The 122086-nt window shown below is 47.1% G+C and overlaps 2 protein-coding genes across 3 annotated transcripts; both read left to right on the top strand.

Annotated features, from left to right (window-relative positions):
- The first annotated feature begins 10935 nt into the window (after nucleotides 1–10935).
- Nucleotides 10936–42004, top strand: trpa1b (transient receptor potential cation channel, subfamily A, member 1b). 2 transcript variants are annotated; one of them, XM_023794420.1, is made up of 28 exons: nucleotides 10936–11385; nucleotides 18492–18598; nucleotides 18861–19023; nucleotides 22741–22916; nucleotides 23025–23132; nucleotides 23220–23328; nucleotides 23586–23731; nucleotides 24454–24590; nucleotides 27073–27121; nucleotides 27905–28004; nucleotides 28102–28202; nucleotides 28542–28711; nucleotides 29003–29167; nucleotides 29525–29639; nucleotides 30216–30382; nucleotides 30870–30960; nucleotides 31050–31109; nucleotides 31656–31754; nucleotides 31962–32032; nucleotides 33547–33700; nucleotides 33988–34074; nucleotides 34449–34618; nucleotides 35433–35562; nucleotides 35812–35994; nucleotides 36076–36144; nucleotides 38894–38998; nucleotides 39812–39927; nucleotides 40989–42004. In XM_023794420.1, exons 2-28 carry the CDS (start codon nucleotides 18503–18505, stop codon nucleotides 41182–41184), a joined length of 3333 nt encoding a protein of 1110 aa, XP_023650188.1. In that variant the 5' UTR covers nucleotides 10936–11385; nucleotides 18492–18502; the 3' UTR covers nucleotides 41185–42004. The 2 variants fall into 2 exon arrangements, with proteins under 2 accessions (XP_023650188.1, XP_023650187.1); XM_023794419.1 differs by having other exon boundaries at nucleotides 33985–34074.
- A 10946-nt stretch (nucleotides 42005–52950) lies between these two features.
- On the top strand, nucleotides 52951–54689 carry msc (musculin (activated B-cell factor-1)). Its single transcript, XM_023794744.2, has 2 exons — nucleotides 52951–53674; nucleotides 54020–54689. Exons 1-2 carry the CDS (start codon nucleotides 53240–53242, stop codon nucleotides 54101–54103), a joined length of 519 nt encoding a protein of 172 aa, XP_023650512.1. The 5' UTR covers nucleotides 52951–53239; the 3' UTR covers nucleotides 54104–54689.
- Nucleotides 54690–122086: the final 67397 nt, after the last annotated feature.

The following is a 122086-nucleotide window of genomic DNA, read 5'->3' as shown; positions in this document are numbered from 1 at the left end:
TGAAAGTGATCAGGTCACTGAAGAGACATTACTCACCGCGATGAGGCTGAGAGATGATGAGGCATTAGGTTGCAAATGTAGCTACCAATCAGCAAAAAACTTTATCTGGGACTTTAGTTCATAGATCAGCAATGAATTTGTCACTAACTTTCTGCATATTATGGGGAAACCCAGTAAATCACAAAAGAACAGAATGCTTAGAAAAGCTGAAGTTAAAAAATGAAGAGGATGAACAGCACAAGGATGGACTCAATAATACAACAATGAACATGCTACTGGAGAGGCTGACGATCTGGATAGGAGACAGAACATTCTGGATGAAGGCCATCCATGCAGACACCAGGAGCACCTAATGACAATAATTAGCTGATGCTTTAGCAGCGATGTCATGTGTAGCGTTTGACAGCAGCTCTGCATGCGCCCCAGAGCCAGGGAACCGTCGGCACTGAGCCAGAATGAGCCTTCAGGATCAGCCAAATCTGATTTAACAAAGTAGATTTCTGTCTGCCTGAAGAAAAGTAGCTAATGTACAATTAGAATTGAAGAACACTTATTCATTCTCCTATTATGCCCATATAGGAAAGAGTGGTTACAGTTGCAGGTCCAGCAGGGATCGACATGTGGGCCCATTTGCAAGTGCAACGCTCAGCCGGTCAGGGAGAGGGAGGCAGAGAAGGAGCGCACTGAGGGCAAACAGGAAGCCCATTGATCTGTGTGACCGACCGCGGACAAAAAAACAGCAGTTTCAAAGCAAGACCACTGGCATGTCATCCCTGAGCAATCTCCGTTTAATTGGAAGACGGGACTACAGGCTCCCAGGAGGCGTAAACAGAACAAGAATGAGGGGAGAAGTTTACACATAGCTGCTGATCTGGGAAAAAGCCTGATTCCAAGGATCGGTAATGAGCAGACTGTGCTGTTACCTTTCACATCCTCTGAATGTTACACGCACAGTGGAGAGTCACTGACCTGTAGACGTCGGCGTAGGAGCATTACAGGCAGCCCCGGGCCACACCTGCTGTGTGTTTTGCGTCCTCAGCCCCCCCTGTCTCTTCCTCCGTTTTCTCTGGTGTCACTGTGTCCAGTGTGATGGAGTTGATGCTCGGTGGGTTGGAGAGGAGAACCTCTGAAGTGTGGAGGGAGCACGGGGGTGGGGGGGGATCTGTGTGTCAGAAACAGAGTGGACCCAATACCCAGACCTCCACAGGCAAGTTCAGGACGTATCACCTGACCGCTACTCCTTCCTGTCCTCTTAGAGGCATGACGCTGTGCACTCTTAGGCCATTAATAACATGAATAGTTGCTTTATTGAGTTGGGGGAGGTGTATCCACATATCTATCACTTTTCATTATTAAACACTGGCCGGTGTGGACAGGATGGACGGAACGATCCCTCCGGGCTGGTCTGGTTTGTCGAGCACACTGCCTAACTGAGCACTTACTGATCCCCATCAAACCGACAGATTAAAAACACCAAGGGCAGCACTGAGCCCCAGGCAGGAATAATGCATCAGCCCCCCAACCCTCCCAGGGATGCCAGGCTTATGTTATGTCTGTGTCGTTTAAAATTAAATACCTATAATCTATTCTGCAATTAGTCCTGGGGTGCCAGTGCAGGATAACATCGTAGATGTGAACAAATTATAATAATGACACTCAGTCAGTCATTTTACAGACAGACCTTTGCTGATGTTAGTGTCCATCCATCGCAAAACCTTGACTAACTGATTGATTTACTGATAATAATTTATTGATCCGTCATGGGGAAAACTTCTGCAGGAGTCCAGAAGGAAGGTTATGCAGGAAGGAACAACAAACATAAAAAAGATAAAATTGAATCAGTAAGATCCAGATACAACAGAATTGATACAAATAAGAGCTGAAAAGACTGAAGGACTTAGTGGAACTACAGCCAGTAAGATAAATACCATAGATAAAAGATGGGTAAATGTGTGTCGCTGTGCAATGCACGCTGGGAAGGTGGTGCCAGGAGCCAGTACTGATGGCAGCAGGAGGCTCTGCTACATCTCCCGTTACGTTACAGATGGCGGATTCCTGACACTCCTCCCAGCTAGCTGCCTTTGGGGATGTCGAAGGCTGATCAAACCGCCGCGAGGCTCTTGGTTTTGAACAATGAGGACATGATCCTTTGGCTGATTGTGCTTCTCATCTGAGGTTCAAGTGTTCATTGTTCTACACATTGCCGCCTCCAGTGTGTTCAGCTTTAGTTCTACGACGGAGCTGGACTTCTTCATCATCTCCTACAGCTTGGAAGACCCCTTCCTCTCAGCATTACTCCATCAGCAAACAGCAATGAAGATCAAGGTCCTGGTAGACTGGCAGTTTGCTGCACGCACCCATGGACCTGAGTCTCCTCAAGATGACCTATCAACTCCACGCTTTCCTCATAGACTCTATCGATGTCGGCTTTCCAGTCTGCCCTTGAGACTCCAAGGTACTTGTGGCCTCAAACCATCTCTTTAATCTCCACCTGGAAGGTAGCAGCTGTCCGTGGTTCCCTGGTTAGTCTGAAGTCCCTCCTTGATCTTATTGACATCAGGTGGTTCTTCTCTTTGCACCATCCTATGAAGCTCTCCACCATACTCTTGTTCTTCTCTCCCCTCCCCTCACTGATGGAGACCACATTCAGTGGTGGCATAAACCAGAGAGTCTCTGGTGTAGAGAGTGACCAGGAAGGGTGCTGGAACTGCTCCTTGGGCTGCTCCTTTGTTCCTCAGATCACAGCAGGTATGCAGATACTGGTGAGCTGCCCGCTGTAGCCTGTGAGGTTTTCTCATCCCCTTTCACATCTCTGTCATTTGATATTCCTCTAGCTTTGGTTCCATTCTTCGTTTGTATTCTTGTGATCTTTCACTTCAGCTCCAGCTGTTCACCAACTCTCCAACCCCTGACAGGCCTCTTCTCTCCTATCACAGCATTTTTATGTCCTTTATGATCCATGTCTTCTTGTTTCAGAAACAGCAAACTGCTGTTCTGGGGATGGTGAGAATCCAAACGCACTGAGTGAGTCTGTCACAGTCCTCTCCACACGGCTCTCAGAAGAGACCCCACTCTGTCACTACCTGCCTCCGTGTGTTCCGTGTGTTCCGTGTGTTCCATGTGTTCCGGGAGTGTGGCCTCAGTGGGAGCTGGTGGTGGTGGGCTAGTCTTTGATGATGTTGAGCAGAGTGGAATCCAGCTGCATGGAAACGTATGTGCATGTATGTGTCGGACAGCAAGCCTGCAAGCCCCCACACTTCAGCAGTAAACCGGCTGCAGCGCAGTGCGGTAAATCTCTCCACCTATGCAGATGACGAGCCTGCCTGCTGATGCACTTGAGCGTCTAATGATGTGAAGTAAATCCTTGCCGCAATCAGATGATCACGTCTTCCTCACCATCCCTGCCTGCTTTTGTCTTATGACCCTGAACTGCTTCCTAAGATTACAGGTTCATCTGCCATCAGTGACACATGAAGTGTGGTGGCATCAGTGCGCCTCCTCGGACGATGTGTCTGACCTGCAGAGGACCCTGTTTCGCTGGGGGCTGCAGCAGCAACCAGAGGGATGATCAGCACCTCAGACAGCTCCAGCCCCATCCCCCTGGGCTAGAGGTGCAGCCCACTCACTGTCAAATCCTTCAGCTGGATGTCTTGTTGAAGTTTAAACTGGAGATTCAGCCGTTTGCTGTCACGGTGATGGTCAGATGGTGTTCATCTCCTCCTTGAAATGCTCATCCAGATCCTGGGCAAGATAGAATGGAAAAGTGTAGAAGAGCGATACTAGTGGGGGGGGGGGGGGGGGGGATTTGGGTTGTTTTTGCCTGCGCCATCATGCTCTTATTTATTTATTATATTTTTTTGTAAAAGAGGAATTACTTTATGTTCTGCCTTCACCTTCATATACATTAAATATTAAAATTTATCCCTCTGCGAGAATCCGAGTTTCCGACAAACAGGATGTGTCTCTCTGGCGGTCGTTCCAGGTCACGAGGCTGAATGTGAGGTTAGCACACTTCATTTGCTCTGGGCGTCCTGGCCTCTTTGAAGCTGGCAAATGTGCAGCCTGGAGCCAGCATCACTGTCTACTCATTAAATATCGTTCAAAGATCAGTAATATCATTCCAAAGCCATTAATCTCACACAATTCAGACCCCTACAGGTCTAACATTGCATTATATAACTCTATCCAGACTCTGAGACAGCACCGTGCCTAATTTCCTGTAGACAGGCTCCAGGAAACAGCTGCATACAAATTTTGTGAAAATATGGAGACCGGAATGACCCTGCCAGAACCCTGCTGGGGTCTGAGGAGGAGAGAACAAGCATGTCAGATGTTCTCCATCAGAGGTGTCAGGTGCTCTGGTGTCTCGAGTCGGGTTTTCCTGCTGAAACACGTCGCTCAGCATGTCGGCTAGGAGCAGCAGCAAATACCTTCAAGGGGTTTATTTTGGTTCATTTTCTTCCTCTTTCTTCGGTGAGAAAAATAACACAAAAAGCACCACAAGCTGACAATCATTCTTTCGCCGTTCTCCTGTCTAACTAATTCATATGTATCGACATTGTCAATAAGATGTACAATAAAGTCAACTCGAAGGCACAGCAAATTCAATATCATCTTACGCACAGAACCAAAAACCAGAAAATGACTCAAGATGTTGTGATGATTTAGCGGTAATATGGTTACCCGAAGGGAAACAATCAATCCTGAAGACACCAATTTTAGGCAACATAGGACACAAGGATGAGGGACACCCTGGACGCGATGCCAGAACCTTTGCTTATTGATTTCGTGCCATTTGTTGTTTCTTTAATATAAAATAACACATTCACACCTGTGCTCACTTTGAGCATCAATAGCTTGCGCTGTAAACTCAGCATTTATCATGGAGTTTTAACTAGGCCTCAAACAAAGAGGGATGACTATTCACTAAAATTCACACAGGCTGTTGTTGCTTCTCTGCCCCTATCGAGTGTCTGTAATATCGCCCCCACAAACCGGGATGCCCCCCAAGCTGGAGGAGCTGGTGTGTCACCTGGCTTCCTGCAGGCCCCGGGACGAAGAGCCTGCTGAATTTATTCCATTATATTGCTAATAATAAGCAGGGCTGGACTGGGATGAAAAGTGGGCCCTGGACCTTGGGGCTCCCCCCAGTACATTTTGCAGCCCACTCATCCATCGGCCCACCCGGAAAATGCCCGGAACACCAGATGGCCAGTGCAGCCCTGCTAATCAGTGCTGCAGTCCTGTGCAGGAACTGCAGCATTGGCAGGCCTGTGAGAAGAAGATGGGCAGCCCATCACAGTTCCTCTTCTGTCATCTCATACTTTACCTTCTGCTTTAGACTTTCATACTATTTGTTTATTTCAAACTATTTATGTAATATGTTGAATATGCAAATCCTACTGACAGTACTAATATTGCAGCAGTGGTTTGAAGCTGCTGTAAGCTACACAAGAGATGTTGCCTCATTGAAGCTTTTAAAGGTTCCTCAGAATCAGGAACGTTTCCCATGTGGTGATGCATGGAGCTCCTGATGCGAACCTCAGATGACCTGTAACACCGAGACTCAGAATGAATCTCGAGATCAGTTTCGACGCCCATACAGAATGATCTTTGCCCCCATTAGAAGCTCTATTACACACTCTGTGGTCAATTTGTACTTATGCTTATTGGCTAATATTGTTTCTCTCCATTTAGGCTTGACCTTGGCTGCCATGTAAGCCAGAATGTAAGAGCAGCATCAGTAGATCTGAATCCTCTTGGGGATGAACACTGGATTTATGTCATCAGCTACACTGCACACTCCTCACACCCGCTGCCATCAGAGCCGGATGGCTCGTTAGTGATTAGAATCACTCGTCCTGCTGTCACGGATGCATGACTGACGGTTCAGTTAATTAAGCGGTTTAATTAAACCTTCACATTCACCATTTACTTCAGCTCGTAAAACGCCATGCTTGAGCATCCATGAGTGTTTAACTGTGATTATAAAAGCAATTTTAATGATATTTCATTTAATAAAAAATATTACGATTAAATATAATAACAAATAAGCCATACTGAACTGACTTTACGTGAATAACGTGGCATAATATCTTATTAAACTGAATTTCAAGTTTTTATAATGAATATCAATATAAAATTTAAAGCCTTCAAAATAAATAATTATATTTCCACAGGGAATTCTTTTAAGTGCAAATAAATATATAAATATTGTACATATTATAGTATTCATTGTTTAATATTACTCACAATGAGTTTAACCCGTCTTAAATTAGATATCTGGACTTTAATATTACCGTGCAATCTGCTAAATGAACACACAGCTAATGCATGTGACAGATGCTGGTTCCCTATTATTCACACCCAAGGCTTAACATGCAATAACATTCATTTTGTTAATACTGTGATCGAGGGCATATCGCTGAACGAAAGAGTAACGTACAGTGACAATCTATACAGTTACAACATGACAGAAACAGCGAGGGTGCCGTGTGCTATTCTGGGTCCAAGTTAAGGGCATTAGTGCATTATCTCACTGGTTAAGAAGAGGACAACGGCAACCAGGGTTAGCGTTAAATTCAGAAAAGGCAGAGAGGGCCGCTTCTTATTGTTACCGACTGCACATTGCATAAGTGTTTACGAGCCGGAGACAAGAGGTGGGGTGTAAAACGGAGAGGAATCTGTCTGCAGCTAACAGAGTGGAGTGACGCGACCTAACGAGTTTCAGATTATCTCGAGATTATCCACAGCGGAGTAGCCGGCTTGACATTTTCTTATCCCACACATTTGCAGGTCATGTCCCTTTCCCTCACTCGCCACCGTGTCCACCGGTCGTGCAGATTTGTCTTAAAACTTTTGAGCAGATGGCAGCTGGCGCCCCCCGCAGTACGGGCAGTGAGTCTGATTCACAGCTCCCCGTTTTTCATGTCCTGTCCAGCCCTGGGCCCGCTTTCCCGATAACAGTCACTCTTAACATCTTACAAAGACGAAGATTATATATCTTCCGAAAGGTATTTGTTTTCCTACGTATGTTTCCCGAACAGTCTCTTAAGAGGTTGCTTAAGGGAGAGCTTCTTAAGTGCGACCTTAACTGGCTCTAGAACACCTGATTGGCTGACATCGATGACTCGAGAATTGATTATTCCCTCCATGCAGCAATTGAATAATTGACTGCCGCATGAGAGAAAGTGGTGTTCTTTATAAATATAATATTGCAGGAATGCTTCAAAATATTGCAGTAATCAGAACTGGGGAGAACCTAAAAATTAAATACAAAATTAACAACTTGAATCATCTAATTCAGGGCTATTCAATTCAGGCCCTCGATTCCAAATCCAGTTCTCCCAGGCAGTTAGTTTAATAATTACTGATTCTGATTGGTCAGAGGCTTCACACCTAGCTCACAGGTGAAGGAAGGCTGGAAAATCAGCAGGGCTCGGACCTTGAGGACCGTGAGTTGAATAGCCCTGATAAATTGTAAATATGATTTTCACCGACTGACTGCACGAAGCAGCCTCCCAACCATTTTATTTTTATTTTTTCTATAAAACACCTGCTTGCACCAATATGTGTGCATGTCATTGATATCGAGACGAACAATGGCACAACAGCTGAAAGAAAAGTTGTGTTACTGTATAAACATAAGAGAATGTCTGATGTGCTCAGGTATTGACAACTAAGGACTATTCCAGGGTGATTTTTGGGGAAAATATATTAGACTAACATGTAAATGAACCTGCAGTGTCAACTCTTATCAACCTCATGAACCAAAGTGTTGATATACTGTAACATTAACAGAGGTGTGGACATTCCAGGGAAGTCGGGAATTGGGGGAATGTGTCCACCCCAACATCGACAGAACCCCCCCTTCCTTCCCAATTAATAAGTAAATACATAATCAACAGCACGTTCCTTATGTTTCATTATAAATTACTGAGGCCAGTTCACTGCACATTCAGAGCACAAGGACGAACACTAACAAAGACTGCAGTCATGTATCAGACAAGACGATTTTATCATATGTAACAGGCATTTTTTAGTTAAGTGATGTTTGGTTATGAAACTGTACCCTTAATGATGTTAGTCTTATTATAAAAGAGGAACAGTGATAAGAGACAGCTAAGAGAGGCCCAGACCAACCGTTTGAAAGAATATCTTGAGGAAAAATATACTTAACTAAGAATGTTTGTGGAAACACATTGGAGCGTTATGAGACAACTTAAGGTAGAACTTAGGAACGACGTATCGTTAAGCAGGTTTCGGGAAACCGGGCCCTGTCCACTTTGCCTGTCAGGACTGCTGACTCTCCCTGACTCCCATCTGCACCCATCTTGTCAAATGGAAATAAGTACAGTTACATCGCAGTCTGTATGTATTTGGACAATGGCATATTTTTTTTTATTATTTTGTATACCATTACAATAATTTTGAAATGAAACACTCAAAATATGCTTACAGTGCAGACCACCAGTTACAATTTAAGGGTATAAACAACTATACTGCGTGAACTATGCAGGAATTACAGAATAAGCATTTTATGCATACCCCTCCCCATCGTGTTAAGGGACAAAAAAACATTTGGACAGATTAATATTATCTAAATGAAAAGTGTCATTTCATTCTTGGCTGCAAATAAATGACAATGAAAGACTACATCACAAATTCACATGAATGACATACAGAACCATAATAATAATAATAATTTGGTTTCCCTCATTTCAGTTTGCATAGGGTCCTTTGGAGTCAGCACCATCCTTGCAGGTACGACAGCAGAAGTACCAGAAAACACGTAATGATTTGCCTGACCAGCAGTGATATGCACTGATTCCCACCTGACGTTCAGTTTGCATACATTTTGCATTGTTACATTTTGCATCAACAAAAACCATGTAATCCCTGGATATCCCTTTGCCTTTGCACTTCGTGCAACCTTTACGAACCTTTTTGTCTTCCTACTACTACATTTAATTACTATTATTACATTACATTCATGGACAGATATTCCTGGACAGTCCAGGTACAATACTTAATACAAGTCGTATTATCGCATAGTGAAAGATGACAGCCTGTTATGGGATGCCACAGCTGCAACTGGCGGGAGTGGGCTGGCCGCTAGTCATTTCATTGATCAATGTAAGTCTTAAAAACAATTAAAAACTGTGGTGCCCGGTCACGACAGAGGAGACAGACCCTGTAGTGCAGTGTCCAACTGATTTAATGATCGAACCAGAAACCAGCAGGGTCAAAAGGAGAATCCAAAGTCGTGGTCGTGGGGCAGGCAAGAGGTCGCTGTCCAGGAAGATCAGTCCTACGTGGAGTGATGGGATGAGATGACGACGGGAAGGGGGACACGAAGCAGATGGAGGAGCAGGGCAGGACGGAGCAGGCAGGTAGGGCAGGCAGGGGAAAGCGGCTGGATGGAACAGGCGAGACAGGCAGGGCAGGCAGAACAGCAGGGCAGGACACAGCAGGCAGGGCGATCAGGGAAGACAATAGACAGAGAATTGCTTGGTATGGCACATTAGAACAATAGCAACAATACTTCGCAATGAGCCTAGGTCTTTGACAGCTTTATGAAACAGAGCGATTAACTGACGATTGCCTGCTGGTGCTCGGTCCCGGCCTCGTGGGCGTGACAAAAACAATGACAAAAATAAACTACACGGCATGTACATACAGGGATGTAGGAACGGAGGGAGACATTTTGGATTCATTCGTCTCCAAAATAAATAAACCTTCTTATTTAAATTAAGTTGTTCGTCAAACTCTCTCCTACGCTGTTGCGTACATAAGACAAAATGCATGTTTTATTTTATGTAATGAACCTGCTGTATATTTTGAAAATTATCCAATACTAATGTGACATCATCCATGCTAAGATGTTAATGAACAGTATAGAACTCACCACAATATCCATCCATCCATCCATCCATTTTCTGTAACAGCTTAACCTATTCAGGGTCATGTGGGGTCCAGAGGCAGGGAACAACCAGGCCAGGTTGAGCCCCCAACATTCATCTATTTGAATTTACACAAAACTAACACGCAACTTAAATTAATGGACAAATCCATCCATGCTTCTATCCATCCATCTTCTATCCACTTATCGTGGTCAGGGTCAGAGTGACTGAAAAGCCGAGGCACTAAAATTCATGGCGCCGATTATATAATGAGCTCGTACTTTGGAGAATTTGAAGCATGTAGCAATATAGTAATACATCAAAATGTCAGTCCGCCTGATACTCATACATCAATACATAACATTGCCTGCAGCATGTGCGAGCTGTTAAACTTTGTTTTTATTACATAGAACTACAATTTCTGATCAAAAAAAAAATTGAAACAATATTAGGGTACACTTACATAGCCTGCCTTGTCCAGGAGAGCAAACACAGCTGTCACATGTGTTATGATTAACTATGACATAATGAGGTTGGGTTTATTAAAAGCTCTACTGATATGTACTGATATGCTCCCAAGGGCCAAAGTTCAGGAAAAACTGCAGTTCGTATGTTTAATATTAGCAGTGAATTTGTTAATGCAGAGATTAAAACTAGAGATACCTGCACAGAGGAACTAATCATTGATTGGCTTTTTAATTACTCATATAGGCCTCCGTATATTTTAATCCAGTAAAACAGCCAGGCATAGCTATGTTGATGACTGCTAGGTTTTTAGGAAGATGTATATAGGCCTATCAGGGGTGTAGGTTTAGGTTCAACATTAGACAATCTACGTCGTCATAGGATTACCATTTAGTCCTTTCCAAGAGAAGCCCTCATAAATTTCAACAAACGTATTTTCTTCCTTTAAGGGATGGGCGTCACCATATTTGCAGTTAATTGTCTGTCGGGCAATCCCGTATGATAAACAGCAGGCGTAGTTTTCATTCTCATTACCATCCACCTCCCTGCGAGCTTCCATTACCGACACTATATGGGGGCAATTCTTTATGTTATCTAACAGCAGTAATTTAGTAACGCAATAAAAACTTTGCGGAGTGCCTGGACGTGGCAGAGCCCCTCCGTCTTAATGATTTAATTTGAGCGCATCCCCGCACCGGCAAGGGGGGCGGCGGCCGGGCGCTTGACACTGAACTGGGGATCCCAGAGCAAAGAGGCGCAAAGTGATAGATTTAAAGGCACCGCAACACTTAGCCGCTGCAGCACTGAAATCACTGAAATCATCTAAGTAGATTATTGCATTGCTGTATTAGTCACAAAAGCCGTTGTTTTGAAGGCGGGTCTGCGCGGGTTTTTGCTCATAGTCATAGTGGCGCAGCCTCCTCCCAAGTCGGCGTAAACGGACACCCGAGGTCGGTGTCGCTATATAAACCCCCGTTTCTGTTCTCACACGGGATCCCAGCGTCCTGCCGTCCCACAGGTAGGGAACACTTCTGCTTCTTCTGCACCTTTCTGTTTGTATTTCTATTTCTTATTTAACTTAAACTGAGTTACATTTTGAAGTTCTACCGGATGTCGCTAGTCTCTAGATGTCGCTAGATGCTGTGCCGCACACTGGGGCTGTTCCTGACTAAGGGGACCGCAGTGTCTGACAGTTTAGTGTGATAGAGCCTGATCGAGGTATCGTCGCACTCACTGAGTTGTCACACCAATGTCTTGGTGAATACGTAACAGTGAAATTTAACCCTTCAAAGAGGCACCAGTTATACTTCTTTTGGTAATGTGGCGAGAGGAAAAAGGCAGGAGGCAGATGTTTAGTCCGTGAAAGGGACGATGCACTTTTTATTAACCGCCAAACAAACCACTAGAGAGCAAGATCCGGTTGCCGCCAAGATAACCAAAAACAGCAACCGGAAGTTGAACAAGCCTTCAGAATAAGAGCACATCTGCCCTGAGAATTCTGATTGCTTATGAACCCGCTACACAGGCCCCCCCAGAATTCACAGAGGCAGAGGATCCCACTTCTTAGGGGGTCTGATCACCCGCCCTGACCTGCTCACAGTACCACCCACAGGAGCAGGAACAACCTGGGCTGGGGCCAGGGCCGGTGACGGGACTGAACCGCGCGGACGACCCCTACGAGGAAGCTGGCCGAGTGGCACTGGGGCATCTAAATCCAAATGGGCCGGCTTCAAACGGTCCACAGAAACACGGTCGGCCTTACCACCCATTTCCAAAACAAAAAACTTGTCCCCAGGCTGCAGCACACGAAAAGGCCCATCGTAGGGGGGGCGCAAAGGATCGCGGTGAGCATCATGTCGAACAAACACAAATTGAGCATCCACCAGATTCGGGAGAATATGAGAACGTGGAAAACCATGATGTGACGTGGGTGTTGGACCAAAAGTAGCCGCAGTGTCCCGAAAAGCGGAGCGCTGCTGTGAGGCCGACCAAGGAACTGACGCATCTGGCAGAAAGTCACCAGGTACCCGCAAGGGCTGTCCGTAGACTAACTCAGCAGAGGAAGCCTGCAGGTCGGCCTTCGGAGCGGTCCGCAAACCCAGCAAAACCCATGGCAACCTGTCAGACCAAGAAGCACCCTGAAGAGATGCACGAAGGGCAGCCTTCAGAGAGCGGTGAAAGCGCTCACACAACCCGTTAGCTTGCGGGTGATAAGCGGTGGTGTGGTGTAGAGTGATCCCTAGCTCACGGGCAAGTGCACCCCATAGCTCGGATGTGAACTGTGGTCCGCGGTCAGATGACAGGTCAGCAGGCACCCCAAAACGAGAGACCCAGGAGCTGATGAAAGCCCGAGCCACATCTGCCGTTGCCGTGGAGGCTAATGGCACTACCTCCGGCCAGCGGGTTGTCCGATCAATGATCGTTAAAAGGTGCGTGTAACCACGGGATGGTGGCAACGGACCAACCAAATCCACGTGGACATGATCAAATCGACGCACCGGGACAACAAAATGTGCCAGGGGAGCTTTGGTGTGCAGCTGGATCTTAGAGCGCTGACAAGCAAGGCATGAAGCGGCCCAGTCACGTATGTCCTTTTTCAGCCCACGCCAAACAAACTTAGCTGAAAGCAGCTTCTGTGATGCCTTGCGGCCAGGATGGGAAAGGCTATGGACAGCATCGAACACCCGGCGCCGCCAGCCATGCGGCACAACGGGCCGCGCAGTTCCTGTTGAGACATCACAAAGTAGTGATGCATCACCGAAGGGCACATCCTGGAGCTGCAGACCAGTGTCAGCAGACCGCAACCCCTGAATCTCACTGTCAGCTGCCTGGTCCGCTGCCATTAGTGCATAATCCACACCGAGGTGGACAGAACCAACCACTGAACGTGAAAGGCAGTCAGCCACCACATTGTGTTTGCCAGCAACATGCTGGATGTCAGTGGTGAATTCAGAAATGAATGCGAGCTGACGCTGCTGACGTGCAGACCAAGGGTCCGAAATTTTACTCATGGCAGCCACCAATGGCTTGTGATCCACAAAAGCAGTGAATGGGCGCCCTTCTAACAGAAAGCGGAAATGGCGCACAGCTAAATACAGGCCTAGGAGCTCACGGTCAAAAGCGCTGTATTTGCGCTCACTAGGGCGCAACTGGCGACTGAAAAAGGCCAGCGGCTGCCATTCCCCCTTAACCAGTTGTTCATGTACTGCGCCCACAGCAACATCGGAAGCATCCGTGGTGATGGCGATGGGAGCATCTGGCAAGGGGTGAGCTAGCAACGTAGCATCTACCAAGGCCTGTTTAGCATTACGGAATGCTTGACACCGCTCCGGAGTCCACTCAACCACTGCCTTAGAAGAAACACCCTTCAGTGCAGAGTATAGGGGGCACATAATGTGGGCAGCCCCAGGGATGAAACGATGGTAAAAGTTAACCATTCCCAGAAACTCTTGCAAGGCTTTGACCGTGACTGGCCGTGGGAAATCCCGAACAGCAGCAATTTTCTCTGGGAGAGGCACCGCCCCCTCTGAGGTAATGCGGTGGCCAAGAAAGTCAACAGAATGGACACCAAACTGACACTTGGTAACATTTACAATTAACCCGTGAGCACTAAGACGTGCAAACAATGCCCGAAGATGAATGAAATGCTCATCCAAACTGGTGCTGGCAACTAAAATGTCATCTAAATAAACAAACAGAAAAGGCATGTCCCGCACAACACTGTCCATCAAACGCTGGAAAGTTTGGGCTGCATTTTTGAGCCCAAAAGGCATCCGAAGAAATTCGAACAGACCAAAAGGTGTAACAACAGCAGTCTTAGGGATGTCCTGGGGGTGCACTGGAACCTGATGATATCCCCTAACCAGGTCCACCTTAGAGAAAATGAGAGTGCCTGCCAAACGGGCAGAGAAATCTTGGATGTGAGGAACAGGGTATCGGTCAGGGGTAGTTGCATCATTAAGGCGTCTATAGTCCCCACAGGGGCGCCAGCCACCCCCAGGCTTGGGCACCATATGGAGAGGAGAAGACCAGGGGCTGTCAGAACGCCGAACAATCCCCAAACGTTCCAATGTGGCAAACTCCTCCCTGGCGATAGCCAGTTTCTCAGGGTCGAGGCGCCTTGCTTTGGCATGCACTGGAGGGCCTGCTGTGGTTATGTGGTGCTCTACACCGTGTTTCGCCGAGGATGCAGAAAAGGTGGGTGTGGTGAGGGTGGGAAACTCTGTCAGGAGACGCTGGAAAACATCAGCCGAAGCAGAAACACCAGACAGGTTGAAAGGGCCAGCCCCGCTGAGTGTGCAAGGGAAAGAGCAAAAAGTCTCTGCATTTATCAGGCGCTTATTTTTAACATCCACTAGCAAATTGTTGGCACACAAAAAGTCAGCCCCTAACAATGGAGTGGAAACAGAGGCCAAAACAAAAACCCATCGGAAACGCTGCCCGTGAAAACAGAGTTCTACTGGCCGATCCCCAAAAGTTTCAATCGAAGTGCCGTTAGCAGCCTCTAGGGGAAAACCACGCACTCCTGACTGCATGTCTAGCTGTGAGGCGGGGAGGACGCTCACTAAAGCGCCCGTGTCGCACAGAAAACGCCGGCCAGAAACGGAGTCCTCAACGAATAGCAGGCTGCTTTGCCGTCCGGCGCCCAGCGCAGCTACAGGGCGCCGGTCCTGACGTTTCCCGGCGGCTTAAAGGAGCAGGGCGGAATGCATCTCTTAGCGCGCATACCAAAACGGGCATGATAAAAACAATGACCGGACTTAGAGTCACGCTGAGCCGCAGCAACGACACCAGGGGCAGAAAAAGTGAAATCAGCCGGTCTTCCGCTGTCCAGCACGGCGCAGGACTGCCGACTGGCAATGTAAACTCTGTCCGCTTCTCTCGCCAACTCGCGGAAATCTGTAATTGGGGAGCTTGCTAGGGCTGAGCGAACTGGAGCCGGCATCCGCTGCATAAATAGCTCGCGAAAAATAAAACAGGGCTGATGTCTGCCCAGCAAAGACAGCATGTGATCCATAAGTTCGGATGGCTTCTGATCTCCCAAGGAGGGCAAGGCGAGAAGCCGACGTGCCCGCTCCGGCTCTGACAACTCGAAAGTTGCTAGCAGCAGCGATTTAAAAGCCCCATACTTGCCGTCCGCTGGGGGATCCTGCAGAAAGCTCACCACCCGGGATGCCGTGGCGTTGTCCAGTGCAGCAACAACATAATAATATTTCGTGTCGTCCTGTGTGATGCCCCGGACGGCGAACTGGGCTTCAGCCTGTGCGAACCACACAGCGGCATTGTCACGCCAGAAGTCTGGCAGCTTTAAAGCCACAGCATTAGCTGTCATGCTGAGGGAAATCTCGAAACACGTACGAGGATATGTCGGGGTCACCAATGTGGCGAGAGGAAAAAGGCAGGAGGCAGATGTTTAGTCCGTGAAAGGGACGATGCACTTTTTATTAACCGCCAAACAAACCACTAGAGAGCAAGATCCGGTTGCCGCCAAGATAACCAAAAACAGCAACCGGAAGTTGAACAAGCCTTCAGAATAAGAGCACATCTGCCCTGAGAATTCTGATTGCTTATGAACCCGCTACAGTAATGTATTAAAGTAACTGGATATTCAAAAAGTCAGTATCAGCACTTAAAAACTGAATAGGGGAGGAGATTTTCTTTTTTTTCCTCCCATATATATATGTGTGTGTGTGTGTGTGTGTATGTGTGTGTATATATATATATATATATATATATATATATATATATATATATATATATACACACACACACACATGTATATATATATATATATATATATGAATCATATACATAGGTAATAATGTATATGAGTACTACTTGACCTGTTGCAGTTTCAACAAAAGAAATTTGTACTATGATACAGGTGTTATTTATGCTGGAGTTTAAGTCACATGTAAACAAACTATGTCCATTGAAACTTCCCCTGCTACACAACTGATGAGTTGTGAATGTAAAACAAAGAGTAAAAGTAACTGTTTTATATCCATCCATCCATCCACCCATCCATCCATCCATCCACCAGCTACCTCCTACTTTTTATGCAGTATGGGAGTGCAGGTCTTTTGATATTATCTTCCAACCTGACTGTGTAACTGACTGCGGACAGCAAGTCCAGCATCTCATGCTCCGTAAGCACCACACAAGACCCCCAGTACCATCCCCGGTATAATCGGACACTTTTATGGGGTGGGGGGGGATAAATAACCAGCATGAACTGTTACAGCCAAGTGGAGATTCTCCCAGTTCCAAGTGTAAGAGAATGCACCCTCATGCAAGGGCTTGGATAACATATATGGAAGCATGATTCATGTCTCTGGCGTGTTTTACACATCTCACATGGATAACTGATAACTATTTACATCACCTGCAGAATTTAAGCTGTATTCTCAACACTTTCATCCAACCATGAATTGAGGCAAATACTATTAAAGAACCAAAAAAATAAAATTCCCCTTAATTATTTTTTTACATCATACTGAAAGTATAGCATGAAACCTGATTACCAATCCTTGCTGTTTGCACTGCAATTGCTAGGCAACTGTGTTGACTTTTTATCTGCTGATATGAAAAGACTTCCTGTGGGCTTAGGAAATGTCAAGCATGAATGCTGTCCTTGCAGTGAGACTGCAGTTTCAGACACATTGTGCACTGAGCGAATTAGCAACTTAAATGTATAAACAGATATCAGAGCCATAAGCTTGCAAAATATGGGAGGAACAATTGTTTGAATGCTGCATGATGTTAACCAGAACTCATGCCCTTCAGTAGGAGAAAGTCCATTGAATGATGACAAATGCATAGACTGATGGCAGACACATTGAATGATGACTGTCACTTGAGTGATGACTGTCACATTGAGTGATGACTGTCACATTGAGTGATGACTGTCACATTGAGTGATGACTGACACATTGAGTGATGACTGACACGTCTTCAATCTATTCTCTGTCAAAAATGTTAGCTGGTGTATAAAATATAAACATGAAAACTTTGAAGAGCATGAAAATCAGGCTTGTCTTCCTCTAAATAGGATTATTTGATAATGGAGATGACCATCACTCAGTTAGATCATCTCCAGACCTAAAATCCCTTAAAAGGAATCTTCCAGAAGCCATTATCCCAAGCACCAATTTAGAGCAGGGACCTGTGAACTCGAAAATCTGTCTGAAACTGTTAATTGTCCCTGAGCCATGCAGGTTCCATCTATCAGAATTTCAAACGTCATACTGTATTTCCGGATGATTCCCTAATGTCAGTCTACAAACATATCCATATTTTAGGCTATCACAACAGAGAAAAACATGGCAAGCGTTATAATGAACAAACCCAGGCCATGTTGGATCACACTATACCCTCCAGAGCTTCTTGGCACTTTAGATATTTTAGCGGTCATCGTAATGCGTAATGTACTCTCTCTGTGCTTGGTTTTAGAGTCCTTCTAGCTGAGATATTATAGCGGTCACTGGATTGTGACGTATCCATGCTCTCTCTCTGTGCTTGCTTGATTGGTCCGTCTAACTGAGATATTTTAGCGGTTACCGTAATGCGATGTAGCCACGATCTCTCTCTTGCTCTCTGTACTTGGTCTTTGGGTTCATCTAGATGAGATATTTTAGCGGTCACCGTAATGCGATGTAGTTACACTCTCTCTCTGTGCTTGGTTTTTTGGTTCATCCAACAGATATTTTAGCGGTCACCGTAATGCGACATAGCCACACTCTCTCTCTGTACTTGGTCTTTGGTTCCTCAGTGGCCAAGGCCCATCAAACCGTCCCGAAGGGGGCCATCCCAGCGGAGTGAGACACAAGAAAATCCAGCTGCTGCCGAGTAATTGCTTTTCCTTAACAGGGAAGCCTCAACATTAAAAGCCTCATTACACTTAAATGTGTGCTTATTCTCAGTAATGACATCCGGTGTCCGTTCCGTATTGTTCTCAGACAAACTCAAACTTAAAGTACTTAGCTTATTCTAATTGGGATTTTAACTGAAAGAGATATTCAGAATTTAAAATGTAATATATTAATGCATCCTGTATCAAATAGGAGGTGTGCGTGATCTGAAGCTCTGTACAAGCTTTCCGTTTGTGACGCTTTTTGTCCACAGCGAGAGAGGGGATGCTTCTGACGGAGCAGCAGTCAAAGCACAGCGGCTCCTACAAGTGCGTGATGGACGAGGAGAATGCCACGCTGGATTTCACAGCTGTGTTTGAAGTGAGACCTGCTGCCCCCTTAGCATCTGTTATCTTCATTGGGGGGGGGGGGGAGGCATGTTCTTCTCAGACATTTACAAAATCCAGCAAAGCAAAAGCAATCTCTGAAAGGGATGAAATCAGCATGCAGCACAAGTTCGTGCCAGCTTGTAGCTCTGTGACTCCAGAGCTTGTATGTGATTTAATTTGATGTTTAATATACTTTAACGGACCCTGCTCCCCCACCACTCTCCCACCCCTCTGTCAATTGCTCATCATTCCAGGCAGCTCTCCAAGGCAACACGGAGCTTCTGGAGACATTCTGGAGAAGCCGGCCAGGGTCCCTGTGTGCCCGAGATGAGTCTGGTGCTACCCCCCTGCACTATGCCACCTCCGCGGGAATTCCTCCTGTCATCCAGTTCCTTGCACACGCAACCGGCCCCGAGGGTGAGACCCTGCATAAAAGTCACTGTGACAATGCCACCGCTGGCTCAGCTTGGTGATCTCGAGTCTGTTTTGTGACTTTTTCAGGAGACCTAAACCTAAAGTTAGTTTTACCCCCTCTTCAACTGACCCTGAGGATGTACCCTGTCCTGAGAAACACCTCAAAGGGCATAGCCTGTCCTGAGAACGACCCTATAATGTTTACCTTGTCCCGAGAAACACCCCATAGGGTGTATCCTGTGCTGAGAAACACCCAATAAGGTGTACCCTGTCCTAAGAACTACCCCAGAAGGGCATACCCTATCCTGACAGGTCAGGTCAGGCTGGGGAGCATGCGCTGATGCAGCTCGAAGCCGGTTCACCACACGGTAAAACTCCTTGGGATCTCGACTGGCGAACTTCCAGGCAGACACATGGTCTAGTCCCACACTGCAGAAATGGCCATCCATTTGCCGCAACCAGGTGTTACCTGGCATTCTCTCAGCCTGGTCCAGCCACTTGGGTCCTCAGCAATGAGGATCCTGCAAGCCGAATCACCCTCAGGGAAATGCACCACATGGCCGTAGTGCTGTAACTGATGCTTCCTCAAAATGCAGGTAATGTGCCTCATTTGGGTCTCCTCTAGCAACACAAAGTCAAACCAGCGATACCCATGGATTCCCCGAAGAGATACAGTACCAAAGGAGTCCAGTCTTCATCCCAGCTCACTGGGTAGTGTTCATATCTCACAGCCATACAGCAAGACAGGGAACACCACGACTCTAAAGACTTGGACCTTCATCCTCGGGAGCGCCACACACTCCTTTTCAGCGACCTCATGACCCCCTCAAGCTTTCCCAATTCATCTGCTGAATTCATAGGTAGAGTCACCAAAGACATGAATGTCGCTGCTGAGGTAAGTAAATCTCTGGACGAGGTCGACATTCTCCCCGCAGATAGACATTACTGATAGTTGTGTCTAAGAACTCAATAAAGGCCTAGATCTTAGTCTTTATTCAGGATACCTGCAATCCCATACACTCAGAGTCCTCTCTCAGTCTCTTGAGAGCCCCGATCAGAGCCTGCATTGGCTCTGCTAAGATCACAGCATGGTCGGAAAAGTCAAGGTTAGTAAATCTCACCAACAGAAGCCTCACAACTGCTGGACGCCACGCCACTGCCCAACACCCACTCCATACAAGCACTGAGTTGGAGAAAGAGCACACCCCCGGTGAACCCCAGAATCAACTGGGAAGAACGTGGAGTTTCTCCCTCCACTCTGCACAGCACTCAGTACCAGTGTACAGGCCGGCCATGACATCCATCAACTTCGGGGGGGTCCTGCAAGGTCTCAGGATGTCTCACAGGGCAGCTCAATCAATTGAGTCAAACGCTTTACACAAATCAAAAAAGGCTTCAAAAAACCACTGCCAATATTTGCACTTGTGCTTCATTAGAACCCTCAGTGTCAGGATGCGTTTGATGGTAGACATCTTAGGCATAAAACCAGACCGCTGCGGTTGCTGATAGGCGAGCAAGTGATCATGGATCCTGATAAGGATTACCCTAGCAAGGACTTTACCCAGCATTGAGAGCAGTGTTATCCCCCAGTAATTGCCGCAAACCAGGCGATCACCGTTCCATTTCCAAATAGGGACCACAAGTCAGTCGGTTTGGAAGACGCCTGACTCCTAAATGGAAGCAAAGATAGCCTGCAATGCCAGGAGGACAGCCTTACCACCATCCTGGGGACGTCCACCCCAGATACCACAGATGCTTGTGGCCTTTCCTACCCCCAGCTGATTCACCACCCGTGCAATCTCAGTGAGAAGTGCAAGTTCCTCACACAATCTCATTAGAAACAGTTTGATCTTGGAGTCCAGCCTCATTCTTCTAGTAGGTAGTAGCCTACTGGATCTAAGCTGAATCTTTAGAGTAACAAAAACATGTCTGTGGTCAGAATTCATAAACTGGGCACTTCTGTAGATCCTGCAATTCTGCAGGAGCCTTCAGCGTCTGACCACAAGGATGTGATCAATCTCCTTTGTCGAACCACCAGTATTGGAGTACCAAGTCCAACAATGCAGCTCAGCTCCTGACTTTTCACAAAGTCAAGGAACATGGAGGCACTCTCACCTGGTCTCCAGACCCATAGGGACCGATACAATCCCCATAGCCAACCCTGTCAGTGTCAGTGGTCACATTGAAGTCATCCATGACCAGAGGGGTGTCACCTCATGGGCAACCATTATCCACTGAGCAGTGTTGCGAGTAAAATGTCTCCCTCAACGAGACATCACTCATTGCAGTTGGAGCATACACTGAGACAACAGTCAAGACACTCAAGGAATGCCTTAGCCTGAGTGTCATAATACGCTTGTTGAAAGGAGTGACATCAGTTACCATCGGGAGAAGCCGATCCGCTGCAACAGCAGCTACTCCCTGAGTGTGGTAGCCATCAGACCAACCAGACCAAAAGTAAGTATACCCACCTACAGAGATCTGGCCACCCCCTGGTCTGTGTACCTCAGAGAGTGCCACCACCGAAATGTGGAATTTACGAAGCTCCCCTGACAGCAGAGGAAGATGACCATATTGCTGGAGAGACAAGACGTTCCATGCGCCTACCCGGATGGGCCACCTCAAACTGGGACCCAAGTGTCACCATGCAGCAGGCGAAGCCTCAGCATCATACTAGCCGCAATCACCAACAGGCCTGACCTTACTAGATCTCCGACAGTTTCGACTCTTGCGAGGATGAGGCTCCTGAAGGCTTTCCCCCATTCCCTTCATGATGCGTGCAGCCTTCCTGGTAGCTTCAGCAGAGCTTCTCCCGTGGAGAGTGGAAGAGTATTGTGTCTGATTAGACCGAGCTGTTGTGAGTTGTTTTATGGTGCCAGTCTCTCCACCAACCCTTAAAAAACTGCCGACTGCAGCTTAACGTCATACCTGTCCTGATAGCCACCCCAAAAGGGCGTACCCTGTCCTGACAGCTACCCCAAAGGGTGTACCCTGTCCTGACAGTGACCCCAAAGGGTGTACCCTGTCCTGAGAACCATCGTGAAGTGGCTGAAGTGCCAATCCCTCACCAACCCCTAAAATTTTTCCCTGCAAGTTGGAGGACCGCTTGCAGGGCTGGCTGCAGTTTGTCATACCCAGGACCCTGTCCTGATAGCCACCCCAAAAGGACGTACCCTGTCCTGATAGCCACCCCAAAAGGGCGTACCCTGTCCTGATAGCCACCCCAAAAGGGCGTACCCTATCCTGATAGCCACCCCAAAAGGGCGTACCCTGTCCTGATAGCCACCCCAAAGGGGCGTACCCTGTCCTGATAGCCACCCCAAAAGGGCGTACCCTGTCCTGATAGCCACCCCAAAAGGGCGTACCCTGTCCTAATAGCCACCCCAAAAGGGCGTACCCTGTCCTGATAGCCACCCCAAAGGGGCGTACCCTGTCTTGAGAATCACCCCAAAGGCTGTACCCTGTCCTGACAGTGACCCCAAAGGATGTACCCTGTCTTGAGAACCACCCCCAAAGGCTGTACCCTGTCCTGAGAACCACCCCAAAGGCTGTACCTTGTCCTGTAGGGGTACTAGCTGGCGTTATCATTGGATTGTATTACTCTCTCTAATGATGTTGTAATGTTTCACAACACATCCATGTAAAGCCCCTCGGGACAACTCTGTTGTAAAAAGGCACTATATAAAAATAAATAAATCAACATTTACACCCTCATTTCAGCACTGAATGCCCAGGACTTTGAGGGGAAGACCGCGCTGCACTGGGCAGTGGAGAAGAACCAGCTGGAGGTGTGTGGGACCCTGCTGGAGCTAGGGGCTGACCCAAACGTGCTCGACGCTGCGCTCATGTCCCCCCTGCACCTGGCCGTCAGCCTGCGGCACCACAACCTCGTCAACGTGAGTCCCCTTCTGCCCAACCTTCCAACATGTTAGTCAGGCACATGGCTAAAATAAACACAAATCCACGAGGGTGAGTTTCTGAAAGTGTCTGCTATTTCCACACAGCGGCTGCTGTCCCATCGCAATACTGACGCCAACCTGGAGGGGGAGCTGGGGAACACGCCAGTCATGCTGGCCTGCTCCATGGACAACTGTGAGGCCCTCAGCAGCCTGGTGAGTCTGGTTGGGGCTTCTCGGGTTATAAAGGAGGGAAGGGATGCCTGAGCAGCCTTGAACTTTTGTGTGTGTTTCTCCTCGCAGTTCAAACATGACGCCGCTCTGTGCAAGCAGAACAAACTGGGCCACTACGCTATCCACGCCGCAGCATTCGCGGGGGCCAGGAAGGCCATGGAGCTGGTGCTCAGACAGGGTATGAGCTTACTCACCCCCTGGCGTTTATCCCTCCACAATTTTCACAATTTCCTCTCTCGTGGGTATTTAGGAAGTATGCGTTCTAATCACTTAGATAATGCATAATACATAGTCAGAATTCTGAGTCGCTCACGCAGTTTCTGTGCCCTCTCCTGTGCTGGCTTGTTCTCTTCACCGGGGGGGGGGGGGGGGGTTGACGTTTCAGGAACAGGATGGATTTCCTTAGCTGATCAGTTTTGTGTGACAACCCCTTAGGGGAAAGGTTGGGCTACACCATAGAAGCACAAATCAACTACTTGGACAAATCAAACAACAGCCCTCTCCACCTCGCCGTACATGGCGGAAACATTGATGTCATCAAATTCTGTATCGCCAAAGGGGCCAGAATCGACCTTCGGCAGGTAAATCTTTATTCCACTAAGCTTTCATCTTCACACCGAACTCTGGAGAACACTTCAATACCAAACCACACTTTTTATGACTTTTGTCTGATAATTTTCTATTATCATTCATGCAAGATTGTTTACAAAAAAGATATATAATTAACAGAATGCCTTGTTGAGATATTTTGATAAATATATGTAGCACAAAAGGCCAATGCGTAGATGAGTTTTTCTGAACCTTTATACTCAAGGTTTTCAGGTTATGTATAACCAAAGGCCAAGCAGAGTTTGCTCATTATGCAAAAATGTTCCCAGTCAGCCAAATTCACAGTATTCTGAAACCACACACAAATCAGATAGCGGCATGGACTCGGAAAGAAAGAAAGACTTCTTTAGATATCACTTTACAAAGATGATTTCTTTTCTGTTTTAAATGCACCATCTAGCGCAAAATGCAAAGCAACCAGAGCAAAATAGGCACCATCAAGAGGAGGAACAGTGACTGATAGCTTCACTGGGATGAATGACATTCACTTACAGTACACCATGGGACTCGGAGCTCCGAGGCAGTAGTCAGTGTTGGTCTCACAGGCTGAGTTCATGTGGGGTTTGTGTCATTGCTCCAGAGATCCAGAAAAAGGGCCCAGCTCCATATTCCTTTTGTTCCCATCTCTCTCTGTATATTTTTGGTTGACTCTGCAGTTGATGTTACAATTCCGCGTCTGTCTGTCTTTCGGTAGTGCGACAAATCCACGGCCCTGCATTTCGCCTGCACCCAGGGTGCGAAGGAGGCTGTGGAGCTGATGCTGGCCAGTTACGGCAAGGTGGAGGATATCATCAACATCACTGATGGCGCCAACCAGACGCCGCTACACAGGTCTGACACACACAGTAACACACTGACGGCCCCAACCAGACGCCCCTACACAGGTCTGACACACACAGTAACACACTGACGGCCCCAACCAGACGCCCCTACACAGGTCTGTCACACACAGTAACACACTGACGGCCCCAACCAGACGCCCCTACACAGGTCTGACACACGCAGACACACTGACGGCTCAAGCAGACGCCCCTACACAGGTCTGTCACACACAGTAACACACTGACGGCCCCAACCAGACGCCCCTACACAGGTCTGTCACACACAGTAACACACTGACGGCCCCAACCAGACGCCCCTACACAGGTCTGTCACACACAGTAACACACTGACGGGCCCAACCAGACGCCCCTACACAGGTCTGTCACACACAGTAACACACTGACGGCCCCAAACAGACGCCCCTACACAGGTCTGACACACACAGTAACACACTGACGGCCCCAAACAGACGCCCCTACACAGGTCTGTCACACACAGTAACACACTGACGGCCCCAAACAGACGCCCCTACACAGGTCTGTCACACACAGTAACACACTGACGGCCCCAAACAGACGCCCATACACAGGTCTGACACACACAGTAACACACTGACGGCCCCAAACAGACGCCCCTACACAGGTCTGACACACAGACACACTGACGGCTCAAGCAGACGCCCCTGCACAGGTCTGTCACACACAGTAACACACTGACGGCCCCAAACAGACGCCCCTACACAGGTCTGTCACACACAGTAACACACTGACGGCCCCAAACAGACGCCCATACACAGGTCTGACACACACAGTAACACACTGACGGCCCCAAACAGACGCCCCTACACAGGTCTGACACACACAGTAACACACTGATGGCTCAACCAGACGCCCCTACACAGGTCTGACACACAGACACACTGACGGCTCAAGCAGACGCCCCTGCACAGGTCTGTCACACACAGTAACACACTGACGGCCCAAGCAAACACCCCTACACAGGTCTGTGAAACGCAGACAGACTGACGGCCTCAAGCAGACTCCGAGGCACAGGTCTGTCACACAGACACACTGACGGCCCTGAGCAGACGCCCCTGCACAGGTCTGTCATACGCAGACAGACTGACGGCCCCAAACAGACGCCCCTGTACAGGTCTGTCACACATAGTAACACACTGACGGCCCCAAACAGACGCCCCTGCACAGGTCTGTCACACACAGTAACACACTGACAGCCCCAAACAGACGCCCCTGCACAGGTCTGTCATATGCAGACAGACTGATGGCCCCGAGCAGACGCCCCTGCACAGGTCTGTCACACGCAGTCGTACTGACGGCCATTGCACAGATGCCCTAGCACAGGTCTGTGAAACGCAGACACACTGACGGCCCCGAGCACACGTCCCTGCGCAGGTCCGTCATACGCAGACACACTGACGGCCCCGAGCACACGTCCCTGCGCAGGTCCGTCATACGCAGACACACCTCGAGGGAGAATCACCATTTAGTCCTCCTGTGCATTAAAATAATCAGAGAAATGAGTTTTCTGCATCACTTCTACTTCCTTGCCTGAAACACTTTTTTTTGGGAAATGTCTCAGTATGTTTTTTTTTACAGGAAATGTGTTAATGTGATATTTCGTAAAATAGCTTTATGATGTGGTGATAAATCAAATATATCATTTACAGGCCCACCTGTTTCATTCTGAACAGTAAGCAATCATAATATCCATTAGCTTAACAGAACCAAATAGGGTGTGTGTGTGTGTGTGTGTGTGTGTGTGTGTGTTTGCGTCTGTGTGCACAATGTGATAAAAACCTGTTATCTTGATGTTGTGAGGACCACTCAATTTTAGAAAAATCTGTAACTGCAATCAAAAAACTAAAAATGACAAAAGTCTTGTATTTTGTTTGGTTGTTTATGGTTAAGGTTAGGGCTGGATAAGGGTTAAGGGTGTCGTTGCTGGGATTAGGGTTTTTCACATAGAAATGAATGGATGGTCCCCTCAATGATATGAATACAACGTGTGTGTGTGTGCATGTGTGTGTGCGCGTGTGCGTGTGTGTGTGTGTGCGCGTGTGTGTGTGGCTCAGTATGTGCATGTATTGCTTTGATTGTGTACATGTTTGTTTGTAAGGCTGTGTGTAGAAAACCCACATATAACACCAAACTTGCTAATTTGTAATAGCTTAGTGACCAGTCTGATTACACAGTAGAGTAGCAGAGTGCCCACTGCAGTGTCACTACACTTTGTGATAGTGGAGTACCCACTACAGTTTCACTGCACTGTATGGTAATACAGTACCCACTGTAGTGTCACTACACAGTGTCGTAGTAGAATAGCCACTGCAGGGTCACTACACTGTATGGTAGTAGAGTACCCACTGCAGGGTCACTACACTGTATGGTAGTAGAGTACCCACTGCACTGTATCTGCTGTTTTTGTTGTCAGCTGAAGGCTCATTGCATGTTTGCTGGCTTTCTCCATGCAGGACGATGATATTTGACTATGCTGAGCTGGCAGCGTTACTCATTTCAAAGGTAACCCTCCGCAGTTTGTGTTATGTAGTATAAATCATTTGTGGTATAACAATATTACCGCCCATTATTTTCTCATAGAAAGGACAAAAAACATGGGCAACATTTGCAGTTTGGAGGAAGCACGGGAAGTCTGTCGCTGGCATTATTAGTAATGTGAACTGGCATTTATGGTCTTGGGGAAAACTGAAGAATAAAATTGGACCAGTGAATTGAATTAGATGGAATCTGATTGGATGAGGATACTGTACAGATAAATAACACGCCCTGTGCCCAGAGGGCAGACGCTTTCAGACGTGTCTTCCCTACTTGATTGCTCACGGGGAGAAAGTGTAAATCCGCCAGACACGTTTAACCTGATCAGACCACATCATCATTTGGATGTAATTACCTCCCTTAAGCGTCTGTCCCTGCCGTCGCTTTTTGCAGTATTACATCACTCACTACGTCACATATTGCTCGCCAAATACGGGATCATGCTGACTAGATTAGACTGGCGGCTGGTCTTTTCTGCTGGTGGTCATAGCGTGATGGTCACATGGGCAGTCAGGAGGTGTCTGCAGACTCAGAAATGTCTACTTGCATGACGACGCAGCCGCATTTAAGGGTGATGATGTCACTGATGAAGCACAGGCAGACATCAGTGCTGATGTGAAACGAAACAACCCCCCCCCCCCCCCAGTGAGCCCCACCAGCCGTGTCACACTCACTGTCCATGTGGCCATCCCATAATATGCATCCTCACTCCACATAATGCATTAACCGTGTGTTGTTGTGCCCCGGCAGGGTGCGGATGTGAACCGTGTGGACTGTAAGGGTCATTCGGCCCTGCTACTGGCCACCAGCTGCAGTGCCTGGAGGTGTGTGGCACTCCTGCTCTCCAGAGGTGAGTGCGGTGTGGGGTCAGCCCCGCCCACATTTGACCCACCGACCGGAGGGGGCAGTGCCTGAGCTCACCTGTATCTCCTGTCTGACATTTTCAGGCGCCGATATGAAGATGAAGGACAGATTCGGCAGGAACTTTCTGCACCTTGTGGTTCTGCAGCCCAAGGGCTTGAAGAACCTTTCAGAAGATGTGCTCCAGGTGACGTTTCAAACCCTCACCCTTAGAGGCGGAAGAAGGTGCTGAGTCACATGCAGACTATCAGATAAAGTGGGGGGGGGGGAGACTCCCTCCATAGCTCTAACACTTAATGAGGCTGTCACACCCCCTGGGAATAAATGATGGTGTTTGCACACAGCGGACAGGGCCTTTTATGGTGATTATAAACAAATTAGTCATTTTCAATCAATAAACGTGTATGTGAAATCACCACAGAGATGTAGCCCCTTTCGCTTGCAGTCTTAATTTATAGCGCCCCCTACAGGTCTTCCAGGGGCCTGCGTTCCTGTCCTGCCAGTGACCGGTACCTTGTCATTGCAGCTGGACAATGTGCGCATGCTGCTGGCTGACGAGGACGCCGAGGGCTGCACGCCCCTCCATTACGCCTGCCGTCTTGGCACCCTCGACAGCGTCAAGAGCATGCTGGGGCTGGACGCGTCCGTGTGCCACAAATCCCGGGACAAGAAGTCGGCCCTTCATTTCGCAGCTCAGTGAGCGCCGCCGGTTCTGTCTCTGCACACGACCCCATTTGTTTAATCTGCCAATGCCACGGAGACCATAACTCAAACTCTCACGTCTCTATATAAGGACAGCAGGTATTAAGCGCATATATGATTTGGGAATTGGTTAAAAATGAGTTTTGGCTTTTTTAATTGCCTATTAACCTGGAACGGCATGATGTGACCGATAGACCAGCATGTGCGCCGTGACATCATGACCGTAAGGAGGACCCCGTGCCCTTCTGAGGGCTTTCCTGTAGCATGTCTGTCGCTCCCCCGCAGGTATGGGCGGATCAACACGTGCCACAGACTACTGGAGGGCATGATGGACTCCAGGCTTCTCAATGAGGGCGACCAGAAAGGGCTGACCCCCCTGCACCTGGCGTCCCGTGGCGGCCACGCCAAAGTGGTGGAGCTCCTACTGAGGAAGGGGGCGCTCTTCCACAGGTCTACAGGCCCGCACACACCCTTAGCCCTAACCTTCCTCCCCCATGCACATACCCTACACCTCATGGACAGAACGTCATATCAGCTCTCTGCGAAGCCTCCCAAGGCCAAACTGGTTCACATCGTATGAGGATGGGAGAGGGGAACATGGACTTTATTCTGGGATGGGTATGGGGGTGGGCTCACTTACAGTGTAAATAGTAGTTTCTGCCAGCAGGGGGGCGCCATGACCCTTCGTGGTCTCATGAGGGGGTTCACGGCCCATCTCTGACGAAAGGATGACTCGCTGAGGGAGACGGGTGTGTGTGTGACGCTGTGTACAGCATAGAGATGGTGCTGTGTGGTTCGGCCCTGCAGTGACTACACGGGCTGGACGTGTTTGCATCACGCGGCGGCAGAGGGCTACACCAAGACCATGAACCTGCTCCTGGGGGCCAACCTGAAGCTGCTGGACAAGCCGGACGAGGATGGGGTGAGGGCAGTGACTTCAGACATTAATATGGAGCATTGATTATCTGTATCTTTGTGAATAAGTATTTGCAAAATGTTTGAACTATGGTGTGTGCATTTTAGAAAGAACAAATGCAAAACACTATTGAATCCTTTTCTGGCTTCCTCATGGGGTTTATTTACCATAGGTGGACATTTCAGGTCCAGAAAGTAAAAATACAAAGCAGTTGAATCACAGTCACAAAGTACTCAACTGGTTGGCTGAAACAAAATCCTGGTTCGGATTTTTACTTTCTGGACCTGAAATGTCCGCCTCTGTTGTTTACACACTGCAATGAATATCTGTTTATAGTTTACATTTTGTTTTAAAAATTCATTGTAGTCAGGGTAAAAATCTCTCTTTTAAATATATGAGCTTTTATAAAAACTGAGGGTAGGGGCCAAATCATGCAGTGGTATTTGATGTCCCCGAAGCTGTGTGTGTGTGTAGGGGGGGGGGGTCTCTTAAGGGAGTGGGCCCTGTGTTTCTAAACTCCCCACAAACGCTAAGCGTGCCAGAAATCTGCTAAACACTGGACTATCTGCTCTTGTGCAAAAGAACACAGCTCTGCACGTGGCGGCGAAGGAGGGTCACGCCTCTGCCGTGAAATTGCTGCTGAACCGGGGCGCCAAAGTCACCTTCACGAACAATGACGCCACCTTCTTCCACGAAGCACTAAAATATGGTAGAAAGGAGGTGGTCAACGCTGTTATAGAGTGTGAGAGGTCAGTGGAACCTCATGTACTGATTAGAAGCTGTCCATAATGGTGGCCAGGACATCCCAATGCCTGATGTGATGTCTGATGCTGAACTTCTGGATTGATATAAGAAGGACATTTCCGTATAGGAGCACTAGATGAAAGGAGAGCTAACTAGACAGCCAAAAACGCAAGAATGACAGGAAAATGCACAGCTTATATGAAAACACTGTGAAATTAGTACTGACAATGACCTGCTGCTGGCTCATGGGAGTTTTACTTACACAAAGGTGTTCTGGTTCAGACAGATAACCTATCAGATTGTAGAGGAGGTAGGTCCATGCAACTAGAGGAAGTGGGACCAAAACATCTGATTGGTTGGTCCCACCTCTTCTAGTTTGGACTCACCTCCTCTACAATGTGATTGGTTATTTCTCTGAACCAGTCCGTTTTCCTTCTGCCCTTATAACATTTTCGTTTAAGTAAAACTCCCATAAGTCTGCTGCTGTTTCAGGAGTGAAGAGGCACTGAAGACCTACAATCCTAGATCCAGTAATCGATGCGTTATTCTGGAGATGATAGAGCTCCTCCCAGAGTCCTTCAAGGTTTGTCTTTTAACACTTAAGTGTTCAGGCTCACATTTACATCTGCATGATGATTCATGTTTGGAAAAACCATGTTCTGTTTCGCTCAGTATCTGCTGGACCAGTGTATTAAGGAATCTGAAGACGATGTCAACAGCTCTGAGTACAAAGTGAGTTACATTTGGAAGTCATTCGACATTATAACACCTCACACCATTCAGACGCCTCCAAAACAGCCTGCTGCTTGGTACTTGAAGTTACCACCGGCATGAGTCTAATAAGGAGGATACCTGTGTCCAGAAAATGAGTACTGACTCAGAAAGGAGGCCACCCATGAAAAGTTTTTGATGGGGGTAGGATTATAAACAAATGACAGAAGCTGAGAACAGTACATTTATTGAGATATCAACATTATTTAATATATTCGCAATATATTGCAAGCATGGCGGTTTTCGGCTTCTGTAGTATGTGTATGCGGGTATTTTTTTTGTGGAGCCGAAGGCGGGAGAGAATGGCACTAGCTGTTGACAGAGAGGTGGGTAGGGGGGAGGGAAAAAAGGGGACAAGGGGGCTAAATGGAGAACACCCAACAGCCATCCAGAAAGAGGGCTGGAAAACCGGACTGTCGGAACCAAATCCTGATGAGTGTTCATCCTACTGGTATTGCTTATTCAGGATTTCACCCACCCAAATTAATCTCTCCTCAACCCCAACAGATTACATACAACTTCAGTTGGCTTCAGCTGCCCATAAAGATGTTTAAGAAGTTGCAAAAGGATGAGGGAAACACAGTTCAACCTCTTGCTGCACTCAATGTATGTATATGCTCTACTCATGAGTTAAAAACAAGGTCTTTCTGGAGAGTGATGATGCAGTACTGATGACTAGGGTTATTGTCAGATATCTAGATACAATAGTGGTAGAAATAGAGGTAGGAAGTGAGCCAGGAAGAGTTTACAATGATAGATCCAGTCTGGTGTCACCAGTCACTGGCTGATCTTCTCCCCCTTGGTGTTTTAAAGGCCATGGTGCAGTATAACCGCATTGAGCTCCTCACCCATCCTGTGTGTAAGAAGTATCTGGAAATGAAATGGTGAGTCTATCAAGGCAACTTTCTGGTGAACAGATAATGCTGGTGGCCACATTTATCTAAAACATCATGATGGTGTTCTCTCTGTGTACAGAGAGGAGTACAGACACATCCGTGTTTACGTGCACGGCTGACACACGGTGGACTGGTAGCTGTGAGAAAGATCACCTTGGCCACTAAGCACACTTCTGTTGGACCGTTAGCTGTAGCAAAAACCACTCTGGCTAGTAAGCCCATTTCTGCTAGACTGTTAGCTGTGACAAAGACTGCCCAGGCCTATAAGCCCACTTCTGCTGGACTGTTAGCTGTGGCAAAGACTGCCCTGGGCAGTAAGTCCATTTCTGCTGGACCGTTAGCTGTGAGAATGACCACCTTGGCCAGTAAGCCCACTTCTGCTGGACTGTTAGCTGTGGCAAAGACTGCCCTGGCCAGTAAGCCCACTTCTGCTGGACTGTTAGCTGTGGCAAAGACTGCCCTGGCCAGTAAGCCCACTTCTGCTGGACTGTTAGCTGTGGCAAAGACTGCCCTGGGCAGTAAGTCCATTTCTGCTGGACCGTTAGCTGTGAGAATGACCACCTTGGCCAGTAAGCCCACTTCTGCTGGACTGTTAGCTGTGGCAAAGACTGCCCTGGCCAGTAAGCCCACTTCTGCTGGACTGTTAGCTGTGGCAAAGACTGCCCTGGCCTGTAGCCCACTTCTGCTGGACTGTTAGCTGTGGCAAAGACTGCCCAGGCCTACTGTATAAGCCCACTTCTGCTGGACCATTAGCTGTGAGAATGACCACCTTGGCCAGTAAGCCCACTTCAGCTGGACTGTTAGCTGTGGCAAAGACCGCCCTGGCCAGTAAGCCCACTTCTGCTGGACCGTTAGCTGTGAGAATGACCACCTTGGCCAGTAAGCCCACTTCTGCTGGACCGTTAGCTGTGAGAATGACCACCTTGGCCAGTAAGCCCACTTCTGCTGGACCGTTAGCTGTGAGAAAGACCACCCTGGCCAGTAAGCCCACTTCTGCTGGACCGTTAGCTGTGGCAAAGACCGCCCTGGCCTGTAAGCCCACTTCTGCTGGACCGTTAGCTGTGGCAAAGACCGCCCTGGCCAGTAAGCCCAGTTCTGCTGGATCGTTAGCTGTGGCAAAGACCGCCCTGGCCAGTAAGCCCACTTCTGCTGGACCATTAGCTGTGGCAAAGACCGCCCTGGCCATTAAGCCCACTTCTGCTGGACCGTTAGCTGTGGCAAAGACCGCCCTGGCCAGTAAGCCCACTTCTGCTGGACCATAGTTTGCTATTGTACCCCTCTAGGTATGTTTATTTCTCTCTTTTTCTCCAAATTATTATTCCCAAACTCAAGTGGATTTTTCCTCCTTGCCAGACCGCTTCCTTGATTTTTGTGTTAGAGTCAGATCTGTTTCCAGCCCTGGTCTATCTCTGGAAATGAAATCTTCATGATGAGGGTGACGTCAGTGTGATTTGGGATCTCCGCTGAGTCTCCCTCTCTTCCTCATCCTCCGCTTCCTCCAGGAATGCCTATGGCAGCAAAGCCCACATCCTGAACCTGACCATCTACTCGCTAGGCCTGCTGCCTCTTTCCCATGTCATCGTGACGTTGAGGCCGGCCTGCAACATCACAGCCAATGGCACGACTCTGCACATGGAGTCCAACTCCCTGGAGAAGGTGAGATGCCCTTCACCCCGACATGAACAGCCTCTTCCTCACTTCACAGAGAGATCACTGCCACCCCCTCTCCCCATGGTTTAACTCCCCAACATCCTGATTCTGTCTGAAAACTATTCAGGTGAAATAATTCTGGTATGTTTGCAGATAATTTTACAAGCTATGTAAGTTTAAAAATGAAACATGAATATGGAGAGAGGAATGATGGACAGAGTGATGTGCATCAGCGTGATTCTCCCGTGTTTCACATGAAATGCCCCTGAAATGTTGACCTCCTCCTGCAGCAGAGCTACATCCTGACAGTCTGCATGTTCCTGGTTCTGGCCATGAACCTCTACACCATGGTCAAGGAGCTGGTCCAGGTGCTGCAGCAGGTAGGGCTGATGCGGGTCCATCTCCACCCTCTCCCTCCGGAGAAGATTACAGAAACCCAAAACCAGCCCAGAGTTCTGAGGCTCCGCCAGACACGTCTAAGCAGAGTGTGCCTCGTGTTTATCAGACACTCCTTAAGAAATGTATGTCCATTTACTCTTTCATTTCATCATCATGTAGCTCGGGATGGAGTCGTTTTTTGTTTGTCGGCCTTAAAATTTATTACTACACTCCAAAGAGAAATGAAACTACATTCTGAGCCGACAGAGAAGCATCACAGCAGAAAAATCATCTGAACGTTATATAAACCCAACGCTGGCCCGTGGGTCTTTACAGCGGGGATGATGCAGCTGACTCTGCACCCTCTTTCCCAAAGCGCCTCAGCTACTTCAGGGACGTGTCCAACTCCCTGGACTGGGGTGCGGCCGTCTCTTCGCTCATCTTTGTGATCCCTCTGTTGATGAACCTTCCGACCTCCTGGTCCTGGCAGGCCGGAGCCTGGGCCGTCTTCTTCTCTTGGGTCAACTTCCTGCTCTATCTGCAGAGGTGCGAGTATCTCTCCGTGTCTCTGCGGGTGTTTATCAGTGCATATGCACTGTCCTAGCTTAATATTTTATGAGCTCGAATGTTTCTTAAGATCTGTTTTGCCGAAAATCTGCTTTTTTTAATATTTATTGTAACTTAAAAAAACCTAATTTTCAGAAATGTTCCTGCTGGTAAACTCAATATTTGAAGGCTTCATTAGCAGATATTACAGCAACTTTGGACAAACCAACAAAAACTTATTCCTGTTTGTGTGTGTGTGTGTGTGTGTGTGGATTGGGTTTATATTACATTGTGGGAACCAAATGTCCCCGTTTTTTCAGGTCCTCTCAAAGATCTGTGAATGCAATCAAAAAACTAAAAATGCCAAAAGTCTTGTACTTTGTTTGGTTCTTTATGGTTAAGGTTAGGGCTGGATAGGGGTTAAGGTCGTCATGTTGGGATTAGAGTTTTCCCCATAGAAATGAATGGAGATAGATATCATTACAAACCTGTGTGTGTGTGTGTACGCATAAACTGTCCACATAAGGATAGTCAGCCCATAAAATATATCCTCCTGTGAATTCCCCCTATGAGTAAAACTCTTCTTTTTTTAAAGAGTCAGCATTAAAAAACTTCCTGACCGTCAGAAGTCCCTGAGTTTATTTGGGATGGAGATTATTCACCTTGTCAGTGTTGAAAAGCCATGTGCTTGCGCTGTAGACACGTTAAGATTTCCAAAGCACCTTGAGGTGTGTATCTCTGAGTGAAGATGCTCCCTCCTCCTCCCCTCCCTCCTCCTCCCCTCCCTCCTCCTCCCCTCCCTCCCATGGAGCAGATTTGAACATTTCGGGATCTACGTGGTCATGTTCGGGGAAATCATGAGCACCCTCATCCGCATCATCATGCTCTTCTTCTTCCTGTTGCTGGCCTTCGCCCTGGCCTTCTACTCGCTCATGCTTGGTCAGGTACATCGCCTCTGTCCCCAGCCACCCCGAGGCACCCATGCTCAACAGCACGAGTTGCTAATTTGGACTGTCTCACTGGACTGTCAGCCAAGCATGGCTTCACATCTGTAAACAATGTGTTCATCTGGGTATTTCACACAATTCCCATTAAGGGTCCAGCCCAAGCACATAACAGAAGGCCCCCTTGCTTCTGCATGCCCCTGCATCCTGCCACTTCCAATACGTTCATTTTGGATGCTTTTTTTCCAGGATAATTTCAATAGGCTGGACCTCTCGGTGATGCAGACCTTCATCATGATGGTGGGAGAGCTGAACTATCGGGAGAACTTCCTGGAGCCCTATTTAAGTGGGAATCTCTGCTTTCCTTTTTTGACGTACGCCATCTTGGTTTGGTTCATTCTTCTCATGCCGATTCTTCTCATGAACTTGCTGGTGAGCCATTCCCTCATCTACGTGATGCAGAGAGGTGATGCGAAGGGTCTCTAGGCTCATGCTGCTGCACGCTGTTTCCAGATAGGTCTGGCGGTTGGGGACATCGCGGAGGTGCAGAGGAATGCGGCCCTCAAGCGCATTGCTATGCAGGTCAGGGGGCCATCCACACCATCCACTGTCCACACCATCAATACTCTCTACACCATCCACACCATCCACTGTCCACACCATCAATACTCTCTACACCTTCCACTGTCCACACCATCAATACTCTCTACACCATCCACTGTCCACACCATCAATACTCTCTACACCATCCACTGTCCACACCATCAATACTCTCTACACCATCCACACCATCCACTGTTCACACCATCAATACTCTCTACACCATCCACTGTCCACACCATCAATACTCTCTACACCATCCACACCATCCACTGTCCACACCATCAATACTCTCTACACCATCCACTGTCCACACCATCAATACTCTCTACACCATCCACTGTCCACACCATCAATACTCTCTACACCATCCACTGTCCACACCATCAATACTCTCTACACCATCCACTGTCCACACCATCAATACTCTCTACACCATCCACACCATCCACTGTTCACACCATCAATACTCTCTACACCATCCACTGTCCACACCATCAATACTCTCTACACCATCCACACCATCCACTGTCCACACCATCAATACTCTCTACACCTTCCACTGTCCACACCATCAAAACTCACTACACCATCCACTGTCCACACCATCAATACTCTCTACACCATCCACTGTCCACACCAACAATACTCTCTACACCATCCACTGTCCACACCATCAATACTCTCTACACCATCCACACAATCCACTGTCCACACCATCAATACTCTCTACACCTTCCACTGTCCACACCATCAATACTCACTACACCATCCACTGTCCACACCATCAATACTCTCTACACCATCCACTGTCCACACCAACAATACTCTCTACACCATCCACACCATCCACTGTCCACACCATCAATACTCTCTACACCATCCACTGTCCACACCATCAATACTCTCTACACCATCCACTGTCCACACCATCAATACTCTCTACACCATCCACACCATCCACTGTCCACACCATCAATACTCTCTACACCATCCACTGTCCACACCATCAATACTCTCTACACCATCCACTGTCCACACCATCAATACTCTCTACACCATCCACTGTCCACACCATCAATACTCTCTACACCATCCACTGTCCACACCATCAATACTCTCTACACCATCCACACCATCCACTGTTCACACCATCAATACTCTCTACACCATCCACTGTCCACACCATCAATACTCTCTACACCATCCACACCATCCACTGTCCACACCATCAATACTCTCTACACCTTCCACTGTCCACACCATCAAAACTCACTACACCATCCACTGTCCACACCATCAATACTCTCTACACCATCCACTGTCCACACCAACAATACTCTCTACACCATCCACTGTCCACACCATCAATACTCTCTACACCATCCACACAATCCACTGTCCACACCATCAATACTCTCTACACCTTCCACTGTCCACACCATCAATACTCACTACACCATCCACTGTCCACACCATCAATACTCTCTACACCATCCACTGTCCACACCAACAATACTCTCTACACCATCCACTGTCCACACCATCAATACTCTCTACACCATCCACTGTCCACACCATCAATACTCTCTACACCATCCACACCATCCACTGTCCACACCATCAATACTCTCTACACCATCCACTGTCCACACCATCAATACTCTCTACACCATCCACTGTCCACACCAACAATACTCTCTACACCATCCACTGTCCACACCATCAATACTCTCTACACCATCCACTGTCCACACCATCAATACTCTCTACACCATCCACTGTCCACACCATCAATACTCTTTACACCATTCACTGTCCACACCATCAATATTCTCCACACCATCTACACTCTCCACACAGTTTTTACTGTCCACCCCATCTATGCCATTTACATTATTCACACTCTCCACACCGTCTACACCATCTAAACTGTCTACACAATCCACATTCTCCAAACTATCTTCACTGTCCAAAACATCCACACACTATCCTCAGTGTCCACACTATCCACACTATCCACACCATCTACAACATCTTCACTGTCCACACCATCCACACTGTACACACCAGCTTCACTGTCCACATCATTTACACTGTCCACAAAGTTCACACCTATTTCACTGTCCACACCATCCACACTCTCCACACTACCTTTACTGTCCACACCATCTACATTGTGTACACAATCCACATTCTCCAAACCATCTTCACTGTCCACAACATCCACATTCTACAAACCATCCACAGTGTCCACACTATCCACACCACCTACACCATCTTCACTGTCCACATCATTTACACTGTCTACAATGTCCACTCCTATTTCACTGTCCACACCATCCACACTATCCACACTGTCTGTGTCATCCACATTAGGGGGTTCCAAAGGTACCTGTCTGTAGTCAGCATTCCACGAACTCTGTATTTATAAATATGAACTATATATTTTTATGACTCCTCATCCTCAAGCTTTCTGAACTCATCTGAAAAAAACTTAAGAAACTGCCGGTCAATCTACTTGCACATCTACTCCCCCTCCCCCCCCCCCCCCCCCCCCCCCACCGCCCTACCTCAATCATACAGTGTAAACCGGTCTGTGGAAACCAAAAATTTGAGAACTTCCTAATTTAAACCACCCACACTGTCCATGATGTCCACACTGTTCACATCTATGAAATGTATTAAAAATGTGAGGCAGATAGGAAATGTTTTCCATCATGTTCGATAGATTGAGCTACACACCAGTTTGGAGGAGAAGCTGCCGTACTGGTTCATGAAGCGTGTGGACCACGAAGCCCTCACTTTGTATCCAAATAGAATCTGCGGCAAAAAGGTTTGTGGCTTTGCTCACTGGTGCTGGTCTAATGAAGTACATTCAGCTGCAGTAGTATACATCCATCCATCTGAAGTGACCACTGAAGATAGACAGGATCCCTGTGAGCCTGCTGCTTGTCCCAACAAGTTCAGGGCACAAGGTGGGAGACACTCTGGGTGGGATGCCAGTCCATCACAGGGCATGAGGCAGGGGACACCCTGGACAGGATGCCAGTCGATCACAGGGCATGAGGCAGGGGACACCCTGGACAGGATGCCAGTCCATCACAGGGCATGAGACAGGGGACACCCTGGACAGGATGCCAGTCTATCACATGAGGTAGGGAACACCCTGGACAGGATGCCAGTCTATCACATGAGGTAGGGAACACCCTGGACAGGATGCCAGTCCATCACAGGGCATGAGACAGGGGACACCCTGGACCGGATGCCAGTCTATCACATGAGACAGGGGACACCCTGGACAGGATGCCAGTCTATCACATGAGGCAGGGGACACCTGCCCTTCCCCCTGACACAATAAGAAAAGTCTATATAGTATAACTTTGAGTAAATCTTAAAATATACAATCTGGTGTTTTACATTCAGACATTTTAATAAAGAACCCTGCTGGTTAATGTTTTAAACCTGCAGTGGGTTATAATCCAAACTAATTAATGAGGTAGTTATTTGAGTTCATCATCTCTACCCCATTCTGGGCCTGAAATCCCTCCTAAGCGTTTCTAAAAGCCTGCACTCCATAATACTCCCAGCTCAGGGGGTCCGAGCGATTCTCACTGGCTCCCGGGCCTCCTCTCGCCCCCTCAAACAGACCAGCCTTCTGAACTTGCTGTCTGATAAGGGACCTCCCAAGGCACGAGCCCGGCTGTCCAGCAGCACTGAGCAGCTGACCCCCCTGGAGCACGAGGTGCAGAAGCAGAAGCACAGGTACAGGCTGCAACCCATCCATACTTTCCTCTTTATTTTTTTGGCTGCACTCCTTTGCACTTGCTCTGTAAGAAAACATTTAAAAAGCAGATTTAACTGCTTTACTTAAGCAGAAAGGTCTAAGTAGAACCCTGTCCACCCTGTGTGACTTGTTTGCACGTTTAATGAGCTTATTTAGACTTGCGTCTTCATTCCAGAGTGATTTGGGTTTTGTAATTGCTCAAGCAGCATCTTGAGGAGATCTGGGAGCTGGACCACTAATGTCCTGCTACAACATTACCTACTGGCGTAGCATCAGTGGATATCAGATTTTCACTCCCCCTCCTGTCAATGTGGGACATGCTCTGACTTCCAGCACCAAAATGTCACAAAAAGGCTAAAGACGTGAATATAACCATGCAATAGCAAGAAGAAAAAAAAAACGATAAATGTCATCGCCCGATTTGCTCAGGGCCCGATAGACAATGCCGACAACGCCCTCTAGTGTTCACATGTACAAATTCACCATCCTTTGGCGGTACCCTGTAAAAAAATCCTCCCGTATCAATGATTCCTTTTTCACTGTAAACCAAAACGGAGCTGTTGACAAAAAATGTATTTCCTTAATTATGGTGTGTGGTCTCCAAGAGGTAAATATCAATAACTTTGCAATGTGTGCTGTTAATTTTGGCTAATTAAACCCAGGAGAAGAGGTGAAAACCTGCAATGCTTTTCCACAGACCTCTGCAGGAAGGCACCTGCTCGTGCATTATTTATTTTAACATCTATTACAAAGACAGAGTCAAAGACTATAAATCAAAGCAGCATTAAAGTTAATCAAGGCAGAGTGATGATAAAGTACAGTCATACGGGGACAGATTTGGGTGGGTGCTCGTTCTGTACAGACCACATGGGGGTGTTATGACTGCAGACTGATGGTCGTCTCCTGGAGTCATGTGAAAGTGGAGTAATTAACAGCTGATGTAGCACCAGGGCGCTTAAGGCCGTTTAAACCTGGCGACAGGGTGTAAACATAGCTGGGTTATGATCCCAAAGATGCCTCAGCTGGCTGTCTTTACCAGGCTGAAGGAGATCTCTACCATCCTGGAGAAGCAGCACAACCTTCTGAAGCTCGTCATCCAGAAGATGGAGATCACCTCCGAAGCCGAGGAGCACGACGGCCCTCAGCTGAGCCCGGTGCCCCCCCCCGCGGCCCAGCTGGCATGCGCCAGGAGCCGCTGGGTGCCTCTGGTGAAGGCCGTCACCAGAAAGAAGTAGCCGCAGCCATGTGGCTGGAGCTCGCCTCTGTCCCCAGAAGCGCGTCCGATGGCTGTATCTACATTGCTGCCCCCTAGTGACGCCCTTAGGCTGAATGTTTGCAACAGACACCTAGAAAATCGCGCCGTTCGGCCATCGCCTGAAAGTCTTCTTTGGTCCCCGCAGCCCAGATTACCGAATAATAATGTTATATTAAGTCGTAACAATGTGTGTCAGTCTGTCGCCTTGTTTGTTTAGTGACGCATGTCTCCTGTTCCTGAATTCGTGTGGCGTCTGTAAAGCTGAGGGGGGGTGGGGTGTTTTAGCGCTTTAGACTCACGATCAGGATCATGACCTTACACCCCCACCCCCCAGTCCAGAGTGATGTTTGATAATAGCTCAGTAGCTTTACTATTTATCATACAGAGCTGGGATCTACAACTGGCTATAGATTCACCCCTCATCTGCTAAGCTGTGTAACCCTGTGAAGCTGGAGCTTATTAAGGAAAAACTGGAAATCAGACAGACTCTTTTTACGTTTCATGTTCTCGCACGTTTGGATGTTACTTGCTCCATTATCATAGCTAATTACTGACAGCGCTTATTGTCTGTGATGTTACTCCTGTTAATCATCATGTTTTAGCCGTAGTTCTGTATTTTATTTGTAGGTTCAGCGAAATGAATGTGCCTTCGAAATCTCATTCTATCCTTCAGAAACCTCTCTCAGTGTGCAACGGGCTAATATCACACGAATCGGAGTGTGGGGTGAGGTAACTGACAGTCTGTAGAAAAACGCCAGTGTGAAACTTATTCATTTAAAAAATAAATTAAATGTCCTTCATTTAGCCTTTACATTTATTTTTCAAAAGAAGTGCTCTGTGTTCGGCACAGGAATGAATAAATTGAACATTTTAATGGAGGTGCTTTGACAGGTCAGCATTATGGAAGGATGTGAAGTTCATCCTTGGAAGATTCATAAAGACGGCTTATGCGGCCTGGACCACCATAGAGAACTAATTAATAACTGTGATAACTCAGGGCGGGATCGCCACGGCAACAGAATTAGCATGTAGCTAAGCTCCAACTGCGTGCTGGGATCTACCCTGGGAAATGGCAAATTCATGCGTTTCAGACTGCTGAGCAGAGTAAGCATAATTCTAATTCATTATGAGGCCCAGATAGTTTGCCCGTCGGTCTAAAACATCATGCTGAAATTCCCATGAAGAGGACGTGACATTAAATGAAACTCATTGATCAGATGTAATGACAATTTCACAGTGCAAGCACTGCCATTCATGGCCGGGATAGAATATCACCACGCACCTGCGGGCTGCCTCGGAGCCGGCCGTGTGACTCACCATGGGACGGGGGCCGCTAGCTAATGACCCTTAGCTATTTAATTGTTTTTTAGCATTAGCGGGCCATTAACCAAGCTGGCATATCTCTTACACCAAACGTTAGGCAGGAATGGGCGAACCGTGCATCTTTATGGCTGCATTTCACTCATCTTTATCCCACACCACCCCAAAAACTACAATCTTTTGAATAAATGCAATCAGTTCGACAGGTTTTGTGTTATTGGATTTTCCCTGGAATGGCACTAAAATAAATCCTGTGAAATACGTCTAGAGAGAAACATCTGCAGCACTAAAGGTTGTATTGCCCTGTAAAACCCAGCGAGGGCCCACATGGGCCCCCAGCTCGCCCTCTCAGCCCGAGCTGCCCCCCGTGCAGGTTCTGAGGGGGCACGGACGGGGCCTCGGGTTTCCCCCCCGCCGCTGTGTGCGGTTTCACCCTTTATTCCCACGGCATTGAACCCTTGGCACGGCTCCTGCAGATGGGCTGAGGGCTTTCAACGCCGGCTTTTGAAGCAAGTGATGTAAAAGAAAAAAATAAGCCACGGAAGCCACATCTGTCGGGGATCCGTCCCGGCCCACATTACCCGTCCAGATCCGTCCAGACGCGGCACTTCATTTTCCCATGGGTGAAGATCACTGGTAACAGCCGGCTTTGGCCGCTGCGAGCGGCGCCCCTCCTGAAGGTTACGGAAAATGGCACGGTGGTAAAATTTAATTCTGCTCATTAAAGCGGAGAGCACACCGTGACTAAACGAGTGAAATTATAAGGACAACTAGAGGGAGCTTCCCAGGAACAAATGTTTGCTGACTGCACTGAAGGGGGCTGCATTTGTTTAAATAATAATAATAGTATAATGATTCGTCACTTTACAGGAAGTCTTAATACACTTAGTGTGATCTGGGGAGGTAAAGGCTGGGGTGTCTGGGTAAAGCGGGGGGCATTTCCTGGGACGCATTTTCCAGACCACCTGTCTGGGGTCCTGGTGAAAGATGCAGTAGGAAGTGAAGGATCAGACCCACAGGCAAAGGGGTCCCCAGGGGCCACAGGATTCAGCACTCAGTCTAAGAGAAGTGAAGACAGAGTCCTTTAGCCCAAACAGTCGCCATGGTCATGCTAGCCCACAGCCCTCCTGTTTCCCAGAATGCCACGCTGAATAACTCTCAGAACATTTAGCACAAATATACTTTCTTTGGTTGTTGAGGCTCGTCATAGATTAAATTCATTACATTAGAGAAGAGAATGATGATAAACATGCATTAACATACACCTCTTTGTGACATCCTTTCACTGCATTTTAAATGTCACGGGCTGGTGTAGGCAATCGTTTTACTGGATAAACAGAGAGCCTTGTTTTTTTGGGTAGGGGGCCATGCCGAGATTGGCCTCAGTGATCTATACGGGACCCTCTAATAGGCATTTTGGTACAGTTACACCGAATTTGTTTTACAGTGCAGCTGTGAAGCCCCAGTGTCCATGGGAACGAAGCTCAGTGGAAAACACAAGTTCCTCTTGATGTAACTGGGCCGCACCTGTCCCAGCTCAGGCCGGGAGCGGCCCGAGGGCAGGACGTGGAAAGCCGACCGTAAGACCCTCGATGACAGATGAACGGGAAGGTCCCGCAATAATCACGCAAAACACCTACCGAGCGATCGCTCGTATAACGATGACGCTAGCATGCTAGTGCTAACAGACGGTAATCCCCGTTTCTAAGCAAGATCAGAATTGCAGTTATGCTATCAGATAGAGTTTCAAATGGGTGCTGGAATAAATCGGTCCTGCTTCTGAAGGTTAATGTGGGAAATATGTAGGGGAAAAAACAAAAGGGGCACGTTGTATTGGATTTTTCCTAAAACAATTCAACATGCCTCCGGACCAAGTGGCGAGCTGCAGTCTGGTCACATGACACCCAGTGTGGAACCCGATATCCCGGCAGATCCACGCCGATCCGCAAACAGTGACATCCCAGCCGACGTGCGGAATTCCTGTGAAACGGTCCAGAGCAGCAGGATTTGGGGCCGAATGGGAATGTGGCCTAGGATTAGGGAGCATTCCAGTGCAGTGAGAGTGAGAGGGAAATATGGGAATTACTGTACAGTGGAAGGAACACTGCGGTGTGCGTCTCTTGCATGGGAAGAGAAGTCAAGGCAAACTTTCTTGTTATTTCAAAAAATGCAGGGAAACAAAATAATATTTGTCCGAGACTTTAAAAATAGCCTTACACAGAACATGACAGATTAGACACACATGCTAATAACAAATGAATAATTATATATGCTGTACATACAGTAGTGCATGTGCACCTTTGATTAAGGTTGTGCAGTGGGTTGGATTGTACATTAACTCAGTTTAGAAAGGTACATGTAAACAACTTACAGTGGACGAACAATGGGTATACGCAGAGAAGTACAGTGTAAGGCAGTGCTTCCAGTGTAATGTGCCACTGATGCAGAAAGTGACCAGTGCAGATGGTTGATAAGCAGTTATGGATTTAAGAAACATCCATCCTTTAAGTGAAACCAGTAAAATGTTAATGCGGAACAAATGTCACACACTGCATGGCATGTCAATCCATCATGACATAATGAATGAACGCCATTGATTTGATTGATTGCATCGCCTACAACACAGACAATATCACATATAGTATTACCTGCCCTTTCACAAAAAAACCTGCAATGGCAGCCTGGAATTAACTCCATGCCCTTTGAAATATTTTTATTGTCAAAAAACAGGAAAAGGGATAAAGAATCTGACAAAAATAAATTGTAAAAAAACAAAAGCCTATGCATTATGTGTAAAACTCCATTATCAGAATACTTAAAACATTACTTTGCAGCGCTGCCTGCTCCAGATATTTCCCATGTCATGGAGGTGACAGAATCAATCTTGTATATCACATACCAGCAGTAGAAGACGGCCATTGCGATCTTCCCCAGTGCCCTACTTACTGTACAGTGTCCATTAAAAACGTTAATTACAATGATGGCCTGTCACACTCACAACTGATGTTTCATGGTGGCAAGGCTGTTTAAACTTATTGCATTTATGCAGAAGTAGATTCTGAATAAATCACCATTATGAAACCACCATAGTTATCACCGCAATACACATACATACATTCATACATACATTTATACAAATATACTTGTAGTCAAAATGTTGAAAGCAGAAGAAATGGGACGGAGTAAAGACTTTTGACTTTGATAAAGACCATCTGAGAGTGTCCAAGAAAATCCATGACCCACTGACTGTGATTTGTGCCGCAGTAGCCCTTCTGTTGGTGTTTACCACATGAGACAGCCTTCATTCACATCCCACATCGACTTGGCTGCCCAGCACCCCATCGGTGGTTTGTGATTTTTCCCTCCTCAGACCACTGGCGGTATGAACTCAGTATGTGCCGCACCATAAAACCTATATTGATGGAAAGATGCCGGAAGTCATTGCGTGGACTCGGCCCTGTTTGTCTGAATGTTGCCCTACCTTGGGCGTGGCCACAAGCACAGAGACCTACCATTAGACACAGGCCAGGGATCCCAGAACCACAGCAGATTTCTCAGCAAACCCGAGCGGCAGGGCCATCAAAATACAGCCAGGTTCCACTCCTCCATATTGACACATCAATACCTCGTCTATTCCCAAGACCCCGGCCTACATTACAGAAGCCTTACAGAATTCCACCATAAGAGCATCAGCTTCCTCCTAATGAGTGGAAACAGTTTTCCACATCAACAATGGTCTTGATAAGAATTTGATAATGCCATTTGGTTTGGTTAATGTGCCCTCTAGGTTTTAGGTGACATCCTTTGGGTCCTGCTGAACATGTTTGCTATTGTGTGGCTCAATGAAATTCCAATCTATCTGCCAGACAAGTACCAACATGTACTACAAGTCCACAAAGTGCATGGCTGGCTATGTTTTCACATGGAGGGGATTCTGTGAAAATGTCACATTACACCAGTCTATTTCCTAGGATATGGGCTCTCTCCTAACGGGCTATATAAAAACTAATATGTATGCATGCAGAATGTCACATTCAGAATGTAAAGTGGGGGAAGTTAGGACAATTACAAAGGCCCCTGGGCGACATAGGCCTTAAAAACTTGCTACATAATTTGATTTGTCCAGGTTGGGGGCCCAGTAAATGCTTTCATGGGGTCCAAAATCTCTAGCAGCACCCCTGTACTGTATATGTGCCCCAAGAAAGTTACGTCTGTCCAATACTGGCTTAGTGACATGTCAGTCCGAGAAGTATTTTTTGGGTTTTGCCAATTTTTTAGACATTCTGTTTTTGGATTCAGTTTAGCTCACATATCTAACGATTGGAAAAGAAGAGCTCTGGCCAAAAAAATGGTCCCCATAGGTTAAGAAAAATTTTGAGGAGCTTAAGATGGTTCATATCCGCTTCAATCTTTAATCATAGTAGTTCACGATTCATACATTAGCACTGGGGCAGTCTTGTTGCAACATACAGGTATGCAGATCAAATTGCCCAGTGCACTTTTTTCACCATCTTTTCACCAACACTGACATCAGAAACATAGCACTACTAGCTGTGATATTCGTCCTTGAAGAATAGAGACAATGACTCAACTGTGCAAACCATCTGCTCCAGGTCCTTATGGACAATAAGAACCTGCAGTCTTTACAAACTACTAAATGGCTGAGACCCTTGCTGGGCTCACTGGGCTCTTAAATTTCACCATTTTGTATGGTTGTTGGATGGTACCACTGTCCATTCTCCTCTGGAGGATGACACCATCCTTCGATGTGAATTGTTTTCCAGCTATTCAACTGAGACTGTCATGGTTTGTAGTCAAGTGTAATCAGGCAAACCATGCAATTTTTGTCCCTCCAGATGCTCAAAGGAACACCACAACACCAAGACCATCTGCAAGAATGGTTTGATTGCTCTATGTTCTCTGGTCACCAGAGGTATCATGTTGGAATCAGGCTCTTGCTTGGTTCATAAGAACGTATGTTTCTGGCAATTAGTCAGAGTGGGTGGACTACATACCCTGGGCCACGTTAGCCGAGAACTGCCTTGTCCAGAAATGGTTTAACCCCAATGTGTCCAAGGTTATCCCCATAGATAACCCTGTAGGTGATCCCCATAGATAGCCCAGTAGGTGAGCTCCAAAGATAATCCTAAAGGTGATCATTGTAGATAACCCTATAGGTGATCCCTGTAGATAACCCTGTAGGTGATCCCCCCCCCAACCCTGCTAAGGATGAGTGGTTCAACTAAACTGTATAGTTCAAAATCAACATGCCTCTCCAGAAGAGACAGTAACACATGTAGCACATAGCCAACCAGAGTTCTCAACATATCATTCTGGCTAAATGGTGTTTGGGATGCTAGTACATCCCACAAATCAACAAGAGAACCAAATGTCTTGTTAATTTTGTTTCTTTTTTAATATGTTATGGGACATGGCATTATGGGATGGGATGGGTTACGGGATATGCCAATCAGTTAACAGGAATTCTCTTCATACCCAACATTAGAGGGAGGGCAATTGGAGGGTAAGAGGGCCATGGGTAACTGCAGAGCAACTTCTAATGGCCCGGGTAATAAGCCAGGAAAACACAGTATGATGTCAGGCTCTGATTTCATCTCCAAGCTGATGATGCACTGATAGTGAACTTCTAATCACTTCAGTGACAAACAAACGGCGATAGTGTCCAGCTGTGGAGTGCAGCATGTTTTGTGACTGATAAATAATGATATTTAATATGCGGGAGTCACAATACCCAGACAAGACGCAGCTGTTAGCGTCTGAAGTTGCAGAGAATGATTTTTCAGTAGGTCCCGTTACCAAGGAAAAGACAAAATACACAGATTTTCACCATGAGTCACTTTTTCGGAGGGTGGTGTCCATACAGAGCTTCCCTGAATAGCCCCCTCCGAGGCCGTCCTCGGGATGGCGCTTGTGGGCTCAGGGGCACCGGCGCCTCTCCGCGTGCTGGGCAGGGCGACAAGGCACAGGCTGTGCACAGCTTCTCAGCGAGGACACAGCTGACGCAGGCGTTTGGCATGCAGTGAGTCATACATGCTGTGGAAATGCAGTACTGATTAAAAATGAAATTCCTGTTGATTTCCAGCAGGAGCTTAATCACCATCCCAAATGAGGAGCGAGACGCTCACATATTCACGGCTTCATGACTGCTTGTTGTTTTCCCCCCGTTTCTGCCCCCTCCACCGCAAGGCTCTATCTTGGGGAGGGAGCCCCACTTACACATCTGCTGACCCCCATGACGACTGCTTACTGACACAGCTTTCAAAATATGTCTTTGGACAATCAATATTCCCTCATCCCTATAACCCTGTGGGATGGAAAAATGTATGTATTCAGTACTGGTCAAAAATTTGGACACACAAAGCAGCAGAGGGGAGTGATAGGGTGTCGTGTCACATGACCAGGCCACCTGGCCTAAACACAGTAGAAATGGTTTTGGAGGCGATTAACCAGAGAGTGAAGCAAAAGCAGCCATTGAGTGTTCAGCATGTATGTGTGACCTCCTTCAGGACAGCTGGAAAAGCATCCCAGGAGGCTGGCATAGGGGAGACAGTAGGGTCAGCCAGTCCCTGGAGCAGTTGGGGTTAAGGGCCTCGCTCAAAGGCCCAATGGTGGGATCACCAGCGGTTCAGGGATCTGAACCAGCAACATTCTGAGTCCCAACACACAGAGCTGCCCCTCCCCCAAAAATTAATTTTTTTGTTTAATACATTTTTCATTAATGCATAATTCCATATACCTTATTTTATAGTTTTGATGTATTTACAATTAAAATTACAGTCATTGTAAAATATAGGAAAAATAAACCTTTATATATGTGTGTCCAAACTTTTGACTGGTTCTATTATATATGGAGGTATGAAACTGGGTAAAATTCTGCCCATTCTGCTCCTCTCCTTACTCCAGTCCAGAATCCATGGTATTCCCCAAGGCCACACCCACCTACAGACAGTGCTAATGCATCACACACCTGGTCTGAAGCAAATTTAAGCTCGTCCTGATCTTGATGTTTAGTTTTTCCCATTTGGTTTTAGTAGCTGGTTCACTTGATCTGGGTTTTGGGATCTTGGTTCTCGGGTGTCATTTGGTTCTGTTTGATTTATTCTGTTCTTGGGTTCTGGTTTCTGGCTCCCGTTGGTTGGCTTACAGACCTCACTGGCTCAGTACCATGGCCTCATCGTTAGCCTGACCCGTTTCTGCTCGGCGCTTGAGCGTTGCTCAGCCACGTACCTCATGCGTCCTCTCAGCACTGAGTACTCAGAGTCTCCTCTCAGAGAGAACTGAGGCAGAAACACAGCCATGCAGGTGTGGGCATTGTGGAGCTGACCTTTGACCTCAGACCATGTACTCAGAACCTTATTACTTTTACAAGTCTGCCCTGTTCTTGTGACAACTTGCACATGACATTTGAAAGTGTCTCTGGATGGAACCTTCGAACGTCTCAGCAAACAGGGAGGAGTACCCCATGTCTTAGACCTATGCTGAAATGGGAGGGGCTCCCTAGTAAATATTGCATATATTGACATATTGATGGTAAATCACAGGCGTTTCCCACCAGCCATACCTGACTGCAGGTGTAACACACTGAGACCTCGTCTAAAGAACCTTCCAGGAAATGCACTCTCTGCACTCAACAGGGGTGACGAAGGTGAGATGATGTGTTGCTATTACATCCTAGATTGTTTTCTGGAAATATTATTTATGTGTCTGAAACTATCGGGGGAGATGGCCAATTTTCTCTTCATCCGAATATGCTTTGTCACCGTGGAGGAATATCCATCTATCTTCCAACCACTAATACAGTTATGGGATAAAAAACATAAACAAAGACCAGGGAAAATGCTGTCTTCTATTCTTAGCTGGGTCAATACGGGGCCCAATTTGGTGCGATTCTTCCTCTGACAGTTTTAGGCTGCGGTTTAGAATAACAAACAGGTTCACTGAGATCCCCCCCCCCCCCATGATTGCCCCCCCCCCCAACCCTCCAATGGTCTTGGCAGGCCTTCAAAATGTCTGCGGCCTGATTCTCAGCTGTGCCTTTAGATAAGCTTTGGCCAAGGGTCAGACTTGTAATAAAAATGACAATTTCATCCAGATTAAAAGGGACTGAATAGCTGTCAGGCTGGCTGGGAATTGTCAGGCCAGAGTGGATGTCATCCAGCTTACCAAGCGATATCAGGGAGCCTCTCTGTTTTCTGCCTTTCAAGGCTGGCAGGTATGAGTGGGTATTTCAGATCCCTGCAAGCATTTTAAATGAGCTCCTGTTTTCCCTCTCTCTACCCTGATGAACAAAGTCGAAATGCACAGAAGTGTGGAAACAGCCCCACTTCCCAAACGTGCCGGACGTGTCACGCCTGTGACATTCTGCAGGACTGCAAGCGGCTGCAGTTTTTCCAGTGTAAGGCCCAAATGGCGGCTTTCTGCTGTGCCTGCCACGTAAATCATAGGCGGGCTTCGCCGTTAAGCAGAACCAGGCTGCAAGCACACGGCAAGCAGCAATCAACAGAAACGTTTAAGATGTGGAACGAGGTGCCCCATCCATTTGGTCCCAGGCTGCAGTGATCTCTGGCCCCAGCAGCTGACTGATAGCGTGAGCTGGATCATGGCTTTACCACCATGTCGTATCTATTACATGAGAGCTATTGTCTGATGCCAAGTGGCCTCTGGGAAAAAAAACAATTTCTCTGGCCAATCCCATGGAAAGGTAAGAGTTCTCTGGCCAATCCCATGAGGAGGTTAGAGTTCGCTGACCAATCCTGTGGGGATGTCTTCAGAAAGTAAAGTCTACTTGAATGGGACTGTGCTCGCACAGCTTAATACAATTAATCACAGCTGTTTGAGGCGCTCCGCACTGGCTGAGGCCTTGCAGTCACTGCTGCTGTCACCGCGGGGTGCAGTGTGTTCCAAGAACAAGCAGTATGATTGATTAAAAAACACAATTAGAGGCCGTCTCAGGATTACAATGCTGAAAACCAGTGATGAGTTTACTGAAGGATGGACTGCATATTAGGGCATTCATTGCAGGCCACAGTAACGAGAACGTAATGTTTCATTGGTTCACGTTTTTTTTTTAAATCACTTTACTCATGCTATGCATTATTGAAGAACAACAGAATAAGCATTTAATCCTTTTACCAGATTTCAGTGTATACTTACAGATAGTGAGTGAGTATTGTATATAATGTGATATAATCTGTAGTTCAAATACTAGCTGCACATGTTGAGGGTGGCACATATCCGGGAGCATCTTGGAAACACAGATTTTCAGGGTCACGAATTCTCCTCACACAACCCTTCCGTGATAACAACAGGGGGGGTTGTTGTTTCTTGGGCACCAATCAAAAAGTAACTTTGGCGCCCCCCCCCCCTCCCATCCCCTCACCCCCCAGATGTTTCAAAAGCAAAATAAATGGATACTGAATACAGTCAGAGGATCGTAGCTAGCTAGCCGTGTTAGCATGTCCTACATAAGGAATGCGCTAGTTTAATATTTAGTGCTGTTTGTCGGGGACCCACGCACACACCTGCTCTGAGGGGTGTCCGTCATCAGCATCTGCAGCACGTTTATACGTTTATGCTCTGGACAGGCCTGCCTTCCCAGGCTGGTGACCCCACTGCCCACCCCCCCCCCCAGCGGTGCGAGGTCGACTGATGTAAGGGGACACGCTGACAGCTGTGTCCGATGCACAAAGCCCCCCGTGTGAAAGAGCGCTGCGCGTAGAGAGAGCGTATATCTCTGTGAAATGCACTAAGCGCTGGCTGCGTTTGATAGGCTGATGTCACACGGGCCGGCGAGAGAGCTGTGAGTTGATAGGCTGGTGTCACATGGGCCGGCGAGAGAGCCATGTGGCTGGCCGGCACAGACCGAGCCCCTTCGCTTGGTGCCATTTTAAATAAATATCTCAGCCAAACAGCGAAATGCTGTGGGGAATCTCAGAGTGTGACAAATGAGATGAATTATGCTTTTCTCAGCGATGATTCAGTACTTTCTGGACTGGGCTACAGCAAAGATGGTTAAGATGTATTAATAAAATACAGTAAATATGAGAATGAGGTTGCACACCGGCACTGTCACAAAACAAACTGGCCCAGTACGGCACACTGCACAGAATGACGCAGAGTAATCACTGTGTCACGGCCTTCTTATAGGCGCTAATTTGCCAAAAACACTGACTTGCTAACAGTCCATTCTAAAGCCAGGCTCCCAAGTGGCTTGATAATCTGAACATAACAGTACGTATTTCCCACGTTACAGATTTTCGCTCCAGTGCCCAGTGTTAAAAAATGTTAGGGGTGGAGACACGTCACCAAATCCCCCAGCCTGGCCAAAAAAAAAAAAGCTGAACACCTGCCAGCATTTGTACAGTTAAATTCGCCAACTCCCTCCTCACCCTGGGATCATACATGTTACACTCGCAAGAAGGCGGGTTTCCATTAGCCGTGTGATTAAAATCCACTGGCCTAAAGTCTGATGGCTATCTGATGGTCACTTCCTCAACTACACATAAACTGCGACTTGGCCAATATCGATTAATATTTTCAGATATCTGCTCCTGGTGTAGCCCTAATGGTACATATTGCAAAATTAAACCTAATGCCTCTGACAGAGTAATAATTATATCAGTTTACATAAGTCCAGCAGAGAGAAGGCTTTACTGTAGGTGTTTCTCCTGGCCAGGAGGATTGGCGGAGCTGACATGTCCACAGGATCTCTAAGCGATGTTGAAGACCTCCAGGAGCTGCCCGTTCAGAGGCTGGATATCCAGTACGGGAGGTCTAAACGGGACCGGGCTAAAGAGCAGCTGTACAGCTCCGAGGACGAGATCAGCACCGGCGAACGTTTCAAGAGTGGCAAGAAGAGAGGGGCCAGGGCAGGGACGGGGGACGCCCGACTGGAGAAAGGCGATGGCAGGCAGTCACAGCGGAACGCCGCCAATGCCCGGGAGAGGGCGCGCATGCGGGTGCTGAGCCGGGCGTTCAGTCGCCTGAAGACCAGCCTGCCCTGGGTGCCGGCGGACACCAAACTGTCCAAGCTGGACACGCTGCGCCTCGCCTCCAGCTACATCTCACACCTGCGGCAGCTGCTGCGGGAGGACGCTTACGACGGCGGCTTAGTGCCCCCCGGCAGCCTGGTACGGCGCTCCCCCCGATTCATTTTATATTCACTTCATTTATTCCATTAATTACCGCTTCGCGTCTCGCAAAATTTCACTGGCGAAGTACTGTAAAGAAAAACGCAGATTGACACACATTCTACATTTATTGCGACGTTAATCTTTTGTTTTGCACGCATGTTTCAGCATATTCGTGCATTCGCAGGCTACTTCGGTTTGGTTTGTATTTGTATAACTGGATTAAACACTGAATCTCCGTGGATCGAAACACTTAAAGACCTGTTGGTTCATTTTAAAGATTGCCGACCTTCTCATTCTATTCTGCTAAAAACCTACACCTTCTTCTTCCGATGCTCTCATCAGACGTGGCCGTTCATGGTCCCTGGTCGACCGGAGGACGCCAAGGACAGCTCTCCATCCTCCAGACTATGCGGAGCCACAGCATAGACCTCCACACGCTGCTCTGTCATCACCTACCTGTGCGAACTGCTTCATGGTTAAAGGGTGGATATGTCAGGAGCCCGATTTCTGCCCTCCATCTGACATTACATCAGAAGAGCAGCACCCAGCACTGATGCATCCAGACGGATCTCTTACACCAAAATAAACTTCCAAAAATACTTCCAAAAAATTCATTGGAGCTCAGTGGGACGACTGATTGTTTGTGTACATGTAGTGTATTTTTCTATATTTCTATGTGCCCTAAATGCCTTTATACAAGGTCTTTATACAGGGTATTGTGTGAACTGTGTACCAGGAAATTGCAGCGTACTTGTCAATACTAAGTACTACTGTCTCTCCCTGTTGATTTCAGTTAATGGTACAGCTGTATATTTTATAGAAATATTCTAAACAAACAAAGAATAATAAGGAGAATGTAAGCAGAGGAGTTTGCATGATCAGACCATGGTGTTGGTCAGATCACGACCAGTAACCAAGTGTGACCATTTACCGTAAGACTGTGCCGACATTTGACAACTCAGTTAATAACAGCCTTGGTTATGAGATGTTATTAATAAACTCTTTCATTGTTGCTGAGGGTGTCTATTTTTGTTTACCCACCTGTCTGTATTGTCACTGTGCAGCCCTACAGCATCACTGGTGGTTTGCGTTTACACTGGATCTTAACAGCATAATGCTGCAGAACTAACTGCATGTGTGTCAGGCCCCCTCATATACCCCGCGTGGAATCCCTGTATTATCAATGTTTCTAGTTGTGTTAATTGCTGTGGCGTGTATATAAGTGAATTTCTGTGAACGTTTCCCCAGTCCGGTCATTTACGTCTTTATGTCGTAAGTGCTGCTCTATGGTCCTGACTTCCTTGCGACTATGTGACACTGTATAAGTGATTGTGACTCCTGGACGGTGGGGTACCTGACTGTGACTGAACCCGCTCCTGTTGTCTAGACACAGCAAGCGCAGTGATGGGACGCTTTAAACGTTGATTGGATCTGCATCCCGATATCAAATTAGCCCCAAACAACTTTTAAACGCGTTTTTCCATGTGTTTCAAAGACGTGCCAGTGAGCGACGCAGATTCCACAGAAAAAGCCCGTCTGAGAGGCTGCTATCATCGGAGAAGGCAGGAGAGCAGCTGCTCTCCTTCTCTCGCTGCACCCCGGTACGTTCCGACTCCTCTATGCCGGTTTGTGTGTAGTAGTGAACTACTAGAAATATAGTGTAATTTGTGTTAAATACGCCCAGGAGCTTCACAGAAGCCAAAGCATCTCTGGCCCACTTCCTGGACCTACTGTGCAGGTTCCGGAAAAGTCTGCATTTGTCAGTTTGCTCAGGGTCTCAACTTGGTCGGCATTTGAAAATAAAAGGAAGTCTTTTAAAATCACTTTTTAAATATATGTACTAGAAATAAAATGCACCAGTGTATTTTACATCCTTCGTGCTTACGGTAGGGCTTGGAGACCCATTGAAACAAGATGCATGTTTAGTCGGTGGCGTAATTTGTCGCGCCAAGAGCTCCATCTAGTGGCCAAATGTGGCACCGAACTCTAAAGGACTTATTTCACCATCAAATACGGTGCTGCGGCGGGAATAAAAACGCGAATGCACACAGGACACGAGTTCGGCAGTTCCCAGAATCCCAAGGGCCGTGCCTTTAAAGAAGAGGGAAGAGAAACTAGCAGAGTGAGAAGGACATTGCTGCCTTTCATCGTCACGGTAACCTGCTCTGTGAACTGTATTAATATGAATGAAGTTCATGGAAGGATGCCAGTCCACTGCAGGACATACACACACACACACACACGCACACACACACACACACACACACACACACACACACACGACAATGGAAAATGGAGAGGCCCAAATTCACTTCAACTGTTTGTTGGATACACCTGCTTGCTGAGGTAAACAGGCTGATCCTCCAAACAGCCAATCATGTATCTGCAGCTGAATACATACAGCATTCAGTCAGGGGCAGGAACTTCGCTTACTGTTCAGCTACACATTGCAAAGGCCAATATGATAAATCAAAGTGACTTTAAAGCATTTTGGTGCCATACCTGTATGTGGAGTTTCCAGCATCTCAGAAGCAGCCACCTTCCTGGGATTTTCACACCACAGCAGGGATCCCCAGTTCCGGTCCTGGAGGGCAGGAGTCCAACATAGTTTACAGATTTCCCTCTTCAAACACACCTACTTAACCTGATCATTAGCTGAGTAAGATGTGTTTGAGCAGGGAAATCAGCAAACTGTGTTGGATTCTGGCCCTGCAGGACTGGAATAGGGTAACCCTGCATGACAGTATCTAGAGCAGGGGTGTCAGACTCCAGTCTTGGGGGGCCGGAGCCCTGTGTAGTTTAGTTCTTTCCTCTTCTACCACAAATGATTCGGCTCAAGAGCTGTGTGGTAATTAGCACAAGGAGTTGAATCAGGTGTGTTAAATGAGGGGAAACCAAAACCTGTGCAGGGCTCTGGCCCCCCAGGACTGGAGTTTGACACCCCTGATCTAGAGTTTACAGAGTATGGTGTGAGTGGCCACTGAGTATATAATGAGTAATTGGTGGTGTTGTCACTTCACATCTCCAGCGTAGTGTGATGACATCCTGGGCTTGCTGGGCATGTGGGTCGAAATGGGATATTTATGGTCTCCAGGCTGTGGGATACTCATGGCCTTCAGTCTGACTGAAGCTGCTGTGGACCTCAGCTGGTTATGCTGAAGTGCTTGGGCTCGGACAGCAAACCGAGACACGTTGGGGGGGGGGGTGAGGTGCCATCATCCCCCCCCAGGTGGCGCTGGGAGACGTCTGTGGCCTGGTGTTCCACCGCAAGAGTATAGAGGGTTAGGTCACAGTGCCTGAAGGCACGGCTATCGATTCCCACTCGGACTGGCACTTAATGTACTGCTATACCATTTCTGACACAAATACTTTAATAAATTTCCCCTTGGGATTGATGAAGAATATCTTGCTCCACAAGTAAAGCATTACGCTGGCAGTGCAACGCTTGTGGGTTTATGCACAATTGCAGTTTATCACTTTGGACAAAAAGTGTCTGATAAATTAGTTAAATGTACTACATTCTCATGGCAAAGCTTGTTGCTTCGGATTTCATATAGATATACTGAAAGAATTAACTTGGAAGGAATGAGTGTGAAAACCCTGCGATAAAGTGAGCCCCCCCCCCCCCCCGCTGTGTGGCGGACTAGGATAACAAACGCAGCGCTGAACGACTCCACTGTTTTTCAGGGTTATGATGACGTCACTAGAGGTTACGTTTACCTAGTAATCCACAGACATCATGAAGAGCAGTTTCGTTGGTGGACTCTGCTAACACCCACCTTATCTTTAGTTTCTCTCCAGCAGAAGTGATAGCAAATGACGTTTGTGACGTTATTCGGTTGTCGGCCAGCAGAGGTCAGTATATCCTTACCTTTTCATGAGATTCATTCTGTAACTTGAACGCCGTCCAGTGCATGTTGCTCTCCTTTATGATACATGGAGTTAGAACAAAAAAAAACTTTAAATTCGTCTTGCTTATACATTAAGTGTATATTTAAAAACCTGGATGGTTCCTATATGTATCTGTTTTGTTGCTTTTATGTTTTCATGAATCAAGAAACTCATTACAATTGTGTTTATCCCTTCTGTTGTCTCTTCCAGACACATTTGCGTAAATGATGTATTATTGCCTTCTGAAGTCGGCGGTGTCTTAGACTGCTGGGGTAGAAGTGCTGTACTCATGGAAAGGCTGTTTAATTTACCTTCACAGAAAAGCAACATTGCACATGAACAATGACCGGATTTAAATGGATTAGTTATACTTAAGTAGATTATGTATTTTGGTAACAACTAATATTACACTCCTCACTACAGCTTTTAATTAATACAGCTGCTATTCCTCAGAAATGCCTAAGCAGGGAGGTAATCCACTTTAAAGTAATCCCAGTCATCACAGCCCTTTCCTGACAACTCGGCATCTTACATCCTGCATATTTCATCACGGTGTGTTTTCGGTTGCTATCCACTGCTGTGGTTTGGATTCCAGGGTGGGCCCCACAGTGTAGGCCCCAGAGTGTGGGCCCCAGAGCGCAAGCCCTGGAGCGCGGGCCCCAGAGTGTGGGCCCCAGAGCTCAAGCCCTGGAGTGTGGGCCCCAGAATGTGGGCCCCAGAGCTCAAGCCCTGGAGTGTGGGCCCCAGAGTGTGGGCCCCAAAGCACAAGCCCTGGAGTGTGGGCCCCAGAGCACAAGCCCTGGAGTGTGGGCCCCAGAGTGTGGACCCCTTACAGCGGGCCCCGGAGCGCTGGCCCCACAGTGTGGGTTCCAGAGTGCAAGCCCTGTAGTAGGGGCCCCAAAACGAGGGCCCTAGAGGGCAGATTTTGAAGTGTGGGCCCCAGAGCGAAAGGCCCCAGATGGCGGACCTTGCAGCCGCCCCCAGAGTGTGGGGCCTGAGAATGATCACGCGAGGTTATTAAACAGCCCAAACACGCATGATCCTTCCGGAATAATGTATGCCTTGGAAAAGCACAACCACAACCAAGAGCAAGCACCGAAGCAGCCAGCGGCCCTGTTTACATTTCTCAGGGCTGAATCACGGCGCGCGGCTAATCGGGGCAGCAGGGCACTGGAGGGAGTCTGATCTGAAAAGCAGACGAGACGAGCTAAAGGAGGCCAAGGCAGCAAGGGCCAGTGCAGAAGACGAGGGCGTGCAGGCCGGCCCAGGAGACTGCGCTGGTATGCGGGATCTGACTTGGACTCGGACCCGTGACTTGGTTCTGCCGGCTGTGTTGAGCAGTGTATCTGGATGGGCGTGGGGGGGGGGGGTTGCGGCTGAAGGTCATGGTGAAGACCACGTGGGCCTGGCGCCCCCCGTGGGCGACTTCCTGCTGTGTCGCGGAGACGACAGGGGTCTCACTCAGGAGGCCGATTGGGTTTCAGGCCCGTGGGCGGGGTGGCGGGGGCCCTCTGAGGGCAGCGGGGGCCCGGGGGGTGTGGACGGACATGGAGGCTCACGGTCAGGCTCACCTAATGCCCCCCGCCCTCTGGGGCCTCGACCGACTGACTGTCAGTGACCCCCCCCCCCACCCCCTGATGCTCCTAGGCCTGGGACCTCTACTGCAGTAGGGGGTGTATATGGGGGCAAAGTGAGCGGGGGCCGTGTGGTGGGGGCGGGTGTAGTCCGTTCCTCCAGCATGGCTCTGTCCGCAACTGCACTCTGAAAGTGGACTCGTCCTGACCGCTTGCATGTGTGCAATTTCATCAGCCCGTCTGGCCGGTTTTACAGCGCCGTGGTTCTGAAGCATGTGGGATTCACCAAGCTGGTCCGGCCCGTCTGCTAGGCCAGCTGGACAATGACCAGACGTCTAGGCATCTGTCTGCATCTGTGTACGAGCCGTGTTTCCTGTTCGTGTCTGTTACATGCTGACTCAGTGCTGGTCGGACATAATCACACATGTATTTACTGTATATCACAGTTACGACTTTAAGAGAAATCAGATGTAGTCAGGTGACTAAAACAGTCAGTGTCAGTGCATCATGCAGTGAATAAGTAAGCAGCTTGTTTATTTAGTGTGAAATAATGAATTGTTTTTTTAGGACGTGTTTTCTCGACTGGCTGTTGATTTATCACTATCGTTGAGAGAGGTAGGGTAAGGAGGGCGCTCTGATGTAGCACGTTGCCGCTCCCCCCACACGACGAGCCACCTCAGGGATGAGAACCTGAGTGCAGCCGTGCGGCCGGTGATACCTCAACACCACACTAGTTCTAATGGAGTGGAACCGTGTGAAGTTTTTTCCTGGTGTCTGGAGTGCCAATCCTGTCACCCCCAAGTTTCCCCTGTAAGTTGGAGGACCTGCTTGCAGATTAGCGTCATACCCAGGATGGAGCAGTTGCAGGTTAAGGGCCTTACTCAAGGGCCCAATGGAGTAGAATCATTTCTGGCATTCATGGGATTCGAACTGGCAACCTTCTGATTGCCGGCACAGATCCCTAGCTTCAGAGTCCTGGTGTTGTGTTAGGCTCTGAGGTCCCCCATTCTTTTGCACCTTCTCCTCTCTGTGTCTCAAAGAGCGTGTAAACCCAGCGCCCCCTAGGCTTTAGTCCAGCACGTCCCCCTCCATCCCCCAGGGCGTACATTCTCACGGCCATGCTGCCTTTCAGCTCCTCTCTGCCTGTAAATATCTCAGCCTTTGTCTCGTTTTCTTTTCCTCACCGCCGTGAGACACGGATCCCTCCCCGGCCGTCTTTCCGCCCCAGGCCCGACCTGTCAGCGGTCCGAAGTGATCCAAGTGCCCACGGCCACTGCATTGTTCTCCCGCACAAAAGAGGCGCGGCACGGAGCTGCCCTTTGTCGCCGGGCCGGGAGGGGGGTGGGGGATCCGGGGCACGGGTACACAGGTGTGACGCAAACGCAGAGCCCCGGCCGGCACATCAAACGGCGTCGGCACCAAAGGCTCCAGGCCACGTCCCGGTGTGCTTTACTCATACAACGAGCTGGCTGCTATTTGATATCGAACCCACGTTATTGTGCGCTCCTTCCTGTCAAAGATCACACTTCCCGTGAAAAAGACACTGCACAACTTATTTATCTAAACTTAAACTTAAACTGTATGTCATCTATTTATTTTGTGTGGGCACAAGCCTAATTATGTAAACACAGTGAAAATTCAAGTACAAATACAGTGACACTCCATGCAGTGGTATATTTTTTATTGTCTTCTATTTACACTTTTTACATTTTAGCCCCTTTGGTTTAGACTTCCTCAGTTTAGACTTCGATTTAAGCTTCTAATTTCATGCAGAATCCTACAGTTTACACATCTCCCTGTCCGTGTTACTGATGCTGATGCTGAATTTTTGGCTAAACTGCAGATCCTGAGTAAAAGAGCTGAAATGTGCCGCCAGGTGGGTTGCAGTGGTCAGTCTCTTCCTAACCTGTACGTCTAACTGATCTCTCGGTCACCATGCCGACCACTAAAGGTGCACAACCAGCCTCCTCACACCCTGCACCTGACCGATCGCACTTTTATGTAGTTTAGTACACAGCTTTTATTTCTGAGTTAATAGAAGTCATGTCTGAATAAGTTAAAAGGCAAAACTTTTCTGGAAAATGAGCCCTGCTTTGACCTTGATGGATGGATGTATGATGGCATTATGTAAGGAAGGATTCTTAGTAATTTCATGGAAACCAGAGACAAAAAACATCACAGTTGTCTGCCAATTTCACAGATATCAGCCTGAACGTGATGTCTGTGAAAGAGCGACTTGTGTGAAGAGGATTTGATTAATAAGATGTCATTATGGATGGTGTCCTGTTTCTCTCTGTTTGTTGTTTTGAAGGAAATTGCAAAATTTGCAGCCATAAGACCACAGGAGGTCTCGGTGGGTGACACGGAAGTCTGAAAAATGATGTGGGCCTCAGATCCCATTGGCTCTGCACTTCCTCGAGGTCGGGGCAGAAGCAGCCTGGGTGTTTCCTTTCATCTGCACATTCTCCTCACTCAGTCATCTTTTTTTTTTTTTTTTTGCCAAAAGCATCAGCGAAACGTGCCGGGGTTCCTGTTAAACATCGACCCCAGAGGTTTCAGCATCCGGCGTCGTCTCGCATCCGTGTGCCGTGTTCAGCTTCTTTCCCTCGCCTCATCCGGCAGTGCATCAGCCTGTCCTGCTGCACATTTTAATTCACCTCCCTACATGAAGAAGTAAACACCACCGCACTGGACCCCAGGAGGATGCAGCCTAAAGTATTTTGCAATAGGTACCAGGCTGGAGACTAAAACTCTAGTCTGGATGTTCTTGGTTCTTTTGTAGCACTGGGGGTGGGGGGGGGGGGGTGCTGCACCCCTTAGCACCCCAAGGTAGACCGACCCGACCCGAGAGAACCACTTCAGCTGATGGGGTATCAGGTGGCCGACTAATTGCCCCAACTTCAAAGGCACAGAGGCACTGACGTCTTCACGGTGGTCCGCGGGCCGGCCTGTCAGTACCCTGCAGCCCCACCCCCAAACGCACGGGATTAACCTGATTACCTTTTAATAAGCCCACAGGCCCGAGGTGGCCCTTCCGTGATGCTGCTCCCTTGGCGGGTAACCCGAGCTGAAGATGAGACAGGAGGACAAACCCCCCCGGTTTGGAGATAACGAGCAGCCCGGACCTGAGGAGACGCTCAGCTTACCTGAGACTGTTGCGTGTCTCACATCATCATCCATAAGCCCCCCCCACTTCGGTATAAATCATTTAGCTTGGAGACGGGAGGGTAATGCTGTGTCGCGGGGGGGTGGGGGAGTAACCAATCAGGAACGTGCCCACGCGTGTTGGGGGGGGGTGCAGGCAAGCCCTCTGACCCTGGCCTAGACCCCGCAGATCAAAGCTGCACCACCAGACAAATGAAGCACTCCACATCACCCCCCCCCCCCCCCACCCAGCCCCTATTTCAGCACGCAGCGCCCGCAGTGAGGCAGGGGCGAGTCACTGATGACGGATCTCCAGCCCTTCGCAGCTTTTGGGGGAGGGCAGCAGCAGAAACATTTGCCGCCTTTCATCACGGAGACTCATCCGTCTTTCTCCAGTGGTTCCTGAAAGCACTCGGTCCTGCTTACCCATGGGTGTCTATCTGTGGAGTGCCACTATAAATATCACAGTCCTGATCCACAGGGGGCGCTCTCCGTCCCAATCCAAGCCATTGGCTCTCGGTCTTGAACTAGGTTATGTGCTCTTCATCCCAAACTTTTTGGGGGGAGGGGGGTGCTCTCAGTCCCGTCCCACAGGGGGCGCTCTATCTCTGTGTCCGCTACTCCAGGCCATCATAATACAGAGGGCTCTGTGCTGTACTCACAGTCTGAAACAGTCATTTTCATTTTGATTGGTTCAGTTTCACATGCAGAATAGCTCATGTACCGACAATCTCAGTGGTCACTTCATTAGAGACGCGCTGTTCATTGCGTACTTCCTGCTAGCTGTAGCCAGTCTGACCATTCTCCTACGACCTCTCTCATTAACAAGGAGTTTCTGCCCGCGGAAATGCCCTTGACTGGATGTCTCTTGTTCCACACACCATTCTCTGTGAGCTCTAGATGCTGGAGTGCGTGAACATCCCAGAATGGTGGCTGGTTCTGAGACGCCGCAACCTCCACATACGGCACCAAGAAGCCGTCGCTTAGATCGGCCGTATTGTGTGTTAAAATGCTCTGTTAAACACCCCCAATCACATATAAAAAAGTATCATTCTTAATGATCTTAATTAGCTTATTCACTTCCTTAATAAAGAAAGGACTGGAGGAGAGTTTATGTAAGGCGTGGGGGGGGGGATGAGAGAATGAGAGAGTCTCGATTGATGGACTTATTGTGTCCCCTGAGAGGCAAAGCTCATGGTCTGTGAAAACATTTGCTTAAAGGATGTGGACCAGGGGGACGTCCCAGGGACCTCAGTGTGTCACAGGAAAAGCCGCTTTAATGGATTTATCCTGTACTGAAACTTGAAGTCACCATTTACTCACACACACACACACACACACAGAGGTTTGTAATTATATCATTGACTCTCCATTCATTTCTATGGGACAAACTCTAATCACAACATGGTGACCTTACTCCCTACCCAGCCCCATAACCTTAAGCACTTTTGGCATTTTTAGTTTTTTGATTGCTTTCACAAATCTTTGTGGGGATCTGAAAAATGGTCCCCACAACATCAAAATAACACGTTTTTATTACATTGTGGCTGACACTGGGTCCCCACGATGTAAGATAAAACCTAATCCCCAGACACACACAAACACACACGCACACACATTTTACTCTGTAGTTTGATATACTGCCAACATAATCAGTCGTACTCCTAAACACATCATGCGTCTCAGCATTAGGCAGTAGACAGTTATACTATCGGTGTTCCTTTAATTACAGGTCTTTAGCCGTTAATCCAAGTCTGCCAGCAGCTGTTCCTTCAGTGGACTGGATCTCCACAAACTGCCCCATATTCCTCCGGTGGCAAAAAACTGTTCCTCTCCTTCTCTCCCGTGTGTTTGCTTTCCTTTTGTTTCACTTTACGGGGTGACAGAATTCGCCTGATGTCTCTCTGCAGCTGACGTGCCTGTAAATTGTACCTCCCCGAAGATCTCTATTCGGTCTGCATATGATCTCCGTCGAGGCCTTTAAAGCCCTCTATGCGTTTTCCACATGTCCTGCTACAATTTAATTATGCACCTCAGCTGCGGCTCTGTCTCACAGCTTCAATCTGTCGTGTGGGAACGAGTGAAGATCTTCAAAAGATCTTCATGAAAAGCCAAGAAGAGAAGAGCATTCGCATTCCACCAGAGACGCTGTCAACGCCGTTCCAGGTTCAGAGGACATGCGCCTCTGTCGTTGTGACCATCCACAAAGGTCCTCCATAGGGTGTAGCGCCCTCCGTCCTGTACTCTTACTATGTTTTCAAAAGAAGAATCTGGTAAAAATCACACATGGAATAAGGTCATTGGTGCTGAGATGCGATTAGCCAGCTAGGGGCACCTGAAGCTAGTCTCTCTCCTCATCCTGTCCTCATTTTCTGGGGAAATCGAAAAACCACAAGTGCTGTGATGAAGTAACGGAGATCCACACGGCAAAGCCTACAGCTGTTTAGTTTTAAAGAAAATTGTCTAAAATATCAATAGCTATAATGAATATTTAGTGAAAGTTTGCCTGTTCACAGCAGTAACTAAGAGGGGAACTAACATTTCGGAACCCAGAAAAGCCTGCTGTCTTTTTTTTGAGACTTTGTTCCTACACTTGTATTTGACTCTTTATCTGTATGAATGTTTCCAGAATAACACCTCCTCACACTGGGGTCTGGATCCTAGCAAAGCCGCCACTGGGGGGCGCCCAAGAGCCAGCTAACCTGCCCGTCGCATGGCAATCTTTTCGCAGCTCACATGTTTTAACAATTTCCTCCGTCCTACCCGAAATTATGCTAATATTTTAGTTGAGTTTCCTTGAGTCTGGAACTCCAATTAAGACTGTCTGTTTCACTTTTATGATAGCTGTTGAAGTCACTTGCCGACAGACTTCATTTGATGTGAGGATTTATACCCACAATGCCACAGAGGTGAAACACATCCCAAGCAGCAGGAGACCCTCCATGTCCCGCCAATGTTCTTCAGCGGTCATAAAGTTTACGGTGTCGATGAGGGAACAGAGTGGCTCCACCACTGCTGATTTCCTCCTCCGCTCTCTGTGTTGGGATGCAGCTTTAGTCGAGTACCACGCTTCTCAATCTCAGATGGCGTTTTCACCACACTGCACGTCAAGCTTTCGATGTTTCTGTACAGCGAAACCGTCCGCGTCAACCTTCAGATGATTTATCACAGACGATAAACCAAATGTCTGATATCACACGAGAAAAATGGTAATAGATCGGTAAATCAGAATGTCTGCACACATCCAAGCAGAGAGGGCTTCGGCTCTGTTATGACGTGTGAAGTTTCCGATAAATATTTCACGTCCGCAGCAGGCAAGGCTGAAACATAAGGAGCGATTCTGAAAGTCACGGGGGCTGGGTCGGGATCTCCCCCTGTTGTGGCCGCTGCCGCCTCTACAGCCCCCGCTTGGCAGAAAATTCCCACGTTCGGCACATGCTGAAATCTCAGCAAAAGTTTGTCAGGAGGACCTCCGCTATAAAACCTGTCTGGCTCCAAAATGTGCCAAGCGGCTGAGAAAGTGGATCTGTGGATTAAGACAAGAGCAGTTGAATCGAAGGTCATGAGGATATAAAAGTAAAATAGATGTGGGTCATTTCATAAAGGTGACCCTTTAAGATCAAAGGTACATCAAAACATGCCATTCTGGTGGAGATTCATCTTGGTCGTCGCAGAACCTCTTTGAGACAAAAGCATGTCATTGGAATTAGGAGTGTGATGATTCAGTCAAGGGCATAGATTTGAGTATGGACTGCAGGGACGTGTCCCTACCAATATTTGTAGCAGTACCTTGTATTTACGGGGGCTGGGGGTTCGGCACTGATTTGGTCCCTACCAATGTTGAAACCAAACCTACACCCTTGGATTTGTTTAACTGCTAATTGATAATGTTTTGAGAAGTGGCCATTCGATGCAGCAATTATTGGGTCCGTTTTTCGCTGTTGGTATGACTCCGCATTGAGCGTTTGAAGCAGTACACACTGAACAGGGCTTTGTGTTATTTTTTGAGGCCAACGGATTAAATTTCTCCCATAAGAAAAGTTGGAGGAACTGGTTATTCTAGTTCTGATTTGGCAAGGCGCGGTGGTGGATTAAGGGTGCGAGAAAGGTCACACATATGCAGCGAGGCTGCAGTAATCACGCGTGACACCAGGCCACACTCTTCCAGCTTATAAATCTATGGTGAGCACGTCCACATTCTGCCAAGAAACACCTGGATGTAGTAATGGCACAAGTACACTGTCAGAACTCAAACATCTCGCTGCATAACCAGAGAATACCAGGAGTGAGTGTAACGGCCAGAGAATACCAGGAGTGAGTGTAACGGCCAGAGAATACCAGGAGTGAGTGTAACGGCCAGAGAATGGCAGGAGAGTGAGTGTAACAGCCAGAGAATGGCTCACAGACCAGGTCATGCTGAGTAACGGTGCCGACGAGATGGTCAAAATTTTCTGGTGTGTAGAAGCCAACATGCTGGATGCTGGTACAGGCTGCAGACGGGTCCATACAGGCTGCTGCAGGAAAGGTTCCATTTTACTGCATGATGCTACAATAGAGGAACCACCTGCATGTCTAGAACATTCACTATGGTTGGTAATTAAGCACCACAAACACCTTTAGGCTGAATATTAAGCATCTGTAGGGGTAATTAGAGTTTAGGATGTGCTCCGTGGTGAGGTCCACACATTAGTCTGATGGGCTGAAAGGTGACGAGCACCGATGCCTTCCCTCAGGGCCTTCAGAAGCATCTCAAGATGTTAGCAGGCAGGCTACTGATGAACCCCTGAAGGTGGGCCAGGTTTGGGGGCTTCAAAGCCGGCCTCTCTGTCATGAGCCCTTTCTTTGGCTGGCCTCCTCCAGGGGGTCTTTTTCCACCTGGGCGCCTCTTTGTCCCCCTGTCATCCATCTGCAGGCAGGCTTTGTGAGTATCTCAGTGTGAGGACAGCAGCGCCGTGGCCTGATGATGGACTCGCCACTTCCATCTCTGCCATCTCCCCGCGATCTATGTAGTTGTGGGAAATTGGTGGGGGGTGGATGGGTAGGGGGCATCTGAGCCGTACCTCCTGAAAACCATAAAATATGACCCCCCCCCCCCCCCGCAACGGGTCATCTGCGAAGTCATCATCATGGCTCCCGTGATGAATTATCATGTCGACATGGAGTCGGCCTTTGTACCTGTGATTCTGTGTTTCTCCTCCGCGTTTGGGGAGAGGATCAGGAGAGCACTTTGCACGAAAGCTAATTCAGCACCTTTCACTGCGTCTGTGCGGGCATTAGACCGCATGACTCTGAGACGCACAAACGAGGTTAAGTCGTGTTCAGAGAAGGGAAGCACACCAAGCCTCTGAAAGCCGTCTATGGTTAATGTGGAAATGCAGCTTTCAAGAAATTATAGCTGCTTTGGTCTATCAGCCAGGTACAGAATAAGAGTGATGTTTTGTCCTATGGGTCTGTCGTCTTGGCTGGTGCTTTGGGATCTGCATCTCCAGCTGTCTTAACATCACTTCTGGTCTTACCCGAGTATCCTTCTCAATCACCTTGCAGACACAAAAGCATTTTTCAGGGGATCAGAAGCCTCGAACTTCATGTTCTGCACTTCAAAGTCTTCGGGGGCACCGTGAAGGAGCTTCTGTGGGTAATTCCCCATCACGCTCCTCCTGTAACCCGACTCAGGCCATTGTCACGTTTCTGAGTCAGTCGTCACCTCGAGACAGTGCCATAATGACCCTCCGCAGCCCGCCGCCATTTTGTCTGGGTCACTTGTGAACTTGAAGAAGCGGATCCTCTGACCCGTCTCTGATGGGCTAGGCGCGAGCGACACCTCAGGCGCTGTGGGGGGGGTGACAGGGACGGGACGGCGGCACGCCTGAAGACACCGCGTGACTCGCAGAGGTCAGGCACTTCAGAGGAGCCTTCAGAGGAGGTTCTGAGGGCGACTTCTAGTTCTCCGGTTCTTCTTTCATCACCAGTAGCTTTTAGCAGGACATGACAGGAGGACTCATTAGGAAACAAATCACCTTTAATGACACGGCGACATCAGTGACATCAGCGAAAGCGGAAACAGGAAAAGTATCACATCGGTATCATCTCTGTGAATAACTAAAGAATGAGGATAAAGGCTAAAATTTCCAGAGAATCATACATGTGATCAATCAGGAATATTAAAATGGAAATACAATTAATGTAAACAAAGTTATCTCACCGTATAAACGTCTCTAGGAATAGCTACAAGAAGATTAATTTGCCACAGTTCATGTTCCCTGTGGATATGAGAATATTTCACTTTCAATGATTCATTATCATAGATATCCAAAATGTTAATTTCTTTCAGAGGTAAAATCTTAATTTATTATGGAGTCACTTTGTGAGAGATGTAACATTAATTTATTATAGATACTTTGTTAATAGAGATACAATGTTCATTTATTATGGAGTTACTCTGTTGATAGAGAGAATACACATTTTCCACCACAAATAGCGGCAGCTTACACTTTGTCAATGCCCTAGGTCCAAGCATGCGGGTGGAGCTGAGGAAGGTGTTAAAAAGCATAATAGAGCCACCAGGACTGCAGGTGGACTGTAGCCATGACTCTTACAGCGACTGGGGTCCGGATGCAATGTGTGAGAGTCACGGGTTCGAGGTCCACGTCTGCATTCCCCTCTAATAGCTGGAGTTAAACTGCAGCTGCAGTGGGAAAGCACGGACGGGAATGCCCAAATGGGAAATCACACATGCAAACAACAAAAAGCCAGTTAGCTTGAAGAGAGCCCAGATGTGTGACATACAGCAGGCTGCCGACTGCACTCTGCTTAAGCACTGCTTAGATAATTGAAATAACATTCGTTTCACTACAGTTTTACATTCACAATTATTTATTATTATTTACGTAATATCTTGTTACTTATTCTGACTCAAAGTTATTTTATGGGACATAATGGAAAACACAATAAGAGCCCTGGATCAGAGAACAAAATGATAAATCACACAGTCGACAATTTATTCAAGAGAGTATTCTGCTGTGGTTAGGGATTTCCAGTAAATATAATTGTGCTTGATGCGATACCAGTGAGTTTGTTTACTGCATATGCATGTTTCCTAAACCATGCGAGGCATAAACAGTGCCCATAGCTAGGGAACAAACAGAATGAGGTGACAATCCTACTGCTTTCACACACACTGAATAACCTCAATACACACATTATGCACGAATTGCAAAAAATGCGATTAAGCTGGATTTCACTCCATGGCTGCATTGCGAGAGCGATGGAGGGACACAATTAGAGAGTGCTCATTAGAGCAGATTTACAGATAAGGCAGCGCGGGAGAGTATATCAGGCGTGTCGCGCGGTTGCTTATTACACCCAGAGGGGCCGGCTGGTGTCACGTTTCGGTCCTGAGCGCACCTGCACCTCCCACGCTACCGCCGCCTTCGCCGTCGCCATCGGCCTCCTCTGCTTTTCCGTTCCCCTTCAGACGGCTCGTCCCCCGCATCCGTCATAGTCCGGGACCTCGCCAGTGGTTCTGGGAGATCAGGAGGTCCACCCTAACTGGTCGTGATTTACAGCACATCTCACTAAATGAGGTTTATCACGTGCTTATCCACATTCTTTATGTGCTGCAGCTATGCTTTTACACGGCTCAGTGTGTCTGTGTGAGATCAGGCGTGTTCAGCCAATGAGTTGTTTTAGTTTTTCTATTCACCGTTTCTTTGCAAAACAGAACCAACCAGTTTGGGAGCAACAATAAAAGCCCATTCCCAGAGGCTATGGAATAAACTGGGAATTCTATATTCCTGTTTTGTAGGGTGCAAACATCTGACTGTGCTGATGATGTCACCAGACTCAGCTGCAGCATCCCTGTCTAATGGGGACCCATGCTTAGACCACCCTCAGGTCCTGGGGCTCCAACACAAAGGGACAGCAGTGGTCACCCTTCCTGGGATTTGACCCTGTGACCTTGAGTTAAAAAAGATCATTGTTTTGGGGAGTTCAGGGCTACACTGTTAGCATCTCCATCCATCCATCTCTGTAAGCATCTCCATCCATCCATCCATCCATCCATCTCTGTAAGCATCTCCATCCATCCATCCATCTCTGTAAGCATCTCCATCCATCCATCCATCCACCCACCTATTTTCTGAAATGGCTTATCCTATTCAGGGTCGCATGGTTTCCGGAGCCTATCCAGGATGCTACAGGCACAAGGCAGGGAACAACCCAGGATGGGGCACCAACCCTTCACAAGGCACTGTAAGTGTCTCATCAACATGTAAAGTGAAAGTAGCGTGATCTAGTGCTCAATGTGCTGAAGTACAACTGAAAAGGTAGATAATCTGTCTCAACATCCAAAAAAATGGAAAGGCATCAGCTGAAAAGGCTACTAAAGACACACAGGCCAAATCACTCTCGGGCCAGACAGGAAGTAAGGAAGGGAAGTCTGGAGTCAAAATGGTCGCATGATAATCACAGGCATAGAGGTCATGGGTACAGAGCAAGAGTCTGAGAGCCAGATACACAGAGTGCCGAACGACTCAAGGCCAGTTTTGATAAAATCCCCTTATTGGTCATGTGCTTCACTTCATAACTTGAACCTCCTGAGAGCAGGATCCTATTGAGAACCATCTCCTCAACTTCCCGTGTTTCACTTATCCATGCGTAACACTACTCTATACCGCTCTGATTTGGGGCCTTCTCCCAGAGCGCACCACGAGCGGTAACACTACTCTATACCGCTCTGATTTGGGGCCTTCTCCCAGAGCGCCCCACGAGCGGTAACACTACTCTATACCGCTCTGATGTGGGGCCTTCTCCCAGAGCGCACCGCGAGCGGTAACACTACTCTATACCGCTCTGATTTGGGGCCTTCTCCCAGAGCGCACCGCGAGCGGTAACACTACTCTATACCGCTCTGATTTGGGGCCTTCTCCCAGAGCGCACCGCGAGCGGTAACACTACTCTATACCGCTCTGATGTGGGGCCTTCTCCCAGAGCGCACCGCGAGCGGTAACACTACTCTATACCGCTCTGATGTGGGGCCTTCTCCCAGAGGTCACCGCGAGCGGTAACACTACTCTATACCGCTCTGATGTGGGGCCTTCTCCCAGAGCGCACCGCGAGCGGTAACACTACTCTATACCGCTCTGATTTGGGACCTTCTCCCAGAGCGCACCGCGAGCGGTAACACTACTGTATACCGCTCTGATTTGGGGCCTTCTCCCAGAGCGCACCGCGAGCGGTAACACTACTCTATACCGCCCTGATGTGGGGCCTTCTCCCAGAGCGCACCGCGAGCGGTAACACTACTCTATACCGCCCTGATGTGGGGCCTTCTCCCAGAGCGCACCGCGAGCGGTAACACTACTCTATACCGCCCTGATGTGGGGCCTTCTCCCAGAGCGCACCGCGAGCGGTAACACTACTGTATACCGCCCTGATTTGGGGCCTTCTCCCAGAGCGCACCGCGAGCGGTAACACTACTCTATACCGCCCTGATGTGGGGCCTTCTCCCAGAGCGCACCGCGAGCGGTAACACTACTCTATACCGCCCTGATTTGGGGCCTTCTCCCAGAGCGCACCGCGAGCGGTAACACTACTCTATACCGCCCTGATTTGGGGCCTTCTCCCAGAGCGCACCGCGAGCGGTAACACTACTCTATACCGCCCTGATTTGGGGCCTTCTCCCAGAGCGCACCGCGAGCGGTAACACTACTCTATACCGCTCTGATTTGGGGCCTTCTCCCAGAGCGCACCGCGAGCGGTAACACTACTCTATACCGCTCTGATTTGGGGCCTTCTCCCAGAGCGTACCACTAGCGGTACCATCAGCTCTGGATTTCTGTGAAATGGGTCCAGTAGAGCAATTGAGAAAAATAACAAAGGATCTCAGGAAAGAGTCAAATCTGTGTTTGTTACATCATGATTAAGGTAAAGTCAATATAAATGCCACCTGTACAGAGGAGTGCAGGCACAGATTATACCCACTAGGGGGCGCTCCTCAGAATACACAACTGTTTAGTTATGTTACCTCCACGACACTGTCAAATTATTTCCTCAAGGATAATAAGAAGTTTCCGATTCAGATTCCAAGCAGAATTTGACTGCAGGTGGAGAGGCTCCATATCACTAATAATGATAATTATAAATCACACAATAATCCCCGTATGTGGAAAAATAATAAAATGAGCGAATGTGTCTAGATGCTGAACAGTCAATGAATCGGATGAAATCGGCACTGAACATTCAGCTCTGGATAAAATTGAAAGAGTCAGTTACACTCATTTATGGGTATGTGTCTGTGTAAAACATACATTTCTTTTGCAAACTGCAGCCTGGCTCTTCCCTGCTTCTCATTGATGAATGGATTCTCCCTAGTTTTATAGGTCTTTATGGTCTTCTAGGAGTCCTAGCAGTCCTAACCATGCTATCAGTGCACTTCACACCACTTAGTGTTTCCTATTCTCTTTGGAGGTCACTTGAGGTCATCCTCCAATTCATGAGGCACTGCTGGATAAGTTGATGGCCATCTCTGGCATCAGAGAGTTGCTTCTTCCCTCTACCTGGCTGGTTATGGGTCATTTCCACTATCTCCTGCTTCACCTCCTTCTTGTGTACTGCTGTCTTAGAAATTCTGAACCTGGAAGCAACCTGCTGTTCAGCGTAGCCGTCTGCCAGCAGAGCCACGATTAAACCAGGATTTAAAAATGCAGATTGATTAAGAGTGGTCTCTTAATTTTTTTCCAGAGCTGTATACGTTTATACACATTTTTTTCATTTTCAGGTCACTATGGTTGGATTTAGTTTTGGTATCACTATAAATTTCCCAGCGCAGCTGGCTTCCCCTCTTCCTTAATGAGTCCCTGAGCTGAGGCCGTGAGGCGGTTGGCGGGAGATCAGCTCTAAACCCTCCGCACTTCCCACCGGACCCGGCATCCCACGAGCGGCTGCGTTTCTGCACATCTCCAGGCGGACGTGCCGGCCGACGGACGACGGCACAAAGACACACATTTGCTCACAGAATAAAGTAATTACGTGTCCTGCGTGACACATCAAAGCACTAAACCCCTAAACACGCAGTTTTATTCTGCTCGCATCCGGAATATAAAGCGGCTGATAAACGACTGCACGGCCAGGGGCCGCCCGGCGATTTACGAGCGGCTCAGGGCGGCTTTCCCCCCCGGCGGGTCCGCGGAGAACCGCGCCATACCGCTGTTTGCATAGGAGGCCAGCATCAAAGCCGCCACGGCTCATGTTAACAAAATACTGGAGTGTGGGTCAGCGCAAAACCATCCTGGAGGAGCCTGCTCTGGCCCCTAATGACTGTCCGCCCATATATTATCACTCTCTGTGCCGCTTTTAGGACCCAGCGGTTTAATGACTTTTGCAAATGACCCCAGTCCCAGAGCCCTTTGCCTCCTGTTGACAGTGATGGTGATTTCTTCAATGTTTGTGGATGTGCTGTGATCTCTGAGCAAATGCGTCTTGCCACAAAAGAAACAGTCCCACTCGATGCAAACGTTTTCAAAACTAAAAACATTAAAGGCAACAAATTTCCAATCTTGCAAAAACGTCCATGGCCAGATAATGGAGCACCGAGTTGTGTACATTTTAACACATAAATGCAAATTTAAAAATGATACATCTCCAAGAATTAAAAGAAATGTCAAGTGAGTATCAGTAATGCAACAGTCTTACACAAAAGCTGTTCTCACAACAAAATGTGATGGATTTGTGAATGTGTGGGTGGATGGATGGATGGATAGATGGATTTATAGATGGACATGGCTTATGTTTACTGTGACTCTCATGAAGGTGGGGAGGAGGGGTGATGCTGTCTAAAGTTTTCTATGAATTCAACTTGTCTAGAGGAGCATTGGTCATACTGCATACTATTGCGAGCCATATTAAAACAACAAAAACAAAAATAACTACAACAGAAACAACAACAATAATAATATTATTATTAATAATAATAATTACAAGCTCTGCGATACCAGAGATATGTTTCAATAATGAAATCAGATAGTATTATTGCCAAGTCCAATGGTAACATGGTGTCCAATGATGTCTGGCTAAAGCTTATTGCTAAAGCTTATCCCTCAGGCCGTGCCCTAATTGGGTTGTGATCAACTACCTCAAGATGAAACCCAGAAAATCACAGACGCACTGAGAGGAGAAGAGCACCATTCCTGTCCACCTTTGAAACTTGTCTATAAAATATATCTGCTTCCTGCATTTTAGCTGCCCTGGTGCTATTTGTCTCATAAATAAAGGGGAGTGAGAGCAGTACAGCTCATAGACCCACTGTGTTAAAATTAATGGCACAGTGACTGAACAGATGACCAGCTTAAATCAACGGTGGGTAAAGAATATAACCTCTCCTTTGTTTTGGTGGGGGTGGGGGGTGGGGGGTGGTGGACCTGTGCACTGACGGCATTAGCAGCAGATCCTAAATAATTCCAACAAGGTCAATTGCTACAATATATTTCTCTTCATGGAGTGGTTTCTGGAATGTGCAGCCGATTGTGTTACAAGGCAGTTTGTTTTGGGAGAATAAGCTCATACTATTGCGGATAAGACCACTTCGCATAGCGACTTTCCCAAGCATGTGAAAGCAAATGCTTTTGTATTTCAGAGGGATTCCTGCGAATCACAGCCATCATCTTCCCTCGGACTCTGCCCTCAGTTTCCATGGAGCAGCTTTTTCACATCTATATACTCCATACACCTGATGAGACTGGACTGTGGTGTCCAGCACTAATGTGAACATCTCGACAGTTTTTTCCCATCCAGATTTGCATTCATTTCTTGTCAAGATCTTGTATTGATGATCAGTGAGTGGAACCACTCCATAAAGTCTTCTTCAGCACATCTCAAAGATGTTCAATGGGGTTGAGGTCAAGACGCTGTGGAGGCCAATTCATGTGTGAAAATGATTCCTCCTGCTCCCTGAACCCTGACAATTTGAGCCTGACGAATCTTGGTATTATCATCCTGGAATATGCCCATGTCATTAGGAAAGGAAAAATCCAGTGATGGGATAAACTGGCTGTTCTTCACTTCATTGCTGCATAAGGTTGCTGAGCTGTAATAAGGATCCAATCATTGGCTTAAGCACTTGCTGATTTTTGGCCATTATTATTATTATTATTATTATTAGTAGTAGTAGTAGTAGTTGTATTTTACGTTTCTGTTTTAACAAGTTTGCAGTGCATTCGCTTTTGGATTGATTTTCATATCATTTATATATCAGTTCATTCAGAATTTGACTGATTTCATTAGCTGATTTTGTTCTTAAACGTCTTGTGTTTGTATAACAAACCGCCGCTGGCGGTGATACGGGACGTGCCGAGAGGCGGCTCTCGCCTTCAGCCGTGGTCGCGCGGTTCTGCTGCCAATCCGTTCGCATTCATTAAATCAACGGCTCTCTGTTGCGCGCCCACCGGACCGGAACCGCGCCGGCGACTGACCTTTCCCATGCCTCGGCTCGTGGAGCCATGCCGCCCGCAGACAGAGGGGACACCTGTTCCCCGGAACGGCAGGCCAGCACCTGAAATCCTAGCGACAGGCCCGCCGCCGAAGGCGCCCCGCCTCCGCCGCGGCCAGCGGAAACTCGATAATGAAAGGAGATGCCTGATAGATGAATCTGGTGCAATTTGCCAAAACACAGAGGCTTTTCTGGAAGATTATCCACACTGGCAATAGGAAGGCCTTTGTCTCACATAGGTCCCATTTATCTCTGTGTTCTTTATCTTAATACACAACATAATGGCCTGCTTGTATACACGGGAGGGGAATGTTCGCGGCGAGCGGGGTCTCCAGACTCCTATCTGAACGGTTTCCTACCTGCAGCTTATTAATTTGGGAGGAGGGATAGTCAGGCCGCCATAAAGGCAAAACGTAGGCCGGCCCTCACCAGCGTAAATCACCATTATTCCATCCAGTGGGAATAAGGCGGCTCTTCCTGCCTGGGTACCTCTGGCTGTAAATCGCCACACTGCTCCGTACGCCCTGGACCCCGGGAGTCCCCCACCCCCCCGGCACCTCCTTCCACACCTCGGGGTTAACATCGCGGACGGATGAGGGAGCGATGCAGCCCATGCTCCATTTAAGCTGCAAAGCATGTGACGCAATAGCGGCTTGTTGACGAATGGCTGTAAGTCGGCTTGAAAGATGCTATCGGAGGCTAATCGGGGCGATCTGTTTTATCGGAAGGTGTTATGAGTCTTCGAATCTGTAAACAGTTTCGTACAGCTTCAGAGAGCTACTTAAACACGCCGTATGTGATGGATGTCGCTGATAAGCCCCCTATTCTATAAAAACAGCCCCCTCCCTGCTTCAATGTAGAGTTTTCATGGTTTGATTTCACTGTCAAATCCAGCACTGACACTATAAGAGATTTGGGATCACCAATAAACATAGCGCTGAAATGCACGTAAAGCACAGATATTTGGGGTGGAAGGACGTCGTCCTGCACCGTCGTATGATTTTACTTTCGTACCACTTCCCTATGTGCGTGAATCGCCTACACCAAAATCTGGCCACTTTTCAATCCTTTTTTCGTGCTACCTCACTACCCGTTAGAGATGTAGATTTTTCTAACGCCAGCTCTTGAAACTCTTATGGGAACCAGATTTAGAGTTTTGTGCTGAGCAGAATGCCAAACTTCCCATTTAGCCGGCGTAGGAGGTCCGGTCACCTTGGCAACGTTTGTGAATGTCCTTTTAAGACCACCTGGGCTCCCGCACAGCGTGCATTCTGGGAAAGCTCTCCTCCCGTTCCACCTGGTTTATCTTTAGCTCTGGGCTGAGGAGGGGCCGTGAGCCTCTGGCCTGCGAGGGCGTGAGGAAAACCTGTCAGCAGGCCCCCACTGCTAAAGAAGGTGGGGAAATTAGCGCAGGTTCGCTTGGATTCTTGAATCCGATGCCGATCTGTTCCAGGGGGAATCCCACAGCGGAGGTATGCGTTTGCAGCACCACGACAGCCTCTTCCCACATGCTGTAACGTAAACGCTGAGCGAGCGTGCCGAACCGGAGCCGCTGGTGTTAACGGCTGTGATGTCTCCATTGAGCACAGCTCCTCAGTGTTCAGGCCGAAACCTGAACACAGAGCCTCATAAACACCAGCAGGCCTGGAGGGTGAAGCATGAGGATTATTACTGCATGCTGATTCGCTGAAGGGTTTAGCAGCTCAGGAATGATCCAAAGATGCAGTGCTGCTTTTCAGAAAAGCTTCCTCAGTCATTCGAAAACATATGAAAAAAAAAAAACAAGACACTATTTCCTGCACCTTTTTGCCATTAAAGCACAGGTGATCCATATATATGCTTTCCAAGAGTCTGATTTGTGGCAATCAGCGTTCAGCCCCCATAACAGGCAAACCCAACCCGCTAACTGAAAAACCCCCGCTTAAATCTGACCTGCTCATTTTCTGTGAAGCTCAGAAACAGCTTTCATGCTTCTGTGTAGTTTTTTTTTAAGTCTGTCTTAACTGAATGCGCTTAAATAAACTTTGCCAAATTTCATGAAAACGGGCCTTAACTCTTATAAAGTATCCTCCTCCAACGCGGGTAAAGCTAGTGTTGCTGATGCTATAACCATATGTCAGTCATAAAAAATGTACCCTGACAGATAAACTCTGTGGTCGTGCGTCAGATTGCCCCCCCCCCCCCCCCACTCCCAGGCAGCGTGAGGGACGCCAGCGTGCTTAGCGTGTGCCTGTGTGTCTTGCTGCTTTCACACACAGACGCACCGTGGAAGGACTCCCCATTAAAAGTGACAGGGACACACATCATATGGTCCCGCGCTGTGCGTCGGACGTGCTCTGGAATCCCCGTGAAGCTCATTTTGTCTCTGCTCTTCTTTAAATCGCTCCCTTATATCCTCTGCACCCCCCTCCACAGGGGCAGCTCGACCTGCACCATGCCATCTTTGATGTGTGACATAGAACATCTTTCCCCCGGAATGGCTGCCGAGCCGGCTGCTGACAGGGCGCCCCCTACTGAGCTGGGCTGCACGCTACACAAACTCAGGTCTCAACTTTTTAGATCATCATCACTTGCATCCTCCTGATTTGGTCGTGTGAATTACAGTCGGTTAGACCTCAGCCTCCTGCCGGGATGCTGGAGCCCCTGCGCTTGAATGGGAAACCCTAAGCGATCCCCAAAGCCCTGCTGCTCGGGCTGGTGGCGGAGTGGCCGCTCTCTGGAACACTGGGCACCGCTACTTCGCATCTGGGATCTTTTTGGTTTATTTTACTTAATTTGTGACTCTTATGAACACCTCAGTTTGGCAACGGCAAATGGCCAGGAAATCAGGCCCAGTAATCAAATGGGTTTTATGTTTCCACTCCACTAAAAGCCAAAATGTTTGTAGAAATGATAACACTAATATGCACATTTATCAGGAGAATAAAAACACTAAAAATAAAGCCATGCTCTGCTGATTTTGTGGCTAATCACAGCCCTACTGGTTTGATGTGTCAATATTAACTGCAAATTAGAAACAAAAACTTCTTCTAAATTTGGCGTTTTCTCCAGTTTAAAAATCCCACGGATGGTATTGAACAGCTGTTTCCCTCCCTGGCTCCGTTCAATCAAGCACGGCGTCCACTGGCTTTTGGGAGGAATTTAAACATTTCAAATAAGAGCAAAAGACGTGGAGCCGCGCTGGAATGGATTAAAAAGGCACTTCTGAAATTCCCGGGTTACTGCCATGATTTAAGCAGAACGCTATGTGTCCCAAAACAGCGCCCCATCAGTCATAAGGACTCCTCCAGCCTGGCCGCCCAGTTGAGCCCATGGATGAGTCACCACACAGATACCTCACAACGCACCATGGAACCTGCGAGGAAGCTCCCATTGTGAGGATGGGGGGGGGGTGTCTGGGAACTTTTTCCTCTAAAATGGACTCTTCTCTTGAGGGGGAGATCTACCACTATTTGGGCCAGTGGAAGGCGGTGAGTGCAGAAGCCCAGCGACAGGACAGGCAGGGCAGGCAATGGCCTGGGGCCCCGAGCTGGGAGGGGGGCCCCCGGCGGCAGCCGATTACATAGTATATGGCAACGGGGAATCTGCTTTATTTGTGTTTATTATATTGTGTTTGTTGATATTATTACTTTACGCTTCACAGTAATATAAAGGTGATAAATTTTACCACGTTGGAGGAGGGAGAGTTGGAGGGCCCCGTGGGCCCCCAGAGTCCCTAAAATCACCTTTGTGTGTGTGGCATAGAGAATTAGGCTCCTGTTCCTGTGATCAGTAGGTCACTGGTTCAAATCCCATATTTGCCATTGGACCGTTGTGCAAGGACCTTAAGGCCCAGCTATGCCAGGGACTGGCTGACCTTCCCTTCTCAAAAATGTATGTCATTTTGGATAAATGTGTAGATAAATGAAATGCAAATGTCCAGCAAAACTTGCCTTAGGGGAGGTGCCAAGCTCGTTTATGTTGACGGGGGTTTAAGGAAATCTGAAGGCATAAAGAGGAATATCGATGTGGACGATCAATCAGGCTGCAGAAGGTAGGAAGCATTAGCACTCAGAGCAGCCCTAATGGGATAAGGCTTCGTCAGCCACGGCTCCTTCCAAGATGCTCTCAGGCTGCCCGGATGTCTCTGCTGGGGTTGGCTGCAGGGGGCAGGGCTACTCCTTTGGGTTGTGAGTTTTGAGTTTGTGGTGCTTTTCTAAATTAAGCTGAGACAGAAGGTAGATTTCATTTTCCAAGTTCAAAAAGTACGCTTGTGGGAGTTTTACTTACATAAAAATGTTCTGAGGGAAGAAAGAAAAATGATTGGTTCAGAGAGATAACGAATCAGATTTTAGATGAGGTCAGTCCAAGCAGTCTCTCTGGACCAATCATTTCTCGTTCTGCCCTCAAAACATTTTGTCTAAGTAAAACTCCAATGAGCAAAAAGCATCATCAGAAAAACAGACATCCCTGAACTTTAACCACTTAGAAAATGTAGGTATTAGATGGCTGTCATACGTCTTACCTCCAAACTGGCCCTTCCTGGTGAGCTATAGGGTCCTTCTTAACCCACTCTCGATCTCCACTGGTGAGGGTGCATCCGAAATCACATACTTGTTGCTATGTAGTAGGCGAAAAATAGCATGCGACAGGAGAAGTATGCCCGAATCCTTGGCGCATTCTGCAAAATTCCAAAGCATGTAACTGATAGAGGCAATGATATCCCCCAAGGCTATCCCACAAAAGAACATTGCTTGCTCAGAAGTTTTGTCAAGATGTTGGAGGAAGTGCAATTTAAGTAGAGAATAATGCTCAGTTACATAAGTTGACTAGAACATGTATCTTTTCATTGATAGTCTTTTGAACAGTTTTTAACATTCTCAGGGATCATGCTACATCACTGGAAAAAACCAGGTCAGGTAATGTATAAAATGGTGACTGCATTGTCTGAATGCATGCAAACTGTTCACATGCTTACATACAGTATGTACTGCATTAACGGTCAAGTAGCAGACTTCTGGCGAAATTCAGTACCTACTGTGTAAGTACGTGATTTCAGACGCACCCTGATTGGATAACTAAAGACTGCTGTGGACAGAAAAATGCAGAGGACTGAGTGTTAAAATCACAAACTGCTGGACTACAGCCACCCCCCCCCCCCCCCCCCCCAATCCCGGTGTGTGAGGGAGCCAGCCGTGGGCTCACATCGTGATCTCTGCGGCCACACACGTGCGCAGACCTCTGTCCCATGGATCGGAAGCAGCTCTGACTCTGCATGAGCAGGCAGACAAACTCGTAAAGTTCAGACAGGCCAAAACAGAAGAGGCCTTCTATTGAGATGAGAAAGGCCAAGAGGAGGAACCAAAAGCAGCTTTGATGCCAATTAGCACTTTGACCTACTTTACAAAGCCTTCATACCTCAAGACAGTGTCACCTCCTTTGTCATACACCTCCCACCACACAGAGCTCTCATACTTTACCACAATATCTAATGCTATCTCTTAAACACTTTACCAAGCACTCCAACACTCTGTAACACTATCTTATACTTTACAATACTCTCTGATGCAAAACATACAGGCTAATATTTCATAATGAAGGATGAAAAAAAATAGCAGTAATAAATTGTTTATACTAATTGTGCTTAGCATCACACATTTTTATAATATCATAGGGAATCCTCTGTTTGTATAGTATCATATGGAACATGATCAGACTGGGACCATCTGGCCGGTGTGCTGGGATCACTGTGGCCATATCATGGTCATGTTACGGTCATGGTTAAGCTTTTAACCATGACTTCAGCTTTTATTCCCCAGCTGGCAGCTGGCTGATAGCTGAGTAATTAGTGTTGGTTATGCTCATGCTCATCTGCAGTAGGAACATCAGAAATTCACCCTGGAAATATACTAAATGTACATAATCAGCTTCATTTGCTGGGGTGCCTGATTTTTTTTTTCCAATATGTGCTCTTCGTGTGTTATTTACATGTCAGAGCGGACGGCACAAACACGCTTAGCAACATGCCACATACATGCACGGGTCCCAGTCAGGAACAGGATGCTGTTTGGTTTCCACGCCGCTTTGCGTTCTGATCGTCCCTCTTCATATGCCCTGAATGCCTAAGTTTGACTGTCCTAATGGCGTCCAATTAGCTACCCGAGGAGCAGCGCCACGCGAGTCCTGATTGGCTGATTACAGTGAATGCTGGGTATTTCCTGTGTTTAAACCACATATGGATTGAGTAAGGCAGTGGCAGCTCTACTGCTTCCCTCCTTCGCGTCTTCATCCTTTTTTTTTAAGGCACGGCTTCTCTTTTTGTTTTTTCTGGCTTTGGTTTTGGCTCTCGGCATTGTAACACATGGCCAGAGAGGAGTCCGTGGGGCACAGGAGCCCAAAGGTGCTTTAATCCATGCAACGGCTGTCCGTCTGGGGCTCGCCGACCCACCGCTACAAAGAAAACTACTTCTGTGGTGATTTGATGTCTTTTTGTTTTTGCCCTGTGGACAAATATTTGGAAATACAGAGCGGAAACGTCTTCCAATCCCGCGTGCGTCGTAACGGATTCGGTGTGCCGTCCGTGTCCGCGCGAGGCCTCCTTACAGGGCCTGTAAGAAGCCCGCTGTTTGTTAAATCGCAGCAGGTGTGTACGCCGTGCACTGCGCACTGCGTAGGCCTAGGAACCACACTGCGATAAAGTCACCTTGGAATTATAACAACTGTTTGGGAAACTCCAAAGCTGGGTCATGGCTCCTCGTAAATTAAACGATACCCCAGGTTTGGAAGAGTGAAATCAGGAAGCGGCAGGGGGTGTGGATGGGGGTGCGGGGTGGGGGTATCCAGATCTTTATCGGGGTGTTTGACTTCTACTAAGCTTGCTGTGTCTCTCTCTCACGGGGAGGCAGGCCGTGCTGATGAGATGATCTCTGAGAAATATTACGCACTTCAGCGCCTTACCGTTTCCCTCTGCCTGACGTGTTCACTGTCAGCACAATGTGCTTTTGTTAAAATATATGGTTACTAGCGTCTACTCCATAAATTCATACCATATATGTTAAATCCATTTTAGGATGCTGGGAATCGGCATAAGAGAGGACATTATGGCTGCAGAACATGTGTCCTAAATATTTAAACGACTGGTCTGGGCGAGATCTGCCTGGGAAAGGTTAAGAAATTCAGGAGAAAAATCTGTGCTGAAAGAGGAATGGCAAGGCTGACCTGTACACACTGTCTGGACACGAGGAAAGACACACTACAGGTTTGCGAAAAAGCAGTTAACATCGACTAACGTGACGCTAGCATGTTATACACTCAGAAGCCAACAGGGGGCCCCCAATCCTTTGGGGCCCCATGGGAATGCGTAGTTTGAGTGTCGGTAAACACTGTCTGTAAGGCATTATAATGTCATCCTTATGCAAAATGCCAACAGCATTCTGAACATTACAATCACTTATAACAAATACACTAATAAATATGTAGAAATTAATTTGACTCGTTGCCATAGCCCATGACTCTTAAGTTTTTCCACATGGTTATCGATTGTTATTAATCGCTATTAGATGAATATTAATTAGCCGCGTGAATTTAAGCTTTAGTTTAGCCATTACTCATGTCTTCCTAAAGCCCTGGTATCTTCTATCTAGAATTAATTGTTGCTCAGGTTTCAAATGTTTATGACTGGCCCTTAATAGTGAAGTACAGACGCAGTTTAAAATATTGAGTTTGAGGTCCCGTTCTAATGCTGTAATAGTTCATTTTCACTCGCACAAGCCCTTATTTAGTCAGCTGCGCTGCTTGCTTTATTAAGCTCTGAAATGTATTTGTGCTTTTTTTCTTTTTTATTAGGCTTTGCTCGGATCTGTTAAGCAGGGAGCCACACATCTCCAGGCCACTAGCTGCACTTGTCAAGTACGATCTCTCAAGCGAAAACTGCCGGACTCACTCCCCAGCGGTCCCCCGCGAAGTATCAGCCAAAGGAATTCCCGGGTTGTCTCTGACAGTTGACCCCCGGCTCAGTGGTGTGCTGCCCCGGGATCCCCGCCGCGGCGGCCCCGCGCTGCATTGGGTGCCGCGGAATTTCCCCCTTTTATTGCTGCTCGGGGTTCATTCCTCGCTCAGAAACTGGCTGCCAGTCGCCCGCGCGTTTCACACGTTTCGCCATCTGTTTTTCCTGATGCCCCTTTAACTAGAGTCTTTACAATATGAAGCATCGATAAATTATTTGCAGGTTATGAATGAAAATGACTGACCGAAGGTCATCAACAAAGAACCGTTAATAATGTTATTGCGATGGGCCGAACTGAAAGGACTCCTAAAATATGCGAAGAGAAAATATAAGAAATAAACGGCTTTATAGTTACTCGCAGTGCTGACAATAGTTTGAGAAATAATTTATCGCAAATGAATGAGATGGCATTGATTTTTCCCCTTTGCCTGCATTATTAAAAGATCCGATGTGTCGTAATGTCCATCGAATGGACTGGAAAATAAGAAGAGAAAAATAATTTTTTGAAAATGAGCTTGTCTCTTAATTTTTTCTGTCCATTTGCTTTATTCTAGGTGCACAATGTTCCACTCTGCTGGTAATCTGATAGGACGCTAATGCAAAACACTTGCATAGAAAATTAAACGCAGCATAAAATCTTATAAGTGTGTTGTCTGATTGGTTATGGTAATTGCTCCATTTAGCCACGATATGTATAAGTTCAGTTTAAAGAAAAAAAATCCAAATAAAGTTACAAAAAACAGATGTGTCTTCGTACCCCTAGAAGCCGAATGGGGAAAAAATGAATGAGGTATGACCCGGGACTGGTTGTTAACTATGCGTTTCAGAACGTGAAAAAACATGAGAGCATTGTTATATTTTACTGTGAGGAATAAATCAAATGTTATGGAAGTGCTGAGAATGAGAGGCGCGTTTAACGCCGCTGCGAGTCGGAACCGCGGAGCCGCGTTTTAGTGGCGGCCTGAGCATTGGTGCTGGGCAGTAACCGCCCCTGTCAAGCCCCCCTGATGGTGACCTGATCCAGCTGAAGGAAGTCACCGGCAATATGGAGAGATCCCATCAACTAAGGGAAAACATTTCATGAGAAGCCCCAAGCCCTCTCCCGCTCTATGGCACTTACTACCACTTACTACACAAGACTTTCTCGCACTTGTGAAGGAGCCTCGCGCTTTTAGATGTATGCGAGTGAGTGTGCGTGTTTTTTATTCCCCATAATCCACCAAGGGTGGCTTGCTCTGAGATGGGAGGTCTGTAACGGGATACTTTTACATTACTAGGAACATGAAAACACGAAACAAAGTTATTGATCACAGAATTCACTGTAGGAGAGAAATCAAATACCGCCTCGGTTTGTTTGAAGTTAAAAACGGTTTCAACCGTGTTTATCCGTAGTACTCCCAGGCTCCTCCTCAAACATACATGGAAGGAAGTGTTATTTGTATTGTTAGATTTGCATTAAGTCCATCTTAATTGCATCTGCCGCTAAACAGATCTTACAATAATGGCCTTTGCAGGGAGAAAAATTGCAATCATCTTTGGAAGTCTGAAGCGTAATGGCCAAACCTAATTAATTTAATCTTGTTGTGTTCCATTATGGCTGCACTCTATCATTTCCACAGATGGAGCATGAAGAAATGAAGATGGTGCTTCTTGCCAAAGGCTTCTCACTCACAGGCAGAATTAGCCTCGCAGACCCCGAGGTCCGAGAGTCGCCATGTGTGTGCTGTTATCTCCAAATGAATTGTATACGAATTCAAAATTCAGTCCAGAATATTTGTATGTCACATACCCCAAAACATTCATTATTTCTGAATATTGAATTACGTAGCTATGCGCTCGACTAAATATTAAAGATAGCTGCAGAAAACAGTTCAGCGTGTTCCGCAAAAAGGCTTTCAAGAGCTCGCCATACTTGCGGTTCTTTGAATTAAATAACTTTAATTAGTGCCCGCGTGTGTGTGTGTGTATTAAAAAATGAAATTAAATCAATTTCAGTAAACCGCTACCGGATCATTAAACACCTTCCTATTGTATCCTATTCCGTTTGTAATAAAGAATATATTGATAGTAACAACGAATAACCGATTCGCTTTTGAAAGAATAATACAACTAGGCTACTAAAAACATTTTTATGAAATCATTTTTGAGGATGACGGAATTTATCTCCCTGCATATATTAAACAACCTCTATTTAGCCGATATTAGCCAACGTTTTTAATTATCGCGGAACCGCAAAATACAAAAACATCAAAAGGAAATATATGTGTAGGCAATAAACGCAAGTATAAAAATGCAAGGATACTTTATCACTGTTTCGTTTTTTTTTTCTTGCAGTGGACAGACCGCTTTAATATAAATACTGCAGAGTTGTTCGTTATAAAAACACGCTCCGCATAAGTAGAGAAATGAGTGCTTCGTTTTTAAAAATGAAAGCGGTGCTTTAATGAACAATCTGCAGGGGGCGTATTACGTGTAGGCTAACAAACGAATGCAGGCACGTGGAATATTACTGCGGGTCATGAAGCATATTTCGATGCACAAAGGCTACATTTATTATTATTATTATCATTATTATTATCACTATTATTAATATTATGTTGTTGTTGCTGCTGCTACTGCTATTGGCTAAAATTATGGCTGAACACTAGATAATTGGCCTATATATTCTAGCAAAATTTGCATTTGAATCTCTTAACTAAAGTATTTGGAAAATAATTTACCTTATTTCAAATTTGAAATCGTTCACCTTTTTCGTCACAGTAGCTGTTATACAGTGTGTGCGATGGGTAATTTATAAAAATCAAGTATTGTAATTTTAATATATTGGTAATCCTTATATTGTCCAATCGATATCCCGTCGTTGTTTTTACGTCTAAAACACTTTTGTTTCTATTGTTGTACTTTCGTATTTTGTAATGACACAAGCGTTTTTTTAATTATCGGCGAAATTTAAATTTTTTTTTAATTCTGTTTCTGTATAATGTTTTAGTTACTCCTACGTTATACTATGGGGTCAAAATAAATATTAATATAACATTAATCACATTAAAATACTAGACACAGACATATGCATATGTATTATTCTTATTAATAATATTAGCACTGTTATTACACAATACTGTTATTATTGTTGCTATACAAACCAGATAAGAGGTTGAAGATAGACAGACCGATAGATAGATAGATAGATAGATATATAGATAGATAGATAGACAGACAGACAGACAGACACGCGGGTCCCTTGGGGGTTTGCTCTAAGACGCGCAACTCCGGCTACAGTGACAGCCGCGACACTTAAGTCTAAGTAAAGGGCCAAATATTATCTTTGCGATTCTTGGTTGCATTAAAAAGAAGATTCTTAATAGGTTTACGACCAGTTATTCAGCATAAGGGTGTCTCTCTTTGACCAGTACTGTATTGTTAAATAAACGCCGGGGTCGCATAAATAATTAAATAACCCCTGAAAATGCATTTATTAAGAGAAGCTGGAGTGATGCATTTACAGTAAACCCTCCCACAGGTGACAGTAAGCGCGGGTTGGAGCGCCCCTCGCCGCAAAGCCGCATCGTACGTCCCGGAGCCCCACGCCTAGTCATTCGCAATATCAACTTCATTTCCAGCCGTCAGTGATTGTTTTATTTCCACGATTTTTCCCCCCGCTTTCTTATTACTTTTGTATATGCATATTAAATAGAGGATATCCGGACTCAGTAAGTACGTTTTCTTTGTCATTCTACCGGCGAGAATCCCGGCGAAGGGTCCGTAAGGATCATGGGATCCGAAGTTTTCGTGCGGAGGGCAGATTAGCCTGAGGGATACTTTATGACTGCGGACAGCCAAACCAAAGCGGGCTTTTAGGCGCTTTCTGACACGCCGGAGCCCCGGCATCAGACACGCATTGGCGTCCTCCTTGAAGGTCGTTTTGGCCACTCGAGGATATTTGTGCTTATGGAGGTGACAGGGTGCGCGCTGAGGGCGGGGACGCGCTCCTGCATTCATTCACAAATGCATCATTTCGCATACCGAAAATAATTTCCATTATGTGGTTTTAATAACCCACAGCGCACAGAAGAACTCTATATTAAATTAAAGAAAAAAATATTCTAAACGCGTACTCTTCCTATATAGTACAGCTGGTTAATAAAGGTATGACTCAGTTATTCAATGTGCAACTGTCTTTTTCAATCCACAGAACGTATGCGCTCATTTATTTTCGTTTATATATTGTAACTTATTTACTACTTTTAGTGCCGTTCTTCAAAATAAAGGTAAAAAGTGACTCAGAACAGAGATTCCGTCTATTTGTTATATGTTGTTATGCTATTTGTTATTGTATTGTAAAATCATGCGTAAAAAAATAATATTGACTGTTATGAAGTTTTTTGTGCGTTGTTGTTGGTATGTTGTGCGAAATGCAGGTTAGTGCTGGAGTGTGAACTGTGAAGAAGTGTGTGTGTGTGTATGTGTGGAGTTGCAGGTAGAGAGGACCAAGGTAATTAACCACTGTGTACATCTGAGCTGATTCTGAATCAGGCAGAACAAAAATCGCCCTCGCAGGTTTTTGGTGAAACAACACGCTTGGCCCCAGGGTAACACTTTTACAGCCTTTCATCCTGTCCCGGGCTGCCATCAGACCCCTTTCTCGCCACATCTGACACTGATGGATTGCGCGCTAAAGATGAAAGTTTTTGTTTCTGAATCGGTGCGCCGTGAGACTGACCGTGACGCGGCACACTCTGATGGCGCTGAGGTATGCGTCTTACCCAGGTCATCGCTGCCTCTCGGTGTGGGACCCGACGCTCTCTCTCTCTCTCTCTCTCTCTCTCTCACACACACACACACGCTTCCTCCCGCCACTGACGTCACAATCACATAGAAGATTTTTGAATCAAAATCCTTTTATTAACCATGTACAAAAAGTACAAGGAATTTGTTTTGGTGCAAGTGGTGGCATGGACTATACAAGTAAATATACAATCAAGACAAAAGTACAAAAAAAATATAAATAAAATGAATGGAATAAACAAATGAAACATAAAATAGAGATATAAAATAGAAATAAAGTGCAAATAATAAATCAATATGTAGAGGTATAAATCAAGGTGAGGCAACTGTTTTTTTCTCCTGCAAAGTTTGACAGACTGATTACATGGCAAAGGGCCGCAGAGTCAGGACTACAGGTGCCCATGCCATGGCCAGGATGGAGCCATGTCCCCAGACGTCATGGCGATGCCACTCAGAGGGTCCATGTCTGCGGCTTTCGCTTGGCACACTATAGTTCCTTTTAATGGGAGTGAATTAGTGAGTTCTTCTGGGAGAACCGTCTAGTGTAGCCCATCTGGAGCCATAACCGCCCAGTACCAGGGATCCCACCCACTGCCAGGACTGAATTCCTGTCTTCGGCCCCCCTGTCCCCCCTACCACCATCTGCCTGGGGGGGGGGGGGGGGGGGGGGCAGTGCTTGTTGTGGTTACACAATAAAAATCCAGAGGTCAAAAGTTGCTGTGGTGGAGCCCTGGTTGGCAGGTATGCTTGGGGGCAGTGGATGCCCCATTTCTGATTTCTAGTTTTTTTTTTTTGGGGGGGGGGGGGGGGGGTTCCCACGCATCTTCCAGCATTGTGCGTACAGCACTTGGTGGCCCATGCAGGGCTACTCACCCAACAATAAGGCAGTGGTTGTGAGGTTGTAGCTGCTAGTCCCAGTTAGCGAGGAGTCCAGCCCCAGTACTGCATGTGTTAGCATCCAGGCCAGCACCTGCAACGCTCTGAAGGAACACTGGACCTTTAACACGCATCAGGTTCACCTTTAAGTGGAGAAATTTTAAGTGGAAGTCTCTGGTAAGAGTGCATCTGTATCTGAGTGTGTGAGTCGGGTAGGAGCCAGGATGGCAGTGGCTGTGGCTGCCTCAGGAAGCAGTGATGCAGTGAGTTGGTATGTCAAACCCTGAGACAGTGACTCCAGCAGCTTGGCTTGTGACTCCCATGAGTCAGGTCCTTCAAAAAGAAGGTATTGCTTTGAAAGGTAGTATTTTAAACAGAAGTCTGTCAAATGATGCTGGACACTGCTATTTGGGTGACAGATACACGCTCACATGAAGTCATCTGGGGTCCCCAGACCCGTCATGAGAATACCATGACAGAAAGAGGACTGCGTGTGCACATCCAAACAGATTTAACACTCATAATCACCATTTGTTGTCCACTAACTGAATCTGATGCACATTCATGCATGTCTACACCCGGCTACAGATCCACACTGACTCTGGGAGCTGGGAAACACATGGTGAACTGCACAAGTGAGCCACATTACAAACGACACTTTTATGACAGATATCCATTAGTGTATAAACCTTTCACGTTTGAAGGGAATTTTTATAAGGATGATCTCATGCAAATTGTTCCTCATATATTTTCCCCCTTAATGCTTGTGCTCGTAAAGAGGGACTCAGATAAAGAGAGAGAATGAGATAAAGGGAGTGGGGCGGGGTGTGGCGGAGGAGGGAGGAGCCCTAATTTAATCCAAGCGGCTGTCAGAAGTGACAGAGTTCAGTGACGCTTTTATGGAAGTGCTGCTATTTACGCAACAATCTCAGGCCATTTCAATGGCTACAAATCCCATAATAATAGAAGAATGTGATGGCTGTTTAGACTTTTGTTTACAGTGCTAAGGTTACAGTGACTGAGCTCTACAACCTAATCCTGGTCAGGGACAGGGTGACATTCTGTGTGTGTCTTCCTCGATGGACAGGAACAGGGTGATGCTCTGTGTGTGTATTCCTCATTGGTTAGGGACAGGGTGACACTCTGTGTGTGTTCTTCACTGGTCAAGGACAGAACGACACAAACACTTTTGTGCTTAATAGTGGGATGCTGCTTTCTTACATTTCAATTTGTTTCCTCTCTGTACACCCTCCATATGCCCCCTCCCCCTCCCCCTGCATGTTTTGCTGCTCTCTTCTGTCTCCATTTTACATTGTTTCTTTGGGTAGTGTTGTAATTTACAAAACTTCCCCCTGAAAACAAGAATGGTGCTGTCCAGCCGCCTCCATGCGTCATGCACTTCCTGGTCACAAACCCCCGCGAGACGAAAGCATTGATTCGCTGAGAGGAAAACAGGAATTTGCTTTGGATCACAAGCAGCTGCATTTAAAGCCTTCAAATCTCAGGATTCTCCCAAAGATGGGAGGTTGAAGTTTGCCTGTAAATCCAAAATGAGAACTAAACAGAAAATATGCCGCGGTAATCAATGTAGCCGAATATTCAGTTGTTTACTTAAAAAATGCTGTTAGTCCAACTGTAACTGTAACTGTAAGGCTGTGTGTGACACACGGCATCATAATTTAAACAGCAGAGACACTGAGATTACACAAGTTGTTTCATTCAATACTGGACTTTCCATCACCACCACCCCCCCCCCCCCCCCCCCTAAAAAAAAGGAAGATATTTAAATCGTCCCTGAGTTAAGCAGTCCTTGCCAAAAATGCGTTTCCATGCACTAGGGTCATTATTCCTTTTCATGGAAAGGTGGAACACTTGGGATGTGGAGCATGAATAGAATTGAACTGCAGCAGCGAAAGGCTCTGCTGTGCTCAGCAAAGTGTGATTTAGCTGAAGCGTGAGCAGTAGAATGCAAACGAGGGAGGAGAGACCTCCTGGCTTTGGTGTTGTCTAGATGAGGGAAGGGAGACCTCCTGACTATGACCTTGTACAGATGAGGCAGGAGAGACCTCCTGGCTTCTCCTTGGACATATGAATGAGGAGAGACCTCCTGGCTTCTCCTTGGACATATGAAGGAGGAGAGACCTCCTGGCTTCTCCTTAGACTTATGAAGGAGGAGAGACCTCCTGGCTTCTCCTTGGACTTATGAGGGAGGAGAGACCTCCTGGCTTCTCCTTGGACATATGAATGAGGAGAGACCTCCTGGCTTCTCCTTCGACATATGAAGGAGGAGAGACCTCCTGGCTTCTCCTTGGACATATGAAGGAGGAGAGACCTCCTGGCTTCTCCTTGGACATATGGAGGAGAGACCTCCTGGCTTCTCCTTGGACTTATGAGGGAGGAGAGACCTCCTGGCTTCTCCTTGCCTGCGTTCCTGTTATTCCCCAGAGTGGGATCAGATTTTTCAGGCTGCTGTTAGTGTAAATTTTTACAGCTGCCTATCTACCCTTAATTTCATAATGACATAATTACAGTGTGATTTTTAGTTTTATTCATTGTAAAATTACTGTTTGATTGAACAGAACTTTAGCTATACATTGCATCTGAATGTGATTTAGCTCATATTTAACTTATCTCTTTTATTGCCAATCAAGATGTTAGTACCAACACATATTCTCGGGTTATCAATTTAATGCCTGATTTATCATTGTGCCCGTTATTATATACACATTTGCATTAACTATTGGATTCTTTTAAAAAGATACATTGATTTAAATTCCAGTCACTACAAAAGATGTTAAGAACCAATTATTAAATCTGCGGGGCCAGGAAACTGAATGTTTCTAACATGGCCAGTTCCTGATAGTGGTTCTTCTGTAGGTTGAATATCAGCAGGGCTGGATCTGTCCTGCGGAGCTCCCTGGACACCTTGGAGGTGGTGAGTGAGAGGAGGATCATGGCCAAATTCCAGGTCGTCTTGGACAACACCTCCCACCCCCTGCATGAGTTCCCATGCGCCCCAGGCAGCTCCTTCAGCAACAGGCTGATCCACCCACGCTGCTCTGCAGAGCGCTCATGCAGATCTTTGGTCTCTGCATCAGTCAGACTTTACAACAGCAATCAGCAGCGCACACTGACACATACTGTACAGCGGGACTATGGAGGCAACCCCTGCATTATTACACTAATAGCATTATTATTATTATTATTATTATTATTATTATTATTATGCTATTTAGTTGTTTGTATATTTTACATTATTTCTAAATATATAAGTGTGTATGTGTATGTATGTGTGTCTGTGTGTGTTTGTGTGTGTGTATGTGTGTTTGTGCGTCTACATTATAGTACACAGGAGTATAATGCCTGTTTATACTGATGTTATTTTTACTATACCAATCTTCCTGGGGCGGGCTATATTTCCAAATAAAAAATATGTATATTATATCAGCAAATGTACAGGCGATGTACTGTCATTCAGAAACAGCTACTCAGGCAGCAACTGAACTTATTCAGCTCGTGATGCCAGCAACAGCTTTGGGGGGGGGGGGGGGGGGGCAGGGAAGGAGATTCCCCCTGTGTTCGTGTCGGCTTTTCTTGGACACTCCACAGTTGGACCTTCATGCTCGGTGATTCCTCCCTGTGTCCGTGTCGGCTTTCCTTGGACGCTCCGCAGTTGGACCTTCATGCTCGGTGATTCCTCCCTGTGTCCGTGTCGGCTTTCCTTGGACGCTCCGCAGTTGGACCTTCATGCTCGGTGATTCCTCCCTGTGTCCGTGTCGGCTTTCCTTGGACGCTCCGCAGTTGGACCTTCATGCTCGGTGATTCCTCCCTGTGTCCGTGTCGGCTTTCCTTGGACGCTCCGCAGTTGGACCTTCATGCTCGGTGATTCCTCCCTGTGTCCGTGTCGGCTTTCCTTGGACGCTCCGCAGTTGGACCTTCATGCTCGGTGATTTATTCCTTGTGTCCATGTCGTCTTTCCTTGGACGCTCCGCAGTTGGACCTTCATGATCGGTGATTCCTCCCTGTGTCCGTGTCGGCTTTCCTTGGACGCTCCGCAGTTGGACCTTCATGCTCGGTGATTTATTCCTTGTGTCCATGTCGTCTTTCCTTGGACGCTCCGCAGTTGGACCTTCATGATCGGTGATTCCTCCCTGTGTCCGTGTCGGCTTTCCTTGGACGCTCCGCAGTTGGACCTTCATGCTCAGTGATTTATTCCTTGTGTCCATGTCGTCTTTCCTTGGACGCTCCGCAGTTGGACCTTCATGCTCGGTGATTTCTTCCTTGTGTCCATGTCGTCTTTCCTTGGACGCTCCGCAGTTGGACCTTCATGCTCGGTGATTTCTTCCTTGTGTCCACGTCGGCTTTCCTTGGACGCTCCGCAGTTGGACCTTCATGCTCGGTGATTTCTTCCTTGTGTCCACGTCGTCTTTCCTTGGACGCTCCACAGTTGGACCTTCATGCTCGGTGATTCCTCCTTGTGTCCACGTCTGCTTTCCTTGGACGCTCCACAGTTGGACCTTCATGCTCGGTGATTCCTCCTTGTGTCCACGTCTGCTTTCCTTGGACGCTCCACAGTTGGACCTTCATGCTCGGTGATTCCTCCTTGTGTCCACGTCTGCTTTCCTTGGACGCTCCACAGTTGGACCTTCATGCTCGGTGATTCCTCCTTGTGTCCACGTCTGCTTTCCTTGGACGCTCCACAGTTGGACCTTCATGCTCGGTGATTTCTTCCTTGTGTCCGTGTCGTCTTTCCTTGGATGCTCCACAGTTGGACCTTTATGCTCGGTGATTCCTCCTTGTGTCCACGTCTGCTTTCCTTGGACGCTCCACAGTTGGACCTTCATGCTCGGTGATTTCTTCCTTGTGTCCGTGTCGTCTTTCCTTGGATGCTCCACAGTTGGACCTTCATGCTCGGTGATTCCTCCTTGTGTCCACGTCTGCTTTCCTTGGACACTCCGCAGTTGGACCTTCATGCTCGGTGATTTCTTTCTTGTGTCCATGTCATCTTTCTTTGGATGCTCCGCAGTTGGACCTTCATGCTCGGTGATTCCTCCCGGTGTCCATATCAGCTTTCCTTGAACATAGTGCTTTTCCCCTCCATCCCAGACACACGCTGCTCAGCCTGATTGGGGGTGGCCGCCTCCCCCCAGCCAGCGCTGGTCCGTTTCCCCATTACGGTCCGCAGGGAGGGAGGGAGGGGGCCCAGCAGCTCCTGTTCCTGCCTGGCGTCCCGCTTCCGGCTAGCCAAGGTCCCTGATGGAATCCTGAGGTTTCAGATCAGTGATTGAGGAAATTCACCGTACGCTCAGACTCCCGTGTCCTCGCTGAGACTAATTTGTTGTCAGACGAGGAGCCCTTTGCAAGCCCCACAGACTCCAGAAATTAATTTATCCAAATAACCAAGCACCCCCACCCCCTGCCCTCCCTCAGCCAGACAGGGACAGGGGAGCGGTCCAAGCAGCCAAGCCCCCTTTTGAAGTCTGGAATGTTTTGACTGACTTAAAGCAGGCGGCTGGAATGAAAGGATCATTTTCACTGACCCGTGGGATTTCTAACCGTTTTCATAGACCGGCGGCAAAGCACCATAAAAACATTCCGGCTGATTTGCATCTAGCTGACAGAGAGCGGGCAACCGGCATGATGGCAAAAGTGCCTCTGAAAATGTCACAGTCAGGCTGTCCTATCACCATCGGCTGCTCCTGTGTGCGTGTGACATAGACTGCGCTGACTGCCGGCACGGACACACTTCAGTACAGCGCAGCCTGAGGCATGCACCTCTTATCTGCTGTCATTTCAAAATAATAATAAAACATTTGAGAGTCCACCGACATCCCGCCCGGGTGTAACTATGCCTTGTGCCCCTGGCAGTGATGCCGCTCAGCACCAAGTGGTCGAAAGATGGATTGATGGAACCATCATAGTCTGGTCATTTATCTCAGTATAAACCAGCATCAGATCCTCTGTGCTTTCTTGTCTTTAGGTTTAGCTGCAAATATTGAAAAGCAGAGTTATACACAGAGTGGCTAGTGACAGCCTATTTTGGATTTTGTGGTCACTGAGGACCATACGTTTGACCTTCTGCAGCCATCTTATACAGTGTGGCGTTACCAGGGCGACCGTGACGAGTCCAGTTTCATGACCGCAGCACCACAGCAGGATTCATCTATGGTCATGAAGAGACGCCTGAGGATGGCTTCCTGGTAATTCAGCGGTCATACGGGAGGAGCTATTTGGGCCCCTAGAAAGACACATTTCGGTCATGTTTAGGTTATGCTTAGATTGGACAGAGGACCCACAACATTGTACTGAGAAAACATATAATCAAAAATTACAAGAAATGTAATTTAATAGAGAGGGTCAGACATTCAGGAGTGAGTCGTTATCATTTTAAAGAACCTTCCAGAATGTGCAGCAGGATCACACACAAACAGGAGCATGAGAGGCAAGGGCAGGGGTCACGGCTGTAAACACGCCGCCCAGTCCTCTGTCTGTCAGGTTTCCAGAAGACCCTCATTTCCTACTGGGAATAATTATCCACTTAGGCTGATTTTAAATAATGTTAATTGATTTTCTTGATGGACTTCGGGGCATGCTGAATTTAAAAATCAATCAAAATGATCTGAGCACTTAAGCTGTCAAATGTGCGCAGATATAATTAGACACAGATGCTGCAAAATTTGGAGATGAAAATTTGATTGTGTTGTCCAAATTGCACACTGCTAATAGCCATTAAAGATGAATAACAAATTAATTTCAGTTTGACATTTTATTGATTTTTGAGTATATTTCCATAAATGAAAAGTGTATTTAAGGCAGCAAGGTGGCCTCACAACAACAGGCTTGGGTGGTTAGTGTCCCACCTGTGTGTGTGAGGTTTGCATGATCTCCCTGCCTTTTCTGAAGCTTTCCTCCTGTGTGTGAGTATACATGCCCTGTGATGGACTGGCATCCTGCCCAGGGTGTCCCCTGCCTCGTGCCCTGTGATGGACTGGCATCCTGTCCATGGTGTCCCCTGCCTCGTGCCCTGTGATGGACTGGCATCCTGACCAGGGTGTCCCCTGCCTCGTGCCCTGTGATGGACTGGCATCCTGTCCAGGGTGTCCCCTGCCTCGTACCCTGTGATGGACTGGCATCCTGCCCAGGGTGTCCCCTGCCTCGTGCCCTGTGATGGACTGGCATCCTGGCCAGGGTGTCCCCTGTCTCATGCCCTGTGATGGACTGGCATCCTGCCCAGGGTGTCCCCTGCCTCATGCCCTGTGATGGACTGGCATCCTGCCCAGGGTGTCCCCTGCCTCATGCCCTGTGATGGACTGGCATCCTGCCCAGGGTGTCCCCTGCCTCATGCCCTGTGATGGACTGGCATCCTGTCCATGGTGTCCCCTGCCTCGTGCCCTGTGATGGACTGGCATCCTGACCAGGGTGTCCCCTGCCTCGTGCCCTGTGATGGACTGGCATCCTGTCCAGGGTGTCCCCTGCCTCCTACCCTGTGATGGACTGGCATCCTGCCCAGGGTGTCCCCTGCCTCGTGCCCTGTGATGGACTGGCATCCTGGCCAGGGTGTTCCCTGTCTCACAGCTGAAAGATTGAGGGATATTCGGAATAATGTAACTGACTTTTATATGATGCTCATGTCGAAATCTAATGCTGATGAAACTGTATTCCTTTACATTTTTTGGAATGTGTTAGTAAACTACCTTTCTGAAAGACATTATTCATTAATTTGTTCTTTCCAAATTTCTGTAATTTTGTTCGTTTGCCATGTATTGAGTATAGAAAGTATCCACATTAAATACCATGCAGAGTAACTTCCAAGCAGGTCCCTCGGAAGTGAAATCCCGGCAGCGCGGAGAAGGTCTGGAAAACTTCACAGGCCCATGCGGCTCGGGGTTAATTTTCCGGAGGTTTCTGAGGAGTAACCAGAGGCCTGCCTTCAAAATCGCTGAGAATGTTTGTCTCGTAAGCAGGGATGATGGTGCGAGGGGCCCACAGACTCCAGCAGCATGGACTGCACACGACACAACGGTATTTATATGCTACTGAACTTTCATTTTCAAATACTTAGTCCTGCAGAAATCCACGGAATATTCTGGGCATGTATGAACTGCAGATGCTGTGTATTTCAATAAATATTTCTGAGAGTGTTTATACAGGCCTCTATTATTCTTTAAAATAAACAAAAGAACAAGCTGACTTTTAAATTGTTTAATCTTACATGATTAACAAATAGAATCAAGAAGGCAGTCTGAGGAGAAGCAGACACCTATGACTGACGGCCATTTAAGTTTTGTGTTAATAATTCATTGTTCCGCTGCTTGTTAGACTGGGAGTATGAGTCCCTTGTGATGGAATTTTATGACCTATGACTCAACTCACAATTATGCTCCTGACAATACTCCCCCGCCCCCCCCCCCCCCCCCCCCCCACACACACACACACACACACACAGCGGTGACCCCCCCCCCCCTCCCCAAGCCCCCTTAAGGGACACTGGTCAGCCTTTCTGCTAATTCAACCCTGGATGCCTTTGCACCTGGCACCCCGCCCTCCTATGGGACGTGTAAATGCTGCAGATTGTCGAGTTCCCATGTATTTGGAGAAAGGTGTGTGTGTGTGTGTGTGTGTGTGTGTGTGTCTTATTCTGTGCTGTTGGGACTGAAGCCTCTCTCAGGTAAAGACAGTTTGTACTTTGGGGAAAAAAATAACATTTAGATCACTCCTCTCTTCTGGTAATTCAACAGCGGCTGTCAAATGATACAGTCGACTGCGTTTTGATGAGTTGAGCCTGAAGCCAAACAGGAGGAAGGCGGAAAGCGATCAGCCCTTATCCTGAAACTCCACAGAGATGACACATTGCATGAACACGGTCAGAAGAGCAGGAGGGCTGAGGTCACATTTACATTCACAGTACACAGGTGTGCATCGGAGTCACGACAATTAAGCTTATGCTCCATTTGAATGGATGCATTTTAGCAACGCATGGATTACGCAGCGTAGTGATTCTAGAAGCTTCCCTAACAGGCCCTGGTATGCTGAGGATGTGCTTTGTCTTGTCTTATTGGAGGCAGAGCACTGGGGAATCTGTACCTGACAACAGAAACATCTCCTGGACTGTGCATGACCACCTCGGTCCAGCTATTCAGGGTATCAGATGGCAGGAGGGGTATGTTTCTGTGAAAACCTACTGACTGTGCCACTCTGTGAAAACCTGTGGTCTGTGTCACCATCTGGGGACTCTGTGAAACCCTGCTGACTATGCTGCCATCTGGGGACTCTGTGAGAACTGCTGCTGACTGCGTCACTCTCTGAAAAATCGCTGATTGTGCCACAGTCTGGGGACTTTTAAACAAAATCAAGTACCTCACTTTGGCTTTAGTGATGGTGTTGCATCTTGCTGGGGTGTCATTAGCAAGGCAGTGACCATCCCTAAGTAACCAACAGACACATGCAGAAGTGGTTTTCAGACAAGTTTTCAAATATCTACATAGCATCACTGCTCTGTTAGCTGCTAATTGTATTTATATCTTCCCTGATATGTCCAGAGGGTCACTCAACATCACCACATTCACTCAGGTCCATATAAAGTTATTCAACTCCATCTAAAGTCAATCAGATAAACCAATAGTCAATAAACTCCACCTGAAGTCAATCAACACCTTCCACATTGAAGCGTAGAACCTCAGAGACCTTCCAGGAGGTGACCTTCATACCTGCAGGCCAGTATCCTGGCCAAATGGGCACACTGCTGGAAATGCCATGCAGGTGATTCAGGTCCTGCCCATAAGTAGCCATCGCTATCTCCAGATACGAGGCGGCCGCGTCTTTATTAATCAGTAATCATACACATTTAGTTTGAGGCTTAACCCTCCTTGTCAGAGTTATAATGTTATTAATATGGCCTCTCCGTTTGCCGGATGAAAGTCTTTGCTTCACTTCCTTTTATAGGGCTGTATACGTTCCTGCAGTGAATCCAGCCCTCAGCGTGTTACTGGGTTGATTTAGCCAAGGAAAATAAACCTGGCGTCTGTGATTAAGGGCGTGACAGTAGTGTAAGTGCTGGTGTTTTACAGCAATATGCCGGACAAGGGTAATTAGAGCTGCAAAATTATTTACAGTATTGTTCACAGGTGGTGGCTGGAAATTAACGAGTGAATCAGGCCAGTTATGCTGCAGTGCGGTTAGAGTGTCAGTGCGCAGTGAATGGAAAGTTTCCCAAGTTTTCTGGAGAGATGTATCTCTGTATACTCTGACTGTATTTTCTGGAGAGAGTATAAATGTATCTCTGCATTACCATGACTCTGTATCTTCTGGAAAGAGTATAAATGTATCTCTGCATTACCATGACTCTGTATCTTCTGGAGAGAGTATAAATGTATCTCTGTATACCATGATTCTGCATCTTCTGGAGAGAGTATAAATGTATCTCTGCATTACCATGACTCTGTATCTTCTGGAGAGAGTATAAATGTATCTCTGCATTACCATGACTCTGTATCTTCTGGAGAGAGTATAAATGTATCTCTGCATTACCATGATTCTGCATCTTCTGGAGTGAGTATAAATGTATCTCTGCATTACCATGACTCTGTATCTTCTGGAGTGAGTATAAATGTATCTCTGTATACCATGATTCTGCATCTTCTGGAAAGAGTATAAATGTATCTCTGCATTACCATGACTCTGTATCTTCTGGAGAGAGTATAAATGTATCTCTGTATACCATGATTCTGCATCTTCTGGAGAGAGTATAAATGTATCTCTGCATTACCATGACTCTGTATCTTCTGGAAAGAGTATAAATGTATCTCTGTATACCATGATTCTGTATCTTCTGGAAAGAGTATAAATGTATCTCTGTATACCATGATTCTGTATTTTCTGGAGAAGGTTTTAATGTCTATCGAATGCATTTGTCTGCCTTTGTAAAGCACTTTGAATGGCCTTGTGTCTGAATGGTGCTATATAAATAAACTTGCTTTCACTTGCATCTGTATACCATGACTGTGTTTTCTAGAGAGGGTATTAATGTATCTCTATCTATTATTTATTTGTATTTTCTGTATAGTCTAACTTCCTCTTTCTGGAGAAGGCATTTATCATTTCTATTAAACTAGAGCTATGTATTTTCTGGAGAGGATATTCATTGCTTTATTGCTTTATTCATGCTTTATTGCAACGTGTTTTCTGGAGAGGTTATGTATCAGCTCTCTGAATGCTGGCAATCTGTTCTCTGAAGAGGGTACTTTTAATTCCTCTAAATGCTGCTGGAGGGGGGTACTTCTCATTTTCACGTCATCGCCAACCTTTGCCCGTCACTGCAAGCTGGTCATTGCGAAATAGTGTTGGGCTCCATCGCCTTGGTTTATGAGCACTTCCTGTTGGACTTGTGCAAAGGCTGCAGCGTTTTAAACTAGGTGCTTTAAACGAAGGCCCCTTGGATTGCTCTGTGGCTCAGAATCACATCGTAAGTGTCGAGATGATGGTTCACATATATTTTACCGAAGAAAAACCATTAGATTCACACATAGGACTTTGAAGAAAATTGGCTTTAATAGAAGAGTTTTGTGTCTCTTAAAGGGGTTGAATAAACTTTTCACCAGCTTCATATAAATTCAAGATGCTTTCGAATTAAACTATTCAGTTTATTGGAAGTTGCAAGAATTATTTTGATTATATTGTTGTGCATCCAGAAGAGCTTTAGGCTGGTGGTTCTCCACGTGGCTGTACCATCTTCTAAAATAAGATAAGAGTTTATAACCTTTAAATCTCATTTTGAGTGATACAATAAAACAGTGTCAAATGAATGTCCCGGCTTGGGTCTCGACATTTTTCACCTGTGTGGACCTGACAGAGTAACAGACAGAGGGCTGCTCTTTCCATCAGAACACCCACATCAGACCTGCAGATGCTAATGTTCATCACAGGAGCTAATGCTAACACTCGTCACATGTGCTAATGCTAGTCATACATGCTAACGCTAATGCTTATCACAGGTGCTAGCACTACCGTTTGTCACGCACATTAACATTAATGCTCATCACATGCGCTAATGCTAACACTTGACACGGGTTCTAATTTTATCACATTGTATGTTGTCGATATCGCACAAAATGCCAGGCTAGTTTTCACGTGAGTCTGTGAGGTTACCTCATTTGTTGTTGTTTGTTCTATACGACAATTATATAAAAAACAGCATGTAAATATGAACTCCTTCACCCCACAATAGCTATATAATCTTTTGTAGCGTTTGTAAATTGCCAGGTAAACATCCATGAAGTCATTCTTTTTAGGATGTGCTGGGGAACGTTAAATGAGGGCCACGCTTTTGAAGGGCTGTGATGGTGCTCTTGCTAATATACAGGAAATTTCAGTCTCTCAGACATGACTTTAATAGCACACCTTCAAAGACAAAGTAAATCAAAACCTTTCCACGGTTTTCAAATATTTCCAAAGTTTTTTTTCTCCTCTCAAAAACATTCCCGCTTATTTGCATTACTTAGTATTTCAGCTGAACAAGCATCAACTGGGCAGGAATTTGAAAATGTTTTTTTTCTTCCCCAGTTCCAGATTCAGTATTCTCCAGCAGTCATGACACTTCAAAAGTGTTTTCTTTTAGGTGCTTGTTACCCACAATCCTTCTGTAAGATGATGCCTGACCCGTGAATCCAAACACTCTAAAGACATCATCGATATCCATTTTCCACATTGTGTGATTGTTGTGTTGTTTCCACGTTCATGGTCAGCAATATGAGTGTTGCTGTTGACCCTCTCAGTTATCAGTTGCTTACAGACAGTCCAGGGAAGGAATGTAAATATGGTCTTTTTTGGGTCACAAACAGGGGCAGTGACACTTTAAAATGCCCCATTTTACCAAACACTGGTGCCTCTCTGAAACTGGAAATGACCATGACAATCAGCAAAGTGAAAATAGCAGCTCTGTGAGAGCTTCCTTGCAGCATTTTGTTAGACAGGAGCTGCCACTGAGGTAAAAACTGGTATCAAATCACCAAAAACAGTTGGAAGTCATTCTGTGTTTTAGCCACTGATTTTTTAAATTTCTGTCCTTGGCAGTCTGTGGAGAAGTAAAGCCAGGCCATTATGGGGTGGTTGTGGTCACTGAGGTGGATGAATCTTCTGAATGAACCGTTTGTGTCTTTCACTGATTTTAATTAAAGCCTTAAACCTGCGTTGTGTTTCTGACGGGCAACACAAAAGCCACCTCATTCTGGGCCTGATTAAACATTGTCAGAATTCATTCAGGTATAAACAAGCTTCACTTAAGACCATTTTGTTTGTTGTCGCTTCTTAGATGGACTGAGATTTGAAAATCACAGCCCGCCAGGTGCAATTCCCGGCTGACCTCTTCCTGAGACTCGCTTAAAATCTGGTAGTGAAGTAGGTGCCGTCGACCCTGGATTTCAAATCATACGGGGCTCTGAAATCTTTTCCGCTCAGTTAAGTTAAACATGGTCTGAGAGGGATTTGTACATTACGTCACTGGAGGATGGAAGAAGTTCTCTGCTGTCGCTCTTTTGTTCTAACACTTACAGACTTTTCTGCCTTTTGAAGGATACAGTGTCCAGGGGGTCTTGGTTAACCAGAGGACTCCAGACCCCAGAGTTTACAGTCCAGCAAACCTCCACGGGGGACTTCCCTGCTTCCTTGCATAGTCTTCTGGCTTTCTGTCTATGGCATGATTCATAATTGGGAAAATCATGTAATCCATCCATCCATCCATCTGCACCAATTTATTTATTTATTTTCTTTTAAAAATCTTATTTATCTCAAATTTGTCCATATTCCAAATGCATTTTTGCACTTTTGTCTATTTGCACTATTCTACCTCAGGACAGTATTTTATTGTTTTTAAGTGTATTTAAATGTACCTGGTTACCATGACAACTTAATTTCCCTCCACAGATTAATAAGGTTATCTATCTATCTATCTATCTATCTATCTATCTATCTATCTATCTATCTATCTATCTATCTATCATATTCAGCATTGCCTACCCGCTTGTTTTGGGTCAATCATGTGATGCTGGTGTACAGCTCTTTCTAAAGCAAACTGGACCATTTCTGTCTGGACAGCCTCCATATTTCAGTGAAGTGAGCGGAATCCCACCATCCTGTAGAGACTTGCAGTGTTCACACATTAGGTAAGTGCCCCAGTTCCTCAGACATTTGCTTTGGACAGCAGCGATCCAGTAGATCTTACAGGCAGACCTGCACGGCCTTATGGTCCCTGCGAAACGGAGGGGTGCCTTCGCCAAATCAGATTGTTTCTTAAGAGGAAGGATGTCGTACGGTTCTGTGTTTACTGTCCGACAGGCTAAGGAACATTAGCGGTGATCTCACCTATCATCTAAGTGAGCTGAGTCCCTTAATAATGCTACGTGACTCATTATTGTTGTGTTGCCTCTAAGAGTTGATTGTGTTTTATTTAAAGGGCTTACATAATCTGACCTCTGTCGTGCTGGATACAGTCATTTATTACAACCTTACCGTACAGATTGGTTATTCAGAAAAAGATTTGCTAAAGCTAGTTTTTCCACATTAATTAACACTAAACAAACGCATCTTCAGGATAAATTAACCCTGCTGCTTCAAGGCTTGAACTGGGCACTTGGTATTGGGACAGGTCAGTGTCCAGCTTCCTTCTTGATGATCGATTTAGCTACGAGACGTTGGGAAGCGTCCATTTGGCAGCACGCCCATAGGATTGGCTCTTCTGGCCACTAAAGGCTGTCTGCCTGGCTTGATGGTGATTGCCGCAGAATACCTTTGATGTAAAGGCTATTCTCACAGCATCAGGGGGCTGTTGCTATGTGCACTTTATTCATAAATAAGAAAATAAGTGCGGCTGCTCATAAGTTCACTTTCTGGATGGTTGCCGGGGACTTTTTTGGGTGGGTGACGTTTCTGCGAACAGGTGTTCCATGTGACATCATTTTGGCCCGGGGAGCTAGACTGCTGAGAAGCTGCAGTTTACGCCCAGCCACAAATGTTCTCAGCTCTTCAATACCGAGGAGTTTCCCCAGAATGCGACTTCCCCGTCGACAGAAGGACAAGCCCACCGCACAGCTTCACGCAGGCCTTTACTACTCTCCTGCTCCGGGGTGTTTTTCTCTCCGTCAGTATTTTGGACTTGGGAATGCTTGACGGAGAAAGCTATTTATTCTCCTGCTCTGTTAAATGCGGTTTAGAATGCAGAAAATATATTTAGTTCTCGCCAACAGACGGCGAACGGCACCAGGAGGTCTGGCTGTGCCCGAAAACTCGCCGTGTTATTTCTGTCGCCGTGAGCTCGTTTGCTTAAGGTAACTGCTACTCAGCTCCTTCAGGATGAACTGAACCAAGAAAAAAATCATTATATCATGATATACCTGGATTCTCAAAAATAGTGTATGATGGCTTTTGTTCCTCCTTGATGAGCTTAGGCCGCCTCCGTTGGCGTGGGACCTTCTGTACACTCGTCTGTGGCCATTCTGTGCTGTTTGTGTTTTGGTGAACATTTGCACAACTTTCTGAAAATGCACACTTCCAAGAAGCATGTGTGCATCTCATGCAAGAACCTAAACACCCCTGTTCTCCTCCCCAATGCTCCATGCACATTGTGAGTTGCATGGGAAACAGGAAGGACAGTCAGCAACTGGGGAGGGGGGGGGGGGACACTTGCCGGAAGAACAGGCGTCCATTAACACCAGGAGTGGCCCGTCCCTATGGCACCGGTCCCTCTCAAGGCGGGGGTGGAAATAGGGAGGCAGCTGGCAGCCAGGCAGGGGCCACGTATCAGGTGGTCGGTGTGGGACCCTTCCAGGGTGAGGCGACGGGGCCCGTGAAGATTTAAACTGACATCCTGCTTCTCAAATTCGACCCAGTGGGTACGGCTGTACCATACCGGCGCCTGAGCATGGGATCGCGGGCCAGAACCCAGAATGGAATAAGCAATGTAGTAGGTTTTTAACATGTTTCTCTGGGTAGTTTGGAATATTTGAGTCGCTCAAACAAAAACAGCTTCCTTGGCCATTATACCTTTGCAACCTAATATATTAAACATCACAGTGTTATATTTGTTTTAACATCTTATGAATAATAAAATGTTACTAAAAGCAGGGGATGCATGTTGTTCATTTGTAGGGTGTGGTGTGGGGGAGGGGATTTAGGCATGAGGGGATGAAAAGGTGTGTTTAAAAAAAGAAGAATGAGGCATCTGCCCCTTTAAGAAAACAGAACTTAACATGGTAGCTAAGTCAAACCTGAATAAAGCAAATAAGCCACACAAACTGCCTCACTTCCCCAGTAACCCACACAAACCGCCTCATTTCCCAAATAATCCACACAAACTGCCTCACTTCCCCAATAAGAACACAAACTGCCTCACTTCCCAAATAACCCTAACAAACTACCTCATTTCCCAAATAAAACACAAGAACTGCCTCACTTCCCCAATAACCCATGCAAACTGCCTCATTTCCCAGATAACTCACGCAAACCGCCTCATTTCGCAAATAACCCACACAAACTCTCTCACTTCCCAAATAACCCACACAAACTGCCTCACTTCCCCAATAACCCACACAAACTCTCTCACTTCCCAAATAACCCACACAAACTGCCTCACTTCCCCAATAACCCACACAAACTGCCTCACTTCCCCAATAACCCACACAAACTGCCTCACTTCCCCAATAACCCACACAACCTGCCTCATTTCCCCAATAACCCACACAACCTGCCTCATTTCCCAAATAACACACAAACTGCCTCATTTCCCCAATAACCCACACAAACTGCCTCACTTCCCCAATAACCAACACAAACTGCCTCACTTCCCAAATAACCCTAACAAACTACCTCATTTCCCAAATAATCCACACAAACTGCCTCACTTCCCCAATAACCCATGCAAACTGCCTCACTTCCCAAATAACCCACACAACCTGCCTCATTTCCCCAATAACCCACACAACCTGCCTCATTTCTCCAATAACCCACACAAACTGCCTCATTTCCCCAATAACCCATGCAAACTGCCTCACTTCCCAAATAACCCACACAACCTGCCTCATTTCCCCAATAACCCACACAACCTACCTCACTTCCCCAATAACCCATGCAAACTGCCTCACTTCCCAAATAACCCACACAACCTGCCTCATTTCTCCAATAACCCACACAAACTGCCTCACTTCCCAAATAATGTAACCCACACACATCACCTCACTTCTCAGCAGTCCAACTGGTCATTGAAGATCAGTAAAAGCCAGCTAAGTGTCATTTTCCAGATGAAGTTGCTACAGATCTGGATTAATCAGCATGTCTGTAACAAAAGCACAACAAGGTGAGCGCTCTCCACCTTCGTGACACTCCTCGCCATTCGCTGCACATGTCAGGGGAATTTCATGAGCTCTGGTGTCTTTTGAGAACAGGGCGGTAACTGCTGTATTTTCTAGGAAACGTATTCAGACTTTTGTGGTGAAGTAACACATTCATTCACTGAAAAACAAAAAGGAAAACTTTGCTAAATTACATTGCGAGGCCACCTGGAAGGCAGAGACAGGGGGAAGCTGGGAGTGCAGGATGGAGCGGCCCCCGCAGGCCGCGGGGGATCAGCAAGGATAAACACTCAGAGAATGGGGCGGAGGGGACAGGCGGGTGTCGCGCTGGGTGGCACCTGTCCTGGGAGCCGGTGTGTGTGTGCGGTGGGGGGGGGGTGTTGACTGGAGCTCAGCGGACCTAAAACAAATCCAGGGTTTATCCAGGGCCAGGAGAGAACAATGCAGCAGCAGAGCGGCTGCCCTCGGCCTGCAGCTAGGCAACCAGGACACCTCATTTCAGAGCTGGCGGCACAAAGAGAGCCCTCACTGTGTTTAATGAGCACGTAATTGCAGAGGAGCTGCCCTGTTTGCCAGGTCCCTCATATTGAGGCCTTTGAATTTCTCTTCCGGTTGAACATTTTACCATTTAAACTTGCTTTAGGTCTGATGACTGAACTACCTCGTCCGCTGTCCCTTGCTGATGGGCCCAAGATTCCACTACCTCAGTGTTTCCTAAACTGGTCCTCAGGGACCCTACAAGGAGCTGGGTGGAAGCAAAAAAGTGGACTGTCTGGTAGGGAGCTGGGAGGGAGCAAAAATGTGGACTGTCTGGTAAGGAGCGAAAATGTGGAATGGCTTTGGGTCCCCAAGAACCAGATTGGGAATCGCTGCAGTACCCTATCAACTATCGGGGAGATTGCGGTTCCTGTGCAGCCAGATACCCTAAGAAATTCCCGCAGCTGGTCAAATCATAACGACAAATAACAAAAATAACATAAAACAAAAAGAAGATGCAAACAGAGCAGCTGGAACAAGCCAGTATGTGATCACCGGTGTCTGTGCCTTGGTGTTCGACAGATACATTATCCTGAGAAAAATATCTATGTGTGGCTACAGATTATTCCTTAGAACATTCTTTGCACAAACTACTTTTAATTGGCTCAGAAGGCTGGCTGGTATAAAGCACTGGCAGGCCGTCGAGTTAATGATGAACACACCCTCTAGGCAAGCATCATTTTCCAGTGACAGTAATTTGCATATGATTTATTTAGAGAACAAGAGGGTGAGCTAATTTTATCTCGAGATTTCCCTTTGTTTTAGGAGTCATTAGCAGCTCAGTCTAATCCGATTGTTCCAATTTCATCAGGCCATTCCGAGATCGTCTCGAGCTCTGGGGGAAGGCGTGCTCCTTCCTAAGTGTGCTCTATTGCATTAGTACGCAGCCAAGCGGCCTGGGGTAGCTACAGATGTTTATGTGCAATTCAGTTAACACTCTGCCAATTTCGCTTTTATTGGGACACAATCAATTTTTATTCATTTTAAAAGCAAAAGCCTTTCTTTCATTGTGTGCCGCCTCTCTGCTTATAAGCGGGCTAAACAAATTACTCAGCTCTTTTAGGTGAAAAGCACGTTTCTTCATACAGAACAGCCTGTTTATGTCTGCTTGTGTACATACTAGTTAATACGGGCCGCCTTCACTGGCTTCTCCCGCACAGAAACGCAGCTTCTACTCATCTGTTTACCACAGGTTATTTTTTTTGTGAATGTGTTCAGCAGATCTTTATTTGCTGAACACAGTAGCGCCAAAAGATCATTCTCCACAGGAAGCACTGAGGAAGATTCTAGGTCTTCATGCCACTGCTCTGCTAAGTGCTGAAACGCACTACCTGCCAGCCGACATGCTGTCCACAGGAGCGTGTGGAGGGATTGTTTAAACCTGCCGTTATTATGGCATTACGAAGATGGATGAGCACGTTCGGGGTATTCTGCGTCTCTTTAAGTGGCTTATTTGAAAGCGATCTGAAGTGAATTCTCGAGTGAATTACACACAGAGTGAGATTTCTGGGAGTTGATTCACAGGCAATACGACTATTTTTAGCCTTTTCCTAAGACTTGATATGATCGTCTTTGTCTCGAGGCCCATATTTTTATCAGAATTCATTCTAACTGTAAAGTTGTGCGCGTTTTGGTGTTTTATAATGGATCCCAGAGAGTCCTTTAAGGAAAGGTCATAGAATTCCCCAGAATATCGCACAGGTGGGATGGTTTACTGGTGCTTTGGGGAAAGGCTCCCTGTCCTGTAACAGACAGCATTACATGCGAGGCGGGTCAGTAGGAAGGACGGCACCAGGGGCAGGGCAGGGCGTGAGCCCGTGCTTCGCTAACGACATGACGAGTGGCTAATTAGTGTCACCGCCGATGAAGATGACCACGTCACCCAAGTGCTTAATGAGCACTGGTGGTTTGCTACAAGGAGAGTACCAGGAGAACCAGATAAATGGCTATATTACCAGTCTGTGTTGACCCAAAGAACACAGAACCACTCAGCACTGCTCCATCAAAGCAGGAGAACGGACCTTCAGAACCACACTGACCGTTCTGCACTGTTACTGCACTTTCAGTTTCTCAATGGGCTACACTGCAATACTTTATATTTTATATACACTGTACATAGGATATACCCTATCTGGTGTATGTGTGTGTGTGTGTGTGTGTATATATATATATATATACACCATATATCCTATGTAGACCGTAAGTCTATATGATCACTGGCATCTACAGTTATATATATACACACTACAAGCTTATTTATTGATATTTTCTTATTGAATACTCTATGTTTATTGATGTGTCATGCATGCATACATGAATATGATTTATGTCATTACAGAGGCTGCTTGTAAATTTCATTGTATTTGTTTTAAACCACAATGACAAATAAAAATCCTGGATCTTGCAGGCGTAACGTTTTCCGTGAGGACTCTCTCGTTGCTCCGCTTCCTCTCTGTTCTCTGCCTTGGAAGTGGAACAGACCACCAGTGAAAGTGCTAACTCTGAGTGCACTCAGCAGGGTTCAAACCCCCCCTTTGGGTTCTGAAAAGTTATTAGCATTCAGATTCATCGGAGACTGGATGAATGACTGCTGAATGTTTAAACGGAAAATAAACACCCTGAGGAAGCAGGGGGGGTGCGAGTAGTTTGGGTTTGGCCTCACGGCCTGCAGGAGGGGAGAGAAGGTTCGACCCGGCCGGAGATCATCTCGAGGTTTCTGTGGAAAGGCGCTTTGATGGCCTGATTGGATCCCCTGCTTTGTTCTTCGTGGATTGGAAAGGACAAGCTATTGTTGTAGCAATTTACCAAAAGCAGGGGATTTTAATAAACAGCCGAATGTACTCAAAATGCAAACCATGTGTTCTTTGTTAACTTTACTAGGTAGAAAGGCTGACCCCCCCCCCCCCCCCCCCCCCCCCCGCACTGTGAACAGGGACAGGATGGGTCACTCTCATTCTCCGAAGCTTGCTGCCCTTCCTCTCCGTTTCTCTGGACGGTGATATTAAACAGAAGCACCTGCTCGTACATTTCACCGTCTGGATATACGGTCGCCGTCTCGCTGTCCTCTTTGGATGGTTTCAGGTGAGACCTCTCTCCTCTACTGGTAGGTGTGTCGGGTCGCTCTCCGTCGGCCGGGTCGCCCCACCCTGCTCTCAGCTGTCCAGATGTGTTCTGCGGCTTCCCGTCGTGGGGTTCAGTTCTCCCGGAGAGCTCCCGGCTAATGGCTCCCACATGGCTGCCATATCTGCACCTTTCCCCCAGTATCACATATACAGCCCCAACCCATTACGCCTTTCACAGAGGCCCGTTTGACCCGAGCCATCCATAAAAGAGCCACTCTTCCCGCTTGCCTTCTCCCAGCACTCTCGGTGGGAACGCCGACGTTCCAGGAGGAATTCCGTTTTAAGATCCGCTGACGGATTTCGACGGGATGATGGGCTGTCATCGATTTGCAAAAAGCCTCAGCTGGAGCCGTGGGTTCCCCCCCCTCGGGCCCCCACCGTCCATTTAATTTAATTATCCCATAATGAAATCTCCCATAATGAGATTAATTTTAATTATTTATCAGCAGCTGATTTGACCCAGGCTGCACATCAATTATGTATAACAGCCCTAAACATTTTTCAATTCATCACCTTTTCTTTTTGTGAAAGGTGCAATTTATTAAGTGCAGCGAGTGTGGGAGGGCTCCGGGTTTGAGGAGGCGTCTGGAGGTCAACCTCACGCTGGGGGGCCCGGCTGGGGGCTCGCGGTGACATTTTTGCCCCTGAAAGTTCTTTCGGGGGGGGAGGGAACATGGCCTTAGCACACTGCTACCAGAACAGGCTTATGGTCCAGAAAAGACACAGGGATGTCACAGGGCCAGAAAGTGTACCCAACAAAGAAGTCGTAGGCACCCGGTTCAATCTGGTTTGGCGTGTCGCAGGAGTCCCCAACGGGTACAAGTGGTTCCGGTTAAAGGCCCGTGACAGCATACCTTGTGATACCGTCATGCCGTGTGGATGGCGCGTTGGCGGACGAGTGTGTTTGGTACCCGTCCATCAGAGAACGACAAAAAAGGGAGGCGGCGAGTAATTAGCATCTGCTTTATATTAACGCCGGACCCGAAAAGGAAGCTGATATGTCCTTATTTGAAATTCAGAAGAAAACAGCACCATCCCTTGTTTACCTGAACAGCCTGGTCCGTATGTGCGTGCGAGAAACACCTGCGGCGATTGGGGACGCGGCCGCGAGCAGCATTTGCGGCCGCGGGCATTGTTCTTTTATTAGAGCTCATCAATAAGCGATTAATAATTCAGCTGGAGCGCCGCTCTGTGCAGGGCAGAGTTTCAGACGGCTGTCATCTTGTAAACTGCAGAGTCATCATGTGACTGTCACTCCGTCTCACGCAGACAGGCCTCTGGGAGGACGCCGCTGATGACCCGACCCGCCCCTCCCCACCCTGTCTGCCCACCCTCCCGTGGACCATTAATCATCCCAGCGCAGATTATTTTCAGTTTGGACAAGGAAATACAGTATTTTGGGGCTCCTGCAGGTCTTAAAAATAGAAGATACAGTCCCTAGGTGCGCTTACTGCCCTCAGTGCACCCAGAAAGCACAGTGTGGGTCAAAGCCGGACCTCCTGTGTTTGTCTAAGTCGGGAGAAATGAATGATATTATTTTAAGCTGGTAACACAGAATTGCTTTGACTTGTTTGCTACAACATTCTCCTTTGGTCACACGACTCATTGACGTTTGGGGGTCTGTACCGCTGCTTAACCCTACGACACATACTTTCAAAGTCTGATCACTTATCAGGTGGATTCAGTTACGCTCTTTTAACACTCTGCTCGGGCTGTGCAGGGAACCCCGTGGATGGGGGGGAATTGTGCTGGTATTTTCATTTGGTCTAATTTCTGGCAAATTCATAAACTGTCCATATGGTTACGGTAAAGCTGTCGCTGTTGGTAATTTAATCAGGGTAAACGGATAAAAATGACAAAATGACTTTGCCTGTCAGGCTGCCACTGTAATGACATGCTGTCATATTGACATCCTGCGTCAGTGAATATTAAGCAGATCGTAATCAGCTGCAGTGTGCCCGGTAACCAAGGAAAGCCCATAATAAACAGGAAAGACCTGACCCAATCTACTCGCGTCATCATCACAGCAACCACTGTACAATCGCATGTGTCAAACCTTAGAGGGGAGTGTGATTGGCATCTTTTGTCTTGGCCCCAGAGAATACAGCCTACAATATTTCTGCCATGATCACAGTTCCTGTGAACACTGGGTGTCCTCATTGCCCCCCACCTGTCACCCAGGGAGCGTGAGAGACCCCCCCCCCCCCCCCAATTCAGCCAAAGGGCTGTCCTAATCACCAAACCAGTCCTACCTGCTTTGCTTCTAGATCCCAGCTATTCTTCTATCTGGTATCCACGGCAACAGGCCCGGTTGCTAAGTAGCTACCGCCCTGACCCTACGAATAAGCGTGTAACTGAAACTCAGCTACTAATGTCACCCTAAAGGAGCATTACTGCATTTTTAGCACACCTAAATGTTGTTTATATAATCCTGTGTTTTTATACAGTATACATATACATATACAGTATATATCATGATCTTAAAACACTGGGGAAAAAGGTCATCTTAGTAGCTAACTAAAGTGTTCATTTTATTATGTCACAATGTGTGAAATATATTCAATTAGTTCACCGTCTCCTCATTTAAATTGTGTGCATGGGAATTATAAGGATTAATCTTTGGCTTAATGCAGCCCAAAGTCAATTAAACCTGACTGAAGCTGCTTGCTAACTCTGTTTTACTAGGTGGACGTGTTATTAGCCTAGATCTGTGAGTGACTTCTGTCTGCAAAATGAGTTTTTTGAGTAGCATTTTAAATATTAAGACATTACAAGAACAAATGACTCAGGCTATGATCAGGGCTAACAGCTTGCAACAGACATCAGGGTGTCATCATCAAAGCACGGCTCTGACACTCAACCCCACCGTCTCTCCACACCCTGCCGTGTGTTTTGCATTTAAAAGCTGAACTGATTATTCTAACTGCTAACTTGATTACTAAGCCCTCAATAAAGGTATACATTGAAGGTACAATGATTAGAAATGAATCCCCAGCAAGCAGAAGGGACTGTGCTGCTGGAGATGGGAGTCTGGACACGCACGCTAACGGCTTTAAGGTGCTAATCCAGGGCTGGCGAACCTGATCCACGGAGGGCCGGTGTGGGTGCAGGTTTTTGGGATGACCTCTCAATCAGCCAATAATAAAGCGGTGGTTCTCAGCTCCAGTCCTGGGGAACCGACTGTTACTGCCTGATTGAGAGGTCATCCCAAAAACCTGCACCCACACCGGCTCTCCGTCAATCCGGTTCGCCACCTCTGTGATAATCTGTTTACAGAGAGAGATCCTCATGGAGCCATCCATCACGATTAATGTGTTGAATCCCTTAATTATTTGGGGAAGACAATGCCGGCCGGAGATCAGCCATGCTCCATGTGTATCGCTTAAATTAGTCGTGTTTGCCCGGCTAATGCACGGCATTCGGGTCGAGGTGGACCATGGCCACAGGGACATCACATCATTACCTGCTTCACTGTCCCCTGGACGTTGGTCAGGACTCAAAACACACGTACAGGATTTTCCTGTGACTTGCTTCTCTAGAAGTGGGGAATCCCAGTAGGCTGAGACGGAGCAGCAGCACTGCTTTCCATGCTAACTCTCTGGGAATGCATGGAAATCATGTTTTAATGATTTTAAAGACATTTTAAGGAGCTTATCTGTTTGTGTTCAAATCTCAAAGATCAGTAATGATATAGCTAAGACCCCAACTGTGACTGTCCCCTTCAAATTTGAGCAATCCATGAAATCACAATGCTGGTTTTGGGGAAGCCATTAGTATGCTTTGTTAGCATGTGCTGTTAGCCTGCACCATTAGCATGCTCCATTAGAATGCACCGTGGTGGATTAATGCATAAGCTATACTAGGCTATAGTCTAGGGCTCCAGCAAACACTGGGGCCTGCCCCACCTTGCCTAGGGAAAAATGGGATGGTTAGTTAAATCGGCAACACTGAAGAGTCCATGCTGATATCAGGCTAAGGCCCCCACATAAATTAATCCGCCCATCTGGATGCACCATTAACATGTACCATTAGTATGTGCTGTTAGCATGCACCATTAGTGAGCATTGTTAGCATGCAGAGTTAACATGAACTGTTAGTGTGCACCATTAGCATGCCATCAGTGTACATTTTAGCATGCGCCACTGACATGCATCGTTAGCATGCGCCATTGACATGCATCGTTAGCATGCACCATTAGTGTGCACCATTAGCGTGCAGTGTTTGTGTGCGTTGTTAGCGTGCAGCATTAGTGTGCGCCACAGCTCGTCCATGTGCACTCCCATTCGGTTGTTAACCTTTGGCTATTTCTGAAGCCGCCGTCCCACCCAGAGTCATCCTGTGCGTCGCCAGCCCTAGAGCCGGCCGCTAATAGTTCACACAGCCGGTGCCAGGCTTGGGGGGCAAACTTGTGTGGCTCAGCATCTTCCGAAGGGCTGTAAAACGAATGGCATTCTGTGTCCCCCCCCCCCCCCCCCCCCCCCATGAACCCACACACGGCACTGAGTGTCTCTTTATATACACACATGCAGAAGGAGCAGGCTCGTCACAGCACAGCTGTTCCGTGAGTAACCAGGAGTTAAAAATGAACACAGAGCTAGCGGGGGGGGGGGAGGCCGTGCCCACTGGGAGATGAGGGGGGCATTACTGTCATTATCGCCGTCGCCGTCGTCATCACCATCATCGGCATTCCTCTTTCAACAGCTTTCGGTGTTATTCCAGTTTAATTTTTACCAGGGACGGAAGATGTTTGTTTTAACGTCAGTAAGACTTTAGGGCACTTCCTGATCAGCCTGTATTCTACAACACAGCCAAATTTGCTTTGTGTGTTTACACAGACAAACACAGACAAACACAGGATATAATAGTTATAAAGCCAGGGTTAAGAGCTGGTGCCCACGTTTGTGGCTGTTATGTTTCGTGTTTATGCCACATGGCGCGCGCATGTCTTCCTAGGAGCACTTTTCAGGCTTGTTTGGTGTTTTTCTAATTGCAACGTAACCGCCGCTGTGGCCGAGAGCCTGTCGCCTAAGCAGGACCGAGTGCCAGCAGATGTGGGCCCTCCAAGGGGGTCTCTGAGCCCCCACTGTGCGGGCACTTTGCAGAGTCGATGCTGGCCTGGTGTACATGCCCCCTGTCTGGGGGTCCAGGGCCCAGGACAAGGCTCACACTCCATGTGTTTTTGTTATTGAGGCCTGCAGTGGGCAAATGGTCCAGGGACAGCTTCTCTAACCCTTGTGGTCTCTAATGGCGGCTCCTCTGTGCTGAAACCAACCCTGCTGACTGGTCATCCCCCCCCCCCCAGCCCACCACCTCATCTGAGGACTGACCCCTCCCCCTCACCCCTGCTGAGCACTGTGCCTGACTGAGGCCCAACTGGTTAGGCAGCTGCGGTCTTGGAAACGGCTGCCTCCGGGCGGGAGGGCAGACCTGGAGCAGAGCGGCCAGGCAGTCTCAACCCCTGCGACTTTTTATTTCTCTCTTTCTGCGGTCGTTTGGCATGTAGGGGTCAAATCATTAGAAGGGATCGAAATTTATTGCCAAATATATCAGTATTTCAGGGCGCAGCTAAATCTAAGTATAGTGCTAGGGTGAACTGCCGGGACAGAGTATCAGGAAATATTTGAAGGGTCAGAGTGGGAAAGTGCTGGTGCCCAGTGTAGCTGTGGCCTGCCCAGGAAGTTCAATTTACACCTGCATCGCTACGCTGAACAGCGACCCAGGATGCTGAATTCATGTTGCGCTTGCTACGCCATATGGAGGGGCCACAGCCAGCCTGGGAAACTGAATTCATGACTGCACCTACTACACCTCACTGTGAGACCACGACCCGCCTGGGAAGCTGAATTCATGTCTGTACCTACTACACCTCACTGTGAGACCACGACCCGCCTGGGAAGCTGAATTCATGTCTGTACCTACTACACCTCACTGTGAGACCACGACCCGCCTGGGAAGCTGAATTCATGTCTGTACCTACTACACCTCACTGTGAGACCACGACCCGCCTGGGAAGCTGAATTCATGTCTGTACCTACTACACCTCACTGTGAGACCACGACCCGCCTGGGAAGCTGAATTCATGTCAGTACCTACTTCACCTCACTGTGAGACCACGACCCGCCTGGGAAGCTGAATTCATGTCTGTACCTACTACATCGCACTGTGGGACCATGGCCTGCCCAAGAAGCTGAATTCACATCTGCGCCTGCTACACTGGATGGTGGGACCGTGGCCCACCCGGGAAGCTGAATTCACGTCGGCGTCTGCTACGCTAATCTCTGAATTAAATGCTTTTCAGAACACAATCTGGGGGCTTTTATTTCTGAGTTCCCACCTTGGGGAGTCTTAGGGAAATATACTAGGATTATTTTTCAGCCACAGATAAACACTGAAGTGTGAGTTTCATTTTTAACCTGAGATGAGGAATGCACACAAAGTAATCAAACGTAGTTTCATTAGGCTAGCTTTACTTTTGCAAGTTTATTTTGACTATTTTATTTTGAAAACGTATCACATTTTCTGATAAACCATTATATGGCCTATTACATTTCAGAGAATTCTTGCAACATTTCTGCATGCTTGAGAAAAAGATATACTGGATTACACATTAAATGGTAACCATTCAATTAGAATTGATTTCCGTTTATCATTGTAAGTTAGCCTCAGTGCGGCTACAAGCAGAATGCCGGACTGTTCCGATTCCCTGCCTCTCAGCTGAGGAAACTTTGGAGGTTAGAAACAGAGCCTAATGTGAGCCGCTCTTGGGGGGGGGGGGGGAGAAGGTTATGGCTCAATCAGTGATAATAAGCCAACCCAAATGACAAGCGTGTTTGCCAATCATGCTAAATTAGCAAGTGCAAGCAGCAGCCCTACCCAATTCCGACTTTAGAAGAAGGCCTTTGATTAGTCACAGCACGACTCAGACTTTAAAATGGGATTTCTGGAGCGGCCTGATTGGGCGGCCTGATTGGATGAGCAAATCGCGTTGCTCACAAGCCAAAACGGGTGGGTAGTGCGGCGGCAAAACTCCTGGCCCTTGGAGCGAATAGCTGCAGAGCCACAGAAATGTCAGCCATCGGCGTTGCGCGGAGACACAGTAGTAATGCGCCTGTGCCGCTGACGGGAGCGTTAGGCGCTGCAGCTGCAGACCAGCAGGGGGCGACGCTGCAGTTTGGCGGGAGGCGGAGTGTGGGATCATTGGTTTCCTGACAAAAACCACATCATCCCACAGCAGCGCTGTGCAGCAAGGAATTTTTGTAGTCGGGAAGAAGAAACGCTTTACAGACACTGTCGACTCACTGGGGGGCTCCCAGCGTGTCCGATATTGACAGGCAAGTGAAGGGAACTTAATTTTTCTTATTGGCTGTAATGTCTTACTTTTGTGGGTTTTCTCTTAATGAAACGTTAAATATCTGCGGCGGTCCGCGAGTGCATACTGTGTTAGCCCCTCCCTATTGCTAGCCCCCCAAGACTAAATCAACTTCAGTCGAATCACCAGGCATTCTCCTGAAATGAGATTAAATTGTATTAAAAATACAATTGACTACCATCTAATGTATTCAGTACTGGCATTTTTTACTTTACACTTGGTTTACAAAATACACACAAAAAAGCATGACGTTTTGCCCTTGTAGGGATTGGATTCGATGATGCAAACAGCCCTGATTGACTGTAATCTGTAAGTTGTATATTGTACCCAGTGAATTGTTTATGCAGAAAATGAGCCCCCTGTCAGATATGACCAGCCCCCTGTCCGAAGCGGATAATTCCCAGCATCCCGCTGCTCTGAGCATGAGTGTCTGAGAAGCCCAGCTTTGCTCTTCAGTCTGTTTACAGTCCCTTCTTACAGCATTTCATTTCCATGAAGGCAGTTTGGACCACGGCAGTCTGGGGTCACTGTAACATTTCGTTCCCCACAAGAAAGCACCTGGCCCCCCTCTGCCATTTCTCCCTGGGGGCCCCTGAAATGCATTGTTTGTTCTGTCAGATGCTTTATTGTGGAAGCACCTTGTCATCAGCTTGGGTCCTCCTCAAGGGTGAACAAAAGGAGCATTCGATCAGATTTCGGTCTGTCCCACTTGGGGCTTTTCTGTAGGAGGGGAGAAGGAAGGCCGCCTGTTTGCTGTACACATGCTTACAGTGACTTTTCACAAGTTTCTTCTCTTTTTTACACTGATTTTATTCTGTTATCTGATCAGTCATATGCAGGAGTAGTTTGATGGCACATTTCATAATGTTACAAAGCTGTAACAGGCTTTTGCCAGAAGAGAGCTGGAATTTAGCTAGACTGGGTCAACCTGCCTCATTTCCGAATAGCCACACTGGCATCCTGTGTGTGTGAGTTTGTGGCATGCCCCTTTGCCTCCATTTCAACATGCCACATAGATTATGATCATTTTGCTATGGCAATATTTACTGTTTCTTTTTGCTGAATTTCATTCATTATCAAGGAACGTGTGTTTTTCCACATTTTTTTTGGTTGGTTGTTGTTCAACAGACAACCCAAATTATTTACATACCTGTGAATTTCTTCATTTCAGGAAGGAAAAGAATTTGGTATCATTTTGCAATAGATACCTTTATAATCCATTATAATGAACAGTACAATAATTAATAGAGCATTACACCATCTTCTATTGACAGTCATAAGGCATTGTAGTGTTGATGATAGTACTTCATAAGCATAACGCACTATAGGTATCTTCATAATGAATTATAATGGTCAGCATAAGAATTAGGGACATTTGTACTGCATTATGAATGTATCTATTGTGTATTATAGATGATTATATGTGTATCATAAAGCATTCATAATGAATAATATATACGATAATGTGTTATACCTTTCTATAAATATTTATAGACATGGTTATAATACTTTATAAATACATTACAATGTGTTATGAATGTGTTCATAGATTCTTATAGACATGGCATTAATTTTTTTCTCTTCAAAATGAACCAAATGTATATAAGGTAAATACTTAATTGACTTATGCATACCTGTGTGCATTTTTAAAAACTAGCTTAATATGTCACTGCTGCAGTGATAAGAGGTCTCTGTGTGTCTCTGTGTCACTGGCATTTTAATCAGCAGAGGCCTGACAGAGATTTCTGCTTTCTAAATGAGTAACAGCAAGTGATATATGACATTCACCAGTCTTGTAACAGTTCCTGTGAATGGGCCTGCCTTTCATGGTGTATCCCACAGCTGTAACATTAAGGAAGCGGCCCGAGCCATGGGCCACGTGACTAAATGATCACATGACCGCTCACTGTCCACTGCAGTTTGCCTGTCTATTCAGTGCCTTTATTCGCCCTGACCTCGTAAATAATTCAGCCCGTACTCAGCTCTGCTTCCAAGAAAGTGGTTCATGTATGTGTCTGTGACATTTCATTTAAATAATAACAGTCATTAAAACTGAAATATTATACACGGCATGCTAGACATCGCACTTTACTGTGCCTTATGTTATTTGCATAACGATGAATAATTTGCATGGTACCCTTATAATGACGTGTAGGGCTCTCATTATGGTTATTAATAAGCTGACCTCATGCACACTTTAAGATGGCGTCTTCCTCACAGACGGTGGCTTCCTGAAATTCCCCAAGATAGTGTTGAAATGAAAATGAAAATTTAGTTGTGCTGCCGGGAGCAGGATGAATACTTTTGGTTGGAGGCTGGTCTCTCAGCAACGGCCAGTTTGGCAAGGAGAGCCAGCCAAAGACAATAGACTCAGATCCAAACCACGGGACAGGGGTCGAGGGGGCAAGTCAATGGAGCCCGTTGGCCAATCCTCCCGCCGTGGGTCTCCCGTCTCCAGTGGTCTCTGGTCTACCTCTCTGGACCAATCACGTGCCTCTATATTTAACGACATCAGCAAAGAGGGCGACTATTGACATAACAGTCATATTTCAAGTCATGCTGCCACCGACTATCATATTACATGATTGATTTCTCATAGGAGGCTATATTTTCCATCAGATATGCATTTTTGCTGCATGTGACACAGTCGGACGTAGTCAAATGAGCAAAATTCTAAAGTGCGTGATGAAATATTCTATGGAGCGCGTAGACACGGGACGCAGACCACGATGTGACATGGTCGGAGACACGGTGCAGGAACAGCGACACGTGATTGACACGGATTGACAGGCCCCCGTCCTGTTCGGAATGGCGACTTTCTTGGTGATCAGACGCAGATCGCTGCGTGACGTAGGTATAGACGCAATAACACATGATCCAGGGTGAATCGACAGAGCCCCCTCATCCACAGCACATTTGGGATGGCCACCCTATCAGCGCTCAGACGCAAATGGCGGCCCAGCATATCGCTCAGCATTCCAGGGGCCGGCCTCTGCATTTCCTTTTCCCTGTAAAACATTATTGTGTTACACAGGGGCCCCGTCTGTGGCCCCACCATGGGGCCCCAGTGCTAGGCGTGGGGTTGGTCACTGTGATGGCGCCCCTTGCTGACCCCGCACACCGGGTCCCGCAGCGGCCGCCCAGTCGCTTGACAAATTACTGCGTGGCCACCTTCGGGCCTCTTTGTGAAAAGCCGTGAGGATTAGAAACTTCACTTTCCTTGCGGCGGATAGAAAAACATTTGGCTGGTAAAACGTCTAAATAAATATATTATAGGTGTTGTTTTCATGAGGGTCTGGACCAGAGTTCACATTTCCAATCCCGCGAGTCAGCGGCAGTAACAGACTTGTGTCAAAAAGGCAACTTGACACCCAGAAAGTGTGACACTGTGTAAATGTTGTAGCAGTCCTACCAAAACACTCCCCCATATTGCCACCCCCCCCTCCCTCACTCCCATCCCGCTGGCCACCGGTTACTGTTTCTCTGATTCGCATCATGGCCACATTCGCATTAACGTATTACTGCATCGTGCAGGCAAAAAGAGCATCCAGTAATGCAGAACCGGTCACCATAGCGATCTGAGCTCTTTGGTTGGGTGCCACTGTGCCTTTAAAGGGGGTCTGAAAAAAAGACGGATTGAATGGGTGTTGCTGCTTGTGTGGTGACAATGACACGACTCATGGGTGTGCCTGTGTGTCTGTGACATGCTTCCCAGCTGGAGAACCTCATCCCTGGTGGAATTAGGCACCTCCGACAGTCTGAGGCCACAAGGAGATCATTTTTAATAAAGAACAGCTTTGCATTTTAATCTCGGCTGGCCTCTCAAATTTCTTGCCAGATATAGTTTTGGAGGGTGGCATTTTCCTGCCAGGCATGCTGCACCGGTAGAGCGAAGCGAAATCCGTGATCAGCTGCAGCAAAAACAAAGTGACCAAGTGATTCTCATTAGAGTTTAGTGCCTTTCTCAGCACCAGCATAACGAGAATGTATAAATGTGTAGAGGCCACATGATCAAAGGACCGTGTCAGATTTAATAAATATATATATATATATATAGATATCTGTGTATATTTTTTTTCTTAACCCTTCTGATTCGCTCGTCTTTAGCTCGTGCATTAGAGCACCTTTCTGTGCTGAAGACGGACTCTGGTCTTTATGCGATGCTGAGACAGGGGTTTTTATTGTGCATATACTCCTCAAATTGTGCAACCCCCCCCCCCCCCCCCCACCGCCAGCTGCTCCAAGAGTGGCTCAGAACATAAGCCAGTGCTTACTGCAGACGGGCAGCCATGGAACAAATACGATGTA

The sequence above is a fragment of the Paramormyrops kingsleyae genome, chromosome 15 (genome assembly GCF_048594095.1).
Source record: "Paramormyrops kingsleyae isolate MSU_618 chromosome 15, PKINGS_0.4, whole genome shotgun sequence".
In the NCBI taxonomy this organism is placed as follows: Eukaryota; Metazoa; Chordata; class Actinopteri; order Osteoglossiformes; family Mormyridae; genus Paramormyrops; species Paramormyrops kingsleyae.
Note: the sequence above shows the minus strand (reverse complement) of the source record. Positions and strands in the feature narration are given on the sequence as shown.

What these genes read in the sequence shown, in the direction of transcription:
- trpa1b (XM_023794419.1), top strand. Translation starts at nt 18,503, where the DNA reads ATGCTTCTGACGGAGCAGCAGTCAAAGCACAGCGGCTCCTACAAGTGC. An exon ending in CCAGAATCGACCTTCGGCAG is followed by an intron (nt 23,732 to 24,453) that starts GTAAATCTTTAT and finishes GTCTTTCGGTAG; the next exon opens with TGCGACAAATCCACGGCCCT. An exon ending in TTCCTGCTCTATCTGCAGAG is followed by an intron (nt 34,619 to 35,432) that starts GTGCGAGTATCT and finishes CCCATGGAGCAG; the next exon opens with ATTTGAACATTTCGGGATCT.
- msc (XM_023794744.2), top strand. Translation starts at nt 53,240, where the DNA reads ATGTCCACAGGATCTCTAAGCGATGTTGAAGACCTCCAGGAGCTGCCC. An exon ending in TAGTGCCCCCCGGCAGCCTG is followed by an intron (nt 53,675 to 54,019) that starts GTACGGCGCTCC and finishes TGCTCTCATCAG; the next exon opens with ACGTGGCCGTTCATGGTCCC.